The sequence below is a fragment of the Aythya ferina genome (assembly GCF_964211825.1).
Source record: "Aythya ferina genome assembly, chromosome: 2".
In the NCBI taxonomy this organism is placed as follows: domain Eukaryota; kingdom Metazoa; phylum Chordata; class Aves; order Anseriformes; family Anatidae; genus Aythya; species Aythya ferina.
Genome location: NC_140297.1, coordinates 103,383,123 through 103,527,301, shown reverse-complemented (window position 1 = coordinate 103,527,301; position 144,179 = coordinate 103,383,123). Strand labels below are relative to the sequence as shown.

Genomic DNA, 144,179 nt, shown 5'->3' with positions numbered 1-144,179 from the left:
AATACCTAATGCTTTTACCTGATAAAGAAGATAAGAAATAATAAAATCCTGGTTTTAGATGTTCTTCCCCAGAACATGCTCTCTGTGTATGTTCAATGTGTAAAAATCTTTAGAAAGCATAACATACTGATGAAATAGTTGTCTTAGGCAGGGTGTCCCTCAAAAATCAGTGTGTTTACTTCTATTCTTCTATAAAGGACTGTGTAAAAATGAGAAAATGAAAGGAAGAAAAGGAGCTATGATTGCATTTGCTGGGTACAGCTATCAGTGACAAATCATAACCTCAAGAGCTGCTCAAACTACGGGAGGCCGCAAAAGTGGGACTTGATGACAAACTGAAGTATTCAAAGAAAGGGACTTGCATTTTTTATTTTTATTTTTATTTTTATTTTTTTGTGTGTGTGTGATCTGTTTAAAAACTAAATCAGGGAATGACTCACTCTGCAGAACAAAATATTAGAAGGAGAAAAGAGGTGGTTTTGTTTTGTTTTGTTTCCAGGACTTTTCCTCGGTTAGTGGATTTTTCCTCCCTGCAACAGTTTTCAATATAGTGCCATGACTTAACTAAATACTCTCTTTTATAGAAATATGCAAGTATACAGAAATTCATTTCTAAATATTATGATAGTTTTTTCTAAATTTTCCATTCCTACTGCTACAATCACAGCTGTAGACAACTGTGAATTCAGTTAAAGGTATTTTAGACTTTCTTGTTCCCTTGGTAGCCCAAATGGAAATTAAGAGACAAGAGAATTGTTTGTGACACTTATTAACTTTTTCTTAAATACTTGATTTTCAATCAACCTAAGAAGTATCTGTCTCTTCCATTACGAAGTTCAGGTTGTTGGCTCTTAGAGTAATTGTGGAACTTCTGGGAAGTAACAATGGAGATTCGGCATGTGGGAATATTTCTATTTAGCAAGTTATCATCAATCACCTTGTGCTGTGCTGCTAGAAGTGACATATTCTGTATGAGAAGGGAAATTAATGTCTTCATCATTTTGGTATTAAACATCTCTAGGCACTTTCACAAAATTAGCAATATTATTACCTAGTTACTGGCCATATGGGGGGTAGACAACTATGCCTTTCCAATATAAAATTAATTCTTGTATTTAATCTATATTCTTCTACTTTCTGATCTGCTTAGTGCTGCTGTAATCCACTGAAAAGTTATGGTGTTCCCCTCTAGAAATGACCATATGACATCAGCAGCAAATTGATACCTTATGCAATTCCATGGTGGTTTTACTTAAAATCTTTCTACTTCTGAGATATATCTAGCACAGTATCAATTATAGAGTTCATTCTAAACATCATTTTAAAAGCCTGAGATTATTTAGCTTAGAATATTCTCGGTTCTTAAAATTCACCTGTGCAACTCCAGCAAATTTCCTACTTCATCAAACAGAACATTAAAATCAGTCAAAAATCTCCATTAGAAAAATATAAATAATTGGAGTAAACAATAAGAAAAAATGCCACATGCCAAGACCTTCAAGAATGGTAATGAAAAGTTGTTTGACAAAACTATTATTGCATATATCTGTATACATACCTGAATTATGACTTCTGCAGTTTGAAACAAGGAAAAAGGAAGAATGAGCTGTCTTTTGCTCTCACTCTCCTCCTGACTAATATTCCGTTGCTGTCACTTACTAAATTGCTTGAATTAGTGGTACACACGTCAGTGGGGATTCTAACCCATTCATGGGTTTAGTTGATCTCTCCACAATTCCTGCTGCTCACACACGATGCAGTGACTAGAATAAAACCTTACAAAAACAGTGCACTGCAGATTAGCTATAAATATAGCACTGTGGCTACCTGTGTATAACTTTCCTTAGAACAAAACTGAGTAGACTGTTTGTCAGGCTAGCAACAGTGTCTTGGGTTTCTACACAGAAGATCCACATCTTTCACGTGGCAATAGTAAGGAACAAACCTATTGATTTCTTCTAAAATGAAAAAAGGAATTTCATTAATGGAAAGTATTATCCTTTAAATTTTGCTTTCCATAAACTCTTTCACACACATTCACTGTGCAGTTTTTTCCTTGGAGAAATCAATACTTTGGCCTGGTTCCTGAAGCAATTCCAATGAAATAATAGATGCACCTTCATACCAACTTCAAATCTGAGCCCAATCCCAAGCTCATATGCATGGTACGTAGAAGTTCAGTGTGCAACAGGAAGTCAAATGAGCCTATTGTGATAGTTATTTTTATCTACAAATCTTTCAAACAGGTTAGATCTGAGGAAGAATCATGTTCTGAGCTAAAAAGTAAAATTAATATATCTTGCATTTTATAAGAACTATGCAAGGTCTGCCTAGATCTATATTTGCTCTTTAGCACTAGGAAAGAATTATCTAGGAAAGAATTTAAGACAAGGAAAAGTATATCACAATGCTTCCCAAGTCTTTTGATAGTCCATGGGTTCCACGGGTTGATTTTACACTTTAATGACTGAGATTCAAAAAACTTTTTCTAAAATCTTTCTCGTGCCTTTCTAGCCCTGAAAAGAAAAGGAATAGTGACTACAATTAATACCTATCTGAGGAAAATAAAGAAAAAAGAAGAGTGCATAATCCAAAGGAAGAAAGGCAAGGTTAAGATAAATCTAAATATCACACCCCATATTTAAAATAAGAATGACAAGGTTATTTTGCATCCAGGTGCTTCGGAACCCTTAATAAATTCAGAGAAGAGTACTTGATATCTACAGTAACTTTTCCCCATGTACCTGCAGCAAACAGTGTCTGACAATTTCCCACTTCCCTAATCAAACAGGCTGATACAAGGAACTACAGTAACTGATTGAACTGTGAAAGTGTACCATATGAAAACAGTACTGATCTATTTCTTTCATTTGTTATGAAATAAATTATAGTTGTTTTAGTCTTCAGCTGGTTTCTTCATGAGTGCAGTACAATTGAAACATTGCAGCATTGCAGTCTGAACAACTAGTCTTACCCAGAGCTGATGGGAATAGTTGTTTTTTTTTTCTTTAATAAAGGATTAATGCACAAATGATGCCTGGAATATTTCCAAACCAAACCAAACCAGCCCCCACCCCACCCCCCCGCCAAAAAAAAAAAAAAAAAAAAAAAAAAAAAAAAGCTAGGAAAAGAAATGTTATTTTATAATTTTATAATTTATAAGGTATCCACAATTTCAGTACAAAAACCCACAAGATTTTCAGAGTTATCTTAATTTCTGGACAAGATTATAGAAAAATAGCAACAATTTGATAGTTTGATTAGACATCTTCACAGCTTTAAATAAATTTACACAGCTCTGGTGATGGGCATCCTGGCCCTACCACGTTCCTAAGATAGATATTACTTGATTATTCAGAACTAGGTTTGTCCATAACGCTTGACTACACCTCAGCAAATTATATGTATCTGTGCAACTTCTCTGGCACAAAGGTCTTTTTTTTTTTTTTTTTTTTTTTTTTTGGTAGCATTAAATTTCCCACACCAAATTCATGCCCAGAAGCATGCAAATAACTGTACAGAGAACCAAGTACTTGTGCCTGGGAACATTTCTTTGCATTGTTTCTATTGCTGTTATATATGTTCATTGACACATATATAATTACCCTACCACTCACTGTTGTTCTGTCCTTTGGTCTCCTGAACCTCCAATTTTTTTTTTCATGATTTCATGATGTACACAAAGGTAAACAATTTCAAAATCATAACTGTCATCTACGGATGTTTCTATATTTGCCAGCTCCTAATTGACTTCAACATCATTGAAAATGCATTCATGAATAAATTAATCTATACAATTATTCAAATAATTCTTTCTATACTAAAAAAAAAATAAATAAATGAACAACCAAATAATGCATACACTGCAAATGACTATTTGCAGATGAGCTCTGACAGATGAGTCCAATCAAGTCAGGTTTTGTGGTGTGTGTGTTTTGTGGAAAATGCAGAATGAAGAGGAACTGACAGAGGATGAGAGGATGAATATATCTAATTTTGGGGGAAAAAAAAAAAAAAAATCACAGGCAGAGGTGTTAAATGGCCTGATAACAGGGTGTAAATATTTAGAAAACTGCAAACAAATTATTTTAGATGTAAAAGGAACTCACACCAAAATCTTGGTCTACTATATGCTGTCTTCCAAATTAAATTAACTCTGATTTTCAGTGAAGGAAGCAATATTCTAAAATTTACTCTGGATGTGATTTGCCTTTTTTTTCCTGAAGCTACTTCAGGAATCCACAGGAACCATGTTGTGCAAAGCAATATTCTAATGTTTCTGAAAGGAAAGAGCCAAACCTAAATCAAGAAAACAAACAAAATTGTATACACAACAAGGAGACATCTAATACGTTTGGTTTTATTTAGTGATTTTCTTGCCAAGCTTAGTTCCTCCAGGAAACAACAAAATAATTGTTGCACATCAGCTTTCTAGCGCTGCTCAAACAGGAGTATCCCTGCAGCACACTAGTGTCCAAATTATTTTGCAAACATTTGACATATTTCTAATCCTTAAACAACTCAAATTTATCAAAGGAGAAGTATTTTTGGCTCTGAGTATAATTTAGGATTTATGCTTTTCAGTATAAGTCTACAGTTCCAATTCTTTAAGAATAATTATTTTCTTATGTTCAAATCACTATATGCTAATGTTTGTTTTAATTAAAGTAGTACCTTGGCTATTTTCTTAAATAGGTGTGACTGTGTAACTTTAAATTTGTCTTGCTGCGCAGAGCACCAAGGGCGTTTAAGGTTTATTGAATAAACTGGTAGGAAAGCCAAGCATTACAGGTGTTTCAATACATCATTTTTACACTTGTGAGAGAAGATGGTATACAGCCAAATAAATTATATTGACTGTCAGTAGCACGCCACAGACCTTATATTCAGTGAATAATAATGTTTGTGCAAGGTAGATAATTTCAGTGTTTTCTTAGTTATTGAAGTTATCACCTAAAAAAAAAAAAAAAAAAAAAAAAAAAAAAAAAAAAATTATATATATATATATATATATATATATAATAAAAAAGAAAGCCAAGTTCTACCCAGTTCGATTTTATTACTATCATCTCATGCCCTGTCACTGCTGTTCTGCCACAGCAAGTACATGGGAGTCCAACAAATCTTCAAAAGTTTGTTGTAGAGGGACATCTAGTGGCACAATGATTACAAACTTCGTGGCAGCCTGATTCTTGTCAGAGCCTAAGACTCGTTGAGGAATGACAACGAGTCACAGAGGAATGACTAGGTAGAGGGATGTGAATTTGACATGCTTTGAGACTGTAAGGAAGAACGGATACATTTTATTGTTGACTTCAGACTCCATATCACCAAACTACGTTTGGCATGAAGGTGACAGTGAAAAGCCTGTAAATTTTACACCTCTCTTTGCACTCTTTTTGCTCATGAACAACACATGGTACTGCAGAGGTTGCAGACCAGCAATGATACTATTTATTCGAGTAACAAGTTTTTGCTTAAAACAAAAACAAAAGAAAACCACATTTTTATTACTTGTTGTTTATTATTTTTCATTCTTATTCTTATTCTGATTCTGATTCTTTATTCTTATTCTTTATTCTTTATTCTTATTCATTTTTTTTATCCTCATCCATCAAACCTCTTACCTCCAAAATACCTGAAAATCTTTCTGGAATGCATTTAAAAGTATGACTAATATTGGACATGTATTGTTTGTTCTTCTTTTGGAGAGAGAAAAACATTGACTGTAAAATGGCTTCCAAGTAGGCAAATATTGTTTTGGTATGTGTTTGAATACATGCTACTTACATGCTAATTACACTATAAAGCTCATAAAGTGATGATATAGGTATCCTTATTTTGTGAAGGTGAAAACAGTTGCAGATTCATCACTTTGAATTAGACTTTTAAGAAAATTCTGTCTCTCTCAAAGTCTGTATTTGCTTTCATTGTATGTAATTTTGCTGAAAGAATAGAACGAGCTCACTTGTTTGTGGACTTCAGTAGTTGCACATTTTCTATATTTGATTGTAGATTACTGATAACCAAACTGGAGTGATGTAAGGAGTCCCTCTGACTTCAGAACAACCTGTTTTTAATTCAAGGTAGGAAATATCCTCAGGCATCTAATTATAAGAACCCTTTTCAAGATAGCAATGTGTGTGTGTATGTGTTTGTGAGGGGGGAGGGGAAAGATATAGAATGTCTTTATGTAAGAATATTAAATCATTTATTTGACTGATTAAAGAAAACAAAACAAAACACCATGTAACATTTCTTATAAGCAGACATACTAAAAGGAAGAGAGTCAGGATACATACACATAATTGTGTTATGACCAGCTCCTTTATGTGTATCAAGTAATGAAGTCTATATTTTAAATTCTTCACAAAGTAGCTACTGCTAAGGATATGAATATGAAAGTCTATTTATTCCATTAATTATCTTTTCTTCTGTCATGTAAACATTTCTAAAGTCAGAAAAGTTTTGCAGTGTTAGAATGTAAAACTACAGGGAAAAAAAATAATGAAAATGTGAAGAAATATATTCTACAAACAGTATTGAATTATTAAAAAATTATAGATATTACCTTACTGAATTTTTAAAATTTAGGAGAAAGTCAGGAAAGAAAATTTAATATTTTGATTTGGAAATCTTTCCTTTAAAAAAATAAAAATCAATAGAAAACAATTCGTAAGTTATTGCTTGTTATTATTTTCATTTTGGAAGTCCCTACTGCAAAAATATAGGAACACCATTGTTCTATAAAAGTTCATTTTCATATTTCCTAATAACAGGTTTCCAAACAAATTGTTTGTACCAATTTTAAAAATGCTGATGTTATCTGGTAAGATTCATCAGAAATTATTTTTAAAATGTGAATCTGAAAAGCAGTCTATGATAATCTGCAATTTATAAGAATCCATAGTCGGCTTTATCTTCCAATATTTGTTACTGTAATTGAAGAAAAAAAAATATTGTTGTCAATGTAAGAATTTCACTAGTTTCTTCTTGACACTGTTGGTTAAACAAAATCATCCTCTATTTGTAATAAAGTATCGTATGTCCCATTTTTGTGTAAAATAGCCATCTTCCTTCTCGACAATTCATGATGTTTCTGGCATCAGCAAACAAATGATTTATTCAGATGCAGAAGAAAAATCTGACAGCAAATTATGCTATCATATTTTCCCCAGTAATTCAATTTACCAAAACATTAGCCAGAACTCCAGCGAATCAACAAGACAATATTCACCAGATGCAGTATCTGCAATTGGCTAATGGATAATAAACTAGAAAATACTTCTGTAGAACTGGGGAGGGTTGCAAAGAACTGATATTTCGCACATATGGTGAACACCAGCTATTACCCACAGTCCCATGAAATATCTGAAACAATGTATAACTGGCCAAGAAGTGTGAATGAAAATGATCAAGAACTGTACTTCAGATATTTAAGCAAATTACCTAGCTAGATTCATTAAGTCCATCCATTTTGTACATAAGCAAATAAGCAGAGAGTTCAAATCAGCAGTGACTGAAAAAGATTCTTCTGACACTTGGAGCTGAGGATCACAGATGGGTATCATCTTAGGAGGAAGACAGGAAAATACAGAACACTGCAAACTTAAGTTGTACTTAGCATTTTTACTTCTGCAATGATGCAAAAATTTAACAATCATTTGTAAAAATATGAGCGTCTGATATTGTATGAAATACTCAGATAATGATCTGTTGAAAGCACCATTGCATGAAACATAAATTGTATAAAAGAGTCTTCCTCTCTGCTTCAGAGAGGAAAGGTAATGATGTAGTCAAGCATTGGTACTAAGCATAAATTTCCATAAGACTGTCAGGGCCCTTCCCTTTCCAGGGCTGGGGTAAGGGTGGTGAGGCTGGCTCTGCTGTGGGTGTTGGTGACCTGGGGTGAGCCACCTGCAATGAGCCACCATGACGCCTTTCCCGTGCCACATCACCTTCTCACTGGACCTTGCCTTTCCCAGCTTGGCCTCCAAGATACCTTGCATGGCCACCTTGGGGCCACTTTCACTGGACCTGCTCTGCTCTCCATGCTCAGGAGCTAGAGGACCAGATGCTGCATCAGGACTCTGCAGCATCTGCATGCACTAGTGCATGGATATGGATGTCCCTGTAAGAAGGAAGGAAGGTTACACAGGATCATCCTTATAGCACTGCTCTCTGCCTGTCTTCTCTGAGACATATGGAGCAGATCTGACACGCTGGGGGAAAAAAAAAAAAAAAAAAAAAAAACACATGGCAAATGGCTAAAAAGTCATGAGTGAAGAAACTGAGAAATTTTCATTGGAAATTTTCAATACTTCCAAAACACAGTTTTTGAAGTCACAAGCTTTTTGCCCTAAAAGGGGAAAAATAGTTTGAAATTATTTCCCTTCCAACTGAGCAAATTTCTGAAGAGCTTTACTCTTTATCTAATATTTCCTGAAATAACAACAACAAAACACCTGTTGCTTACCCAACAGGTAAGCAATTAAGAGATCCTTCCCAATTTCTGTCAACTGAAACTGACATTTATCTCAGAGCCTAAAATCAGCTTTCAAAAGTATTCTCACTGATTAATGAAACAGAGTCCATATAACTGTCAGATGGATCACGCTACAGAAAAGTGTCTGATTTTAATTTATTTCTGATACTATTCTGAAACCTAAGCCTAGACCTCTGAACAAGGTCACCAAAGCCCTTACTATGCTGTTTGATGAAATGCATCATGATTCTGTGCCTCAGTGTGAAGTATGAATAATGGATATTTATTTCCTAAAATCATCAGCTATGCAAAATAACTGAAGGATGTGGAATGCATAGGGAAAGGGTGTTTCAAACCACTCTGGATTGGCCTGGTTTCACTCTGACAGAAGTTTGTGAGAATTTTGCAGAGTTCAATAGGAGCACCAGTAAGCTGATATTGCTTCCTTTAAAAAATCTTATCCTTAATGCTTCTAAGCAGCTTTGAAAGCCTGAAGTAAAAAGCTCCTTTAGAAGTGCAAAATCACTGTATTATCATTATATTGAGGCTGGTTTAGTTTTCTTAAAAACTGTTTAAATGAAAACCTGTTTTCAATGGATTGAAAGAGTTAGGGCTTCCTGAGAAGAACAGTGTAAGTAAAGTTTAATTTAAAAGTCATAGGTTGATATTTCTGGTTTTAGAGAAAATGGGTTTTTACACATCATTCTTTATTTTGTATGCAGAAAAGAAACCTGTAATCTGATATAATCTTCTGAACATAAACTTTTTTTTTTTGTTAACTAAGTAATTCATTTATGTCAGCAATAACAGTATTCTACAAAAATCTCATAGCACACAAAAAAATAGAATTAGAATAAAAGTCATGCTGCAATTTCAGAGGTGATCAAAAAGTTAATATTAATATATAATGCTGAAAACACCATTTGTATTTCTGAATTCTGTCTGAATAAAGCTCAAGGAAATATTTCTTTCATCTATAATGAGCCTGAGAGAAAGAAATTAAAGAAATCCAGGAAGATTGCTTAAGTTCAAAAGAAATTAAACCCAGAGTTTTCAGATACTGCAGGTTAATATGATTGAATAATAAATCTCTTCTAAATATAAGAAAAATGCTAATCTGAGGTATATTTTCTTAGTTTTTTTATTTTATTTTATTTTATTTTTCCCCTCAAGTTCTGGCTGATGTCCATAATACTACACTATTTCCAAGCTAAATTAAAATCCACTGTTAAATTTGTGTTTGGTAATGTGATAGCCTATAACCTTAGGGCTGGATGAGAAGTAGAGAAATTACATCATTGCAGGGCTGCTTCTTCTGGTGTGAATGGGAACAATTTTATATTAAATGCTGTTAGAGTGCTGGGGGGTGTAATCCTCTATTAAACCACTTTCATTTAGGAACCTTTAACTGCACTCAAAGACTGTAAACAGAATTATACACAATTTATGTGAACATATCATTTAATCATGGGCTAAAAGATATATCAGATAGCTAAGACTAACATACCAGAAAGCCAAACACAAATATGCTCACCACTTTCAGTGCAGCCACTCAGTGAGTCTCTGCAGGCCAGACAGATCACAAAGATAGAGGTCTGTGTAGTTCCATGGTATTTACATATCCTCAACCTTGCTGAGTCTTACAGCACAGTTGTTGATTTTTATTTTTTTTTTTTTCAGAGTAAAACATAAAAAATTAGCATTTATTTCTTTGAATTTTTGAGCTATTATTACCAACTTAGGAATTCCACTTCTGTCTTTGTGGGTATTTCACAGAATCACACAGAATCACAGAATTGTAGGGGTTGGAAGGGACCTAAAGAGATCATCGGGTCCAATCCCCCTGCCAAAGCAGGTTCCCTAGAGCACGTTGCCCAGGTAGGCGTCCAGGTGGGCCTTGAATATCTTCAGAGAAGGAGATTCCACAACCTCCCTGGGCAGTCTGTTCCAGTGCTTACCATGAAGTTCTTTCACGTGTTGGTGCAGAACTTCCTGTGATACATCTTGTGGCCCCTTGTCCTGTCCTCACAAACCACTGAAAAGAGGTTGGCCAAATCCCTCTGTCTCCCACACTTAAGATGTTTGTAAACATTAATAAGATCCCCTCTTGGTCTTCTTTTCTCAAGGTTGAACAGACCCAGGTCTCTCAGCCTTTCCTCACAGGGAAGATGCTCCAGGCCCCATATCATCTTTGTGACCCTCTGCTGGACTCTTTCCAGGAGATCCCTGTCTTTTTTTTTACCGGGGAGCCCAGAACTGAACACAGTACTCCAGGTGATGCCTGACCAGGACAGAGTAGAGGGGGAGGATCACCTCCCTTGACCTGCTGGTCACACCCTTTTTAATGCATGCCAGGACCCTGTTGGCCTTCTTGGCCACGAGAGCACACTGCTGGCTCTTGGCCAACCTGTCATGGCCAACCTGTCAGGACCCACAGGTCCTTCTCCTCAGAACTCTTCTTCAGCAGGTCATCCCCCAGCCTGTACTGATACATGTGGTTGTTCCTTCCCAGGTGCAGAATTCTACACTTGCTCTTGTTAAACTTCATTTGGTTCCTTCCTGCTCAGCTCTCCATCTGGTCCAGGTCTCACTGAATGGCAACACAACCTTCTGGTGTGTTGGCCATTCCTCCCACCTTTGTGTCATCAGCATACTTGCTGAGGGTGGACACTATTCTCTCATCAAGGTCATCGATGAAGATGCTGAATAAGACTGAACCCAGCATCGACCCCTGGGGAACACTGCTAGTCACAGGTCTCCAGCGGGATTCTGCGCTGTTGATCACCACCCTCTGAGCCCGGCCAGTCAGCCAGTTCTCAACTCACCTTACTGTCCACTCATCTACCCCACACTTCCTTAGCTTTGCTATCAGAATGTCATGGGAAACAGTATCAAAAGCCTTGAAATTTTGTATTATTTAATATTTTATCTATTTATCTATTTATTTTTATTTTTCTCTTATCTTGAATGGCTTAACTTATGTATTTTCAATAACATTTCTTCCAATAAGATTTCTTTTCAATAAAATTATGTATTTTCAACGAAATTTCTCATTATTTATTCTAGAATTCAGATCATCCACACTTCAGGCACCTAGACCCTATAAAAGCAGGGAAAGTGGGAGGAGAAGAACATGGCAGTTTTTAAAAATAAACCTACTTATTTAGAAGCTCTGGTAACTTGTTTCTGAAGATCCTGACAAGACTGACAGACCTACCACTAGGAAAAGGAAGAATAAGGAGCTGTCTATACTTCTTCACAGAATCTACAGATTCCTTCTCAAGCTGGAGTAACCATCATTATCTGCAGAGCATGGGGGGATGGAAAAGCAGGTAGTTATGTCCTTGTAGTAGCAGTCACAACTACAGGCCTTAATTTTTGTTTTAGCAGCAGCAAAAGATTCTGAGTCAGGTCCTACCCCTTCTTGTCCACTTACAAGCAGGACCCACAGTAGTTTTCTTGTATCCATAGCAGTCTTGGAAGATTCAACAGGTCAGAGCTTAGGGATATGGTTTAGTGGGGACTGCTAGCGTTAGGTCAGAGGTTGGACTCGATGATCTTGAGGTCTCTTCCAACCTAGAAATTCTGTGATTCTGTGATTCTGTGATCTATAAAGTCACTGTCTTCTCTCACTCACAGCTTTCCCGAAGTGAACACTTTATGTCACATTTTCCCCTTACGTTATACTCTTGCCACATAGGAAAACAGCTGATCTTCTTCCCACCCACCTACAGTTCTTGCAAATTGCATTTCACCTATTGGTTGATCATCTTTGGTGAAGTCCCAACACAGAATATGAAAAGGAGCAATAATCATTAAATAACGATTTGTAAGAGTGAATACATTTGCAAATAGTGTGTCCAAAAGTAGCTACATGAGAAAAACCATATTGTATTGCAAAGTTAGCTGCTTCCTTTTTTGTTTGTTTGTTTGTTTATTTTTTGTTAGTTCCTCAGCTACAGGGAAAGCTAGGGATGATGAAACCAAACCACTCAGTGATATGTAATCTAGAATTTGTTTCCTAAGTGGAATCAGTTTAACAGATGGTTAGGAATTTCTATTCTATCTCACACATGCACATACTCTATACAGGATGCCTACATCAGACAAGGCCTCCAATCCAGCTGTGATCGGCACCATGGCCTCAAGGGAATGGGACAGTTGCCATACATGGTTGAAGTATCTAAGCCCTAGATGGCAAAGTGGTTTTAGCCTTTGGTAGTGCTGAACATATGTTCTCCTCAAGAGGGGACATTGGCATTCAGTGATTCTGTGATGGACTTAATTATTTATTGTTTTCTAACCTACAACCAATGCATGAGGACCACCAGAGATGGTGCTACACCATCCCAGGCCAATCTCATAACTTTTCTATATCCAAAGTCAATTAGCAATTGTTACCTATATCACCATTATCTTTCGGGGTCCTGCACTAGATATATTGGAAGAAAAACTGTCAGCACTTCATCTGTGCATATTTGTTTCTCTTCCTCGCATACTTAAACCATTAGAAAAGGACCAATTTGGACAATAGTCCAAATCTTTAAGGTAGGTCTCCTCCATAATAACTAGATGTGCTTTTTTAGTATTCTTATCTAATAATTTAAAGAGATAGATGGGCACAAATAGTAAAGATCTTATTTAAGTGATGCTTCCTATAGGCATCAGCCCATGGTATTACCCCTCTAATAACATATCAATTTAATATATCTGTAATTTACCTTCTTTCTTTTAATTGAAACATATGATATCCAGCAGGCATCAGGATAATATCTGTCATATTATCATGTTGGAGAATAATTTCAAGAAATACAGAGTTTTCTTCAGATTTAAGAGTATAATAGGTGCACGTGACAGAGTACAAGATGTTAGTGCTTATGCAAGTAGTAACACTGAGTATTGCCAGGGTGAAGGCAACTACATTGCTCACTCTGACGAGAAATATTAGATTTTTCCTCAGTGTGTCATAGAAGAGGCAATTATTTGTCCTCTTCTGAACTCACAGGCATAAAGAAAAAGTCAAGAAGTGATGGATTGCCAGCTATCCCAGTCCTACTCGATATATTTTGGTGGTCTTCATCAGATGCAGAAAGATGAGTGATTGAAATACTGTATCATAACAGATAAAGAATCTTATAATTGATGCAATGTCTTCATATGCCCATATCTGTAAAAAAGAGGGAAAGGGCCAGGCCTCTGTAATCTAAGTGGGTAGACTATCACTGTACTGGGTAGTATGGGTGACAGTCAATCCTTCCACCTATTAAATTAGATATATCTATTTAACCTATGACTTCTTAACATTCTTACCACCACATGTTCCTAGTTCTTGTCCCAATTCAGTCACTCAGAGTACATTTGTATCATCTCTAATGGTTCTCGTCTATCTTGCACTCAAGTTTATCTATCTATTTTTGTTTCTTATTTTTCATCATTTCTCCTGTCATTAATCAGTGAGACCATATAGACCATAAATAAGAGAAAATGGATAGAATAACTGTGTTGAATGTAAGAAAGAAAAAAAAAAAAAAACATACCAGGACAACAAGAAATTTTGTTCTGTTTGTGAAACCCTCAATAGGCAGGTTTTGAGGAAAGAATATGAACAAGATAATAACACTACTCCCAAGTATTCTTTCATCATCCAAATACTCAAGTATCATCCAAATAGCTCAAGGTACTTTTTGAGCCAGACGTGATTCCTGTATGCGTTTAGTAAACCTCAGAAGACTTTCTTTTTATGTGACATAGAAGTACCAAGTATTCCTTTAGCAAAATTATTTTTTTACTATCTGCAACAATTTTGGCAGAAAGTTCTAAGGTTGTGTTTGAACAGATCTCATTTATTTATTTATTTATTTATTTTGTTTTATATAACTTGGCATTGTAAATCATTGATATAGAGAAAACTTCTTGCAAATTAGAATGAATAATGAGACAGGGTTGAAAGAAGCAAAATTTAGAATTAGGAAATAAATTAGGAATATAATAGCTATTATTGCCAGGCTGTTTGAGAATATTGACAAATTGCAAACATCTTCAAGGAAAATCTGGTATAGTTTATACACCCCTTGAGTGTGTTTCCACTTATTTATGTATCCTTTGAATTGTTTTCTATAAGGGTATGAGACATTCAGGCCATCTCTTTCACTTCTTTTCTGCCAGGAGAAAAAAAACCAACAACAGTAATTACAGTTAACCTTTTAAGCTGTCTCATCTTTATTTTTCTTTTTATATTATTTTTGTCTTTTGTTATCAGTCACTGTATTGTGACTAATTCAAATTATACAGTGCTGTAGCTGAGACAATGGTGGTTTCAAGAATTTTAGAAAGGACACAAAAATTGTTGGTAAAGTGTTTGTTTATGTGTTTGTTTCCTATTCCTAAGATTTCCCTGAGACAAAATACGTAGTCAGTGAAAGAAAGATGGGTTTTAACTGTCAAACTAGTTAATGTATTGCTAGTTATTATTGCTAGTTGCTAACGTATTGCTAGTTATACCCATAACATATATATACACCCATGAGAGGCCTTGGATAAACTGTGATAAATTATTTTTTACATCTCTCTTAAAGTTCCTTCACATATTTAAAAGACATTAGTTGTTGATAGGTATACAAAAGATGACAAGAATAATCAGTCAGAAAGTAATTCTAAATCCTAGTTGAGCTAGGATCTTCATTTTAACTGCCATTGCAGTAAAAGTTTTGGGATGACACCTGGAACAAGAACACCATCCAGCTGGGCATGCCAAAAGGTTCCTCAAAAGCCTCACTTACATCCCATTGCATTTAGTTTTGTGGAATACAATGTGTTGGAGTGGCACCAGTCAAATTCAGCCTCACAAACCACAACTGAAATGAATAAATGTTTCACAGCACCACCAGAATGCATCATTGCAGTCATATGTAAATAACAATTAATACATCATGTTATACATACCTGCAGTTAGTCTCCAGAAATGAAGACATTTGTATACCATGAATCATCCTTTCTGAAATTAACTCCTGAAATTCACTATATCATGAAATTACTGTGTTTAACTTAACTCATGGTAATTTTATAAACGTCATGTTGAGTTATAGGTTCTAATTTAATAAGTCTTTCTGCTTTTTTTTCATGGCAACAGACTGTTTTGCCTCGTGTACAGTACATCTACTCTTCTGTATGCACATAGGGAAAAGAGACATTCTCTATTTCAGCACTCATTGTGGTAGACATATTTCCAATTTGCAAGTGTATCTGTCTGAGGTTGAGAGTCCAAGTTTATCTGCATTTTGTGCCTCCCAGCAGGGACACATGGCAATTTCTAACATGGGGTTATTTATTGGATGTAAAAGTAATCCTTGGCTGGAAGTAGTACCTACTCAATCCGAGTGTATTACTTTCATTAATTTCCCTCTGTTGCATTCTGTTAGTGGAAAAGTCAAATTAATATCTTGATTTTTTTTGTAAATCAAGTCTGAGATTGTCAGAACATTCATCTTTTAATGTAAACATCTCAGTTTACATTAAAAAAAAAAAAAAGGATATATTTTGAATATGCTTATCCTTCTTTACATGGATTTGCAGTGCTTTTATGCTTGTTTGGTTTCTGTGCTTCAGGAAGGAAAAAAAAAAAAACATGTTTCATGACAGATATGTGTACATATTTCAGAGTAATTAGATTTTTATTTATTTTTTTTTTCCCCTCTCTTCGTTTTGGAATCAGCAGCACATGTTTCTGGCTTATTGTTGATAAACAGTGATATATGACACAGCTTCACATTGCTATGTTGGAAAACTTTATTCATATTTTAACTACTGAAAGAACTTGTACAGCAAAAGATTCTTAATCTACTTGATAATTTTGCTGTGATTTTGTGAAAAAAAAAATAAAAAAAAAAATCCCCACTCTCATTAGCTGAGTAGAATACTTCAGAATAGGCGAGTATTGCTAAAAGTAAAATCATTGTTTTTAGCAAGTACTGTTCATTTTTCTGTCCTTTGATTGCCACTGATATGAAACCTCTGTGTACTGTCTTTTTGACTGCTCAGGAATTTACGACTCTTTATTTACTTAAAGAATTTAAGTATTTATTTAGCATATATCAACATTTAATGAGGGAAATTTGTCACTAACTTTACTGTTTTACCTAAAATCTGTTCTGGAATGTTTATTAAACTATTATGATTTTATTTGCAATTATAATATTGTTTATTATTGCAACCCACTATTTTTTTTGAATTTTATTTATTTTTCATATCAGATAAAGGTAGTCTCCTAAGATAACTCATAATGAATTTTATTATCTGTGTCTTCTATACTATATAATCTACTTTACATTATATAATTTATAAGTAAGTGTATGAACTTAAAGCTGAAGTCTTTAACAGCCATTTCCCACACAAATTTTACATGTGGCAAGCATGGCCTGGTAATGTCATACACTGCTCACTGATGGTTTTGTTTTGTTTTAACATCAGTATAATTTAATTCCTTTCATTCAGATTTTTTTTCCTCTCATTTAACGTATTAATATAAGGAAACTTACAACATCAGGTGTTTTCTTGTGTATTCTTCACTTTGAACAAAAAAATGTAGTTGCGTGATTCCATAGTTCTGGAATATCTGAAAGATATCTATTTTCCAATTGAGACCTAACAATTTTACTGAACTGTTGGGCCGATTTCAGAGTGCCGATGGAAGTCAGCATTTCAAATTGGAAAACCCTAGAGAAGACAACTTGAAGTTCAAGATTATGACTGTAGTTTTTTTTTTAGTTCCAAATGAATCTCTTAAAAATTGAGTATTACTTTCCAATAATTATTAAAAATATAACTAAATATAAATATAAGTAAATATACATTTAATTTTAAATGTTATACAGTCTTTTTTTTTCCCAAATTTACAAGTGTTCAAGTGTTGAAAAATATTTTATTATTTTGTTGAAAATATTTGAATCATGGTTCATAATCCCAGAATGATTTAAGACTCCATTTATTTAACTTGAATTGATATATCCACCCCTGTTTACTTAAGACCACCCAAGATTTCTGGCACTGTATGCTCTGCAGATACTATACAGATAATACATTTTAAAATCTACATACATTTTATAGGAGTTCAAAATTAATTATATGAAGCTGAAATTCTTAAGTCCAAGTATGTTTATACCTACCTTTCATGTCATCATTAATGCAATGTAGCTCAAGATGCTAAGCTTCTATGATTCAGCTCATGAAGATATACTAAGCAAATTTAACTTATTCTCACTGGAAATGAAGAAACCTTGTGGTGTCCCAATGAATGTGATCTTGTTTCAAAAATGATGAATAATACACAAACTGGTCCAAATAAGTTTTACAGCTACAAAGAAAACCATGATCTGAAAATGAAGTAAAAAAGCACAAATAATTATAAAACTTTTCATTTTTTCCATATATAATGTAAAAAACAAAACAAAAAAAAAAAAAAAACTTTTTAAAATTTGTAAATTTGTACTCAAGAAACTACTGAAGAAATAAAATATTGTAGTGTTATTTTTGTTTGTTTGCTTGCCCTTTTTTTTTTTTTTTAGCATACAAGTTGATTTCCAAATAAATAATGAAAAAAAGTTGTTAGGCTTACTAAACTACTGAGCATAGCATAACACAATTCCAGTGCTCCTTGAGCACTCTGCTGAAGATAGCACTTCAGGAGAGGTATTCACCAACCAGACTGGCAGATGACTGTGAAAAGACTCATAGTTCAGTCACCATCACAAGGTTTATGGTTTAGTTAACATGTTTGTATATAAATAGATTTCAGGTACATAAAATATAATATCAGTGCTTTGTCTATTCCCTCTCCTTTCCCCCTCCCCCCCTCCAAAAAAAAATTAAACCTAAGAAGCAGGTTTTGAGAAATCTCTTTGTCTTGAAAGGCAGAGAACAATCTTGGTATATAAAAATAACACATGAAAACATTTTTCTCTTTTGCCAATGAGCTGTTTTCCAGAATATTTTCTGGACTTTGTTATGAAGTACTTAGATTGAGAGGATAGCTCTTCTCTGTAATTTCAGATGCTTCTAAACTCTTCCAGGTAGTGTTTTAAATGTATTAACAAATGTATGAATTCATATTCAGTAATTAATAATCTATAGAAATATTCCTAAGATGAAGGGAGGTGGTGGATCCCAATCATTTCACAGAGCTGAAATAAATAAATAAATAAATAAATAAATAAATTGTGATGAATAATAAATATTTAAATTAAGATGTGCAAGTGTAAATGGTGTAGAACAAGGAAATGCTTCCAGTATCACACAAACAAACCTAGTAGCTGTTCATTTTCTAGGTGGAAAAGTTCAATATTAATTTTAAATTGAAGTAGCTTTTTCAGCAATAAGAATACCACCGATTACTTCACCTGCGCAACCTTGGCAGGTTCTTCAAAAACAAACCTAGTGGATCAATTAAATATAAGTGATACACTGAACCTGTCCTTTGAGGGAGCAGAATCGTTGTGAAGAACAATTTCTCCAATACAATGAAAATGGAAAATTGATTTACGGTCTAAATGTGTCAGTTCTTATAAATAGAGTTATAATGAGGGTCTATAGAAAGTCAGATAAAGGAACAGAGGACTGAATGAGGGAACAGATAACACTTCAGTATAAATGAAGTATAATTGTTCAATCAATAGCTTGCTTTAAGGATTTAGGTAAGATTTCATTACATGTCGATCAAACATTGCTTTATATGGAGAGCAATGAACTGCAAGCTCATGGTGGGGAAACATTCACTCAGAAAAAAAGTTAAAAGAATTAAAATCCACTAAAATACACTGAAGCAGATCATTCTAATGAAGAGTTTTTAACACCTACCAAATAATATTCTTTATCTTTCCTTCTTTCTCCCTTTCCACCCTACTTGTACGTCAACAAAGACAGACTGAGGTGGGTTGGTTGCTGGAAGGCAATTTTCAATTCCAGGTGTTGTTGCAACATAGTAAGTGACACTTTTTAGGTATGAAGCAGCTGTTGATAAGAGCAAAACCTACAAAAAGAGTAACATAGCATTTGGTCTCAAAGCATTTAACTTCATGCAAATAGACATTTGTCTACAGGATCATTCCCCAAGTATCAATACAGCATTTTTTAACTGGTTTAAGCAGCCCTCCTCCTGCTTTTAAGTTTAACAATCTAATCAGGGAGCAGTGGTAGCACTATGTGAATTACAGCACATTTAAAAAATGCAAATAATGGGGCAGATGTGTTTGCTGTCTATAAATGCCTCAGGAGAGAGCAGGGAAGGAAAATGCCCAGGAGGAGAAAGAGCTAAAGGGCAATGTTGGCAATTGGTTATGAATAAATTTAGACTTGAAATTAAAAGAATTTCTAACCCCAAAGGGTTTTTAGCTCTAACCCCCAAAGGGAGTTAGAACATAGAACCAAAGGGGGTTAGAGAGAAAAATATCTGATAGCATTTAAGAAGGATCCAAACAAGTTTGTGAAAAAGAATTATGGATTATCAGGAGATTGAGCTAGTTTGCCCAGATATTTCCAGTCATATATCATATCTTAATGATAAGCACTATGAAGAGTGCTATGAAGAGATGAACAACTACTTATTGGGTGACACCAGTCTCTGTCTCTTTCGGTTGGCTGGAAATGGTATGTTAACTAGGAAAAAGTAATATATTCACTGAATAAATTTTTTTTCTCACAGTTTGAAAATCTGAAGTGAAGAATAATTTGATCTCATGGGCCTATTTCCCAGACATGTCAATCAAGTATTTCAGAAAAGGACATGTAAATGAACTGAAGTTTATAACTGCTTTAGTGAGGGCATAGAACCATGTTATCCTTTAAGAGTTCCTAAAGAAAGTAGGACTCTTTCTAGACTTCTCACCCTTCCTATTTTGCTAAAATTATCCAATAGATCAGCTGCAAAGTATGTATTAGAAGTCCTGTTGCCAACTTAAGTCACTGCTGAAGTGTCCATAGAACTGAATGGACCTTCTGTTCCACTTAGTGCTTCCTAGTGCTGTTTTTCTACTGCATATAAAGTTTCTGTAGTTTTTGAAGAAAGCTTATGCAAACACTACTCAACAACTGCATAGTACTGTGTTAGATGTACTTGTCAAAAAGTCAAGCATTGCTTTTTTAGTTGTTTTATGTTTCAAAACAGGCATGTTAAACAAGAACTACTAATGTGAAACCATCTATAGTAATATGTAGCAAAAAAACAAAGCCAAGAAAAAGCAAAAATGCTTCCTATTTCTAAAGTTTGATAAAAATGTAGAAAATGCACTTTAGTTGGTGGTGTTAGTCCATCAATAAATGGTGTTGCTCCAAAATCAACTTAAATTGAAAAGTGTCAGATTAAAATCTAACATTATTTAAATTATTATCATGGACTTTAAAATTAATAATAAGACAATACCTGATTTCAGAGTAATTTCATTTGAAGAAACAATGCAATGAAGAGCATTGATATTTTAATTGCTCAATGGCATCTCATTAAAAAAAAAAAAATGACATACAATGAACTTTATTAAAAGGATAATTATCTAAATATCAGATTGGCCTCAGTGGCATTAAAACTTTACATTTTAAAGCAACAACATTTCAGCAACTAAAGAAAATAATACTTTTGGTTTTGACATTAGACATTAATAGGACAGACATCTATGTATCTAATTTACTGTAATGAGCACTTAACAAGTATAACATAAAACATTCAATAATAAAAAAAAGGGGGGGTAGGAGGAAGGAGATAAGCAAAGTTTGGATTCCAACCTGCATTAGTCATTCTTTAGTGTTTTTTCTCCTTCAGTTCAGATTACAAATATATTGTTGCTTAACTATAATCAGTTTAACATTTTTAGTTTTAATAACAGTTTGGGTATTCATTTCAGTTTGTGATAATGATCCCAGCATGTTATAATAATTTGTATCTCACTTCCAAATGAGAAATGATTTTATTTGCATGGTTAATTTCGCAGCAATCCCTCTTAATTTGAAGATGAATTTGTTTTTCAAATTTGATCAATTATGTAAGAAAACAAACAAACAACTCCCCTGGAATCTCTCAGTGCTCCTAAGACCTCTCTAAAAATCTGTTTTCAATTAATTTTCTCAAACAGTAAGCTCCATGGGAGAGTTGTTAAGCACTGGCAGGATGCACAGAGACTGTGGATTCTCTGCCTTTGGGGATTTTCAAAACTTGGTTGAACCAAGCCCTGCTTTGAACCAAGTTTCAGCAGGATCCTAGAATCATAGAATTGTTTGGGTTGAAGGGACCTTAAAGATCATCTATTTCCAACACCCCCCTGCAGAGAGACTCACCACTAGACCAGGTTGCTCATAGCCCCATCCAACTTGGCCTTAAACACTTCCAGGAATGGGGCAGCCACTGTTTCTCTGGGCAAACTGTTCAAGTGCCTCACCACCATCTGAGTAAAGAATTTCGAGGGTGAGCAGGGAGGGCAGAGAGTTCCCCCCGCCCCCAACCTATAGGAACAACTCCTCAAATGGCATTCAACAACTAGCTAGGCTGCAATAGTTTCCACCAGGCAGTGTCCTCTCTAGGAAGTCTGTACACACCCAGACTGACTGCCTGCTCAAAAATGTGGCAGTTCAGGTCTCTGGATGCAGGGAGTGTTTGAGCCTTTTGCTACCATCTGCGGGAGTCAGAGAGACCGTGTGCATGAGGTGCGAGCAGGTGGATGACCTGGTCCGCAGGGTGGCAGAACTCAAGGAGGAGGTGGAGAGGTTGAGGGATATCAGGGAGTGTGAGCAAAAGACAGACTTGTGGAGCAACTCCCTGCAGGGCCTGAAGGAGAGGTACCGGGGTGAGACACCCCAAATGGGGGTGGACCCCCTGCCCTGTCGCTGTTGGGCAGAGGCAGGGGACCTAGGAGTTGAGGAGGAATGGAAACAGGTCCCTGCTCAACATCACAGGCAATGCCCCCTCCCTACCAGCCCCACCTTCCCAGGTGCCCTTATGCAACAGGTTTGAGGCCCTGGAGCTTGAGACACTAGTAGCTGAGGACAAGGTAGAAAGTCTACCCAGGAGGATGCCTAGGACGAGGAAGTCGACTCCACGCCTTAGGGCTGCCTCCACCAGGACAGAAAGAAGGGTGATTGTTATGGGCGACTCCCTTCTCAGGGGAACAGAGGGCCCTGTTTGTCAGCCTGACCCTAGCCATAGGGAAGTCTGCTGCCTCCCTGGGGCCAGGGTCAGGGACATTGCCAGAAAGCTTCCCAACCTGGTTTGCCCCTCTGACTATTATCCTCTTTTAATAGTCCAGGCTGGCAGTGATGACATTGAAGAGAGAAGCCTGAAGACTATCAAACGGGACTTTAGAGGACTGGGACAGTTAGTGGATGGAGCGGGAGTACAGGTGGTGTTTTCATCCATCCCTGCGGTGGCAGGGAGGGGTACAGAGAGGACACGGAAAGCCCACCTGATAAACACATAGCTCAGAGGCTGGTGACAACACAGAAATATTGTTTTTTTTGACCATGGGGTGCTTTACTCGGCTGCCGGCCTGATGGCCGCAGACAGGTCCCTATCTCTAAGGGGAAAACAGATCCTAGGCCAGGAGGTGGCGGGGTTTGTTGAGAGGGCTTTAAACTAGGTAAGAAGGGGGATGGGGCTGAAACAAGGCTTGTGAGAGCTGTGCCAGGGGGAACAATGTTAAGGCCGGAAGAGAAGGCAATGACCCAACTGAAGTGCATCTACACTAATGCACGCAGCATGGGTAACAAACAGGAGGAGCTGGAAGCCATCGTGCGGCAGGCAGGCTACAACTTGGTTGCCATCACAGAAACGTGGTGGGACCACTCTCATGACTGGAGCACTGCAATGTCTGGCCATAGGCTCTTCAGAAGGGACAGGCAGCACGGAAGGGGTGGTGGTGTAGCTCTCTGTATTAGAGAGAGTTTTGATGTCGTGGAACTTGAGGCTGGGAATGATAAGGTTGAGTCCCTATGGGTTAGGATCAGCGGGAAGGCCAACAAGGGAAGCATCCTGGTGGGGGTCTGTTATAGACCACCGAACCAGGATGAGAGATTGATGAGGAGTTCTACAGGCAGCTGACAAAAGTTACAAGATCATCAGCGCTTGTTCTTGTGGGGGACTTCAACTTCCCAGATATATCCTGGAAGCACAACACAGCCCAGAGAAAGCAGTCTAGGAGGTTTCTGGAGAGTGTGGAAGATGGCTTCCTGATGCAGCTTGTTAGTGAGCCTACCAGGGGAGGTGCCCTGCTAGACCTTCTCTTCACAGAGAAGGACTGGTGGGAGATGTGGTGGTTGGAAAATGTCTTGGGCAGAGTGACCATGAAATGGTAGAGTTCTCCATTCTTTGAAAAGCCAGGAAGGGGACCAGTAAAACCGCTGTATTGGGCTTCCGGAGGGCCGACTTTGAGCTGTTCAGGGACTCTGCAGAGGGCAGAGTCCCTTGGGAGGTGGTTCTGAAGGGCAGAGTAGTCCAGGAAGGCTGGACGCTCTTCAAGAAGGAAATCTTAGTGGCTCAGGAGTGGTCTGTCCCCATGTGCCCAAAGACGAGCCAGTGTGCAAGAAACTGGCCTGGCTGAACTTGTGTCACTGAATTGTGGCTTGAGGTTAGGAGAAAAAAGAGGGTTTACTATCTTTGGAAAACAGGGCAGGCTTCTCAGGAGGACTCTAAGGATGTTGAGAGGCTGTGCAGGGACAAAATTAGAAAGGCCAAAGCTCATCTGGAGCTCAATCTGGCTACTGCCGTTAAAGACAACAAAAAATGTTTTTACAAATACATCAACCCAAAATGGAGGACTAAGGAGAATCTCCAGCCTTTACTGGATGAGGGAGGAAACTTCATGACAGGAGATGAGGAAAAGGCGGAGGTGCTCAATGCCTTCTTTGCCTCAGTCTTTAGCGGCAAAACCAGTTTTTCTCTTGATACCCAGTACCCTGAACTGGTGGAAGGGGATGGGGAGCAGAATGTGGCCCTCACTACCCATGAGAAAATCGTTGGAGACCTGCTACGGCACTTGGATGTACGCAAGTCAATGGGGCCAGATGGGTTCCACCTGAGGATACTGAGAGAACTGGCAGAGGAGCTGGCCAAACCACTTTCCATCACTTATCAACAGTCCTGGCTATCGGGGGAGGTCCCAGTTGACTGGCGGCTAGCAAATGTGACGCCCATCTACAAGAAGGGCTGGAGGGTAGACCCGGGGAACTACAGGCCTGTCAGTTTGACCTCAGTGCCAGGGAAGCTCATGGAGCAGATTATCTTGAGTGTCATCATACAGCACTTAAAGGGCAACCAGGTGATCAGGCCCAGTCAGCATGGGTTTATGAAAGACAGGTCCTGCTTGATGAACCTGATCTCCTTCTGTGACAAAGTGACGCACTTAGTGGATGAGGGAAAGGCTGTGGATGTGGTCTACCTTGACTTCAGTAAGGCTTTTGACACTGTTTCCCACAACATTCTCCTCAAGAAACTGGCTGCTTGTGGCTTGGACTGGCGTATGCTTCATTGGGTTAAAAACTGGCTGGATAGCCGGGCCCAAAGAGTTGTGGTGAATGAAGTCAAATCCAGCTGGAGGCTAGTCACTAGTGGCGTTCCCCACGGCTCGGTACCGGGGCCAGTCCTCTTTAATATCCTCTTTAATATGCACCCTCAGTAAGTTTGCAGATGACACCAAGCTAGGTGCGTGTGTTGACCAGCTTGAGGGTAGGAAGGCTCTGCAGGAGGATAGGGATAGGCTGAACCAATGGGCTGAGGTCAGCTGTATGAAGTTAAATCAGGCTAAGTGCCGGGTCCTGCACCTGGGGCGCAATAACCCCAAGCAGAGCTACAGGCTGGGAGATGAGTTGTTGGAAAGCTGCCTGGCGGAGAAGGACCTGGGAGTATTGGTTGATAGTCGCCTGAATATGAGCCAGCAGTGTGCTCAGGTGGCCAAGAAGGCCAACAGCATCCTGGCTTGTATAAGAAGCAGTGTGGCCAGCAGGGCTAGGGAAGTGATTGTCCCTCTGTACTCGGCTCTGGTGAGGCTGCACCTCGAGTACTGTGTTCAGTTTTGGGACCCTCACTACAAGAAGGACATGGAGGTGCTCGAGCAAGTCCAGAGAAGGGTGACGAAGCTGGTGAGGGGTCTGGAGAACAAGTCTTACGAGGAGTGGCTGAGGGAGCTGGGTTTGTTCAGCCTGGAGAAGAGGAGACTCAGGGGCAACGTTATCGCTCTCTATAGGTATATTAAAGGAGGCTGTAGCAAGGTGGGGGTTGGTATATTGTCCGATGTGCCTGGTGGACAGGACAAGGGGGAACAGGCTAAAGTTGTGCTAGGGGTGTTTTAGGTGTGATATTAAGAAGAACTTCTTTACTGAGAGGGTTGTTAGGCATTGGAATGGGCTGCCCAGGGAAGTGGTTGAGTCACCATCCCTGGAGGTCTTTAAAAGACATTTAGATGTTGAACTTAGGGATATGGTTTAGTGGAGGACTTGTTAGTGTTAGGTCAGAGGTTGGACTCAATGATCTTGAGGTCTCTTCCAACCTAGACAATTCTGTGATTCTGTTATTTTAAATCTATTATTTTTCTTTTAGTTTAAAACCATTACTCCTTGTCCTATCTATTTATCTATATCACTCCCTGGTAAATAGTGCATCTCTTGCTTTCTTGTAGGCCCCCTTCAGGTACTGTAAGGTCACTCTAAGGTCTCCCCAGAGCCTTCTCTTCTTCAGGCTGAACAACCTCAATTCCTTCAGCCTTTCTTCATAGGAGAGTTGTTCCAGTTGATCATCTTAATGGCCTTCTTCTGGACTTGCTCCACCAAGTCTGAGTTCTTCTTATACTGGGGCCCCAGAGCTGAATGCAATACTCCAGGTGGTGTTTATGAAGACAGTCTAGAGTTAGAGAATCACCTCTCTCAAACTGCTGGCCACACTTCTTTTGGTGCAGCATAGGATACAGTTGTCTTTCCAGGCTGCAAGCACGCATTGCCAGTTCATGTTGAGTTTATCATCAACCACTACTCCTAGGTCCTTCTTTTCAGGGCTGCTCTCAATCCATTCTCTGCCCAGACAGTAATTTTGTTTGGGATTGCCTCTACCCATGTGCATGACCTTGCACTTGGCCCCTCTTTGAACTTCATGAAGTTCAAAGTAGGCCATCACAGGCCTACCACTCAAGTCTGACAAGGTCCTTCTGGATGGTATCCTATCCCTCCAGCATGCAGCTCGGTGTCATCAGCAAACTTGCTGGGGTGCACTTAATCTCACTGTTCATGTCACCAACAAAGACATCAAATAGGATTATTCCTGATACTGACTGTTCAGGAATACCACGCATCGCTGGAGCTGTTGACAACAACAGTGTAACCATCTAGGCAATTCCCTATCCACTGAGTGGTCCATCCATCAAAATCGATGTATTTTGTATTCAGAAACAATCTCGAGATCTCCCATTCAAACTGAATCTCTCCATTTGTCTAGAAACAGCCATTAATCTTATAAAGTGGTCCTGTTGTACATTGCATTATACAGGGATCCAGTTTTGGTCAAATATGAGCATAATAATGAATGTTATGTAATACCTACATTGGAAAGAAACTTTATTTATTATATGCCAGTTTTGTGCATGTGTGTTTGCATATGCATGCATATGCATGTGTACACATTATATAAATATGACAACATCACTTTTTATACATCAGAGTTTGTTGCTTGCTTAATATATTGAGATTTTTGAGGTGTTCTTGCTATTTATATGTTACTGTCAGTTTCTCCTAATTATATTTCAATGTGATTTAATTAATGTAGATTTAACAATCCAACATCTAAATATAAAAGTTGCTACAATAAGAACTGAACCTGGAGTTAGTCCACAAATAGTTAGCTTTGAATAAGAATAATAAATGATCTATACAAAAAAATAATAACATGCCATATCCTTTAGAAAAAACTCAGTGGTTCAAATTAGCTTTTTCATGTTTTTGACTTAGTTATTCTATATAAAATTGTCAGGGAATTTCTGTTTCCTGTAATTTCACTATAAATTTAAAGTAAATATATGACATATACTGAGTTATAGCTCCCAGAGTATTTAATTCAGAACTGAATATGACTCACTTATATGGAAAACTATTATAAGAAAATAATGGTTTTGTTGTTGTTGTTGTTTGTTTGTTTGTTTTTTTAAAGTGAATTTAATTCTATCACCAGCTGTTACATACTTTAGAACAGGTTTTTAATCCAGAAGGTGATTTTACTGGGAGTGATGATAAACCAGTCTACATCTTTATTATAAGATAAATTAATTGCTTTACTTCCTTAATACACTAGAATATCATATAATGTCCAGTTGGCCATTCTCGTTTACATAAAATTCATACTGACTTCACATTCTTTGCAACCTAAATGACTCTGGAAGCCACATCTGGCACATTCCATGCTGGAACCTTGAAAGTGCATTCTGTGCCTAATAAATGTAATATGAAATATTCCCTAAAAGATAAATTTGCACAATTAAAATAGATATCATACAAAGTAAGACATTTAAAGGGTATTACTCTTGAGAGAGTTGACTCTTAAGTGTTTTAATGACCCCAAATATTTTGTTTTAAAAGATTTCTTTCACAGTTTTTCTTGGCATCTCTCACATTGTTTCAGATTATTGTTACATTTATGGATGCAAAGATACAGCTGCTATACCAGGTTGCTTACGGCTCTGCAAATAATGTTGACTGTAGCCCATCTGTTGTCTAGAGGATATCAATGGCATTCTTCTTTTTTTTTTGGTCTTTTAGAACACAGTATTCAGGAAACCATTGAGCGCAGATATGCATTTAATGTTAATCTAACACAAAAAGTTTCAGTTACTTGGGACTTATAGTGGGTTAATGTGGCAAGGTTTTGGTAGCAGAGGGCCACAGGGGTGGCTTCTGCAAGAAGAATCCAGAAACTGCTGCATGTTAAATAAGGGCCCCACCACTGGCCAGAGCCAAGCCAATAAGCAATGTTGTTTGCAGCTCTGTGAGAGCAGATTTAAGAAAGGGGGGTGTAGTGGGTTTACGTGGCAAGGTTTTGGTAGCAGGGAGGCATAGGGGTGGTTTCTGTGAGAAAGATCTAGAAGCTGCCCCATGTTTGGGAAGGGCCCCATTGTTTTCCAGATCTGAGCCAATAAGCGATGTTGTTTGCGCCTCTGTGAGAGCATATTTAAGACAGGGAAAAAACGCTGCGACACACAGCAGCCGGGAGTGAGAAACAGCTTGCAGGTGCCAAGGTCAGTGTAGAGGGAGGGGGAGAGGTGCTCCAGGCGCCGGAGCAGAAGTCCCCTGCGGCCTGTGGTGAGGACCATGGTGAAGCAGGATGTCCCCCTGCAGCCCATGGAGTACCACGGTGGAGCAGGGTTCCACGCTGCAGCCCGTGGAGGAGACCACTGTGGAGCAGGTGGCCCTGCACCGACGGAGGCTGCCGCCTGTGGAAGACCCCGGCCGGAGCAGATTCCGGGCTGGACCTGTAGCCCGTGGAGAGACCACGCAGGAGCAGGTGACCCGGCAGGAGCTGCTGCCCGTAGGGGAGCCAGGTTGGAGCAGTTTTCTCCTGAGGGATGGACCCCGTGGTACAGACCCATATCTGGAGCAGTTCTGAAAGAGCTGCTGCCTGTGGGAAGCCCACGCCGGATCAGTTCATCAAGTACTGCATCCCGTGGGTGGGACCCCACAGCACAGGGGACAAGAGTGACCGAGAAGGAGCGGCAGAGAAGAAGTGCTGTAGACTGACCATAACCCCCATTCCTCCGTTCCCCTGTGCCGCTCGGGGGGAGGAGGTGGAAGAGGGTGGATGGGGGGGAAGGTGCTTTTGGTTTGCTTTTTCCTTTGTTTTCTCACTTCTCTTGCTTGTTAGTAATAGGCAATAAATCTTACTATCTCCTTATGCTGAGTCTGTTTTGCCCGTTACAATAATTATTGCGTGATTTTCTCGTCCTTATCTCAACCCTTGAGCCCCTTTTCACATATTTTCTCCCCATTCCTCTTTGAGGAGGGGGAGTGAGAGAGCGGCTGTGGTGGAGCTCGGCTGCCCACTCGAGCGGAACCACGACAGGGGGAAAAAAGTTGTGTCACAACAGCAGCTGAGAGAGAGAGGAGTGAGAGACAGCCTTGCAGACACTGAAGTCAGTGAAGAAGGAAAGGGGGAGGTGCTCCAGGCGCAGGGCAGAAGTTCCTCTGTGGCCTGTGGAGAAGCCCCTGGTAGAGCAGGCTGTCCCTCTGCAGCTCATGGGTCCCACATGGAGCAGATCTCCATGCTGCAGCCTGTGGAGGAGCCCCTGGCCCATGGAGAGCCCCCACAGGAGCAGGCCCCGGGCCGGAGCTGCAGCCTGTGGAGAGAAGCCCATGCAGGAGCAGGAGGTCTGGGGGAGCTGCCGCCTGTGGGAAGCCCCCCCCCCAGGATTAGTTTGGGAAGGACAGCATCCTGTGGGAGCCAAGTGGAGCAGGTAAGAGAGTGACCATGAAGGAATGGCAGAGGTGAAGTGCTACAGACTGACTGCTGCACCCATTTCCCATTTCCATGAACCCCTTGAGGGGAGCAGGTTGGAGAGTGTGGATGGGGGTAAGGTGTTTTTGGTTTCTTTCCTTTGTTGCTCACTTCTCTAGCTTGTTAGTAATTAGCAATAAGTCTTGCTGTCTCCCTACTCTGTCTATTTTGCCCATCACAATAATTGTTGAGCAATCCCTTATCCTTATCTCAACCCTTGAGCCCTTTACATCATATTTTCTCCCCCTTGCACTTTGATGAGGGGGAGTGAGAGAGTGTCTGTGGGGGAGCTCAGCTGCCCACCCAAATAAAACCACCAGAGGACTGCTGACAAATTTCATGACCTAAGAAAAAGTTTTATGTTCTCAGTGCTCTATAAAAGTACCATGAAAGACTCAAAATGTCAACATTTTGAAGAATTACTACTAGAAATTTGATCAAAACCATAAAATTTACCTTTTTGGTAAATTTTGTACATGTAAAACATATTATACCATTTATTTGAATCTGTGAAGGCTAAAAAGTTATTCTTTCCTTTCCTTTTTTTTTTTTTTCCTTTTTTTTCCTTTTTTTTTTTTTAGGTCCAAAAATAATATTAACAGTTTCATGTAACTATATATGTATACATATATATATATATAGTTACACATAAAACATTTAAAATCCATTAAAAATAATGGGTCACATAGCTGGGAAGAAAGACCCAAGGGGAGCCCAAACTGATGAGAAAAGAAACATTAGGGTGCCCTCAGAGAAGAGACAAAGAGATATCCTATAAAAGCTGTGTGTGCTATTTAGGATAACAGTAGCCATGAGAAGTCAGTGTCTCATGCTCCTGTGGTACTGCATTATAACTTTATTATTTTTTTTTAAAACATCTAGGACCAGCTTTGACCACTCTCTGAGTCTGAAACTTTTCCTGCTTTGAGCTGAGGGAGACACCACACTTCTCTTAAAAAAAGAAAAAGTGGAACCAGAGCAGATTGACAGCACAGCCAGCATTATGAGAAGTAATTTCCTCTTCTTTCCAAGGTCCTCTGGGAGGAATTTTGCAGGAATGCAGATTAAGTAACTATTAGGGATACTTATACTCTGGTTGGCTTGTGAAAGCATTTGCTTAAAAACAAACAAACAAACAAAAAAGTGCTCAAAGTCTCTTAATTTAAAAGAAGAGATAATCCTACTTGAGACTGATAAGGACTGAAGTCTTTATCGGCTGCATTGTGGGTAGAGACCTTTGGGACAGAAAGGATTAACTCACCTGCTTCATTTCAAGCCAAATAAGCCTGCAAAAGAGATCTCTAGAGAGTCTCCTCATGTAATTGAGGGTCTAGCATCATTGAAGTGCTGGACTTCTGTCAGCTGTGTCATGTCTGTCAGGCACCTGCAGTTTAAGTCCAGACAGGAGAGACAGAGTTGAACAGGTACATGTGCAGATTGCATTTCATCACATTCTGTTCCAAGCCTCTGCCAAGCATGTCAGGTACACTGATCCTTCTTGCCAGAGAAGGATCTCTTTGAGATTATCTTCTCTTTGAAGATAACTGTAAGGAAATACGTCAGTTCCTGTATACGCATCACTACAAATAGGGAGAGTTCTCTTCCTCTCTCTCTTTATACAGTATATATCAAAATGCACATGATGTAAGCTGAAAAATTATGTGCAGCACCCAACGCAATATCCTGTGTTTAAGCTTCAGAAGAAATTTAACTATGTGGCCCAAGAAGTTCTCCAAGACTAACAAAGAGAAAGATGCCATGAACTGAGATTCTAGTCTGTCCTGTTTCTTGTTGCTTCTCTAAAAATGTCAAAGCTCTTCTTACCACTGAGCCATTACAGCGCTATCTTTCTAATCTTTGTCATGGCCTTTATAGCTCTTGTAATAAATAAGAAAGCCCATTGCTCCTGTATCTCATGTCTTGTTTCTTTCATCAACGTGCTCTGTTGGGGCCTTGTTTTACTACTGATTCTTCCACAAATCTTAGAAAGGAAGAATGGAAAAAAAATCCATAAGGACAAAAAGAAAATATGTAATGGGATCAAACATATGCATTATTTGCCTGTTATTATTTGACATTCAGTATCTGAATTACACTATGTATACATCCCGTTCAGTATTTTGCAAGTGGTAATACAAACTGCACATGAGGAATTTTGTGGGACAAGTATACTCAATACAGTCTAAAATGTTCCCCTCAACCTTTATTTCCACATGAGTAAGCTTCAAAAAAAATACAGATACCTGAGGTGATTTCTTTATATATACTAGTGAAATAATTTATCCATACAACCCAAAACAAATACCCAAGCCACATGCATATAATTAAAACAGTTTTAATCAGTTTTGATTAAAAATTAAAACAAACATTTACTTTGTTTCCCTTATTTATTATAATTATATATTTTTTTTTGTAGTTTCAGTGGGGTAAACACAACACTTCAAGAGCACTAAAAGTGGAATGCATTGTGCAACTTGGTAGGCAGTTATGTCACACTTAAATTAAGTAGGGTCCACAAGGCCACTCAGTATTCCTGTCCATACTTAATAAACTCTGAAAACACTTCTCAACACCTTATAAACAAGCACAAGAACATTATTAAGATGGAATGTACTATGTGAGCAAGGCATGAATAGTATTATGGGTTTAAGTTTACAGAGTATCAGTATCAAGTAATTCCTTAGGTACAAACAGTTGAGTACTCCTGATAAACAGATCAAACCCTGTGCTAGAAAAGGACAGCAAAAATTCAGTGATTCCTTTGCCTCTGACTTAAGACAAAATGTTTTTTTATAGATAACCAAAAGAATCCCTGAAGCTGGTTTTTGATCAGTGAAATGTTATATATGCATAGTACAATAGGTACACTTGTTCATTTTCCTCTGGGAAATATCAACAAATTAAATGCTTAGAACCTCTTATTATAAACTTCAATGTCTACTCCCAACACTTTACTATGCTGCTGTATCATCTCTCAAAAAATTACTCAGTTTTGAAAAAAAACTCATGTTCACCAATAAATACAATACAATACAATACAATACAATACAATACAATACAATAAATAAAATGTCAATCCAGTTACAGGAGATTTTTAACTATTGAGAATGGAGAGGTTCTCAATCTGTTCACAATCTGAGGAAGAATTGTCTGATGTTTTCTATTGTCATTAAAAACATTAAATCATATAACCATTAAACGCATACACATACATAAATCATTCACACAGCTACTTCAACAATAAAAATTACCCCAGAAATCTAACATTTTAGTGAATAAACTAGTAAAATAGTAACATTAATATTATTAATAAAATAATAAAGTAAAATAAATTAATATAGTTAAATTGATGAATAAATCTAGCACGTTTTTCTTTATGAATTCACCCTGTTTTCTGAAGGAACTATTTGTTACTGAAAGTAAAGGATTTGAACCTTTGTTTTTAGCTGTGAGAGCATCACAGAAAATGTTCTCTAAATCTAGGAAGAAAAAATGGGGAAAGAAATGAAATTTTAATGAAGCAAACAAGCCTTCTATATGAATTTCATATATATTTCATATATATATTTGTGTTTCCCTGCACAGTCAAACTGACTCCCATGAAAGCTCTTGATGTTTCTGAGTATTTTTTTTTAACTTTTTAAGAGTTTTAATTCCCCAGCTCTTTGCTTCTTCTTCTCTGGTATTCCACTTGATTCAGAAAGTAGAGCAAAAATTATGAACCACCTGTGTATTGCTTTCTATTATTAGCCCTCAACAACAACAACAAAAAAAAAAACAACAACAAAATATGAGGAATATATTTAAGCTTTTCTTTATTTTTTTCCTACTGCTAAGTTCCATATTAAACTAGATCAATATCATCATATTATGCCCATTGGAAGAACTAGATATATAAACATGAAACAAGTAGTAAGCATCACACAGAGTTTAACAGTCAAATTCCTCACTAATCAGGTGGCATCTGTATCTAGTTTAATACAATATTCATGAATAATCCAACACAATTCTATATTTGTCACAGATGACAACATAAATGTCATCTGTGATTTCTGAAATTTCTCATTATATATGCATTGTTTTATGTTTTCAAGGTTTTGTGATATATATTATTACAAAAGGAAAATTTGGGATTACCAAAAGATCTATATTTCCAATTTGAAATCTTAACCAGTAATGCGAAGATGTACATTATATGAGAACAAAAAAGGGATGATAAGAAAAATCCATGCATTGATCTTTGGTAAACTGAATGAAGTCTAAGGTAGTGTATTTATCCTGTACATAGAAGCACCACCTGATAATGTCATAATGTCATAAAAGTATAATGTAAGTACAATGTCATAAAAGTCTGTACAGGGTCTGTCTGGGATGGACTGTGATATCATACATTACATGTGATATCACTGCTGAGCAATGCTGGCGCAGCATCAAGACCAAACCCTCAAACCCTCCAAACTCCCCAAAGTGCTGGGGGTAGGCATCACCAGGGCAGCTGACCCAAACCAACCAAAGGGATATCAAAGGGATATTCCATACCATGTATTGTCACACTCAGCAATAAAAGGTGGGAAAGGGGAAGGTGTGTGTGTGTGGAGGGTAGTTGTTACAAATGTCTATCCTTCTGAACAGCCACTAAGCACATTGAGGCCCTGCTTCCAGGATATTGCTGAACATTGCTCATTGATGTTCCCATCAATGAGATAGGAATCTCATTGATGGGAATTCTCATAGAGAATAATTGTTTTCTCTCTCTCTTTTCTTCTCTGCTGCCATTGTTTTCTGTTTGTTTGCTAGTTTGTTGTTTGCTTTTCTTTTCTTTCTTTTTCCTTTAATTAAATTATCCTTATCTCAGCCCATGAGGCTTTTTCTTTCCTAACAAACTTCTGTTCCCCCTCCCCCCTTTGAGGAAGGGGGTTAGAAAGCAGTTGTTGTAGAGTTTAGCTGTTCATCAGGATGAAACCATTACAAAGTGTTAAAGATAAAAATAATCCACGGCCTTTTTTTTTTTAAAAAAAGGACAGTTATTCCTAAAAATAAGAATAGAAAATAGAAAAAAAATATATTTGTAAAGAGATAAAAGATGCCATTATTCATGAATTTTTGGAAAAAGAAATAATAAAAAGAAGAAAAGTAAATAGAAGCATCACATTTTTTGTCCACAGTTTGATTTTGGCAGTACCTGTCTAATAAAGGTGTTGTTTTTTTTCAAGTCAATCTAAAATTGATTATAATTAAGCATGCATACTGCTATATGTATGTTTAAGCCCACATGCATTTAGAAAAATCTGTGCTTCATAAAGAAGCAATACTCTCCATCTTCATACCAGCTCTTCTAATTCAGCTGGAAAAGAAAGTGATGTTTTCCCCATAAGTTTGATAGACCCCATCGGCTTCAACTTCTTTGAGAGTAACCTTTCAATTTTTGCTGCACAGGCAGTGTGTCTGTCAAGGCAGTTTCACAAAATGACATCAGTTGCACTGCTGACATAGCAAAGTGTTATAAAAACAAATTGATTCAAAGGCACTTAGAAGACTTTGCATTTAGCCAGTGAGAGTGAAAGATATGTCTGTGCATATGAGCGAACATCCTCCCATCCCCACAGCAACAAAGTGCGAAGTCCCAAAGTGACATCAGTGGCATCCATCACCTGTCAGATCACAAACTGCTACTGAAGGGAAACTTCTGTATAGTACAACTTGTCATTAGCCCATTTATAATTGGGCCATAATAATTGCTTTCTGTTTTATTATTTTCTTCTATTTTGTTACTCTTTTATAGTTTGTTTGTCTTTAACGAGGATGTCTTAAGGATGATTTGCAAAACAGGTTTCTGGACTATATTAATCTCACCAAAACCGTAACTGTCACTCCAGCAAAGTTGAAAATCTTTTTGAAATTGATAGCATTGTCATAAAAACTTCAGAAAGCTGACTTTATTTGCCTCACACACGTGGAGGAGGGAAAGGAGGAGAAAATTAGAGGTTGTTTGTTTAGTATTTTATTTTACTTACCTTGGTTTGATTTTATTTTGCTCTCCTGCAGAGTGGACAGTTATATGTGAAAGGCATTGCAGGCTCTAAGGAATAGAAACCAAGCATCCTTTTGTGCTTAACGAGCTGAAATAGGATTCTGATGGAAAATGGACTGTAAATCCATTCTCAGTTTATACAGGAAGTACCAAGGATTCACAGATGCTAATCCCTAGTGATAGCCATTGAACTGCAAGTCAAACCTTTTAGAAATATAACATAAACAAGAAACAAAACTGGAAACTAAACACTCTGGGGAAAAAAGTAGTAAAACATTAAGTTATATGTGTAGGAAGAGATTTTTCAAAACTTCACCTGACACATAATTTTTAAAGTCAAGTTTGAAATTTATTTAGCTGCAAAGGGAAAGTAGCCGAGTGAATTTTCAGAAGCACTAAGACACATATAAGAATTGTTTACACAACATTTTTCAAAACCCCACTAAATCCTTGACTGCAGTTTTGATGCTTAGCTATCATGATTTAAATTAATGAATTAATTAATTAATATGTCAGTTTAAAAACATGAACTGTCTGATGATCTTATCTGCCACATATATATGAGAGATTATATATGATTATATGATTATATACATGTGACCATTACATATGATATGTGTGATTATATATATGTGTTGCTTTGGAAAGTCTATTCTACTTTTATATATATATATACACATATGCATTTAGCATATTATAATTAATGTCTTTCAGAGGTAAATTTCATTTAAAGATGAAGAGGAAATTTTTCAGTCTTTATAATATATATATATTTTAATGTTAAGCATTGTATGCTACAAAAACGTGAAGACTTTACTTTTCTCCTCAGCTGTTTTTTTTTTTGTGTTTTTGTTTGTTTGTTTGTTGTTTTTTTTTTTGTGGTCTTCAACCTAAAAGTTTAATTAAGCAGATTACTGCAGCTCATGATTAGATCATCTTTTAAGTGCATCTGAGAATGCACTTACTGTCAAAAATATTAGGCAACACATCTTCTACTGTTCAACTAAGAGAAAATGAGAATAGATGTGACTGAAGATTTAATCTATCAACTATCTATCTATCTATCTATCTATCTATCCATCTATCTATCTATTTTCACAGAGTGAATATATCAATTTATTAATGGACCTAAAAGCCTGAGTGGTGAAAGCCAGTATTTATGTGAATACTAAAATATGTGAAGAGTACAGTTGCAGCAATGCAGTTGTCAACTGTATTAACAAAAATGTTTACCAAACCATTACATGCTCTGGCTCTACCTTCTTTTTTTTTTTTTTTTTTTTTTTCTCCTTTAAATCATAATGCATACATGTACTGTTAGTATGGGACATGTCATTAAATTATTTTTTTTTTCTGCCTGTTCAAAATTTCGATTTCAGCAAAAAAAAAGAAAAAGGAAAAAAGAAATTATGCATTTCAAGAACATTTTTTCTCAGAAATAAAATGCTGTAAGCATCCCATTTCTCCACAAGATGGAGCTCATTAACTACATTAGAGTAATAGAGTAAAATAATAAAGTATCTGAAAGACAGTTGGCTTGCTGGCATTCTTTCATCAAGCACAATCAAGTCTAAGTGTGATTAAATAGTCTTGTATTTATGGATGACAGAGATGTCCACAAAAAACATTGTTTGCATCCTACCATAGTTAATCCAAAACCAGCAGGCAAGTACTAAACTTTAGATTTAATCTTAAATGTTCTTTACCGACAGCAACAAAATTTTATTAATATTTTCTGTTTAGATCAAGAATCCAGTACTTATACAATAGAAAAACACAGGGAGAGTTCTGTGTTGTGTAAACACAATGATCACATCTTTGAACCTTTAGAAAAGGAGCTTTAATGTTTATGTAAAACCAAACTCCAGAATCAGAGTTACATCCTTGCAACATGAATCAGGTAGAATTTTCCTCTCAATATCATACTTCATTGATAGTAAACCAAGGGTTGCTATAAGGTTTTCCCATAACAATTCTCTGACTGATACGTGTCCCTTGGTTGGTAGGTATCTGCAGTGGCCCAGCTCTGTGCAGGTAGCATACACGGTCAGTGAGATCTTCCACAACAACCACAGAATCATAAGCTTGTTGGAAAAGACCTCTGGACGTCTTCTAGTCCACCATCCCATACACAGTCATAGCTGGAACAACTTCATGTAGGTTTTACTGTTGTTAATAATGTGTCCAGCTTTCTGAAAGACAGTGCACAATCCTGACCACTTAAATATGTGGTCTGTGAACTTCCAGTATTTGAATATAATATTTAATGGAAGCATCAGTGTTTCATCTACAAAGTAGAGTGCTGACATACATATATTATGCAAAATACCAAGCAAATGTAAAGTCTGTGGAAGTAGATCAGAGATGAAGAGCTTTTAAATTTCATTAAAGGACACATCCAAAAGCCTATCCAATGATGTATGCTGCTTTGGTGCACCTTCCATGGAGGAATGCCATAAGCAAGAAGGTTTTTAATCATACCTTGGCAATTATGTCAGTTAGAAGAACTTTAGGATCCAGAGATCAGGTAAAACTAAGAAAACTTCATTCAGCATTACAACAAACTTTGCAATTGCTGAATATGCCCTAACTTAAGAGAAGCATTGTACATTTTCCATTACTGGATTACAGTTTACTTTTGTTTTTGTGAGTTAAGTAGGTGAGACCTGGTGTAATCTGGTTCCAGAAGCATGGAAAAGCTCAGCCATCCCTGTTTTCTTTCAGTGAAAGCTTTCATTGGCTCACAAACGTTGTGGTACTTCCTATCAGCTTGCACTCAAAGGAACAAAAAAAATATTAAAATAAAAGTAAATGACACATTTTCTCAGCATTAGTTCTCGTCTACTTTCCTTATTAGGCCTATTCCACTGAAAGTTTGTAGGTCTCTCTCCCGGTTCTTATCTACATCCATATTCTGAATGAATACATCATATAAGCTTTTCACCCTGTACTTTGAAACTTGTTGTCTTATCTCTACAGACTCACTATTCTTATTTTTCTTTTCTTTCTTTCTTTTTTTTTTTTTTTGTTGTTTGCTTCCCTTTGTTCTCCCTTTCAAACAAGTGCAAATCACAGTCCAATACCCACAGTTTTGCAACCAATTTTGCAACCTTTACTATTCCCATCCTGCCTGCCTGCTAAACCCATCTCACTTTTCTGTCCTCCGCAGCTTGTGTGCTGTCTCTGTAATTTCTATCGTCATTTCTAATGTTATACTTCTCCGTTCCTGGAACGTTTCCTCCAGTGATAGAATAAAATATAATAAAATATAATGGAACAAAATTACAGCTATTTTCAGCACTTTTGCTACCATCCAAGTTTCTGATTTATTTAGCCCTGGATCCTTTCATCTGATCCTCTTGTCTACCCATTGGAGACCAGCTCAGGCTGTTGGTGTTGAAACACTCCCCTTGACATTTCTAGCAAATCCTCTCAGTTTTCCTTTCATTTTTGCCACTTCCAAGAAGTCTTTTCTCTCCAACTGCTGTCATATCCTATCACCGCAAATCATTTCACCACTCTATCTTTTGCCTCTGATTTCAGATTCAATCTCTCTTTCTCTTTCTCTCAGCCTCCTGCACCCTTCCTTGGCTTCTTTGTTAATGATCTATTTAATCTTTTTCACTGACTGTTCTGTCTTCATTTGCCTTGATGCTTTACTTCATCTCTCAGACTTGCTGAAATGTCTATCCTTTTCATTTCATGCTTTCATTAAGCTTCACTTCTTTTCTGTCTGATTTCTCTCTTGCTAAATTTTCCTTGTTCCAGCTATCAGCTAATCTTTCTCATCACTCATCATCCAGCTTCACCTTCTTCCCCTGTGACGTTGCAGAGCAATTCATTTTGACAGCACTGATAAGTGCCTTATTATTACACACCTTGTGATTTTTTTTTCATTTCCTGAGGTGGAACTGATGGGTATTTTTTGAATATGCATGTCAGGTTAGGCTTTACAAAATGGTTTCCCTCTCTCAACCACCAAGTTCAGTGATCAGTGTGTTCCTTTAAGATATACGAAACATTTGTTTTATCAGTTTCTCCATTTGGTGTAGATTTTTACATAGATCTCTTCCTATTGCTTTAGCTATTAAATTCTGGAAAAGGTGGTATTTTCAATCCAAATTAGATGGATTTCATAGATAAGTGTTTAGGGGAAGGAGAAAAAATCACAGTTTCGGCCCTTGTTGAAAAGGTAAGTAGAGCACATAAATATTCTCCTTTACACTCAAGTGAATATTCCATTTGCTGCATTTTCCTCCTTTCCTGGCCTTTTCACATCCACAGTGGGATATTTAATTACTCAATGTTAAACAGAACAGCTTTAAAAGTTAGATGAAGACATCTATAAATAAAATTGAGGATGTCACAGAATGCCTTACTTTGTATTATATCATAGAATACCTAGTGAGATCATCAGAACCTTCCCAGAGAAATTAGGAAATCTGGGTAAGAATAAACTCAAGAGGGAAAAGGAATAAATGAAGGACTCAGTGGACAAGGGGATGAAAGGGAGTTTTGACTTGTATAAATCTGACCTTAGATTCCTAATTCCCAGTGAGCATTACTGAGTGAGCTAAACTCAGTTCTGCTAATCATGCCAGCCAAATGCCAAAAAGTTAGGAAGTTCATTTCATAGTGTTGATCTGAGGGTTCCCTTATGAGATCATAAATTTTGTCTAACGGTGAAATACTTCAGCAGACATAATTGAGGTTGGGGTTGGTATCTGATTAAGTCCACTTGCAGTCACTGAAAGATAAAATTATATTACAGAAATCGAAGAATAAGAGCAGTTACGTTCTTATAAAGGCTATCTTATAAAGTGTTGGAACAGACCCAAGTCCATAATCTAAGTTGTCTAGTTAGCAAGATTTCAAGCTGCAACTGCCATTTCATTTCACATGCCTAAATATCCCTTAACAGTGGTCAGAAGATATTAATTATTGCATAGCTGGCATATTTGGAGGAAGATAGATATTAATATTTTAGCAGATTCTAAGAAATCCTTATAGTAGATATCTATGTTTAAAATTAAAACTGTTCAACAGATAAGGTCAATAGAAAATTATTCCAAAAACAGTTTATTAAACCCAAAGTTGTCCACACAGTATAGTTTAACTTACTGTAGCAACTCCCATATGTTGTATGACTATACATACAATATCATATCTGGATTAGTCACTTTTTTTAAAACCATAAGAAAAATAATATATAATTTCAAATAGAGGCAGAGTGGGAATATTTTTATTTATTTATCTGTTTTTTTCCATTTCTCTCTTCAAATTCCTTGTCTTTTGCATGTCTTTTCTCAAAAGGGCCCTGTATGCCAACTGGACCCAACCCACAGGGAAGTCTGTTGCCTCCCTGTGGCTCGGGTGAGAGACTTCACTAAGAAAGTCAAGCGCTTGATACAGCCCACTGACTACTACCCGCTATTGGTCTTTCAGGCTGGTAATGACGAGGTAGCAACGAGAAGTCCGATAGTGATCAAAAGGGACTTTAGGGCTTTGGGGCAACTACTTAAAGGACCAGGGGAACAGGTTGTGTTTGCCTCTGTCCTTCCGATAGAGGGGATTGATGCTGACAAGTGGGCTCATCACATTAACACATGGCTTCAGGACTGGTGCAACTTGTAGAACTTCTGGTTTTTCGATCATGGGAAGGTCTATGCGACACCAAGCCTGCTGGCACCAGATGGGATGCGCCTCTCTCAGAGAGGGGTAAAGATTTTTGTTCAGGAGTTAACAGGGCTGATAGATAGGGCTTTAAACTAGAGTCAAAAGGGATAAAACTAGGCATGCTGGTGATGAGCTAAGGGATGGTGCGCTAGAATCAGAGGATCTGTGTGCTAGTGAGGTCCTTCGATCGGCTCCACGAGGTGCTGCATGTAGGAAGCTGCATTTGAAGTGCTGCTATACAAACACATGCAGTATGAGGAATAAAATGGATGAGCTAGAAGTCTTAGCCCAGTCCCACAGCTATAACATCATTGGCATAAGCGAAACCTCGTGGGATGAGTCCTGTGGCTGGTGTGTTGCAATAGATGATTACAGGCTCTTCAGGACGGACCTGCAGGGTAGGCAAGGTGGCGGAGTGGCGATGTATGTGAAGGATGTATGTGTGGAACTTCAAGTTGGTGATGGCAAAGTTGAGAGCCTCTGGGTAAGGATTAAGGGACAAACAACTAAAGGGGATGTTGTTGTGGGAGTCTATTACAGACCACCTGGCCAGGGCGACAATGCCGATGAATTATTCTTTGCAGAACTAAAAGATTCCTTGAGAACAACTGCCCTTGTCCTTATCGAGGATTTCAACTTGCCAGATGTCAACTGGGATCACCACACGGCTGACACAAGCAAGTCCAGGAGGTTCGTAAAGCACCTAGATAACTTCTTGGTGCTGGTGCTAAGGAAGCCAACTAGGAAAGGTGCCCTCCTAGATCTGTTGCTGGAGAACTGAGAGGGTCTTGTGGGAGACAAGGCAATTGGCAGCCATCTCAGTCATAGTGACCATGAAGTAATTGAGTTTAGAATTTATGGCAACAGAAGGAAAACTGCCACCAAAACTTCAGCCTTGGATATGGGGAAAGCAGACTTCAGACTGCTCAGGGAACTAGTCAGCAAGGTCCCCTGGGAAACTGTTTTTGAAAGCATTAGCATCCATCAGTACTAGTCAGTCTTTAAGCACTGCCTTGTAAAAGCACAAGATCAGGCAATTCCAAAATATCAGAAGTCAGGCAGGTCGTGCAGAAGGCTGGCCTGGCTTACCATGGATCTTCTACTGGAGTTTAGGCAAAAAGTAAAGTGTACGGCTGCTGGAAGGAAGGTCATGTGATGAGGAAGGAATACAGGGATGCTGTTCATGTTTGTAGGGAGAAAATTCGTGTGGCCAAAGCCCAACTAGAGTTGAAACTGGCCAGGTCTGTGGGAGACAATAAAAAAGGTTTTTTTAGATATGTGAACAGAAAAAAGAGAATCAGGGAAAACATAGGTCTGCTACTTGATGGGGAAGGTCTCCTCACAGACAATGACGTAGGCAAAGCAGAGACATTTAATGCCTTCTTTGCCTCTATCTTCAATACTGACGATGGGTTTCGGGACCCATGGTGCGCTGAGCTGGAAGACCATGATGGCGGGAATGACAAATTCCCAATCGACCCTGAACGTGTGCGGGATTTGCTGCTCCACCTGGATCCATACAAGTCCATGGGTCCATATGGGATTCATCCTCTCATGTCAGTGCCTGGTAAATTTATGGAGAAGATGATCCTTGAAGTTATTGAAGTGCACCTGGAGGACAATGCAGTCATTGGTCCCAGCCAACATGGGTTCATGAGAGGTAGGTCCTGCCTAACAAATTTGATTTCCTTTGATGATAAGATCTTTTATGATAATATCTGGTTTAATAACCAGATACAGAAGGGTAATGATCCCTAGTGTTGGACATAGGACTGAATAGATGCAATCTCCATTTTATTCTCATGGACATGACTAAATTTTATTGCCAAAAACCTTGATGGTATCTGTTACTCCACACTTGTAAAACACTGATGTTGGTGGAAAGAGACTGTGTGAGGGTGAAAGGCCTAGGAGAAGAGGAGGGAGAGGCAGAGGGTACAGTCTTTACTGCAGGGACCTCATCTTTCCTCTGATATGTAGAGTGACACACCATTATCCATGATTTTTGACAGTATGGCAATTCCCCAATGTTTTGCACTCAATAATTGGGCTCTCAGAATTCATTTGATTAACAAAACCCCACTAAGGCCCCAATAGATCTGAAACTTGCCAAAGTGGTGGTGTGTGCTTTCTCTGCTCATTAAATTCATAATGCTTCAAGATGTGCACCCTGATATAGTTGTATACTTCTCAGCAGGCCTCTAATTTATTTTGTATGTAAAACAGTATGAATAAAAATCAGTGGAAACCACACTGAGTGGTGTTTCCTTTGGTCACTCTTTATAGTATTATATGTTTGAAAAATTCAAAATCTTTTGCTGCTGAACTAGGATCACCAAACAGTAAAGGACAGAGGGAGGAAAAAATAAAATGAAATAAAATAAAATAAAATAAAATAAAATAAAATAAAATAAAATAAAATAAAATAAAATAAAATAAAATAAACAAACAAACAAAAAACCAACAACATTAGTAATTCATCATTTCTTTGATTTTTTATGTGAATTGGACTCTTTGTACTGAAGAAGCCGCAATTACATCAATCACATTTATAATTAGAAATTTTAATTGAGTGTTCTGAAATAAAAATAAGGTGAAAGTCCTCTGGTAAAATATGCCACCAGATTCGAGAACACAGTAGGGAATTCCAAAGATGTAGAAATTTATGCACTTTTTCCTCAATATGGTAAAAACAGACACTACTGGCCATACTGATAATACTGTGTTTTGTTTTGCTTTGTTTTGTTTTCACCTGTTAATCTCATTCATTCTTGTCTGTCTTGTCTTCCTGTGTGGTGGTTAAAAATAATTAAGCATAGAATAATTACAGTTTTATTTCTGTCAGCCATAGCCCAGAAAGTCATCAAACTTTCCTCCTGGTTTTATTAAATAAAAACAAACTGGTGATTGCTGCACTCCCTAATAAATGATGATAATGCTAGGAATGCAGAAAAAAAATTTAGTCAAGTATTTCATAATTTCACACTTTATACAGGAACTTGACTAAGAAATGGCTGAAAAAAATAGAAATCTTGCTAGTGTCAATTCAAAGCTGGGCTGTTTAAGAACTCTGATGTCAGACAGCCATGTTTTTGGAGTTAAGCCACAGAGCTCACAATAAACTCTTGTCCATACTTCGAAATATTGGAAGGTTTTTCAGCCTAGCTTCCCTTGTACCTTCTTCCCTGTCTATAGACAATGGTTTTTCTCTGGTTAGATTTGTTTCAGATGTCAGGGCAGCTATCAGATGCTAACAGTTGAAAACACAAGGCCTCTTCTACTGTCTTGTATATCATATATCATATACATTGGAATGTATATCACAATAACTTTCCCCACAGGGAATTCCTTCTTCTTGGATTGTGTGTGTTCATATGACTTGTTCATGTGACACACATAGCAATGTTCCTTCCCAGAATAAGTCCTAAAACATTATTCAGTAAGACTGACTACTGCCACTGATTTACAGAATTATTTACTCTTTCCTCTATTTCTAACTGCCACCATTCTGGGTTTTGCCAGAAATTTTTTTCTGTGAATGGAACACTTTGAACAAATGTGCCCCTTTCAGCAAGATGGAAAACAATGAAATAGAAACAAATACACATGAATAAATACAGAAAAAAAAATAGTAAGAGATTTGCCAGTTTTCATGGTCTGAAAAAAATATATAGTAAAAAAAAATGTATATTAAAATATCTTGATGTTCCTGTGTGAATGAAATAGGAAAATCCTTCTTGGTTTTATGATCATTTTGTAGGAACTAGATTGTTTGCTACATAAGAGTTCAGTGTATTAAGTGTCCACAAAATAAGTACCTAGTGTTCAGTAGCAGGGCTTCTATACATACAGTTCAAGTACTTGCTGAGAGAAATCCCCTACCCCTGGATGGTGTTTCAGAGAGAATAAACAAGACAGATTTTCTGCATAGAGCATACTAAGTTAGGTGTTGCAAGTTTCCCTCGAGGAAGCAACTAATTTATTTATTTATTTATTTTTAATTGTAATGGTTACCAGCTTAACCTCTGACTTTGTTTAGTGATATTATGGTTCTATTTTTAACTGGAAAAAAATCATAGCTGGAGTATTATAGAGAAAGGAAGAAACTGGGGGCTGAAGATACGATATGAAAACAAGTCAATACTAATTCAACTAGATGGAATTTCAATACAACTTTCCTAATGCAAATTTTCCCAAAATATGAAGGAGAAAAAAATATTCATCCATATATATCTGTATATTATCCATTTTACCATTTTTCCCCCTCTGGTTTCTTCAAAATTTGAATATATATATATATATATACATTAATATCACTTTTCTGCAGTATTTTCAAACTTTCTTTTAGACAGTAAGTGCGGGGAAGGGACAGCAGGTTGTATGAGGGATAGAAATTAAATTGGAGTGTTATAGTGAATAGAGAACAGTATTTGTAAAATGTTTTGCTATTCAAATTTCATAATTTTAATGGAAGTCAAATATCCAAATACCTTCAGAAATATGCCTTACAATACTATATTTCTAGACATATTTTATATATTATATATATTACTATATACTATATATATAGTGTAATCAGGTACAGCTGAGAGGAATGTATTTGCTTGAATAATTTTCAAGTTACTGTTACACTGAGTATTTATGTCAGCAGATGCTTTTAATGAAACTGGGATTTATAATGCAAAGAGGAAACACAATGAAAGCTAGGTTACATATGAAAGAAGAGGAAAAAAAAAAAAGTACTCACTAACATGGAAAATGACTGCAGGGCCTGATTTAAAGCATGACCTATCTCCCAATCTTCCTCTCCACTCACTGGCCCTACAGGCAATGTGTTGACATCAGTCAACTGGGTCCCAACCCCAACACAACAATTAGACTGTACAAAAGGTGTGGGAAAATATTTTTTTTCTTCTAGTTTTTACTTAAAGAGAAACAGTCCATTCTGATTAGATGCTACTAAATTTATTTTGATGCATTAAAAAATAAAAAGGGTGTTATTGTTATATAGACTACCTGTTATGTTAGCTTAAGGGAAACATTGAAGTGTATCTTTTTCATTAAAAGTGTCTTCAGGTACCTTGGTAAATAAAGCATATTGTCCACAACCGCATGCATCTAACTGAACTATTCCCCTTTTAAATTGCACTAAATTCTTTTCTGTCTTAGTATTGTCTTACTTATTAGAAGCACATGTTATTCTTACTAGAACTTTCTCGTTTTGGTTTGGTTTGGTTTTTTCTTTTTTTTTTTTTTTTTTTTCTCTTTCCTTCACTGCAGTTTTTTCTTCCTGCAAGCTACTATATGTTTTGGTTGTTGTTGTTGTTTGTTGTTGTTGTTTTTTTTTTTCCTCATCCTTTCTCTTTACTCCTCAAATTCTTTTCCCTTTTTCTGTCATTCCAGTTTCATGCATACTTACTGTCATTCTCTTTCCATTTTTCTTTCTCCGGTTCACTCACAGTTTCTGTTCCTCAGCAAACAATTAGTGCAAAGGGTTGGGGTTGGGTTGGTCTGTTCTCCCACGTGCCTGTTGACAGGACGAGGGGGAATGGGCTTAAGTTGAGCAAGGGGAGTTTTAGGTTAGATGTTAGGAAGAACTTCTTTACTGAAAGGGTTGTTAGACATTGGAACGGGCTGCCCAGGGAAGTGGTGGAGTCACCGTCCCTGGAAGTCTTCAAAAGATGTTTAGATGTAGAGCTTAGAGATATGGTTTAGTGGAGGACTTGTTAGTGTTAGGTCAGAGGTTGGACTAGATGATCTTGAAGTCTCTTCCAACCTAGAAATTCTGTCATTCTGTATGATAAGTATCTATTTTCATAGCTTCTATATATCGTTCTATGCTGTCTTTACCTCCATGTATTTGCAGTCTCTGTTCCCCTGTCTCAGTTTTTTGTATGCTAATTATTTAATTCTGTGGCTGGTTGATATGGTTGATAGGTACTCATGTAATTCTAGTGCTCTCTCCCCTCAATTTAGGGAGAAAATAATCAGGGGGCTTGGAAATCAATGATGAAGGGAACATATATCCAGCTAATATTAATTTTATGTTAAGTATAAATTATAATATGAAGGTTATAGGCAGTTCAGGATGCAAAATACAGAAATCAGAAGGAATCCTGAAAACAAAATCAAACCAAACCAAACCACCAACAACAACAAAACACTGGAGTCTGCTGATATGAATTCCATGAATTAATGGAATATGGCTTCCTTCAGAGACAGATAGACAACCTTTGGTCTGATAGCGATGTTAACTCTTACAGCACTTTCCTGTTTTCCTGTTACAGAATTTTATAGCTTACTTGCATGGACTAGTATTTAGTGAGGAATATCAACAGAGGATTTAATTTTGTCTTGATTTTAAAAGGAGGAGATTTGCATCTCTATGTTTTTTAAACTCATCACAGTTATTTATGCATGTATACATGCACATTTGTTATTTGCAATGCAAATGGTTTGCCATGGCACAAATGCAGACATTTACTTATGCTCCACTTAATTAAGAATTCACAGTATTGCAAATTAATTCATTAATCAACTTTCTTGTCAGTTTATCTCAAATAATTTAACATTTATGATGCAAGCCATTAGTAGCACTTTTTCACCCTTAAGAAAGTGCCAATTTAACCAGTATCAGTGTCATCTCATTTCAATAACTATTAAAAAGAAAAATATGGATTTTTTCCATACTTGGTGGTTCATAACATTATTTTGTGTCACTCTTTTAAAAGAAATAATCATATACATAATTGCAGAGGAGATTGGCTCCCAGGCAGATGCGTTCTGCAGCGGAGCGGGGGATCGGACAGGCAGGGCTATTTTTTCCGGCATCGAGCCCACCTGAAGGAGCCACCAGGACCCGGCAGCACTCGTGATGGAAGGCTGACGAGGTGTAGGCGTAGCCAGAAGGGCCCCCTCCCAGTCTGTTCAAAATGTGCCCCTAGGCAGGGCGAGCGATCAGGAGCGCAGCAACCAGGACAGGCAAACAGGGCATGGCGCGTCAGTAGGGAGTGGCATGGCAGTTTGCGCAGGAAGGGTGAGCAGGAAGGGCAGAGCGTTCCCCCCTGCCCATATGAGCAAATCCTCTAACAGTGGTCTACCGCTAGCTAGGCTGCAGTGGCACACACCCAGACTGACTGCCCGCTCAAAAATGTGGCAGTTCAGGTCTCTGGATGCAAGGAGTGTTTGAGCCTTTTGCTACCATCTGCGGGAGTCAGAGAGACCGTGTGCATGAGGTGCGAGCAGGTGGATGACCTGGTCCGCAGGGTGGCAGAACTCAAGGAGGAGGTGGAGAGGTTGAGGGATATCAGGGAGTGTGAGCAAAAGACAGACTTGTGGAGCAACTCCCTGCAGGGCCTGAAGGAGAGGTACCGGGGTGAGACACCCCAAATGGGGGTGGACCCCCTGCCCTGTCGCTGTTGGGCAGAGGCAGGGGACCTAGGAGTTGAGGAGGAATGGAAACAGGTCCCTGCTCAACATCACAGGCAATGCCCCCTCCCTACCAGCCCCACCTTCCCAGGTGCCCTTATGCAACAGGTTTGAGGCCCTGGAGCTTGAGACACTGGTAGCTGAGGACAAGGTAGAAAGTCTACCCAGGAGGATGCCTAGGACGAGGAAGTCGACTCCACGCCTTAGGGCTGCCTCCACCAGGACAGAAAGAAGGGTGATTGTTATGGGCGACTCCCTTCTCAGGGGAACAGAGGGCCCTGTTTGTCAGCCTGACCCTAGCCATAGGGAAGTCTGCTGCCTCCCTGGGGCCAGGGTCAGGGACATTGCCAGAAAGCTTCCCAACCTGGTTTGCCCCTCTGACTATTATCCTCTTTTAATAGTCCAGGCTGGCAGTGATGACATTGAAGAGAGAAGCCTGAAGACTATCAAACGGGACTTTAGAGGACTGGGACAGTTAGTGGATGGAGCGGGAGTACAGGTGGTGTTTTCATCCATCCCTGCGGTGGCAGGGAGGGGTACAGAGAGGACACGGAAAGCCCACCTGATAAACACATAGCTCAGAGGCTGGTGACAACACAGAAATATTGTTTTTTTTGACCATGGGGTGCTTTACTCGGCTGCCGGCCTGATGGCCGCAGACAGGTCCCTATCTCTAAGGGGAAAACAGATCCTAGGCCAGGAGGTGGCGGGGTTTGTTGAGAGGGCTTTAAACTAGGTAAGAAGGGGGATGGGGCTGAAACAAGGCTTGTGAGAGCTGTGCCAGGGGGAACAATGTTAAGGCCGGAAGAGAAGGCAATGACCCAACTGAAGTGCATCTACACTAATGCACGCAGCATGGGTAACAAACAGGAGAAGCTGGAAGCCATCGTGCGGCAGGCAGGCTACAACTTGGTTGCCATCACAGAAACGTGGTGGGACCACTCTCATGACTGGAGCACTGCAATGTCTGGCCATAGGCTCTTCAGAAGGGACAGGCAGCACGGAAGGGGTGGTGGTGTAGCTCTCTGTATTAGAGAGAGTTTTGATGTCGTGGAACTTGAGGCTGGGAATGATAAGGTTGAGTCCCTATGGGTTAGGATCAGCGGGAAGGCCAACAAGGGAAGCATCCTGGTGGGGGTCTGTTATAGACCACCGAACCAGGATGAGAGATTGATGAGGAGTTCTACAGGCAGCTGACAAAAGTTACAAGATCATCAGCGCTTGTTCTTGTGGGGGACTTCAACTTCCCAGATATATCCTGGAAGCACAACACAGCCCAGAAAAAGCAGTCTAGGAGGTTTCTGGAGAGCGTGGAAGATAGCTTCCTGACGCAGCTTGTTAGTGAGCCTACCAGGGGAGGTGCTTGGACTGGCGTATGCTTCATTGGGTTAAAGAATGGCTGGATAGTCAGGCCCAAACAGGTGATTTTGAGGGTAAGTGACCACAGGAAGATTGATCACCATAATATGGTCATAACTGCAGAAAATAAGAATGATTAAAAACAACAGAAAGGGCTATTGAAAAGAAAGACTCAGTCAGTCAATAAGAAGTAAAAGAAAAAAAATACTTGCAAGTAAGGGGAAGCCATTTGGCTTCCTTCATACATTAGTAGTCACAGAAAGTGTTAATTATTGATAAAATCAAAATCAATTAACAAAATAAAACCCTAGTCCTTAGAGCTAAGTTGAAGATATGCAAGCATTTTACCATGTATTTTGTCCATTATCTGCTGCTAAAAAAGGCTCATAAATGCCAGTTGTGGTGGTTTTACCCTGCTAAGCAGCTGAACTCCACCACAACAGCTCTTGCACTTTCCCTCCTCAAAGGGAAAGTGGGGGAGAAAAAAAAAAAAAAAAGATGAAAAGTGCTCAAGCATTGAGGTAAGGACAGGGAGATGATTCAACAAGTATCATCACAGGCATAACAGACTTAGCATAGGAAGAGTAATATAATTTTTTGCCTATTACTAACAAGCGAGAGCAGCGAGAAACTAAAAGCCAAATAAAAACACCTCTCCCCTATCCACCCTCTTCTATCACCCTTGCACCCTAAGCAGTGCAGGGGAATGGGGAATAGGAACTGCGGTCAGTCCCTAACGCTTCATCTCTGCCACTCCTTCACAGTCACACTCTGCTCCTGCTCTACATGGGGTCCCTCCCACAGGATGCTGTCCTTCCCAAACTGATCCTGTGTGGGCTTCCCACAGGCTGCAGCTCTTCAAGAACTGCGCCCACATGGCTCCATACCACGGGGTCCATCTGTCAGGAGCAAACTGCTCCAGCACGGGTCCCCCACAGGCGGTAGCTCCCCCCAGACTCCCTGCTCCTGCGTGGGCTCCTCTCCATGGGCTGCAGCTCCAGCCCGGGGCCTGTTCCTGCAGGGGCTCTCCATGGGCTGCAGCCTCCTCCAGGCCACCTCCACCTGCTCCACTGGGGGCTCCTCCACGGGCTGCAGCGTGGAGATCTACTCCATGTGGGACCCATGGGCTGCAGGGGGACAGCCTGCTCCACCAGGGGCCTCTCCACAGGCCACAGGGGAAATTCTGCGTGCCTGGAGAATCCTGCCCTCCTTCTGCACAGACCTTGAGTTCTGCAGTCTCTTCTCCCAGCTGCTGTTGTGTAGCAGTTCTTTTTCCCTTTCTTAAATCTGATTTCACAGAGATGAAAACAATATCACTTATTCTCTTAGTTCTGGCAAGCATTGGGTCTCCTTTAGAGCTGTCTGAAACTGGCCCATATCTAACATGGGGCAGCTGCTGGTCTTTTCTCACAAAGAGCATCACTCCAGCCCCCTCTCTACCAAACCCCTGTCATCTAAATCCAATACACCAGTGAACACTTCTGCCTTGTTTGCTTTCAGCTGCTTACCTCAATGACATACCTGAAAGTTTGTCGTATATTTTATAACAGCAATGCATTCCTATAGAGTTCTGTGATGTCTTTGTTAAACTTTGGCTACAGTTGCAGACATGAAGCATTCAACTATACCACATTGAGGTATGGCAACCCCTACATAGTACTTCAAGAAAGAGAAACATATATTTTAACATACTACACTGTCTCTGTCTCTGATTTTCTCATTAAAGGTGCATATTGACTTTCCAATTTTCTGTGTCTGAATTCCATGTTAAAATTCTCTATTATTAGTGCTTAACAAAAATGTGCTTCTGTAGCAACACTAAGAGGTTTAATCCAGTAACATTTAATGTCCTGAAACGATTACAATACATTGGAGAATCAGAATTAAAAAAGGATTTCTCACTTATTTATCTGACTCTGGATAATTCAGAAGGGGAAAACTATCATTCTTTTAGTAATTTCATTAACATTTAGACAATACAAAATCTATGTCTTACAATAAAATCTATATGATGTCCAACCTTGTTTACCTTCCTGCCTTCCTCCACTTCTCAGTAAAATCTAGTTTTAGGCTAATGCGTTTCTTGCTGATGTAAGGAAAGTCATGTTAAATTATTTCTCATCTGATAACTGGAAAGTTATTGCCTAAATACAAATACTTATAATAATGCCTAAGAAATGAAACAAGAGACAAAGATTATAAATTTTGTAGAAATGGTTATACCATAAAAGAGCATAGCTGAACATAATCCATTATGTATGTAGTTCCAAGTGGCCTATAAAGAACTACCCACTTTCTCGACAGCTGAAAGTTATTAGTTTTTTTACTAATTATACCAGATCACTGAATTCGTACAGTATAAGAAGGGAAGTATAACTACATACAATGTATATTAAACCCTTATTTTAAATCTACTGATTGAATGTCAATTGCTCAGGGCCTCATCTAACCTAGTCTTGAACATCTATGTCTCTAAGCAACCTCTTCCTATGTCTCATCATCCTCTGAGTAGTGCTTACACAACACCAAGGGTTTCCTGTTTCTCACTTTACCACACAGCAAGTATGGTGAGCATGAGCTGACCAGAAGGATATTCCATACCATAAAACATTGTGCTCGACAGTAAAACTAGGCAGGGAGAGTTTTTCCAAAGTAGTCATTGCTCAGAGATTGGCTGCGTATTGGTCCACTGATACTGTGATTGTTTTTGCATCCTCCCTCCCTTCCTTCCTTCCTTCCTTCCTTCCTTCCTTCCTTCCTTCCTTCCTTCCTTCCTTCCTTCCTTCCTTCCTTCCTTCCTTCCTTCCTCTCTCTCTCCCTCCCTCCCTCCCTCCCTGCTTGCTTTCTTTCTTTCTTTCTTTCTTTCTTTCTTTCTTTCTTTCTTTCTTTCTTTCTTTTTTCGTTCTTTCGTTCTTTCGTTCTTTCGTTCTTTCGTTCTTTCGTTCTTTCGTTCTTTCGTTCTTTCTTTCTCTTTAATTATTAAATTGTCTTTATCCTGACACATGAGTTTCTTTTCTGCTTTCATCTTTCTGATTTTCTCTCCCATATCACTATGGGGGACTGAGTAAGCAACTGGATGGGGGCATCTCTACCAATGGGGGTCAACCCACCATGTTACCTCAAACCATTCACAGAAAAACCTAGCTCACACAGACCTACAAGTCAGGCAGATGGCATTTGGAAAGAATTGTCATTTGTGTCTCTGTATTTTGGCTTTGGTGAATGGTGAACCAGAAGTTAAGATGTAACTCTAATGTGACGTAAACACACAAACACAAAAAGTCTACCCAGCGATTTTTGTTCATCTGCATAGCCTCTGGATAGACTGAACCAATGGGCTGAGGTCAGCTGTATGAAGTTCAATCAGGCTAAGTGCCGGGTCCTGCACCTGGGGCGCAATAACCCCAAGCAGAGCTACAGGCTGGGAGATGAGTGGTTGGAAAGCTGCCTGGCGGAGAAGGACCTGGGAGTATTGGTTGATAGTCGCCTGAATATGAGCCAGCAGTGTGCTCAGGTGGCCAAGAAGGCCAACAGCATCCTGGCTTGTATAAGAAGCAGTGTGGCCAGCAGGGCTAGGGAAGTGATTGTCCCTCTGTACTTGGCTCTGGTGAGGCTGCACCTCGAGTACTGTGTTCAGTTTTGGGACCCTCGCTACAAGAAGGACATGGAGGTGCTCGAGCAAGTCCAGAGAAGGGCGATGAAGCTGGTGAGGGGTCTGGAGAACAAGTCTTACGAGGAGTGGCTGAGGGAGCTGGGTTTGTTCAGCCTGGAGAAGAGGAGGCTCAGGGGCAACGTTATCGCTCTCTATAGGTATATTAAAGGAGGCTGTAGCAAGGTGGGGGTTGGTCTATTGTCCGATGTGCGTGGTGACATGACGAGGGGGAATGGGCTAAAGTTGTGCCAGGGGAGTTTTAGTTGTAATATTAGGAATAACTTATTTTCCAAGAGGGTTGTTAGGCATTGGAATGGGCTGCCCAGGGAAGTGGTTGAGTCACCATCCCTGGAGGTCTTTAAAAGACATTTAGATGTTGAACTTAGGGATATGGTTTAGTGGAGGACTTGTTAGTGTTAGGTCAGAGGTTGGACTAGATGATCTTGAGGTCTCTTCCAACCTAGACAATTCTGTGATTCTGTGCATCTGTTTTTATAACATTCATGTTTTCATCTCTTAGAATCCCAAATATTTTTCAGATGTTCCCAGAAACAAATAATTTTGATGTGAAGCACCTAATGTTACTGTAATACTGCCTAGTATATTAACTACAAAGATGAGAGAATTTTCACAGATATCCTGGGTCATAAGTTTCAGTGTAGCTTGCACATATTAATTAGTTCCACAAAATATGATTTATGCTGTTTAAAACCGTTTAAATAGTTTCATCCAGAAATTAAGCTAGGACTTGCATGCTAAGTGTTTTCTTATGTTTATGATGTTTATAGCATGCTACACACTATGCTGCCATGATGGCCAACAACAATTGTACTCCTTTCTTCATCTATATTGAAACAATTCCAAAGCCACATAAGTTATAAAAGACTATCCTTAGCTGTAAAATTTTTCCTCTGATTTACAATGAAACAACTTTTCAACCATATTCTTCTATGGTTCTTCAACCATAACTTTGAGAGGCACTGTGAGACTACGACAGAGATTAGGCTTAGTGGTCCAAAGATTTTGTACTTCAGAAGCACAGGAACCAATTTTAGCAGTTTGAGATATTTTTATACTCATTTTAGAATTGTTGTTTCTTAACCTCTAAATTACTCAGAACACCAAATAATAAAAAAAAATAATCCCTTGTGTCTTTAGGTAATCAGGAGAAGTTAAGTTTATTCCTTTATTCCTATTTGACCTTGTCTGGCTTACATCATGATGAAACTGAAACACTTCACCTTCATTTGGCATAAAAGTTTCACATTCAGTTAAGAAAACAAAAATCAATCAAGACCCTAACAACAGATACAATAGTTACATGATATAAAAACATTTCAGGAAAAAAAAAAAAAAAAAAAGAAAAAAAAAAAAAAAGCTCTTATCTCAATGAAATATTGGTTTATTTCTCTTATTCATTTACCTGTCTCTCACTCTCTTATCTACAATAAAGAAGACAGTTAGACAGTTTTTTTGTTTTGTTTTGTTTTGTTGGACAATATAAAATAATGGACTAAAAATTAGAGGCTTTTGTTAAGTGTCTTTACTTTTCCTCAAAATTCCAAACTGAAATTTTCCTTGTTTTTTATTTAAGAAATCATTGATCACAGTTAAGACAGACCCTAGACGGAGTTTGATTTACAAGGTAATAAATATTTGGATCACACCAGAAGCATATCTAGGTCTTGGAAATGAGATTCCAGTTCAATGAAGATGTGATCAGGAAATTGAACTTGTAAAATGGTGTACTGAGGCAGAACAGAAAGATGACAAAGATATTGCTAGACCACATCTTTTCTCTCTTTTGTTTTTTCTTTTCCACTGAAGCCTCTGCTACTTAAATGTGTTTATAGGTTATCTAAAATCGGTGTTTGCAGGTCATATACATTTTTTTAAACTCATAAAATCTAAAGACAAAAGAGAAGAGCTGTATGACTTCATAGTTATGTGCAATAGCACAAAACAATATTTGTAGAAAAAAAAAAAAGTAACCCTTTAGTACTCCTATATAGACTTTTTTTTTTTTTATTTTTATTATTATTTGTAGAGAGCAAAATATACATGGCTTCAACAAATTGATATCACTGGCTGTTAAAAAAAGATTTCATGTAAATGTAAACTGCAGCTCAGAAACTTCCTAACATGTTAATTTCTGGAATGTACACCTGACATCAGTTTCCTTCTATCTTTTCTGTTAAGTGTATGCTCCTATGTTAGACAGTGTACAGAGCTAGTCAGACTGATCTTTGGACTATCTCAATACAGTCATCAAAATATTCTGTTTATCCATGATCTTCATCATACACCATATGGCTATATCATGAAAAAAAAAAAAAAAAAAAAAAAAAAGCATTGGTAGCCGCCAAAAAAGCATTTGTAGCAGGCTTGTTTGTTTTTTCCTTTAAACAGGAATAGAAATATTTAAATGCTGCAACCCTTCCCACTGTCACTGCCCACAGACATTTGTTGCTCTCTAATTCTCTGTTTGAGCTGATGATATAGGCACCTCCTAACACATTTTGATTAAAAAACAATGTTTTCGTAGCAAGTCTGAGCAATAGGACCTTGGTAATCTTTTTCTTGAATTGATTCCTCCTACAAACAATTCTACCTACAACCAAATAAATTTGATTTTCACATCTTTGCAGAGCAATTGTAACTCCTCCAATGCAGGTGGAATTTGTACCCGTCGCCATGGGTGCTGAGAAATGGCAAATTACACTTCAGCACTGACCACACCCAGCTGTGTCCACTAGCCTCCTTCATTTCAGTCTGTAGAAATGTACTGAGTGTAGGTGGCAAGAATTTGGCAGTGGGGGGAAGCCAGCTCCACCATGGGGGCATGGATGGGCCCACTTGTTGTCTTGTGAGCACCTTGGGGAAAACCTGGGGAAAAAAACAGCAAAATGCTGCACAACAGTAAGGAGTGAGGGAAACATTGTGAAAAACTGCAAGTCCTGAGGGGAGAAGAAAAAGAGAGGACCCTCATCTCTACTGCAGCCACTGGTCCAGTGATTCCCCTGCAAGCCCATGCGGAGGCTACAGTGAAGCAGATTGTCCCCCTGCAGCCCAGGGAGGACTCCATGCTGGAGTAGATTTATCCTGAAGGACTGCAGCCCATGGGAAGGACCCATGCTGGAGCAGGGAAAAAGTGTGAGGAGGATAGAGTGGCAGAGACTCAGCCCCCATTCCCATGTGCTACTTGGAGGGGGGGAGGTTGTAAAGGAGTCAGAGATGAAGGAGTGAAGTAGAACCTGTAAAAAGAAAAGAGGGGGTGTGTATTTTAATTTTATTCTTCATTTCTCACCATTCAAATCCACTTTAACTGGAAAAAATAAAAAAAAAAAAAATAATAAAATAATAAAATAAAATAAAATAAAATAAAATAAAATAAAATAAAATAAAATAAAATAAAATAAAATAAAATAAAATAAAATAAAATAAAATAAAATCATTTTTCCCTAAATCTGGTCTGTTTTGCCTGTGATGGTGAGTTATGTCTCTGTCTCTATCTCAAACCATGAGATTTTTTTATTTCAATTTTTCCCCCTTGTCCTAAAGAGGAGCAGGAGTGAGGCAGCAGCTGGGTGATAGTTTGACCCTCAACCACGGTCAAATCACCACCAACAGGATTTTGCAGCAGTTACTTAAGTCTCTACCAGAGCAGAGGAGGGCACACAATATTGGGTAGATGCGAATCTGTGCTGGCAGTTGCCCAGCTCTAGCTGAGGCTGGCACAAGCTGAAAGCCACTTTTCCACCTCTGTGAAGAGACTGCTGCCACCCTTCCCACTGTCACTCACCATGGGTGTCTGTTGCTCTTTCCAATTCTCCATCTGAGCTGATTATCTGGGCACCTCCTAACACATTTTAGTCAAAAAGCAATGTTATCTTTGCAAGCTCTATTCAAGCTCCTAGTGAAAGTGGTTAATGGAATCCATTAGATTTATTTGATGCCACTAGACTTTAACCTTAGAAAAACACAGAGCATCACACTAGCTGTACAAAAGGCTACATCCAAGCAATTGCCAGCTAAAAGACAAATGTGGTGTCTGTTACCTTATTGCTGAATTGTGGCTGTGTGCTCATAAGTGGTCGGGCAGCATGCCACACGGCCAAAGAGGGAACGTCAGACTCAGGTAACAAATGTAGCGTATGTGGTACATGTAATTCTATCGCAAATATAATTTTGTGCATGAATAAACTGCTTGGCAGGGTGTTTTCTGTTGAAGATTTTCCAAGCAATCTTACATGTGTTCTTGGATTCATAACTACAGAGGAACAAAGACAGTTTTTTACTGCATCTAAAATTCAGACAGCTACTGAGAGCTCCTCTACACACTCCAATCGTTTCACTTGCAAGCTTGAGCCCACAAGATGAGTTGGCTGATTCACTCATCTGATAGAAAATTAATCCCCTCTTCCCTCCCACATGCTGAGAAGCGTAGTTTCTGTCATCAGTGAACTGAAACAACTCATTCTCCAGGGGAGCTGCATCAAGACAGATGATACAGGGGAAAAGGATGGAAAAATTGACTGGGCAGCATCACAAAATTGCATTGGATTAAGTATTATAGGAAACTATACCTTGGTAAATTCCTGAACAAATGTCTGGTGATCTTATACATGAATACTTTGCAATTTTTTTCTGTAATACCTTCAAAATTAGATTTTTGTTTGTTTGTTTTGTTTTTACACACCTTTGGGATAGAGATACATCTGTAAGTGACAAAAATAAACATCATTTTTTGCAAGTAGTGAAATCGTATTTGTCTATTTCTGCGATTATACTTGGAATCATTTTGCTTATTTACACATCTTTCAGACTGATTATTAATACAAATGCACATGCAGACCTTTAAATGTCCGAAGGGATATATAAAGGGATATACAGCATCAAGCTGTAACAGGTTGTAACAGTAAGCACACACCCTGTAGGATCCACTTGCACTGATAAAAATGTATGCTTGCATCACTGGTTCCAGATTCCCTGTTACAGTTCTTACTGGAAATCTATTAAACTTCAGGAAAAATATTTTACATTTAAGAAATCTTTAGGTTAATTTATTAACAGATTTTCTTTGAAAACAGTTCTTAAATCAAATAGAATTTAACCTTATCAAAATTTCATTGATAATTCTAGCAACAAGAGAACTAAGGAAAAAAAAATCCAATTTCAGAAGCTACTGACATACTTTTAATTAGTTAGAAACATAATCTGTTGGGTATATTTGATTTAAAATAGAAATTGAAATTTTTTAATGAAACTGAAAATGAAGAGTATTGTTTCCTCAAAGTAAGTAAATAAATAAATATATACTGTATAACAACAAATTATTGTGCAACATGTCCATGGAAGCAGTTACTTAGTAGAATGTATCAGAAAAAAAAAAAAAAAAAGAAAAAAAAAGAAAAAAGTCAGATGTTGTACTGTAATATATGAAATTAACTACTTCTGTCAATATCACACTGATTTATGACAAAATTAGGACTACATTCGTGGTGTGTGCCAAATGGTATAATTTATGGTATAAGGATTTTCGTCTAAAATAAAACTGAGGCAACTGTGGTAATAAATCAGCCTTAAAAATATATATATAAAAATAGGAAGATTAGTTTAATCAAAACTACTGAGTCACACTCACTGAATAGATTTCTAAATGTATTATTTGTAAAATACTGCAGTATCTATATAAACCACTCCAATAAATCATAAGGGCAGCATTATGTTATGATTGTATTATTGTTATTTATTTGATTATTTTTGATCGGAGGGGCTGAGTTCTCAATTACCTTTATCAGACAGTTTTGTGCAAAATTACAGACTGATGATATGCCACCTCTTTATTTACTGCCATTTCCTGGCACAGTCCTAGAAACCTAATTTTATTTGGGCAAGTAAAGTTTTTAACTTGTGCATCATTCTGTAAGCTTTTTGTTTATTGTTTTAATTATTTATTGAAGCAGTTAGAAGATAAGAAAATTCAGATAGATACTATGTTTTTTTGTGAAGTTGCAAGAAGTAGACTTACACCATCTCTCTCTCTTCTGTCTTTCAATATTATTAGGCATACTGATACATACTGGTACATCTGCAACAAAGAAAACAACATAAAAGTGTTACAATGAGTTTAATTTATGAAATATCCCATTACATTTAAAAGGTAGTGAACAGCTTAAACAAATAAAAGCCTTTGCATTCTCATTATAAATTAATAAACATAAATCAAGGAATGGAATTTTCATTTAAATTTACATACCCAGGACTAGCAGTTAAACTTACATCCAAATGTCCTTGCAAGTTTTGATTTTTTAAAGGAAGCATATGTAAATAAGAGTAAAAATCATTCTTTAGCAGGAATGAAGAGACAATCTCTAATGAAAGCATGAACAAGAGAATTAACAAGTGTTAAAAATGTCAGAACCAATACATACTTCCGATTTTTTTTAATATGTATCTTTTTTAAAGTAGTTCATTTGTTTTTTTATCAACAATTTCCACTGAAATTACTGTTATAAAAGTTAAAATTAGTGCTTGCTAGTGCATGTTTTCATTTAATTTCCTTTCATTTAATTACCTATGAGAAAACTATGGCTTGTATTAAGTGATCTAGTTGGACTGGTCCTCACCACTAAGCAGTGTTCCAAGGTGGCTATGGATTTTTAAGGATCAGGAAATTATTATTCCACAGTCAAAATTCAGAAATCAATGGTTGTAGGGGAACAGGCTCAGTTAACTGGTGAAGATGACAAGTTTTTTTTTGCCATGCTACTAGCACTGGGTCATCTAACACTGTTACATCATTTAATACCATCTTCTTATTCCTACATGACATAACAGGGAACAGCCTAGGATGTAGGAAATGCAACCTTAAATACTGAAATGAAGAAAAAGCTGAACACACAAATCATACACATATGCTTCACCACCTGCTCTTTTGTGCAAAAGGGGAATATCATGAGCACTGACTTCTCTGGGAAATTAGCTTTTGTAGTTTCTTTATTTAAATTCAGGAAGAAAATTAGAACATGTTGTGCTAAAGCACATTATATGCCATTGCTCCCCTTCTTACCCCATACCATTGCATCTCTCACTAAAAAATCTGAATATGGCTTTTGTATACTCTAGCCCTTTGTTATCAGGGTCTTGAATACACCAAAAGGATCTGCAACCTTCAGTCTTGTCCCATCTCTGCATTATACCACAGCTATTACTGTGCTATTACTATACCCAGTCTTGCTGATCCTTGCCTTGATGGTGTACTTTGCAGGCTTAACCTTGGACCTGCTTTGTCACTGTGGAATTGCTTGGCCATCATGTGGCTGTTGCCCAAACCTGGCCTCTGTTTTGTATTCCTCTGGTCCTGTTCTCCTTGCTCAGGTACTGCCAGACTGCACCCTGGCTGGGGCACTGGTCCTCCCTGCCTTAGAGGCTCTGGCATATGGTTTTCCTCACATAGCAGCCCCGCCTTGCTATTCCTTTACGTTTACGTTTGTTAGTTTTGTTTGTTTGTTTTCTTTCTCTCTCTCTCTCTTTTTTTTTTTTTTTTTTTTTTTTTAATATAATTATTATTCAGCAGGTAGCTTCTCCCCTAAAGCTAAAAGGTCAATTTATGGAGATTGGGCTCCCATTATTCCCAATTCAGCAACTTAGTGTAAAACTTATTAGATACCTATTGACTAAAGTATTTCTCATTGGGATGCTGATCTGCATTTGGTCTCTTATTACAGATCAGCAATAGGGAAGGATGGAAGAACAGGAAAGACCTGTAATTTTATCCACACAAAAAAAATCCACAAAAAAAAAAAAAAAAAAAAAAAAAAAAAAAAAAAAAAAACTTGGGAACATTTGCATTGTTCAAATTTTCTGGCAAAATTCCCGGGGTCTGACAGATGTATAAAAAGACACAATGAAGGAGGAAAAAAAAATCCTCTAAAACTTAAAATACTTGGTCAGTATTACTGAGAAATCAGTGTGCTTCCTTGTGGAAACTTTTCTTTCTTATGGTGAAGAAAAAAAGTCACAATAGCTGGATAAAAGGTAAACAAACAAACAAACAAACAAACAAAAACAACTAACCAACCAACCAACCAAACAAACAACAACAACAAAAAACTCTTCTGCCAGATTGACAGTCATCACTGAAAGATTATATTCCCTGCCTATACCATAAAACCCCCCAATACATGAGAAAGATTTTTGATCTTAAGAGCAGTTAATGTTTTAGGGGTTAAATGCTTGTGAGCTGACCAGATCTTGAATAGCTCTGGGAGAATATGTCCACATGACATATTTTCATGATAACAAACAAAACAGGCAAAATAAATGAGGTTGTTGATGCACTTCAAATATGCAGCTCAAAGTATGCAGGCTAGCCAACATATTTTTCAAATAATTACAATATTACATGTAAGAATTATAAGACTTAAACTACAGAAGTATTCCAAACCACAAGTAATTTGCGCAGCTATAAAGGCTAATGTACCTTTATAGTTCTGATTGTGACATACCACACTTCGGGATAGGTATCTCAATGAAAATCGTGTTCAGAGTTAGACACTAGGTGGTGCGGAAGAGCTAGGTAGTAAGAAAGTATACTGCAGTTCTTGAATTGACTAATACCTTTTGCTTCAGCTGACAGTGGGATTTATTCTTCATAATAATTCATCTGATTCTCCAGATTTGATCAGGTACTTTTTTTTAGCTTTCATATTTGTAAATCTTTATGGGGGGTGTGTTCTAAGCTGAACATCTTTCTCACTTTTCTAAATTACAAATATATTTCCACAAATGAAAAGAACATTTTCTTATTTATTTATTTATTTTTTAATGAAGGGCTTCTATAACCCGAAGTTATAAAATATGAAATTCTGGGACATTTTTCCAAAGGAAAATTAATTCCAAAGGAATTTAATCTCAGACAGTATTTTGCACATTTTATATAAGGATTATTTTCTCTCTCTTTTGTCTCTTATTTTTTAATAACACAAGTACAAGTAAATATGAGAGGAAAAGAAATCATGTGTTTATGCCTTGTCACATGGAAGTGTTTTAACTGCAGTAAATTTACAACCAGTTTCCTAGATACTAAGTATGCATGTCAAGTCAAAATTAAATATAAAATAATCTATTCAGCTCTGTGTTGCTTAAAATCACTATGCCTAGAAGATAACCAGATGTTGTAAATCACAAGTGCTCTCAATAAATTTAAAGTAATATTCTGCTCAAAAAGATGACAGTAGAATAAGATTTCAAAAATGGGCTTTTTAAATATTATATACTCACTGTCTTCAGTTTCAATTAAACTATCCTAAAAATGACACTGAACAACATTTGAAATAAACAGCTGCACTGTGGGTACACAAAAGAAAGAAAAGTATATTCAGCTATCTCTAGTAGATTTCCAGGCCAATAGCATTTCATGTGCTTATCTGAGGGCAAAATCCTGATTTCAGGATTTTCTCTTAATTTTAATTCTGAGGGTAAGTGTTATTAGTGGGTTGGTCTTGAAAGTTTGGGGTATTAAATTCAGTCAGCTGTTAAAAACAAGATTTCTTGAAACATATATATTTTTTTCTATGATCTGTTCATATACTATTCTATCTAAATCTAATATATATATATATTTATATATTACAGAATCATTCTTTCCTGAGATATCAAGACACCAGACTTCTAGCTGCAATGAGCTTGAACAATGAGCTTGAGTGAAGCTGGTGAGGGGTCTGGAGAACAAGTCTTACAAGCTGAGGGAGCTGGGATTGAGGCTGAGGAGCCTGGGAAAGAGGAGGCTCAGGGGCGACCTTATTGCTCTTTATAAGTACATTAAAGGAGGCTGTAGTGAGGTGCAGGTTGGTCTGTTCTCCCACGTGCCTGGTGACAGGACGAGGGGGAATGGGGTAAAGTTGTTCCAGGGGAGGCTTAGGCTGGAAGAAATTCTTTACTGTTAGGCATTGGAATGGGCTGCCCAGGGAAATGGTTGAGTCATCATCCCTGGAGGTCTTCAAAAGACATTTAGATTTAGAGCTTAGTGATATGGTTTAGTGGAGAACTTGTTAGTGTTAGGTCAGAGATTGGACTCAGTGATCTTGGAGGTCTCTTCCAATCTAGATGATTTTGTGATTCTGTAGTACAATTCCCAAACACATAGGAATTACTGAAAGGATTAAAAAATGATATGATACTTTCAAATATCTCCACAAAACCAAATGGAACTTGTCCCAGGAAAAAGATTTTTGATGTAAAACTGAGCATAGACCTGTATGAAGTTTCAGTAATCAGTGGTACATCCTGTTAAAAGAAGCTTATTGGTGCAGAGTTGTCAGAGTACTGCCATAGGCGCTGATGCAAAGATAGAAGGTAGGAAGAATAAAACAAGAGTAAGAAGCAATGAAATTAAGCAATGATGGCAATCACTGAATTAAGTAAATAAGCAAATAAACATCCTTCTCTCACCAAACCACAAAATATGTATGACAAACCATAACTATGATCTCTGAAAATTATTTTTATTTAACTATGCGTACTTATTCCATTTGATGTATTTACATCTATTTAGTTCCCTCCACCTCCTAATAACATGCTTGTTAATGTGCAAAGGTATAAACCACAGTACTTTGTAGTAATTGGCTAATCAATCAAAAGAATCCTCATTTATACATGCAGTCCAGTGACCTAAAGAGGTCGTTTTAATATTTTGCAAATACCTTTAAGTGAACCCCAGGGACAAATTAAGTAAAAAGTGCTACCAAAAAAAAATAGTTTCTTATAGCTGTGTTTAGTGTTTACACTCCACTGTTAAATACTGCAGGTTGATTTTTTGAGACTTTTGAGCATAATGAGCATAAATGTTACATATACTGCCATACGGTTTCTACATATGGACAGGCTTCAATCAGTGCTGGAAACTATAATTTGTTTCTTGGTTATGTCATGTATCTGTATCTTCACTATTGCATGTGCAGAATAGCAGTCTATGTTTAATTAGTAGCAGAATGCAGAAGAAATATTTATGTCAGGAATATTTTTATACTTTGCTATATATTTTTTCTTGGTATTGAATGTGGACAACAGCCAGAAAACATACAATATAATCATAATTGACTAATAAAAAGAATATTACCTTATTTTCCTTCATATAAAATATTTAAGATAGTGGGCTAAAGGTGGTTCACTTTTTTTTTTTTTTTTTGATTAAATATTATGCTTTGATTTCATTCATTTTATTTTCTGAAAAGCTCCTAAAGATACAAGTACAAATTTAAGCAAGGTTCAAGTAACGTCTGTATCTTGAAAATTAAACCACCTATAGCATTTGTGATCTAAGAGTGGAAAATTCACAAGAGAACTCCAGGGCATCAGAATGATCAGTTTTAAGTCATATTGAGATACATACACACAGAAGAAGTACTACTTTCTTTATCTTAATTTGGACCACAGCTAGACCACTACTGTAAACAAATTTCTGCACCCTTTTCTCAGTAAAAGACACCCTGAAAATGAGTACAGCACAACTCAAGGTCATTTCATAACAAACTTCTCTTTTGTTAACTCAAATAACCCAAAACTTATTTTATCATCTCCTTGTGTAATATCCTTTTGATGCAGATGTCTTATAAAGAGTCATAAATAAATAAATAAATAAATAAATAAATAAATAAATAAATAAATAAATAAATAATCACTCTGGGCCATATATAAATATCAAATAACAGAATTAAAAGAAATATTGGCTGCCTACCATTTTTTGTTTGAACCAAAAATGAAAAAAGCATTTCACACTTGACACTAATAATCTGAAAATAAAACTAGATGAGAGGTTTCATGTGATAAATTACATTCTATAGCCTAAAGCTCTATGCTTATTTAGGTTGATATTCAACATGTATTATGCCTTCATATGTCATGAAGCTTTCACATGTAGCTGGTGAAATAAACAGCAGACCAGTTTGTATGTGAAACCTTCTATATGTATGTGTGTGAAACCTTTCCAGTAAGAAATTTACAAAACAGCAAATGTAAGGCAGTATAATTGTATTTGTATGGGCTTAATAGTGATTTATATATGTGGTCTTAATAATGATGAAAGTACAACACTGTGTACAAAACATTTTCTTGCTGACAGTATTTGAAGATAGGATAACAGATATTTAACACAATTTATTTTTTGCACTGTATATATTATTTAATAATGAGGTATGTTGATAGTTTCCATCAAAGATACAGGTATGAAATTTGAAGACTTAAGGAACATTCTATGTAAACATAATATGGGTAATGCCATAAAAATGTTATGCTAACACCACAATGCTTTTTTTTTGTTTGTTTGTTAAGTTGAGCTAGGGGAGTTTTAGGTTAGATGTTAGGAAGAACTTCTTTACTGAAAGGGTTGTTAGGCATTGGAACAGGCTGCCCAGGGAAGTGGTGGAGTCACCATCCCTGGAAGTCTTCAAAAGACATTTAGATGTAGAGCTTAGGGATATGGTTTAGTGGGGACTGTTAGCGTTAGGTAGAGGTTGGACTCGATGATCTTGAGGTCTCTTCCAACCTAGAAATTCTGTGATTCTGTGATTCTGTTTTTGTTTAGACAGAAATGTGGGAGAAATGTGAGAGTCCTTTCAATACTGAGGGTGAAGAAACTTGCACCAAAACAAGTATCAGAAACAAGTATCTTCATTTACAATGTTTCCTTCATCTACTTGGTAAACATGGATGGACTGGAGATTAATTTTCTCAGAAAGCCTACAGTTCATATCTGAAGACCTTTTTAAGAACGGTTTAAGAGGTGAAGTATTAGAAGGTACTTGTAGGTGCGAACTGTGTCTTTCATCACTATTATCATCATACTTACTTTCAGTCGCTTTATTGCAATCAGTTTTCATCATTTTTTTCCTCTGTGTATTCTACCTACAAATCGCAAAACATAGATAACACTTTGAATAAAGTAATAAAACCAAGTACCCATATCAGCATAGGTCTATATCAATAGCTTAGGCAACTAAAAAGCATATATATTCGTTACAGCACATTCATTATGTTTAAAACCAAATGTATCTCATTCAAATGTAATAGCTTACTTGCAGCATCTATTTTGTTTGATGTTGTTTGATGTTGATGTTTGAAAGTAAATTATGTACAACTATAAAATGAAATGCGGGGGCTGATATATTTCTGACAATTATTCTGACTGTGATTAGCACTGGCAATAGTTTTGAAGAATCCCTGTTATATTTTCCCCTGCAAAGTGGGAGTAATAGGCAAGCTGCCAGAAGTCTAGATCTACACACCCAACCTTGCACAGCAATTACGTCAGTTATTTTTCTATGGAAAAGCTAATTAATTCTGATGCAATAACTGATGCAGAAATTAGCTGATGCAGGGTGACTATAGCAGGGTGTTTGGGGAGCACTTGTACAATTCTCAAGGCAACAGAACGCTTGCACTGAGGCCCTTGGTTGTTGGTATGGCCAGAAACAGGCTAAAGGACCACACTCTTTCCCTTCTAAATATATCTCTGTACTAATGAACTAGTCCATTGAACCAATTCCAGTGACAAACTTTCCATAGGAAAAACAAGATATGGAAAACTTCACTTGCTGCTGTAGGAAAGAGCAAGCACTGCTGCATAGAGGTTATCTGCCACTACCACTGCAAAGAGTAGCCAACTTGGCCCTTGCCTGAACGTAACATTCATTGCTCAACAGCTCCCAGATAAGGATAGAAAACAGAGTTTCTGTCCTTAAAACAGATTGAAGTGTAGACAGAAACATGGGTCTGCACACAATGATTGCTGTGTTTAAAAAAAATAAATAAATAAAATTCTGTCCAGAGTGTGAGATCAAATGCACAGCATCTTCCTGGCATGCAAGCCAGGAAGCCATTAGTAACTGACGTGTGAGGAAATCTCAACAGAACTGAGCAGACACTTTATGATGCTACTCACTTCCTGAAGTAGAAAGGATTTTAATAAAAGGAGAATAAACCTGATCTATGGCAAAACACAGCCTACAGGAAGTCCTTGCTGCTTCTTTTAGTTTAGTTTTCATTCATTTCCTACAAATAAACACACACACTTGCCTTCTATTGTATATATAACTTACAGTTGAGATCTATCAAGAATAGGGAAATCCCTAGACTGAGGTAGAGTTTATCAACTTGACTTGTCATGAATTAACTAAATAAATAGAAAAATTTCATTTTACCTGTTTCAGGGAGTATCACCCTAATGTCATAAACGAGGATCACATATCATTTGTTAGTTTGTTGGTAAGTACAAATAAATGTGTCAGATTAGTCTAAGATTCAGCAGGTGAACTGAGCTCCAGTGCAAGATAGCATTCATTGTAGCTTTTAGATATGGAGAATCACATCTGTTAATACATCCATATTAGCTCTCAGGAGTCTCTGGGGAAGTGATGAAAGCCTGACTACTCACAACATGCTCTTCTTGAGTTGAAAACTGCTGGCCCAGAGTTGAGCAAGGGGTTTTGTAGTTGTTTATTTTATTTTGTTTTCTGCTCACTGAACTTAGAAGAATAAGAAAAAAAAAAAAAAAAAAAAAAAAAAGATAAGAAATTTGATAAGGAAAAACACTGTTTACCATATCAATATTGTTGGGGCGTTGGAAGCTCTGCTAATTTCAGATGCAAATTTCAACATGATAATAGTTAATTTAAAACTTGCCTAAATATCTCCCCTTAGACAAATAACCATTGAGTAAGGTAACTAGTTTTTATGGCTGTCAGTTTTTAAGAATGAATATTAAGTTTAGCTTGGCAATAACTCTATTTTTGTAATCTCTTTTTTTTTTTTTTTAGTCAGGAACAGACATATAAATGCAGCAAATGCATAATAAGCAGTGCCCTATCCTTGTATTGCATCTGCTCATGGGAGCTGTTAATTTCAGGCTTCAATGTCTTCCTTTCCCCAGGGGAGAAAGTCCATTTCTAACAAGTCTTCATACTTGATGATTTTATTTTGGATAACTATAACAGTGTCACAAGCTTCAGAGAGGTGTCTGACACCTACTGCCACCTTTGTATGACACTTTTCCCTTATCCAGTTTCAGACATTGTTACTTCTCCAAGATGAATGTGGCGGTCGTGTGATTTTTTTGTTGCTGCTAACAGTTAATCTGCCATATCTTATTTGGTTCCCAGAGAGAATACAAGATGCATCTTTGCCACACAGGTTTGTTTACAGATTACTGGTAATTATCCACAGAAACTCAGAGCCTACTCTTTTTTCAGTTTTTATTCAAAACTAACTTATTTCTCTCCAAATGATTACAAAGATCCAGAACTGCAAATAATTTTATTCAGCTTCTGTTTCATTAACATGTTTCCTTCATAATTTAGAAGTCTTTTTTTTTTTTTTTTGAGCCATTAAATAAATGGAAAACGAACAAAAAAAATCTATAAAATCCATCCATAAATCTTGTTCATACGAACAGTTCTCCATCTTTTCAATCAAATATTTTGTGATGTCCCTGACAAGCAGGAGTTACTTCACTTATTCTTCTAAATGACACAGAAGTCAGACAACAACTCATTTTAAAGGGGTTCATATTCATGCACTTGGCACTGTACTTTGCAAAGTGGGGAAGGACACAGTGTACCAATTAAGAATTTAGAAGAAAAAAAAAAAAAAAAGAAAAATAAACCCAAAACAATTACTTTATTATTCATATATATATATACATGTAATTGCAAGAAACAGTCTATTATATGAGCAATGTCTTAGTAATACTAAAGAAGAAAACAACTTTCAGCCAAAGCAAAAGCTATAGCAAGTTTTTCAAAAGACAGTTCATTCAAATTTACAAACCACTGGGAAGGGTAGGAGTGAAAAAGTGAAAAACAAAAAAGAAACTATCTTTAGAAGTGATTCCTCCCTATGCAAAAGAGAGAAAGACAACCAAACCACTAGATTTTTATTTTCCTCTGCTAAAGAAAAGCACAAGAATATTGACACCTATTCCACTTATCTTCTCTCTTTCTCCTTAATCTACTAACATTTGGAAAAGTGCACAATACTCAGACTAAGTTGATTGACAGATAAGCTAAGACAAATAATTTAAGACAATAAAATATTTCACAAGAAGAGACTTGAGAGACCATAAAGTCATATTTGACCTTTAGTTTCAAGAGTATAACCTTTTTGTATTTAAAAATGTGTAAGTTTTCATATTGAAAATGTGCAAGGTAGAATGGAGGAGAAAGATTTCTCAAGCTGTCCGATCAAACCAACCTTTTAATGCAAACTTAAAATATACAGACAGAGGGAGCCCATGCTTTAAACACACAGAATTTCTACAAGCACATTCATCAGTTTTAGAACTCATACTATATATATAAAAATAAAATAAAATAAAATATAATAATAATAATAATAACAAAACTCCTCCCCCCAAAACACAGGGATAATATATGGTTTTTGTTTGTTTGTTTGTTTTGTTTTTTTTTTTGAATCAGTCGACAGCTGCAAAGGATGTAGCTTGCATTAGAAATATAGTTTTTGAAAAGTAATCTGTAAGAGTAAAATGCCTGTTCTAAACTAATCCAATAGTTCTACGTCTGTCTGGACAGCTTTGTGGGATATTGCATTTATAGTCTGATAATTAAATTACTGATTTCTTACCCTGACTTCATTTTCATCTTGGCTATTTGGAAGAATTTTAAACATTTCTTAGACTACCATTTTTCAGAATTTGGAAAGAGTAATGCCTCTATTTGGAGTTACCGTTCTGAACTGCATTAATGCATTCTTTTTTTTTTTTTTTTCTTGATTACCTATAAATTCATTACTTTTTTTTTTTTTTTTTTTTTTTTTTTTTTTTTTTCTCTGTGCTGCCATTTTGATCTCAGTCTCAGAAGGGACACTCTCAGTGCTTAGCATTTTCATTCTAATCTCCATGTAGAAAACATTTTAATTACTTATTCGTTTATTTATTTTTGCATAGAAATCTTTGCACACAAAAGAGCATGCATTAAATCCCATTTCTTCTCTGCACACATCCTCTGTCCCTACAGAGGCTCATCTGACCTTCTGCCCGTCAAGAGGCACATATGCCTTTGTTTGTATTGGTTTAGGCTGTTGGTTTTTTTTGTTGTTGTTGTTTGTTTGTTTGTTTTTCTCCCTTCTTCTTCTGTCTTTCTTTCTTTTCCAGGCTTCAGTCATGGTAAACAATTATCTCTTTGGTCTCATTCTTGGGAAACCCAATGTGATTTCATTACCACTCTCTACAAACTGTCCCTATTTCCAATTTGTTTTATCAGCAGGAGGACAATTGATTCCATACTGTAAACAAGACAATACTTTACCTTCATTTGTAATATGAAATAATGAAGGTTTTAATGAAGGTTTTTAAATCCTATTTTAATTTGTAGCACTTTCAAAATGAGGTGTTGCCTTTCTTTTATGCCAGGTAGTCAGACAGCATTTTGAAGTGTCTTGATCAAAATTAATTGTAATATTGACATGTATACAAGATCTTATGTAATAGACAGATACAGTAAACATCAGTTAAAACAGTATTGCATAATGGTTGCCATTTGATTGTTTGAAGACAATTTATGTAAAGAACATAGATGTTTTCTGTGCTTATGAATACTGCATTTGTTTTAACAAAAATTGCTGATTTCTATACTTTAAGCATTAAATATATTTTATGTACTTTATGTACTTATTTATGCAATTATCAAAATTATTTATACATGTGAACAGATACATATCAGACTCTGAAGGTTATATGGGTTATTCAGTGATACTAAATTTTAGCTTCTGCACTCAGAATATTAATAAATGACAGAGGTGTTACTGGGAGGAATCCTAGCAGTATTTGAAATTTTGATTATTTTTTTTCTTTCTAAAAATGGTAACATTGCAGAAATCACAGTAAATATTTTTGATAAAGTCAAAATATCCATATTGCAATATAATATTAACATAAACTATGAAATATTAATAAAAATATTAATATTTCATAATATTAATATAAATTATTGTAATTAAAATAAATAGAATTTAAAATATATATCGAAAGTGGCCACTTTTTTAATGTCATTCCACTGAATATACTTTTTCTACTGTAAAAATACTAATAAATACATTATTATTCAGATTAAGAAAAATCATGCTGCTCTTACGTAGTTTTATTAACATAATATTCTCCCATTTATGAAACTCAGAATTTACAAGGGAAAAATAATATTTTCATCCCAATATGTAATGATCTTTTTGTCCTGGGCAAAAAAAATCCACAGAACAGTTTTAGTAGTGTAGTATTTCTTGGGTGGAAATCCAATAAGGGAACAGAACTAACCCATTATGAAAGCTGTCTGGAGACATGCTATTAAACAATGCTTGAGCTTTCTGTTTACTTTGGAGGTATTTATAGTTATGGCTTGCTCTTGCTAAATATTTCTCAAATGCAGTTTCTGTAATAGACAACACAAATCATCATAGCTTCAGTGGTGTTCTTTTACTGAGAAAGAAATAGAAGAGGCAATGGAGCCATTGCTGCTCCCTTTGTTTCTACATCTTATTCTTCAGTGTCCTGTTGCTTTATAAATAATGTATTTATGTTAGTTTTTATAAAGGTATATATACTCCCTATTATTATAGTACCTGAAAATCCTATTCATGAAAGCTGTTATGGACATAGATTTATTTGAGATGGAAAATAAACATAATCCTGCTGCAGAGCTCTGGGGCCTAGTTTACAGCAGGGAAGCCTACTATTTTTTTATTTTTTTTATTATTATTTAAAAACAAAACAAAACAAAACAAAACAAAACAGCCCTACTAGGTATCTTGCACGTATCTTGTCTAATCAGGTATCTTGCACTGTTTTGAGAGCTAACCTCAAAACTATCCCGTCCAACTAAATATATTTTCAGCATGCAAATGAATTCAGGGACTGGTTAAAGTGTCCTTCAAAATATGCAAGAATCAGTATTTTTATGTGGTAAAGTAGACTACAGGAAGGGTATTCAGGTGCTAGAAGTCTTGAAGAAGTGGACATTGTCATTCTGGTCATTCATAAAGGCATAGATGTAGCAAGACAGATCAGCTGACAATCAGAGATCACCAGGAATGTGTAGCAGACCAGAGAAACAGTTTCGGATCTCCCTAATGAAGGCTGATGTCGAGCCAATCTCTTTTAAATTGACAATAGATACATATACAGAACATGTATGGAATTCAATTTTCATAAGATTTTACTTAAGCCACTCAACATTACTGTACTTTTAGCATAATAATTGAAATAGTAGAAATATTTGCACATAAAAGTCATACAATGCTTGGAATGGTCTAGCTGTGTTCAAAAACAGTCTTAAATTACAGTCAATTCATCAGGTCCCTTTCGCCTCTGAAACTACAAAATTATAACCACAGACTCCAAAATAATTCATCCAAATTATGGAAAATCACTATGACACCTCTGACATTTAAGCTGTTATTGCATGAAATGTAACTTTCTGTTTGTAAGCATAAACCTAGAGGCAAATGACCTCACTGAAAAGCTCTTATAGACGAATAAAAGCAAGAAAATAATAGCAAGAAAAATAAAAGCAAGTGTAACTATAGAGGACTTAGAAGCCAATGCACAATGATATATTGTATCATGTTTCACTACTGCTCACCAAATACCAAACAGTAAATACCAAATACCAAAAAGAAAACAAGAAGAATTTTACTCATTAACTTCAAAGCAAAAAGGACAGTAAGATTTTATGACTCTGTTGATGGTCCCTGGTGAAAATTATTTGAATCAAGAAATTCTAAGAGTTGCAGTCTTCTGAGATGACTGCCTTCAAGGGCTGCTTGAGCAGAGAAGGTCTGCTCAAAAGCTAGAGTGCACTCAGGTATCTTGCACTGAAGTTAATTACCTTGACGTTCCACATGAACATTGGGATGAGACCCCTTGGTTGATAGCACATTCTTCTATTATCACATCACTTGTCTGGATAAGATCCTGGCTCTGCAGGTTGCCAGGATGGTATGGCAAGGTGCTCAAAGTGATTTAAACTCAGACCTGGTACAGGATTGGGACTGTTCCTCATATACTTCAGATAGACTTTCCAGGCAGGAGAGTCTGGATGGTGTGGAGCTGGCAGCTGTGGGAGTGAGGGGAAGCATTGGTGCCTGCAGCCACAGGTTGCTGCCTCTTACCATTCCTCTCTTCTCTTGAGGAGCTGATTGTGGGTGGGTGCCTGGTCTCTATAGGTCACAACAAAAGACCGATGTCATCATTCATGAGGAGGGCCAGAAGAGCAGCCTAGTGGGATTTTTGGGAATATCTGCCATGGAGAAACTGTGTGCGTTTACTTACCATATGGCTTTTGATGCTCAAGGTGGTGACCATCAAGGGAACATTAAGCAAACATTCAAAAATACATTAATGTAAAAAATCTTTAATGGGAAATTTCTAACATTGTTCTCCAGCAAAATATGTTATTTTAATCCAATATGTGCCACTAGCTATGGGTTCATAATTTGCTTTGAGCTTGCAGAAAAACAGAAAGAACTTGTGCAAAGGAACTCTCTCATATTGCAAAGACTTCTTCCTGCTTCTATGCTGACAGTCCAGATAGCTTTTTCTAGATATTCAGTGCTTCTTTTATTCAGAAATATACACCTAGCTCAGATTATGACTGTTTCAAATTTCTGTGCATTTTATGATATAAATATAGAGATATAAATAAATATAAATATAAATATAAATATAAATATAAATATAAATATAAATATAAATATAAATATAAATATAAATATAAATATGAGACATTTTTGATAAATACTTATATAACCACCAAATCTTATCTTTCTCACAGAACTCCTTCTGGAGATATGAGGATCCTTGAGGGATGTAAACCACAAAAAATAGGCTCTACCCTGTCCATATATGGAATCTGACTTCAAGCAAGATGTCCTCTACACATTGCTCCTTGTCTTTTACTCTGAATGCTAGAGCCAATTCCACCTTTTTTCCTCTCATCTTCTATGACAATGTGCTAAGATATTATCTTGCTACCTCTCATCACCTAGAGGATTTTAGCTAGATTAAAGGAAACTGAGCAGACATAGTCCTGAAAGACAGACTTATTTTGCATTCTGATCCAAAAAGGTAAAGATTTCTTACACTTTGGTTGCCAAGCCAGCATGTATCTGCAAACTGGAAACTTTCAGTAATAAGAATTTTAGACACCCCAGTCTCTAAACTGTCAAGTTAGCTAACTTTACCTGTTTATCAGTTTCTTGTGAATACACATACACAAAGAAATATACTTGGGAGGTGTGATTACAGGCCAAATATACCTGCTTTTCATTTTGTTATCCTTTTTTTTTTTTTTTTTTAATATATCTTGTATTTTCTTGTTCAGTTACACCAGTGGCTGCCAATCAGTTTGTTCATTACATAGTGATATCAGTGCAATCTTCCTTACCACTCTTCATTCAGATTAAGCAGAAGTAGGAATTAAATCTCACTTAAGTCCTAATTAAATGCTGAAACAGTGGGCAGCCACAGCAAGGTGCTGCTTGGAAGGACCAGTCAGAAACTAAGATGTGAGAGCAGAAATGCTAGATGGAAACAAAAAGACAAACATGAAATCCCTGTTGTTTGAGAGGCTGCAGCTATGGAGGGAAGCAGCAGGCCAGCGGGCAGGCAGTGGGAGGTGTCTGCAGGATGGACCTGGGAGAAAGCCAAACAGCACATTTTCCATTGGCCAAGATAGTTACACAAAAGGCAAATCTGGGAATCTTAACATGCAAGCCACCCCTCTCTATTCCTAACATACTTGGAGAAAGATGAAATAAAATGATGGCATAAACAAACCTATTTCTATTTAACATCTGAATCATACACTAAATGATTTTTATTTATTTATTTATTTATTTTCTGGCAATCAACTAAAAACTCTCCAGGTATTGGTTAATTGCTCAGGCTAGAAGATCTATATTTTAATACCACTTCTAGTAAGGACACTGGAATACCAGTGAAATTTGCTACTTCTGTTTTTGTTTGGGGAGAGCTGACAAAGTGCATCTGAGGCTCTTTTTAATAAGTTGGAATTTATCCTAAAAATATTTAAAAACTGAAATACATTGAAAATATCTGCTTGATGCAATGATTTTCAGTACTGTAAATAAACTGACAAACTGGAACAATATCTTTAAATTTATATTAATTTACATTTATGTTGTGCTTGCTTATTTTTAATGATGTAATATATAAATATTTTCTCACATTGCCCCATAATTCTTATGTAGATTTCATTTAAGTGTTCCGAAATATTTCCTGAACCCAGCAGCAACTAATATCTGCCAGAACTAATGTTATCATCACTGTGAGAATGTGGGATTTGATTTAGGTCAAATTCTGCTTAGAGTCTGAAGTCCTCTTTCACTTGCATTGAAAGATAATTTGGGGAAGTTGATATGTTCTCTTCTTTGATTGCTTTTTTCTATTTTAAATTGTCTAACATGATCTGCTCAAGAAAAAAATAAATCCTGCCTAATGAGCCTCAAATTAGTTCTTGTTGGTAAATTTGATCATACGCTCAGTTTAAGGAATGAGACTATTTGCCAAATACCTTGCTAATTTACTCTGGGGAATTTGTTAACAAGGTGGAAGTTGGTTTTTTTTTTAGCTGACCAAAGCATTATTTTCCAGAGTAAGTGCAGGTAGTTTATTAATTTCCTTGAACGCTCCTGGGACTGGAAAACTATTTGTCTAAAGCTGATTCATATATTTCTTTGATGCTATCAGGTACTCATGATTAGAAATAGTTAATATTTTAAATGTTCTATCTTTCATGCAATTATATGCACACATTATTATCTCAAAAGGTTTCATTGAAATTAAGCTCTCATTAGCGTAAGAAATATTTATATATAATGAAAGAAGAAGACGAGAAACACAGGAAAAGAATGAAACCTTCTGAAAAAGTATAGATTTTATTTAATTTTTTTTTTTTCAGAGTATTGCTGACATAATACACTGGAGTCCTTTGTACACATTTAAATTTTGATGCAGAAAATTGTGAAAAAAATACTGTGCTAGCTTGCAATGTCTTTTTTTTTTTTTTTTTTTTTTTTTTTTTTAAAGAAAACCCTGAAAGTGTTCATTACAGAGTATTTAATTCTACCAGACTTTTCTATCACTGCTTTGTCAAATGTGGCTTATTCATATATCTTTAATACTCCACTAGAGTGGTTTAATGCCTAATATCATAATTGATTCATGTTCTCACAAGGTCCTTCCATTACAGCAAAGGTATGTAGTCACATTTAAAAAGCTTATATATGATCAGTTCTTTCTACATATTTTCACAGAAATCTTCAGACCTAAATCAAAACTCCTTTAGTCATTTAGAAGGAATGTGCACTAACAGACTTCCTGGTTCTTATTTTATCCCACAAAAAGCTAACACTTCCAAGCAGATCAGCATGAGATAAAAGCTAAATGAAAAGCTAAATGAAAGCAGAGTCACAAGCACAATGTCAAGCCCAGCTAGAGTAACTTGTCTCTCCTCTTTCAACTCCCAGTTCCTGCCCTTTTCCTGTTATTCTGATGAAAAGCTTAACTACTTTTCCCTTCAGCAATTGACTATAGCCACACTTTTTTATATCTTTTCTGTAAGCTGAAAGGTAAGTATAGAAAACATGGACCTCTTGCAGAACATGCTTAGCTTGGGTATGGTACAGGTCAAGTACTTCTGCTCATCTTAGACATGACAAGCCAGAGAGGAAGGTGTGCACACTTACAGGTGAAGCCCTGAAGCAGATTGATATTCTCTCAGTGGAAGGATAAATCTTTTCATTGTATCTTTGCTTAGCACAAGGACTTTGAACCCAACATTCGGTCTTTAGGCCTTGCCAAAATATTAAGACAGAATAGGTCATAACCTTGACACTATTTCTCTAAATTAATGTTTGTTTGTTTGTTTTTCTATTATTATTATTTTACCATATTACCACACCTAACGTTATTTTTTTTGTATTGGAATATTTTGTTACATTAATATACTTACAATTCTTCAAATGAAGAAGATCAGAATTCATTCCTCAATTTTTATACAGATTTGAAAACAAATCAGGGGAAAAGTTTATGGATTTTTTGTAAATCATATATAAAAAATATTGAACAATAGTTCATACTTCTCGTTATGAAATTACAATTATATGTCAAACAAGTGAATATATGTACATTGATTTGCCCTTATTTTGTTTTAGTTTTGCATCCCAAAGGCAAGAATGAAATTAGAAATTAGTGAGATCAAGAGGTTGTGTTTTAGATTTATTTATTCCAACACAACTCAGTCCCCACAGTAATTCGGTTTGCACAGTTACCTGTTCACTCCAATATAACCGGCAGACTATTTGAGACTGTTTTTCCGTGACCTCCAAGTAGTGATCTCAGTCCCTCTGTGGGCCCCACGCATCCTCAGAAAGTGATGAGCTGTCCTGTTCTTGCACATTTGTTCAGAGGTTACCTCGGCAACCACTTGATAAGATGGAGCCATAACGTCTGTCCAGCTCTTTTTGCTATAGCATGCATTTATAGAACAGATAATTTCAAAAGACAGTTCCCCCTCCTTCCCCCCCAGGGCCTGTAGACTCAGTATAGATTTCTTCCTATTTTAATAACAAACATGCTACTTTCCTTGCCAATAATCCTATGCCTTTTTTTTTTTTTTTTTTTAATGGTGCAATTTCCCACATGTGCAAGCAAGCATAGACTCAATTGCTCTTTATTCTACTAAATATCTACTAAAATATATTTATATTAGTAGATATTTAATATTAGTATTATTTTTTATTAAATTAGTATTAATTTAATTAGTAATAATTAAAATAAAAATTAAAATAAAAAATAATTAGTAATTTTATTAAATTAGTATTAATTTAATATTAATATTAGTTAAATATTAGTAGATATTTAACCTAGGCTTCTCAGATTTGTGATCATAGTTTCTATGGACATGTTTTTCTCTGTTTGTCTTCATCCTTAGTACTGCTTGCTCCTAATGTTTTATCATGTGATAATTTGAACTAAATTTTAAGAGAGGGATAAAAAAGGTATTTAGATACTAATAATTACTATTAATTTGATTTCAATATAATATAAAAACATCATATTAATATTTTATTTTAATTTGGTATAGTGTTATTATTACATAATATAATATTAATTTTGAGGCATTGACCTAAAATGAAGACATTCCAAATACTCTATTTTCTAACAGTTTCTGCAAGTAGGCAGCTAAGGAGAGGAGATAAACTGTACTATTTTTATTGGTGAAGGAAAGAATGCTCTGTGAACTCAAATAAATATATATAAGAAAGAGACAGGTCATGGATTTTGGAACACCCAGAAATTTAATTGGAGATTGTACCCTATTAGACACCAGATAATCCATTTAGAGATATTTATTTCCCTGAGGTTTCTGTAATTGCTGACAAAAGTCCAGGTCTCACTGCTGGTGTAGTAGAACGAAAGTCCATTGTCAGACACAGGAGAGAAATCCACTAAAACGAACAAACAAATAAAAACAAACCAAAACTTCCAACAATGCTGCTTTTATTTTTATATCATATTTATGGTTTCATATACTTCAGCACACAGGAAGGCTAAAACTTTGGAAGCACATTGCTTCTAGTGCTAAGCAGCCCACCTGCCCAATCAACTAAGCAAAGCCAGCAGTGCTCGTACACTGCCCCAGAGTAATTTTCAATAAAGATGTCCAGTGGCTGAATCAGTGAGACATAGCATAGCAACTTCTTCTCAGAGAAAATGGAATTATTCTACTAATGAAAACAAAACAACACCAAAACTTAGAAAAGTAAAACTTTATTTACTTCAAAAGATACTGAGAAAAAGTTATTTTCAGTGATTATTTTTGTAAACTGTTTCTCACAGTAGATGATCTGCCATATAAGTTCTATGGAAAATTATTTTGGTCATATTATTTAAAAGTATTTTCACTTTAGTTGAAACTTCTTACGATCTGCATTAATTGTTTTTTCTATTATATCCTCTTGTCCTTTAAGTGCCACTTGTATGTTTTTTTTTTTCTCCTACCATACACAAACAAACAAACAAAAACAAAAAACAGCACCAACAAAAAACAACACATGATATGATGTAAAACCATGGACTTCAAAGCAGGTATCATGATAAATTCTGATTATTTATTTATTACTTAGGGTCTTGAACACTGTCTAGAATATAATTTGTAAATCTGCATCAAGTGATGTATACTGAGGCCTGACTATCAGGACTGAAAGCCCTAAATGATGGGTCTAGGAGGGCAGAGACTCCAATAAGTCCACACTGCCACACTGCGGTGAAACTGTAGTAAAATGGTATCATTAAAATCACAGGTTGCTCTTTGCTGAGTTCTTATCCTTCTAACTTTGTATTTACATACTTTTGTTTGCTGTCCAGATTTCGTGATTCTTACAATCTAATGTCAGAAATTCTCATCAGCACTGGTGACTTTATGCTTGGATATCTCCAACAGTCCTTTGTATTCTTTATTTTACAAGTTGGGGGTCTGATATGGAAAGAGAGAAAAATCATGTCTATTTTGCATGAGAGAACATAAGAGTATCTTGAATGGACATAAGAGTAGCTTGAATGGACATTTTGTCACAAATCCTATGTGGTACTGATTTAAAAAAAAAAAAAAATCAGTAATGTATTCACTTGTATCCTTTTTATTTTTGTTAACTTTTGCATTTTATTTATTTTTTTTTTTTACTATTGACATGGATAAGCTAATTTTCAGCTTCCTTTTAACAATAACAAAAAATCCTCCGGGGTTTTATTTATTTACTAATGCCTCAGTAATCACTTGTCAAGTTGTAAAGTGGGAGATGAAAACTATTGAGACTGAAAAATCCTGTTGTAAAATTAGATGTGTAAAAAATCTCAATATATAATTTGTAAAGAGTATGTAAAGAGATAAAGATGCTTAGGAAAGCTTGACCCACTCAAGAACATTAATATGGTGCAGAGACCAAAGGAAGCACATTTTTCTCTGCATTGAAATAAAAGACTAGCTAGTTTCAGGACAAGGACTAGATTAAACTCAAACCTAGATTAAAGATTTCAGTAGCCTGTACCAAAGACACATTAGAACTTAATTGAATTTTCCTCTAGATTAAGAGTTTTGTTATCAAAAAGTGATTATAATCACATACAACAGGCATAAAATTTGTCTATCTCTACAGCAACCCAACATTCTGAACTTACATATACTTCACGAATTCATTTTCTAATGAGAAGAACACCATTTGCTGTTAATTTCCTCTTGAAATATTTTACAATATTCTTTGTTAACATAACCAATGGAAATCCCCAGTCAAAACATTCAAGTTGCTTATTGAGGTTTGAAACTAGAAAAGTCCACACAAACCACTTTTAGTTATTCCAGTTCACTTTCATCATATTGGAAATTTACCAGAGAGTCTTTTTACTGAACTGTTATTCACTGAATTAAGTTAAAAAATTAAATGAACATTAGTTTGAAAAAGAATGCAAGAATATTGTTCTAAAAGATGGATTTTTTCTTTTAATTGTTTTCATAGTTTAAAAGTATCAATGTAAAGGGACATTTTACCTTTGTTAAAATAAGAACTATTTTGAAATTTTGTTCTTCTCTAATAGCAGCAAGAAAATGTTTTAAGAGCAAACTTGTGGTTTTCTGATTGTAAGCCTAGTGAGATGTTTACTGAATGGTGCCCATTTCATTGTTTTTTGTGTTACTTGTGCCTGAAATATCTTCAGCATTGCTTCCCATGAAGAATCCAAAACTCCTTCCTTAACAGAGTTTGATTGAGTAAACCTGTATGCTAGTGCATACAGAAAAAGCATTTATAGATGAATAAGACCTTTGGAAAGATCACTGCCTACCCAACGAAATGACAGTTAGTAATTTAGAAAAGGAAGAATGAGTCCCTACAGGTTGTGAATTTACTCCAGAGTTCCCATATATTCGAAGTTATTTGTCGCCCTTCTAGTAAAGACACATTTATTTTGCAAAAATAAATGCATCCTTCCCTGCCTAAGTAGGGCAGAGTTTAGAAGGTTTCTTCCTACTCATGGAAAACTTTATCATTTTGAAATTTCCAAACTGTCTTTAGTATACTTTATATTGTCTTTCCACTCAGGCTTTACGTGTATTTTCACCAGTAATCCTGAAATACTAGAGAATCTATAGTGTATCAGTAAAGCTCTTGGTCTCAAAGCATCCAGTCTAGCCAAATACTCAGTTCAGTAAATGGAAACTGAGATGCTTCATCACCCCATCTGTGTCACTAAGCTGGCAGAAAATCAAGTACTTTCAGAACTGTACTCCAGATTCCTGTGAAGTCAGAATTGGCAAAATTCACTGTCATAGTAAAATGCTTTCAGTTTGCCAAACTGCAAATTCTGAAATAGCCTTCTCAATCATTTATTTACTTTTAATTTCTTATCCTTCCCTGATCATCTAGTTAAAAGAAGTTCTAGCTATGTCAATTGCATTGTTATTTAACTATCATGGCTATTCAAATGATTAAGGAGGAACAGAAACTTAACTTCTTTGCACTTACTGTCCTGTGTGGGTTTTTCCAAAATTAGGATGCAGACACAAAAGTACAGAAATTGAAGGAAAAGCCTATATGCACAAAATCTGGCTCTTCAAGACTGAGGACTAGGAGCTTGTTAGCTTGTATGTATCTGGGAACAGTTCTTACTTCCCTTGGTGAACTAATAAATTGCAATTTGTGAAGGTGTGAAAGTCAGCAACACAGTCTAGATGACATTTATTTTCAAAGATGGGTCATAAGACAGCTCATGAATGATATACAGCACATATATCTAAGAGTAACTCTTAGTATTGCTCTTCCACAACAGCTATCAATAAAATAGGTTGTATCTTGAATATAAAACCAGAATAATTTAAATTAAATTAATATAAATTAAGTCTAAGGCACAGAGAGTTTTTCTTACTTGCTTGGCAAACCAGTGTACCTTAGATGAAATTGGGAGATAGTTTCACAAGCTTACAGCACATTTTTCTCTGCTGCTCTAAATCAATATAAAGAGACACAAATAAAAAAGAACCCCCCCCCCCCCTTTCCCCCCCTTATTTTTTTCTCCCTATTTTATATCCTTCTCAATGCCCATAATTTCTAGTAACAGCTATACGGATAGCAAGGTACAGCTGCCTGGTAGCTGGTCCACTAGTGGTTGTTATTACTTAGAATCAAGTACATCCCCCTCCGTTGTGTCCTTGCCATTTCTCTTCAGCTAGCATCTTTATTTACCACTGATGCTTTTTATTTTTCAAGCTGTAGCAAAAAAGCTATAGAGTTTATTCTATTGTTGTCCTTTTGTCAAGCAATACCTGGTATTTTGGCCTTATAGAGGTGACTTTCTGATGAAAGGGAAAATAGTGACATGGAGCTCTATTCAGCTTGTTTATTTATAAAGTGTATGCCCTTGAGCAGCTTCACGGTAGGTCACAAAGACAGAGGAAACCCCCTTCTTTCAGAAGTCTCAGTTCAAACACCAAGAAACAGCATAGCACTCTGAAAATGATCCCTAATTAAAACTTCATGGAAGAAAGTAATTTCTTCCTCCTTTTGCCAGAATGCATACCAAGAATCTGTGTCACTCAAGTTTCTTGTACACAGTTCAATGTACACAGTTTGTATTTTTCCCCTCACAACAGGGCCTTGCTTTATAGTGCTAAGAGGCTTCAACCAAATAACATTGCTAGTAGTATCAAAATGAAAATTCAGGAAGAAAGAGCCATAACTAGAATCCTGTCACTATCTCACCACTGAAGTGCAAAGAGATACTCAATAGTTTGACTAAAAAAAAAAAAAAAATTAAAAAAAATTAAAAATAAATAAATAAATAAATAAAAAAAGATGAAGTTTTATTTTACTAGAGGTGTATATGAGATCTTTTCCTACTGCTTACAGAGACCCTTAGTCTTGAGTTAATGGCAATTACACGGTCACTTCCAGATTTCTCAGCCTTTGCTTTAAGATTGTATTTACTTTCTTCACTCAGAAATAACTTACATATTATATATAAATTTCCATGTTCGCATACAAATATATGCAAAATAGTTTCCTTCTCCTGTGATCCTGATGCTTTCATTTGCCTCCTAGTATTTCACCACCTAAATAGTTTTGACAACATACAGGTTTCTCTCTGCATCCATAACAGATAAGCTGAGTCAGACTTTACTTTTTTACCTTTTCACAAACTCCACATCTCACATGGCCTCTTTTCTGACTCCCTTTCCAGTTCTGGAGGGATAAGTTCAAGTAACACCAGACAAGCTCATATCTGAAGTAGATCCACTGTTTGTGCTATAAAAGGTGTTCATCAAATGCAAGGATACACTTGCCACCCACTGAGTCTGACTCACTCACACCAACCTTGGCACTGCCATGTTCAACTACAATGAGTTAATGACAAAAAGGTAGCAAAGGAAAAACAAGGATTCTTATTATTCCTTACTTATTCCTCATATGTATTATGTCATCTCTGCTAAATTTAGAATAGGGTCAATTTAATTTACATAAAGAAACAAAACAAAAACAAAAAACACTACTTTGTGTGTGTGTGTTAAAATATGATCCTCTAACATGTCTAGAATCAGCAGATAGCTGAAGAATTGTTCATTTATCTAACTCTCCCTAAAATATGGTTCTCTTCTCAAGCCCAAGGGAGTCAGTAAAAAGATTTAGATTGTATACAATGGATTTCAAATCACTTTTATTTATTAATTACTTTATTTACTTATTTATTTTTCAGAGACCACTCAGTTCTTCTCACTTCTCTTATTAGCATTCCAGGTTATTGTAGTATTAATGAAAATTATCATCTATGAATAAAGAACACAAGTCTTTAACAGATGGCTAAACAATTAACTTCAAAACTGTTTAGGATATACTTTTTTTTTTAAGTTCAGCTTTTATATACAACATTGTATTGAAACTCATGTTTTCTTTCATATAATCACTGAACATGAAAAACTGCCAGACTAACTTAGTTCCTGTGAGCACCATTGCATGCAACAGATAAATAAGTAGTTGATAAATAAATAGTTTAGGCCATATGCATGGAAGCTCTTTAAGAAGATAATTTACTTCAACTCACAATTATTTCAAAGAGATAATTCAGCATCTTAAAATTTCCTTAAAATATTCCTAAGACATTGCTTTAAGAAAGCGAAGTGTTTAACATATGTATTGTATTCTCAACTGAAATTACCTCTTTTTGCTCCTTCATGAGACTATTTAATAGCATAGTAGAACTACAGACATTCTCTGTTGGCCATTTCCCTTAAGTAGTAACAACTTACTGCTCCCTCTCTAGAGTAAACTGGTCAAGATGCACTTCACCATCTGTATATTTGTCATCATTTATATAATCTCATTGTCATCCTGACAAATATATGAGAATATATGAGCTGTTTGTTCACATAGCACTCATGGAGAATGGGAAGCCAGAGACTCCAGAGACACTGAGAAGCATGCCTGAGCCTCACAGCCAACATGGTCTCACTCAGAAATCCTGTTCCAAAACTTGCCAAACCTGCCACACTTTATATCAATACATCTGCATTCTTATTCTTTGAATTGGAATACATTCCAACTAAGAGGGAGGAGTGAGAGTTTCTTTTTTGTTTGTTTGTTTGGTTGGTTTTTGTTTGTTTAAGGGAAAGATAGGAAGCAGCAGGTAAGAAAAATATTTCAGGATGTTCCTTAAACACATAGGTGAAGCTAAGATGATCACACTCCCAAAAGTATCAGAAAGCAGCAAGGTTCAAGATAGCAGGATTGTCTACAGAGATAAAAAGAATGTAGATGAGAAACATAAATAAATAATAGGGAAAAAAAAAAAAAAAAAAAAAAAAAAAAAAAAAAAAAAAAGTATGTCCTCATTGCTTGCCCAAAACCTGGAAATTCTATATGTCAAACAATTGAATGTAAGTCTGGACCTCAATTAAGTATGTTACACCACAGTAGCCATAAAGTACAGTGCTCAAGTCTAGAAACTGATCCTCCATTGAATCCTAGAATCATTTAGGTTGGAAAAGACCTCCAAGATCATTAAGTCCAACCATTAACTTATCACTGCCAAGAATACCACTAAACCATGTCCCTAAGCACCATATCTACACACCTTTTGAACACCTTCAGGGATGCTGACTCATCTACTTCCCTGTTCCAATGCCTCACAACCCTTTCTGTGAGGAAATTTTTTCCTAATATCCAACCTAAACCTCTTCTGGTTCAACTTGAGGCCATTTCTTCTTGTCCTAGCACATGTTGCATGGGAGAAGAGAATGAAACCCACCCCACTATAATCTCCTTTGAGGTATCAGAGAATCACAGAATTGTCTAGGTTGGAAGAGACCTCAAGATCATCTAGTCCAACCTCTGACCTAACACTAACAAGTCCTCCACTAAACCATATCACTAAGATCAACATCTAAACGTCTTTTAAAGACCTCCAGGGATGGTGACTCAACCACTTCCTGGGGAGCCCGTTCCAATGCCTAACAACCTTCTTGGAAAATAAGTTCTTCCTAATATTACACCTAACACACCCCTGGCACAACTTTAGCCCATTCCCCTCTTTCTGTCACCAGGCACATGGGAGAATAGACCAACTCCTACCTCGCTACAGCCTCCTTTAACGTACCTATAGAGAGCGATAACGTTGCCCCTGAGCCTCCTCTTCTCCAGGCTGAACAAACCCAGCTCCCTCAGCCACTCCTCGTAAGACTTGTTCTCCAGACCCCTCACCAGCTTCATCGCCCTTCTCTGGACTTGCTCGAGCACCTCCATGTCCTTCTTGTAGCGAGGGGCCCAAAACTGAACACAGTACTCGAGGTGCAGCCTCACCAGAGCCGAGTACAGAGGGACAATCACTTCCCTAGCCCTGCTGGCCACACTGCTTCTTATACAAGCCAGGATGCTGTTGGCCTTCTTGGCCACCCGAGCACACTGCTGGCTCATATTCAGGCGACTATCAACCAATACTCCCAGGTCTTTCTCCGCCAGGCAGCTTTCCAACCACTCATCTCCCAGCCTGTAGCTCTGCTTGGGGTTATTGTGTCCCAGGTGCAGGACCCAGGACTTGGTCTTGTTGAACTTCATACAGCTGACCTCAACCTATCCAGATCCTTCTGAAGAGCCTTCCTACCCTCAAGGAGATCAACACATGCACCTAACTTGGTGTCATCTGCAAGCTTACTGAGGCTGCACTTGATCCCCTCATCCAGATCATCGATAAAGATATTAAAGAGGACTGGCCCCAGTACCAAGCCCTGGGGAACGCCACTAGTGACCGGCCTCCAACTGGATTTGACTCCATTCACCACAACTCTTTGGGCCCGGCTATCCAGCCAGTTTTTAACCCAATGAAGCATATGCCAGTCCAAGCCACGAGCAGCCAGGTTCTTGAGGAGAATGTTGTGGGAAACAATGTCAAAAGCCTTACTGTAGACCACATCCACAGCCTTTCCCTCATCCACTAAGTGCGTCACTTTGTCATAGAAGGAGATCAGGTTCATCAAGCAGGACCTGTCTTTCATAAACCCATGCTGACTGGGCCTGATCACCTGGTTGCCCTTTAAGTGCTGTATGATGACACTCAAGATAATCTGCTCCATGAGCTTCCCTGGCACTGAGGTCAAACTGACAGGCCTATAGTTCCCCGGGTCTACCCTCCAGCCCTTCTTGTAGATGGGCGTCACATTTGCTAGCCAATAGTCAACTGGGACCTCCCCTGATAGCCAGATGTAGAGAACACTCCCTTACATAAAGGGCTAACCAAATGCCTTTCCTTCCTAGCCTATCTCATTTGAAGAGTTTATAGCCATCCATTTCAGCACTTCCAACCCATCCTTTGTGCCCTTGCTGTTATATGGCTTTCCATCCCCTACCTATACTGGGATGGCTAGTATAAGACTGAGGGACCTTTCTAGCACACCACCCCACAACCACTAACATACTGCCCTCAGACTTGTCTCTGTCAAGTCTGGTTTTATCTCTTTCCCCTTTCAAATCTAGTTTAAAACACTTTCAATGAGGAGAACACTACTCATGCCCCTGATCCCTTAACCAGTTGTCCCAAGACCCTGAAATCTCTCTTGATTGCCCTCATACTTCTTGTTGAAACTTCATTGTTGTCTACCTGAAAAATCAGTAATAGGTAATAATCTGAAGACCACAAAAAGAAGCTTTCTCTTCACATCTCTAACCCAGGCCCCAGGGAGGCAGCAGAAGTGGGTCCAGACGGCATAATGGGTCTTCTGTTCCATTCAGAAAGCAGCCTCTATGACAATTACACATCTTTTTTTCTCGGTGGGATCTGTTTTTATGCAGGACATAACACATACATCTCCAAGCCAGATGAACCATACACCTCAACATTGTTTAGTTCCACTTCCCTCATACCTATTGTGCAAGGGTACCAAAGGAGGTGCTGAGGTACTGAGGAGATGTGCCTGCCACCCTGGGCAGGAACTTGTCATATATACATCTTTGAAATATATATGCAATCATTAAAATAAGAAGAGCCTACAGCATATTCCTTACTACAAATCAAACTAGTTTCCAGATTGACCTTAACTAACAAGTTCTACAGACCTACATCTTTTCTCAAAATTTGCATTGTTGAACCTTCAGTGATTAATCTTACCTTTGTTAAGAACCTCTCCTTTATTCTAACAAGAAGAAAATAGGCATACAGCGAGAGATGACATGGAAATTTTTTTTTTTTATTTTTTTTTTTATTTTTTTTTTTTAACCAAAACATATGTACACTGTTGATTCTAGAACTGTACTATAAGATTAAATTCTCTAGGACTCTGTAGGCCATTTGTTCTAAACCTAGCTTTTCAAAAAAAAAAAAAAAAAAAAAAAAGGAAAGTTTCTCCCATGATGTTATGTATAGTCTAATGAACAGCAAAAATAAGAGAACACAGCTGATTTCCCCTGGCTCATCTCCGTCTATTCATAGTGTAAAACATGTGGATATGCAGTTCAATTAATTTGAAGATACTCTCTGAATCAGTTTAGCGTCAAGTCGCCAAATGAAGAAAAAAATAAATTTGTTAAAAAGATGTAACACTTTTCCACAGGAAGTCTGATTGAGAGTTTTCTTAAAATGATGAAGTATTTCATAAAACTGATACATAGGAACATTAAAGGGAAAAATCTACTGCCTTTGAATGCACAGAGGAGAAGAAAGCAGCTTTATCTCTGTCATTTGAAGGTCTGAATTATGTAAATCCTGACAAATCTTTCTAGTATGAGTATGAATATACAGATTTAGAAGGCATTAGCCTTTGCCACTTTGTAAAACATTTTGCTTGCCATCTGTACTAGAAGTAAACTGTGAAAGAAATGTGTTTTTAAGCATCCTAAAAATTCCTCTTGCAGGAACATTGATGATTTTTGATCTAGAAGTACTGGACACCATTTCCCACACAAAATGGTGTCCCAAAATAGCATTTTCTTGTTTCATAGAATCATAGAATTTAGGTTGGAAAAGATCTTTAAGATCATCTAGTCCAACATTTAACCTAGCGCTGCCAATCCCACCCTTAAACTATGTGACTAATCTCTATATCTTCACAATTTTGAAGGGATGCTGACTCAACTACTTCTTTGGGCAACCTGTTCCAATGCTTCACAACGCTTTCAGTGAAAATTTTTATATATTTTTTTCCACCTAAAAATATGAAAACTGTATCCTGGGCTTTATAAATAGAGGTGTGGCCAGCAGGTTGAGGGAGGTGATTGTGTCCCCTGTTATCTGTCCTTGTGAGTCCTCATTTAGGGTACTGCATCCCCAATACAAGAAAGATATCAATCTGTTAGAACAGGTCCAGAGGAGGACCACAAAGATGATCAGAGGGCTGGAGCACCTCTCTTATAGGGAAAGGCTGTTCATCCTGAAGAAGAGAAGGAGTTGGGGAAAACTCATTGCAAATTTTCAGTACTCGAGGGGAGGAGAGGGATGGTATAAAATAGATGGTAAGTAACTTTTTATATGGGCATATATATATAAAACAAGGGGGATGGTTGTAAACTAAAATAGGGGAGATTTAGATTAGATGTTAGGAAGAAATTCTTCACTCAGAAGGTGATGAGACATTGGAACTGGTTGCCCAGAGAAGCTGTAGATGCCCCACACCTGAAGGTGTTCAAGGCTGGGTTGGATAGGGCCCTGAGCAACCTGATGGGTGGTGTCCCTGCCTATGGCAGTGGGGTTGGAACTAGATGATCTCTAAGGTTCCTTCTAACCCAAATCATTTAATGATTCTGTGATTCTAGGAAATGCACAAGGCTTTCCTGGTTTCAAGCATAAATAAAAGAATTATACAGAGTAACTTTGCTTCTTTAAAGTAAACAAACAAACAAAAAAAAAACACAAATAAACAAAAATGTATTAACATGCCAAACACTAAAGGTTTCCCTATATGATAGCAGGGACTGCCTTTGGAGTTGCACTAAACTAATGCACGTTCTTTCATTTCCCCATACCTAATAAGTAGCCTAACCTGAATAGAAAAAAAGTATTTAATTCCTCCATACCTTCCCCTGTATGAAAATACAACCTTCTCCTTTACAAATACTTGCATACCTGACATTAATATGATGTCAGATATGCAAGTAATAGTGATGTAATATCAAACATCCATCTGTTCATATCTTGTTAAAAACACCATAGTCTTATTGCAATCCACCTCTCTGTCTAATAGAACAGGAAGATTAAGATGGACACGGACCTCTCAGTCACATACCTATTCATAATAATGATTGAAAACCTCATTAAAAACAAGGAAACAAACAAAGAAATGAACAAAACCCACCACATGTGCGCACACACATGCAAACAGAAAAACCTGAACCTTCACATTGTCTCATTAAGCAGGGAGAAGAGTCTATGTCATACTCTGTTTTACTCAAATCACCTTAGGCTTTACTACTTAACACTTCAAAAATATATATATTTATTTTCTCAGGTTACATTACTACCTGTAACTGGCTTCAGAACCATTATATTTATCAGAATCTGAAAGATATTGCTTTTATATATATGTATCAGTCCTTAAAAATAGAGGTCTAGCCTGTTGGAAGAAGCATCAAATATCATTTTAATAAGAATATTAGGGTAAAGCAAACAAACAAAAAAACCCACTACGCTTATTCTACATACTGTTAATAACAATTCTACTCATATAGTCTGAGATGGTTGCCAAAATGCCAAAGGATTATTCCTTTTTGTTTATATAGTGACTACCTCTTCTCAGGCTATAAATGGATATATCAAGGTGCTTTTGATTCTACTTAAGGTACCACCATGTTTTTTCTCTCTCCACAGCCTTTCATCTTTTCTCACATAAATATTTAGATATTATTATCTCTCCAGTATTCTTCAATTTCCACTTTTCCTTCCTCCCTTTATTCAATAAGAGCCAGGTTTTCACTGCTTCTTCACCTCCCTGTCTGGAGCAACAAAAGGATATCTCCATTTTTCATTGGTTTTAACTACCAATCTTTTCTCTCATTTTGTGACTCAGTTGCTGAGTTTCCTTGGATGACTAATTTCTCCTAGAATTACTATCCGTATAGTAAATGGCAGAATTCACCAGTTTTATGCGACTTGCATAATTTTTAAAAGCCAAAAGAAATATTAATTAAAAAAGAATCCTTGCATTTTGGTTTGAATCTTTTAGATTGGAGACAGTTTGGACATACAAAATTGCTACCAATTTAAAACTAATAATATTACTTGGCCAGCTGACTAGTAGAGTGACAGCATGAAATCCTAGTGAATGACATCATTTTTATCATTATGAAGAAAAATCATAGGTGTACATCCATATGTTTCAAATGTGTATTTTGGGAGGCGGTTCTGAAGGGCAGAGGGGTCCAGGAAGGCTGGGCGCTCTTCAAGAGGGAAGTCTTAATGGCGCAGGAACGGTCTGTTCCCACGTGCCCAAAGACGAGCTGGCGGGGAAGAAGACCGGCCTGGCTCAACAGAGAATTGTGGCTTGATCTTAGGAGGAAAAAGAGGGTTTATAAGCTTTGGAAAAGTGGGCAGGCCACTAAGGAGGACTTTAAAGAAGTAGCGAGGCTGTGCAGGGACAAAATTAGGAAGGCCAAAGCTCATCTGGAGCTCAATCTGGCTACTGCCGTTAAAGATAACAAAAAACGTTTCTATAAATACATCAACACAAAAAGGAGGACTAAGGAGAATCTCCATCCTTTACTGGATGCGGGGGGAAACTTAGTTACAAGAGATGAGGAAAAGGCGGAGGTGCTCAATGCCTTCTTTGCCTCAGTCTTTAGCGGCAATACCGGATGTTCTCTGGATACCCAGTACCCTGAGCTGGTGGAAGGGGATGGGGAGCAGGATGTGGCCCTCATTATCCATGAAGAACTGGTTGGTGACCTACTACGGCACTTAGATGTGCACAAGTCGATGGGGCCGGATGGGATCCACCCAAGGGTACTGAGGGAACTGGCAGAGGAGCTGGCCAAGCCACTGTCCATCATTTGTCAACAGTCCTGGCTATCGGGGGAGGTCCCAATCGACTGGCGGCTAGCAAACGTGACGCCCATCTACAAGAAGGGCCGGAGGGCAGACCCAGGAAACTACAGGCCTGTCAGTTTGACCTCAGTGCCAGGAAAGCTCATGGAGCAGATCCTCCTGAGAGTCATCATGCAGCACTTGAAGGGGAAGCAGGCGATCAGGCCCAGTCAGCATGGCTTTATGAAAGGCAGGTCCTGCCTGACGAACCTGATCTCCTTCTATGACAGAGTGACGCGCTGGGTGGATGAGGGAAAGGCTGTGGATGTGGTCTACCTTGACTTCAGCAAGGCTTTTGACACCGTCTCCCACAGCATTCTCCTCAAGAAACTGGCTGCTCTTGGCTTGGACTGGCGCACGCTTCGTTGGGTTAGAAACTGGCTGGATAGCCGGGCCCAAAGAGTCGTTGTGAATGGAGCCAAGTCCAGTTGGAGGCCAGTCACTAGTGGCGTCCCCCAGGGCTCGGTGCTGGGGCCGGTCCTCTTTAATATCTTCGTCGATGATCTGGACGAGGGCATCGAGTGCACCCTCAGTAAGTTCGCAGATGACACCAAGTTAGGTGCGTGTGTCGATCTGCTTGAGGGTAGGAAAGCTCTGCAGGAGGATCTGGATAGGCTGGACCGATGGGCTGGGGTCAACTGCATGAAGTTTAACAAGGCCAAGTGCCGGGTCCTGCACCTGGGGCGCAATAACCCCAAGCAGAGCTATAGGCTAGGAGAGGAATGGTTGGAAAGCTGCCAGGCGGAGGGGGACCTGGGAGTGATGGTGGACGGTCAGCTGAGTATGAGCCAGCAGTGTGCTCAGGTGGCCAGGAAGGCCAACGGCATCCTGGCTTGTATTGGGAACGGCGTGACCAGCAGGGCTGGGGACGTGGTCGTCCCCCTGTGCTCAGCTCTGGTGAGGCCGCACCTCGAGTACTGTGTTCAGTTTTGGGCCCCTCGCTACAAGAGGGACATCGAGGTGCTTGAGCGGGTGCAGAGAAGGGCGATGAAGCTGGTGAGGGGCCTGGAGAACAAGTCCTACGAGGAGCGGCTGAGGGAGCTGGGCTTGTTCAGCCTGGAGAAGAGGAGGCTCAGGGGCGACCTTATCGCTCTTTTTAGGTACCTCAAGGGAGGCTGTAGCGAGGTGGGGGTTGGCCTGTTCTCCCACGTGCCTGGTGACAGGACGAGGGGGAATGGGTTTAAGTTGAGCCAGGGGAGTTTTAGGCTAGATGTTAGGAAGAACTTCTTCACTGAAAGGGTTGTGAGGCACTGGAACAGGCTGCCCAGGGAAGTGGTGGAGTCACCATCCTTGGAAGTCTTCAAAAGACGTTTAGATGTAGAGCTTAGGGATATGGTTTAGTGGAGGGCTGTTAGCGTTAGGTTGGAGGTTGGACTCGATGACCTTGAGGTCTCTTCCAACCTAGAAAATTCTGTGATTCTGTGATTTTGTACAGAATTTTCAATGAACCACAGGGTTATCATGGATAATGCATTGTCAGTATACATTTTTCTCATTGGTACTAACAACATCTGTTTTGCTTTGAAAGAAAATGGAAAAGGAAACACTGTTCTTCCTTCATGTAAATACAACTATAAAGCAATACAAAAAATCATCACAAATGGGCTAAATTTTCCCCTATTTTAAAGGTTACTTTTCCCTTTGTTATTTAATCCATTATTAAAATTAATTTCAAGTGTTCCAAAAGACTATTCTCCTGTTACTTGATATTATGGGAAGAGCTTGGACAAAAAGCAAGCACTTTCTGCTTATTATGAAACAAAACTTTCTGCCAAACTGCATATGTGTCACAAAGACTGTCTTTCCTCATGTCTTCTCCAGGCGTAATAAGTTGAGGGAGGTTGAAAAGTACTTGTTATTTATGCTCAAACTTGAGCTGTATGTTTTGATTCAACTCTTGAAAAATAACTTTATAGGGAATCCAGGATAGGCAGAGAGAGATAGAGAGATATCGTCAAATATTTTTTACAGCATCATTACATATTTGGTATGAGTTATGGAAAATCTTCCAAAACTTTCTTACAGTACATATTTATGAATGGGAGAAGCAGAGAGAGAGAACCTATAGCTGCCAAGTTCAGAAGCTCAACACATCATGCAATGGCTTTTGAATCAAGTGCTTTAAATGGTTAAAATAAAGGATGAAATCAGGAAAGCAATGGTTTCTTCATTATCTTGGCAAAATAAGTAATACAAAAAAGTGATATTTGGGGCATTTTCAATAACGTCCATTCTATATTTCTCAATATATGTTATATTGTATACACATGCAGATTTGTGATTGTCTACTATGAGCTACAAGATATATACGTAGGATACGCATATATTGCATCTGTGTATAAACAAATCATCTTATTAATAACAGCAAGTGTTTTTTGTGTGTGTGTTTTTCCCCCGTTATATTAGCAACTTCATTTTTTAAAGACAGAATATTCTGTTCTAATTATGTTTGTTCATTCTCTGCCTCTTCATGCCTTCACTTCCAATTCTAGATGTCTAATAACATTCTTTATAGTGTCTCTTCATCCTACCAAAGCCAATTTAAAATCAGAGTTCCAAATGACACTTTTCATCAGCCATCTGTAGTCTCCTATTGCCAGGGGCAACTATCCAGTTTTTCCATGTTCCCAGAAGTCCTGTGTTGTCATAATCAAGGGTGGGATTCATTTAAAAATCTGCTTTCAGATGAGTGCATACACGTGTCTATATAATTAGCCAGGAATTATAGTCTATTAAGATCAGTTCAACACAGACAATAGAGCCTGGAGAGTGACTCAGTTAATCAACCACTACTTTAGGGTAATCCAAAAAACTGATTAGCCCCCCCTTGACAATATTCATCAGGACCTCTCAGTTATCTTACTGGTCAAGCATCAAGTCCTTGGTATACTGGGTAGCTCTACTCTGAGAGGATGAGGTCTTATGATCTCTGTCACCTGTGTGTCTTTATCATTGGTAACCATAAATTGCCGAAACGGTAATGGACACCTATGTTTAGTCAACTGAATCTAGATCCCCAGGGAAGTTAGACATCTTTTAAACTTGTGGGCACTGACAAGTAAACATTTTAGATATTATAATCTAGACTTATTTTGTTCTTTAACTCACATCACCAACTCACTAGGGAATCCAGATTGTTCTTCCGCTATTACAATCTACCAATAGATGCCTTAATTCCATATTGTGTTAAAAGTCTTCTGTTCTTCTTTGAAAAAGACAACAGTAAGAGAAGGAAAAGAAAAGAAAAAAAAAAAAAAAAAAAAAGAGGTAGACATTTTTCAGCCTTGGGACTAAAGAAACAAAAATAGTTGCAACTGTATATGAGCTTGTTGGATTCTTATATAAAGCACAACCTGCTCTGGAGACGGGAAAAAGTCATAGGCAAAATTCTGGTGAGCTCAGAACAAAACAAGGTTTGGGAAGTTGGTTCAGGAGGAAGAACAAAAATTGTGAAGTAGTGATTTAAATAAATTGTGGTTCCTGAAACACTGAAAATGAAATATATTTCTGAAAAATACTGTTTAATTATGAAAATATTATTTATTCTGAAATTTCTTTCAGTTTCTTTACTACTGGTATATTTGAAAATATATTAATGTGCATAAATTTAGAAATAAGATCAAAATAGTTTTAAGTATAACATTAAATTGCCTTAGTATGACAAAAAAAAAATATTTTTAAAATTATTTGAAGCAATTCAAAAAAATTATGCTCTATATAGTTCTTTGTTATTCTAGAAAGTGCTTTTTGTCAAGGTTTCTCCCATAGAAAAGTGAGCTAGGTTTCCCCAGATATTCTTACTGAAAAGATCCCAGAAGTTTCTATGAAACTTTGTGGAATATAAAAGCAGAAGAATGATATCAATTTCTTAGACATTCTCTTTTCACATTTTATCTTTCATACATGTCTAGTTTACATCGCTTTTAGCTGTGGTCTACCAAAATAAGTCTGGAAATAACATGGGTCTTCCAAATTCAGGATCTCTCTATATAATAAATAGGTAATCTGAATAATTTCTTGAGACAACTTAATATTGTTTGAATCTAAGTACAGGTTTCACTGAGCACAGTACTTAGAATCTTCAGTTTTATTAAAATCTGAGTGAGGATACCTTGCTGTCTAGAGTGAAAGTGCTCCCTGCTGCAGAGCAACCCACCACAAGAGTTATTCCTTCCAAAGAAGTCCAAGCCTTACAGTACACATATAAGTCCCTGGGCCCACATTCTGGAGAAGCATCAAATAATCTATTTTCACTCCTATTCAAAAAAAATAAATAAAATAAATAAAAAAAATGTAAACTGATTTTTTTTTTCTCTGCACACCTCCCTACTATGAGTATATATTGACTGACCTCTATCTTTGCCCCTAGGAAACCATTAAAATTTCTGTTATTTCGGCAGGCTTCAGAAATAAGACTTTTGTTTTGTCCTCGTTTTCAATGCAATTTTTCCTTTCTTTCTGTGGATTCTTCTTGGCAGGTTCACCTAATATTATACAGTCATAAGAAGTACAGCTCATTATCAAGTGCCTAAAATTCAACCCATTCCATTTATGCCACAGATACATTAACAAACACTAATTACATATCTCCTGTAATCTTTGTGTTGCACTGTGTGAAAATACTGGTTGTATGTGTTGCTTATAGCAAACTCCAAACAATTCACATATAAAAACAGTGAGATAAAAAGGGACCAGTACAGCAGTAAGTCAGTAGTGATTGGTAACCCTCTGTTAAGCATTGAAACTTCCTTCCTGTAAGAATGTAAGAGAATAATGTTCTTTTTTACTTATCATTTTTTTGAAATTACCAAATGCTTCCCTTTGTCATCTCTTTGCTCATTCTCCTCATGCCTTACTTTTACTTAACTTGAACAGCTAGTGAAGGAAGAGAAATTACAAAAACAGTGTCCAAATAAACAGAACACAATTAAAGTAAGCTGAGGGCATTTCAAGATGAAACGTGAACTGGTTAAACCCAAAACTCTGGTTTTCTTTACCATTAGTATGTAATCATGAATAAATGATGAGTAAATAATTTTCCTACTTTTTCACTTCTTTTTAACAATTTCTTAAAGGAAATGCAAACTTATTTTCACAATATTGGACAATGTTCTAAACAATAACAAAAAATTATCACAATCATAGCTGAAAATCACAATCACAGAGTGGAACCTACTATATGTGACATGAATTGAAATGTTTATATAACACCATATGAATGACGAGTATTTTATATCTATATTCCAGGTATACAGATATATTCCTAATATGAGAGTTGATGCACAGAAACATGTAGTATTCAGTTCTATAACTGGAAGAAATACTCTGATGTCGTATGGTAGAAGAGTAGTATTCTGTTTTATACGTATGATTAAAGTCACTACCTTCCCAGGTGGTACAAAGCTGATGAATCTCTCTTCTGACTAACATCTGATTAAAAGCCCTAACCTAATAGGGATCAGGAACTTTTTCTTCCATAACTGATTACATCTACAAACACTGCAGAAATGTATGAGCTTCCCTATAGTAACTTTATATATTTTCTTTGATTTGCATCAGTAATTTTGATTTTGAATGTTCTGTCAAACCTTATAATACCAAGACTCTCCTCTGTGAAGAGAATCTCAAAAAATGTTACGGCCTTCCCACAGCTTTGCTGAGTTTAAAGCAGAAGAGCTATTTCTTTGCAATTAATTACCAGAAACAATCACGATTTTTTTGCTGCAGTTACTATTCATATAAGCCAAACTATTTGTTTATGCAAGTTTTTGAGACATTTTTCGATCTCATTTAGCTGAAAGGTCTGATTAAGACATTAAATAAACAAAAAGTCTTGGATGAGTATTCAAGCTTCAAAAACAACAAAATCTATTTCTTAGCCTCCATTTTTCAATGCCTCTTCTCCTTCTTTTATCATCTTTCAACATTAAAGCTAGATGAAGCAGATTGTACACGATGGCCATGCAAGCAGCACAAAAACTTCTTTCTACTGCAGGAGTCACAAAACAAGTAAAGTAATATTGGATAGTGCTGGACAGAGATGACACAAAGTTTACTGAATACAGGGAGCTTTTATTTCAACTGCCCCAAGTTCAAATTCTATGTGTATGCTATATTGTTTATAATGTGTTTTCAAACTTAAACACCCCAGAAAAGAGCTAAACAAGAGATCAGAATACTGATGATTACATATATGTTTGAACAGCTATGCAGTATGTAAAGGGGTATATCAAACATGTATGTTCTACTCCTTTAACAAACTAGTATTTTAGTATGTGCTCCTTAAAGAAAGAGGCTGTGGTTAGTGGTTACCTGGACTCCTAAAAGATGCAGTTGGGTTCCTTGTGTCATGGTTATGGCTAGCAAAGTGGGATGTATGCCTAATGGGAGGAAGAAACTTAGAGGAAAAGCCAACTAACCAACACATCTGGTACATAATAGTAAGATCACAAATTTTAAGAAGCCTTAAAAAATCCTACCTATCCTACCTCTTTGTGCACAGCTCTGCTAAAAACATACATATACATTCATTCACAATATTGCACTGACTCTTTAGTCATAAACTAGTCTCTTTTTTTCTTTTTCTTTTTTTTTTCGTATTGATGTACAAATATGCCAGAAAAAATAAATTTCAGCCATCACCTGGAAAGACAATGTCTGTTTTGAGTTGGAAAGTAAAATGAAGCCAGTGTCATAAACTGGAAGGCTATTTATGACTTCACTAAAGCTAGTAAACAGCATTTTCTGTTGTCTTCAAATTGTTTTTTTTTTCCCCTGTGGCTTTTTTTCCTAAGTGAGTTCTTCCAATTTCCTTCCTCATCATCCCAGTCACAATGAGCATGCTTTCAACAAAAGTAAAATACTCACATCTTGTTATGCTACTTATCCCCAAATTTTCTAAGCTTTCCTTGCTTGAGAACTGGTAAGTTGGTTTCAGGGAAAAAAAAAAAAAAAAAAAAAAAAAAAAGTGTTATGCTTTCACATTACCTATCTGTGTTTTTAACTATTGTTTTCATCACCTTTTTGTCTCACCCATTACTAGCACTTGTAGCAATACTTTCTCGTATGATGCACTGGTAATCATGTCCTGTGACAAGATGTTGAATCCTGAATTTTGAAGGAACTATTCAAGAGAAGGGAGGAATAATATTGGAGAGAAGAAATGGGTGAATAGGTGAGTAAATAGAAGATAAAAAAAGAGGTGAAGTGACAAAAAAAGAGGTGACAAAAGCAAGAAAAATATGAAAAAAATTGAAAGGAAGAGAGAAATTTAAACTAGAATTTTATTTAAGGTTTATAAAAATATGAAAGCAGCACTTGGGAATAGAGGAATAAAGTATTTCACTAAAAGCAGTAAGTAATACAGAAAACATCCAATTCCTTACTGAAGTGTTTATGTGAACAGCTGTGCCACCTTTGTTCTGAACAAAGAACAGATGAAGTGCTAATATACAAGGGTCACAATTACACAATTATATTGGTTTAGAGGTATTATGATTACCTAATATAGGATTATTTTTCCTGTTTTATATCACTATATATCCTATGTAGCAGGTGTATTTCCTTTCATCATACTTACAACCCCCCCCACACACAAAAAAAAATAGAATATTTGAATGTTTGACTAGAATTTAATGTTCTTTTGTCACAAATCTTTCATAGTGGTTTTAAATGTTTGACAGATCTGGACTTTGAGATATAGAGACAAGAAAAACAAAGAAAAGACCAATCTGTCCCAAATTAACAAAGGACTTGCACAATATTCAAGCTCCCATATTGGAAAGTGCTATCTTCAAGTCTCTCCCCCTTCTTCCCCCAGCGTCTTAGATGCTAAAGGATAAATTGCAAAGTACGCTCCAAGTAGACTTGCTTGGCTGTTCTGAAGAAACATGTTGACAGTGTTGCTGCCCCTACCCACTGCCATCTCAAGCATCTTCAGAGACCTTGGGTCACCACCCCTCAGACAGTCTCATGGGCTGGCACATCTGTGCCTAAAAACCTGAAGCACTGGCAAAGGAAGAGTGGCAGCTACCAGCAGGAGAACATTTCCAACAGAATGGTCCCTCCAATTTTTACTGCCAGTGCTAGTGCTCATAAAATGTTGACAGAGATTTCTTTAATACTTCCAATCTCTCTCTCTTTTGATCTTTTTATTTTTTTTATTATTATTTTTTTTTTTTCCTAAGGATGAAGGAAGCTTCATCCTTGTTTTATCTTTCTGTTTCACAGACTATAAGTTACATCTTTAACTTTCCCTTAAAAGAAAAACACCTTATCATCTCTCTTTTACCCCTCAGTATTCCAGAGGTGCCAAAATTTTCCTTTTTCTTCTCAGATGATCTCACTGACATGCTTCTAATTAAATGACGGGCAATTGTTCTCATGTCAAATTTAGCTAATGTTTCCATCTTAGATCTGACACTGAAGCCTTACCTATTTTTGGCTATTTATAGTATTTCTGTTATTTCAGTTTATCTAACCTTCTGCCTGACTTTGGCTTTGTAACCATTGTCCATCTCATTCAAAAACACATCTGTGGTTCTTGGGGCACATGCATTACGTATGGAGCTCTAGCTATCGGAGTGAGTTCTCAGAGCAGCTCTGTAAAGCTACGGGATTAATAGATGGCAATCTTTAATAAAATGCAAAACTGCATTTTTTTCTTTAACCTAGTTAGAAATAAAGCAAGAAGGAATAAATCTCATAAAAGTTATATCATTATAAGTGGCTTTTTTTTTTTTGTTATCTGAAATAAGACTATTTAAACATATGCTTTCACTGAAGTAACTGATGTCTTCTCTAAGATATAATTTTAAAAAGAATTTTCTTTTTTCTGTCTACAGTCTAGAATAGGGCTAAGATTTTTTATTTTTATTTTTTCTTGTATAGATTATATTTGGGAAAGCATTGTTTCTACAATCCAAAGAGTCTTGCTACTATTATTGTTTTTAAAGTAGCAAATTGTTGTAATTTGGAACATGACAATAAAATTCTATCCCAGGTTGCCAACAATTCCCCTCAATTTTTGAAACATCACTGCTTACAACAAAACATAATCAAAGAACCTCTAACATGGACAAACAATTTAGAAATATTGTTGTTTGGTATTTTAAATCCCTGCTAGTATTTCCAGCATTTTAAGCATGTGGAAGTTACTTGGTATCAATCAACACAGATAAAACTACATTCAGAATAAAGTGATTTCACTCTCTGCCAATAAAACTGTTATCTGAGGTAGCCTTGATAGACAAATTCTAATATTTATTATTATATTTGTTTTTCCTGTTGTTTTATCCAGCTGTATATTTGGGAAGTTCATTTCAGCAGTATTGCAAAGGGATAAAGGGATCTCTTGAAAAAAAAAAAAAAATGCAAGAAGACTTTCTAAAATAAACTAAGAAAAACAGCAAGAGTAGTCTTACTTTACTCTGCACCTGTGACAAAAGGACTGTGACAAATATTTTCTTAATTTTATTTCATATAAAAGCAGAGAAGACATCATTAGTCCTTACTAAATGGAATATGAGGCTTCAGTACTAAAATAATTTGAAATCATCCCTAGGCCTACCTCATCTTGTAACCCTCAAATTCATTTCAGTCAGAACACTTCACAGATTTAGAATATGTCTTAATCATAATGAATGCATAGTTTAGAAATGTGGTAGCTGGCTACCACGAAACAGAGAGGTGTGTGATGGGGAAGAAGAACCAGAGCAGGCTGTATAGGAAACAATGTTGAAATCAGAATATTGACTTACGCTCCCAATGGCACAACAGGGAGAAGTTCATTGCTGAAGAGATTTGCTATTAATTCTGTTTCCTACATGGGTCATGGCTGCTAAATTAACTGTCTTTAGTGATATATTAAGTTCTCAAGGCTCATGGCAGATTTTGTTCCTCATCTGTTCTGAAGTGACAGCAGCCATTTCCGCTGTTTCTGCAAATCACGCTGCAGCTATAGCCTCTGAGTGTATGACAGTGACTGAAAGTAGTGTTATAGCTGACATACAGCATTCTCAGTTACAAAATAAATAAACACAGCATCTTCAAGTGAGTTATCACACTGCACGAGCGTGCTGATAGTGACAGTTTAAAATCCTTTTGCTGTATCTTAATGGAGCTAATTCAAGATATCATCAGATCGTTTTAACACTTTCCTTACTTCCACTAGAACTTGGTAATGATGGCCTTATATTGATAAAGTAAAATAAAATACTTCTTGTTATTTGGCTTACCTTATTAATCCTGCTCCCTCCCTCCCTTCTTTCCCGCAGCATGTTCAAGTTCTCCCACTCACTGTTTTTCTGTTGATTTCCTTAACCCACCTCTATGTATTTATATTGAAACAGAGTATTTTTTTTTTTCAATGCCTTCTCAGTGAAAATGTCCAGTTTTGAAACAGCAGTCATATTTCTTAATGCTGGATAGCTTTATAGAAATCAGGAATGTTTAGCTCTAAATAAACTAGGTAATTGCATTTATTGTCTGTATGCTTTACAGCTCTAGAAATAAAGAACCAGGCCATTGACATGCTTTAGAAGTGGTAATGAAAGAACAAAGTGTTCTAGAAAAAGAAATGGTTAATAAGCACTATTTCTTAAAGCTTACTATTGTATTGGATTGGTGCAATCATTCAACTCCCAGACATAAAAAAAAAAAAGTTTTCATGTGACTCAGATCCCAGTATAGATTTTCTTCTGTATAATAATGGAGTTGTTTTGGAGGCACAAGTTTTGAAAACAAAAATTTTCTGATTACAGTGATCCAGCAGTTAAGAGTAGCACTAGTATATACTTTAAAAAGTCACAACAACATGCATATATAGATTTGTGCAATAAGGTAATGATACACCACAAACACAAAGGCCCTTGTTTATTCCAAGATTTTACCTCAATTCAGATGCGAACAAGTTACCCTAAATTTGCTTGGTCAATTGGCATTCATTGTTCCTTATTTTATAACATCTGTAGTATTAGTTATATTATAAACTCTAAATGATAGTTTTTATAGACCAAATAAAAGCTTCTAACATAAACAAGAGAAGGCTGTATGTATAGCTTGAGGGGAAGAAACTAGAGGCAATGTAAAAGTCCGAATATATCACTCTCTATTACAGTTTAAATTCAGAAGGAACACACAAATTCTTTCAATCAGATATCATAGATCACTTTGCAAATATAATACAGTAAACAAACACAGGTGGAATAACCAAATAACAAGGAAGCATGAAATACCTTCACCAATAGTAAATAAGCAAGTAAGTAAGCAACAAACAAACAAAAAACAACCCAGCATGCTTCCATGACAGAATAGTCCAATCTTCCACTTTCATTTCTCATGATGATTAGCAAATGAAAATGCATTTATAATTTACTTGTTTGCGATAAAAAGGAGATTATTTTAATTTTTAAAAAAATATAAAATACTGGCCTTAGAAAAAACAGACAAGGACTGCACTTATGCATTGGCATAGCCAGACAAATTTCACACCTTTTTTTTTGTGCAAAGATTTGGATTTTGTACTGGAAAAACAGCTACAGAGTCAATGGGAAGACAGGCTGAGAAATATCTGTTTTTAATTCAGTCTGATTCAGCTACTAACTAGTCCACAATGCACCACAAAAAGTCCCAGAGGAACCTATAACATTCCAGAGGGTGATGATGTTTTCCTCAAAATGTGAGACATTTAATCCTTCATGATCTAGGGAGACTGTATACAGCTTTTACAGTTAGTTCAGATAACACTCTAGGCAAAACAAGTGGGCATTCCTTACCACAGACAGTGTAAATATGCAAGAAAATTTAATTATGATAAATAATGTAAGTTTAAATACAGTTTTCAAAAAACTGCACTCTGGCTCTGCAGACAGAATATGTATGTTGTAAATATATCAGCTAATGTGATTGTGGAATCCATCATGTTTTAATGGTGCTGTATAATAATAAATCATTCTGTAAAAACATGTTCATCTTCCTTAAAAGAAAATTGTTTCACTTTAATACTGAAAGCTCAGAAACCATCAAATATTCATTTTAATTCAATAGCTTGAATTAAGAAACATTAACAATTGCTTCATATTCAGAATACACTTTAGCATCAAATTTAGAGTGAAAAATAAATACTGGAGATTATTTATCTTAATGCAGCTAGGCATCAAAAATTTTTATATGTCAGAAAATGGACCACAATCTATTCCCAATTTACTGTTTTCAAAATTAAATACTTGATCAGTTAAATGGAGGATGAGTACTAACAGTTTCAAAAGTAGTTTCCTAAATATAAGTATTTAAATCCATATCAATATAAATGAGTGAAAGTGACCTGATTATAAAAGTAATATATGATTTTTAATGAGATTAGCGCAGTGATTAAAATAAATTGACTATTGTAGTTCTGAGGTTTCCATGCATACATATAGATGCAGTTACTAATTTGTAATACACTCTGGAATGTAGATTATGTTAGGCCAGGTTATTTTAATTACATTAAATGACAAATGAAATAAAAACAGAACAAAACAAAAATAAAATATAAAGTATAAAATAAAATGAGAAAATAGATCTGGATCTTGGGTTCTTTAAACAGAATTCAAACTTATACACTCTTTGTGTTCTATAAGGGAAGTGTCAAGAATGTAGAATGTTTATTTTAATTGTATCTTGATATGTCCAGAAATTTGGTGAAAGCATGGGTTGTTTTATTCTCATTAATTCTATCATCCTACAGAGGTGACCTGTTGTCCAAGACATGTTATAGTCTTTCATGGAACATGTGATTCTTTTGTGCTCCAAAATTTCTCCGCATGAAATCAAAGGACCTCCACTTCAAGCTTCACAATAGTATTAGCAGAGTTACAATAGGTTCATGAATGCAAGTCAAGGTCATAAAATAGGTACTATCAAATTCTTCTGTTGTTAAAATAACACACTTTCTATATAAGAATGACTTACTAAAAGGAAAAAATAAAATAAATGACCTCCAAGGTGTCTTTGAAGGTGTCTTCAAATAAGACACCTTCTTTCAGTATAAAACTAAGAGACTCCATTCTTACTAGTAGAAAAAGCAAGCATTCTGTGCTTGGCATAAGTAAGAAGGAAGAAGGAAGTGAAAACGGGAAAAAGGGAGAAAGAAAATCAAACAAAAAGAGTAAATCATATTATATAAAGACAAATAAGGTAGAGTGAAATAATTCTAGGATAGCTTCTTTGTTATTAATTCAAATCAAATTATAAATACTTGTAAAGAGAATTATAACTAGACTCACTCAGTTGATACTCAGTTTCAGAATTTTGCATATCACCAAAAAAGTTTATATTGTCTTTATACCACCTTTGGAAAAGCATAAAGCAGTTAAATATACATATATGTCCTATATAATTAAAATTTTATTTTCTTGCCTTAGAACAACTCTGAGACACTGCATGGTTTATCTCTGTTAAATCTACACTGTACAGTTAGTGCATGAATGTCTTATGGAAAAAAAAAAAAAAAAAAAAAAAAAGTGAATGCTGTTTCAAAAAATACTACCATTACCACAGATGATGGGATAGAGGAAAGAACAATCTTGGTTCTTCTCTACAAGAAAAATTAACTTGCCAATTTGGCTAGTAAGAGATTTATCACCCATTATGCAGAATGTTCTGAAATGATATAAAGGGTAGAAAAGGCCAGGAGAACAGTTGTTTGTTTAGCTTTGGAACTGTTGTCTTTTAGAATAAAAATGCTAACAAAAAGCATTATATCTTCACCAGATCCAGGATGAAACTCTTAGTAAAACTGGAGAAAGGAATACCACCAGAACAACAACAAGACCAGCAAAATATAAACTAAAGCATTGATTTTGAAAATAGGACATAATTTTTCAGTTCTTTAATCCCTTGGTTTATGTACAAGTTGCATTAGAGACCTGAACCTGGGTCTTCTGATTTCCAGTTTAAGTCTCCCATGCAGTTCATTACTCATGCCTTGCTGACATTTATCTCATTATTAGCATCAAGTGGAAATGAATAATAAAAGACTAGAACATTTCCTTAAATCAATTTCTGCTTTCATGCTAATCACAGCTGAGTATGCAGATACTGTCTGTCTCTTACATTGAGACAATGAACTGATTTGGCTTTTTAGTTGCTCAGTTCCCACATAATTACATTGACCAATAACAGATGCTAATAAAACCCTTTTATTGGAATACTGATATTTATACAAAATAAATCAAGAGGCTCTGAAGAGATTGAAGGCAAAGTAAAATGAAAGAAAGTCAATATACCTGTTATCCAACTACTGTACAATATGAATCATTAATAACCATTAAAATGTCAGCATTAGGAAAATTGTTGTTGTTATTAAAATAGACATAGTTTACCTTGTTCACTTTTTTCTACCAGTTCAGTGATAAGATGGGACTCAGGCATAAAATGAATGTACAGGAAAGTAGAGTGAGGAAAAAAATACAGTGACCTCCAAGCAATTACAGCTAACCATGGAAGAAAATGAATGACACATCAAAGCATCAGCTTCAAACACACTCCCAAGTGGCTTATTTCAGAATATGTGTTAGAGGAATTCCACAATTAGGTGTCTGAACTTTTCTATTCAAGAAAAAAATTAAGAATCCATATCAAAGGAAAAAAAGTGCACTAAAATAAATAAATAAAATGACTGTGTTGAAGGACATCTAAAAATTCAAAGTCAATGTATTTCAAATGTGTTTGCTCAATGGGTGAATAATAGCAGAAATAGTCTCATAACAGTTTAGTCAAGGGAAGTTGCTATGAAAAGAAAGAAAATACTGTGATACTAAAAATGTGTATCTATATTTGACAACCTAACACTGTTGTGACTTGTATTGGGTTTACATGTAAATGTTTCAGTAGCAGGGGGCTGCAGGGGTGGCTTCTGTGAGCAGAGCCCAGCAGCTGACCCACGTCAGATCATAGCCAGCTTTAGAGGGCTCCAAAGGAACCCACTGCTGAGCCAGGGAGAGACACTGGCTGGGCCTCTGGGAGAGCAGATTTAATGAAGGGGGGGGGAAATAAAATAATAAAATAAAAATAATAAAATAAAAATAAAAATGCTGTGCAACAGCAGCTGGGAGAGATGAGTGAGAAAATGTGAGAGAAGCAGCCCTGCAGACACCAAGGTCAGTGCAGAAGGAGGGCAGGAGTTGCTTCAGGCACAGAGCAGAACTTCCCCTGCAACCTGTGGAGAGGCCCCTGGTAGAGCAGGCTGTCCCCCTGCAGCTCATAGGTCCCGCAGAGCAGATCTCCATGGTGCAGCAGGTGGATCTGGGGAGAGCTGCTGCCCATGGGGGACACATGTTGGAACTGTTTGTTCCTGATGAATGGTATGGACCTGTACTGGAGCAGTGAAGAGCTGCTGCCTGTGGGAAGCTCACACTTCCAATTCACTATCAAGTTATCAAAAAGACTTATCCTTGATACTCTAGATTCACTGCTTAAGATCATTGATTTACCAGGGTGAACTCTTAACAAAGAACATCTGTGGAAAAAAGACTACCAGAATGGTACTTTCTCAGTATTTGACCTTGTAATGCATGGCACAATATGTGATTGATACCAAACAAGTGAAAAGATTGCAGAAATTGTGAGGTTTTATAGTAACTGTGTCAAATACATGATTTTCTGAAAGAGAAACTCAAGGGACATCTGTCTTGTTCCTTTGAGTTTTTGTTTGACATAGAAAACCTGACACAATTTAACAGGAATTTAATGTTTGTATGCTCTCATTAGTAATATAAGACATATAGATCTGCATAAGATTATGGATTTTTCCCCCTTTAAAAATATAAAATATCAAACAGAATTGCACATCTCTAATGCTTTTTCCTTAAATCTCTAACACTATAACATCGTTTGGATGAAAGGACACTTAATAAAGTAGACTTTTCTAATAAAGTGTGTGCAAGCATGCATGAAATAATTATTTTCTCCTAGATAAAAACTTAAAATACAAATAAAAAAAGTTAAGATTTAAATAAAATTAGAAACTTATCAGAAAGTCTCAGAACACTTCACTGACTTCATCAAATCCTGGTATGTTTTGAAGTCTGTATTTTTCAAGTCACAGGCTTTAAAGTTATCAACACCAAGTATGAATATTCTAGCACTCAAGCGCATGAATGTAAAAAGACAGATGACTCTAGATGTCTATTAGATGAAATATGACAGCATATCACAGCATTAGTGATATGAAACCACACTGTGACATTGAGGAGGAGGAATCCACTTTAAAAAATTAAAAATAAATAATACAGGATTAATTTATCTTATTTGCTATCTAATCATGCTTCATTCATTTTTAGGTTAGATGCAATTAACATGCTGGACCACATATGCAACTAAGAGAAACTTAACCCTATTATATTAAAAAAAAAAAGTGCAGAAGTGACATGATATTTTTTTTTTTTTTTTTATTTGGGAGAAGACTGTGGTGGAGAAAGGGAGGAATAAGGATGGTGAAAAGGAGGGTCAAGTGACAAGAAAAGGGGTACTAAAGAGTAGAAATCCTCTGAGCAGGTCTACACAAGGGCTCCCATCAGGCTACCTTCCACTAGCTCATTGCTGCAGGAAGAAGACAGTAAGTCAGACCTGTTGCTCTGGCTTTGCAATAAAAGTTGGTGTGTTTCTGTTGTCAGGAAGGCAGAGGTGGAAGTAAGGTGGGTAGCTTTCCCTGTGCACACCAGATGGACAGAACAAATACCCTAGTACCACGAAGTTAGTGCTCTTTCCAAGCCCAATAACTTTCATAAAACACAGTACCAATGGTATCACAACAACAACACAAAAATGCTGAAATTTGAAACATGGAGTTCTCAGTTCCCTTTTAGAGTTGTTCAGTTTAATTACGGTAATTCCTGTATTCATGAGAGATATGTTGATAAGTAATTTTCTATTTTTTTCTTATGCTAATTTAATTATGGCAAGGCTTAGATAACTTTGGAGTACAGCATCCAACAGATTTCTTTACAGAATATCAATGAATTAAGTAGAGTGGATGCTATTTTTACTCGGCTTGGAGAAGTATCATCAATACTACAAAAACTTGTTACTAGGGAAATAATCTTGGGTTGAGCAAAAAGGAAACAATGTGCGATAGACAAAAATTATAATTTATTTTTAAATTCAAAATAGTCCATTCTTACAATTTATACAAATTATTTAAAGTCACCTGGACTAGAATGATAGGATGTTGATTTTTAATTTTATTTAGAAGTATCTGGAACATGTCTCTCCTACAGTAACAGAATTCAGAACTGAATGGTAAATAAGCATCTCATGCATACATTTGCTTGTATGTTTTGTATGTATGTTATCCTGAAAAGGATAACAAAATAGAAAAAAAAAAAAAAAAAAAAACTGAGAAGAGAAAGCTGGTCTTTGGTCTTAGTGGTCAGTAATAATTCCCTAAGGACAATTTGAATTCAGTATTGGAAAAAAAATTAAAGGAAAAAAGATTCTTCAACCACATAAAATTGAATAATAAGTAAAAAAAAGAATAAAAACATGAGGGCAAAAAGGCATTTTATTGATTTTATTGTCAGGGGAAAATAATATAGGTAATCAAAGTAAAAATGGACAATTAAAAATACAGGTTTTTCAAAGAACTGATCTATGAAACCCAGGGCCCCAGAGCTGAACACAGTACTCCAGGTGGGGTCTCAAAAGCAGAATAGAGGGGGAGAATCACCTCCCTTGACCTGCTGGCTGTGTTTCTGTTGATGCAACTTAAGATACAGTTGGCTTTCTGGGTTTCAAGTGTACATTACTGGCTCATGTTGAGCTTCTCATCCACCAGCTCCTTCTCCTCAGGGCTGCTCTCAAGCATCGTCCACCCAGCCTGCCCAGCCACCCAGTGCTTGAGATTGCCCCGATCCAGATACAGGAACTGTCACTTCACCTTGCTGAACTTCATGAAGTTCTCACCAACCCACCTGTCAAGCTTGTCAAGGTCTCTCTGGATGGCACCCCTCCTTTCCCTCCAGCTTGTTGACCACACCACACAGCTTAGTGTTATTGACAAACTTGCTGAGGGTGCACTCCATTCCACTGTCCATGCCACCAACAAAAACATTAAACAGTGCTGGTTCCAGTACTGACTCCTGAGAAACACTGCTCATGAAAGCACTCATGTTCTTATTCTGTCCTGACAACCCTTACAAGCCAAAGAACAGTGGATCATTTTAAAGCATGGTTGTTTTGGTAACCACCACAAAGTTTCACAACCTCTACTGAAGGAAAACTTATCAAATTTTTGTCTTTTTAGAACATACATATTCCATGTTTTTATAATTGACCTTGATATGCTGAGTTGACCTTATCTGGCTGCCAGGTACCCACCCTACTATTCTCTCACTCCTCTTTCTCAATAGGAGAGGTGGACAAAATAAGATGAAAAAGGGGTTGACATAAAGGCAGATAGTTCACTTACCAATTATCATCACAGGCAAAACAGGGAAAATTAATTTATTTTATGGCCAGTTAAAATAAAGTAGGATGGTGAGAAACAAAGAGGAAAACAACAACAATGAAATCTCCTTTCCCCTCACCTCCTCCTTCTTCAAGTTTACTCCTTCATTCCCAGCTCCCCTATCTCCTCTTCACAAGCAGCACAGGTGGATGGGGAATGGAAGCTCTGATCAGTCCATAAGAGCTCCTCTCTGTTACTCCTTCCTCCTTATATTTCTCTCCTGTTCCAGTCTGGGTGCTCCACAGGCATGTGGACAACTTGCTTCACCACATTCTCCACAGGCTGTAGGGGAATCTGTACTCTATCACCTGGAGCACCTCCTCCTCCTCATGCTTCCCTTCCCCCTCCTCTTCCTTCTCCAGCTGTGCTGTGACCTCTCCTCACAGAGGAGCCCCTCACTGTCAGCACCTGGGCACCTGCACCTTCTACACTTGAAACTTCTAAAAGTGAGATTTCACTTGAGTAGGTTTTGTTTAGATGATTAAGAAAATTGTGCTTTCCTTAATCTTAATATGAATAGACTACAGTTCTGTCCTTTTCTATAACCTGTGGATTATAGTTAAGGATTTCTAGTGTTACAGATTTCTAGGGCATTAATTAGTACTCTGTGACAAGTCTTTACATTTCAAGCATCCATCTTCACTTTAATGGCAGCTGTTGAAATATTCAGGTCTCAGTTTTTCATGCTTCCTTAAACGTTCTTCAATACTGAAAATGAGTGTGAAAATATAAAGTCAATGATGAAAAATTACTTCACAGGGTGACACCTTTGTAAAGGATATTTTTAGAACGGAAAAAAAAAAAAAAGTTTAGAGGCCTGATAAGTACTGGCGTGCATTATACATAGATGTGAATACACACAGAGGAATGGAAGCATGTTCTTTTATTATTATTATGGTTTTCCGTGCTGGGCACTGTGGCTTAAGTGAAACCCAAAATATCCATTCAGACCTCTTCTTGTGTGGTGGCAAAATACTGCTTTACAATTAGGTGTTACCAAAGGAAGGAGCATCTCATTCCTGGTAAACAGTGGACTGCTGGCTGTAGTGTTAATTGACACTCTGCCCACTGTTAGCAGAGAGGAATGCACTGAAGAGACACTGAATAAGTGCTGGACTATTTCTGTCACTAACATGGGCTTGAGGGGCACTGGTAATGTACCTGTGAAAATTTTGTATTTCAGCAGTTCTAGGATAAAGAAAACAGAGAATCAATCTGCCTGATATTTTTTAATGTATGGTACATTCTCCGCCATAGCCATCAATAGCATCATAACAGCAATTCAGTCCTTTCCTGAATTTGACAGGTTTGCAAGACCCAGTAGTTTCAGATCTGGGAATCTGAAATTGCTTTCATTATGGAGAGAGATGTACATATATAATATAAGTGCTACTCAGTTTCTCCTGCACCTGCTACTTGTGCACATTCTCCAGACATTGTACTATAGTTCTAATCCTGATAATAGTTCTTGGAGGGCATCTGCTTACACTATAACATTTGAAATCCCTGGTGTTTTGAATGGGCGTTTAGAGCTTCTCCATATAAAACCCACGTAACTTGTCCTCCCTTTTCAGAAAGAAAATGTAGCAATTTAGTTAAATCAATTCCTAAATTGATTTAAACTAGTGAAATCGCTGGTGTAGATGCTCTTAAATTGGCTTAAGGGTGGCTAATACTGATGTATCTCATTCATTTTGATCTAAAATTAAATTCTTTTAAATTGGCTCAAATTCCTTGTGCACACTGATGCTTCAAGTCTAGCAGTCCAAATTGAATTTCAGGCTGCAAGGTCAGTGTGCTTCAAAGAAGTTAGGACCTGTAATGACACAGCTGTTTGAGAAATTACTTCAGAGGGCCTATGAATCAAAAACTGTAAAAAATAAACAGAAATTTTCAACAGCTGCTAATAGCTGGACATTCTGAAGGCACATTTTGTATTCTGAAGATACATTCTGAAGATAAGGGATACATTTCTTAAATTTTGAGTGAACACAGATGGTAATATAGAAGGCTTGATGCCTTATATTTTTAAAAAATGATGGCAAAACCTGAATGTATGTATTACATACATTTTTTGCTATCTCTCTTCCACTTCCAGCTTAAATTTGCCTGCTGGTTATTGTTATGCCAATCAAGTTTGGCAAAATACTGAGAATAAGGACATGCATCTATATGAAAAGGTTACAGTTCATCTGACTTTGTAGCCTCCATTACATGCAAGACAAAAATACCTGTGTCTCTTGTCTGCAGAACCAACAAAATTGTTGGTGAGAAAATGGAAATATGAATACAATATTTTCAAATTCCCTTTTCCCAGAGTTATTGACAATTTTTCTTTTACCCACATACAGAAGTCAATAGTCTTTCTACTGTTTTGCTGTGCTTCCCTGCTTCCAGCTGACCCAAAACTGTTATTACATTCAGTAAAGGCTACTTTCAAGGCTTCTTCAATAATGCAGGCTTGGACTAAAATAGGAAGAAATACCTTGAATTAGATAGGGTATAAGCAGAAAGGGTAAATATGTAGTAATAGCCTGAAATCCAGCTGTTTTACCTCAAATATTGAAACTTCTTTTCATTATCAATTTCAGCTTTACAAAATTTTCTATTTACTCTCCAGTTAACACTGACCAATATGCTGCTGAAAAAAATGCTGCCGCTTCTTTGATTTTGTGTTCAGCATGTCCCTGCTCGATTTGGATCGAGATGGAAGGCACAAAACCTCTCTATCTGGCACAGGCTCCTTCACTTACAGTTCCAGCAGCTTTGTTTCATTCTTCCATGTCAATGGAATTTAAAATATAAAAAATGATTTTCCTATTGGTTACTCTGAAAGGCCTATGTAAATCAAGGTGCCTTTTGACTGTGTAGAGATACGGTCCTAAACAATAGCAGTTGCTATGGAAGCAGAGCAGGGTGCTTTATGCAGACATGCAGAAAGAGGAATGGAGAAGGATTGTGTGTAGTGGGCAAATTCAGTACAGATCAGTGTAAAGGCATATTGGCTCTAAGTAAAATGTTGGCTCCCCAAAATATGCTGTGGTAAATTACATCTATACATCAGAGGATACAAATTTTTATAATGAACCGAGTTCCATTTATTTGCTAATAAGAAAATTTGTGTTCACCAGAAGGCTTATTAGCACTGGTTTTCATAGTCCCCACTCTGAATTAATATGTGTCCTTGATATGGAAAATTACCCAGAGTTGATACCCAGAGTAGATAGCTAGCTGGAATGATTCCATGTATATTTAAGTGGATTTGTATTATCTTTTGTTGGGAAGCCAGACAAAACATCCAGCTTTCCTAAATGATAGCAACAACATTACTGAAAAATGATGCAGACATAAATTAATGTAATAATGAGAATGCCAACTTTGTTTAAAATTCTAAGGTCAAAAAGGAACGTTTGTAGACCCAGGAACAAGTCATCCTAAGAAAGATGAAGTGACATTATATTTCCTTCAACAACACAGAAAAGGTCTATAATTCTTTCAACTCACCAAGGCAGCCTGTAATATGTACGTGTATCTTTCCATTTGAAGAACAGAGAGATTTCTTTGACAATGTGGGTTTTGCTTGTATGTTTTGTATGTATGTATTTATTTATTTAATGGCTTTGAAAAGAGTTTGGGGATTTACTCATTTTCAGGTTGTCTAGGCAATAGTTTAGTTCTGTGGAACAGAAGCTTTTACAAAGAATAGCAGCTAGATTCATTTAACATAACCTATTTGTTTCCTTCAATCATATTACTTCTATGAAGGAATCTTTAAAAATGGTCATTTCACTCATACAAATAAATCAGATACAGCAACCTGGAAGCACAGTTTATTGACCTTGTTACATATTTCTTCTTTCCATATTCCTATATCACATACTTCAGTGAAAGCATTCCATTTAGCTCCTATTACACTGCCCTCGGAGCTTGCCAATCCATGAAAAATTCACCTGTTCCCTCTTCAGTTCTCCCATTTTTGATATAAATTGTGGATTGGACATTTTTTCATGAAGTACAAATGTACTTTAAAGATAAAGTTATTTCAGGACCTCTATTGTGAGCATCTTCTTCCTGCTCCAGTATAACAACATATGCTGACATTGTCTGGATAGCCCTGATCCCGTGAAGAATGCTTTCGAAACATGTGAAGCACCTGTGTGAAAAACATGGACAGAAATTTGCAAGAAAATGGCATAAGATACTATGATTTTGTGTCAGTTGTGGGTGCCACAGCAAAAGAAGGACATAAAACTAACAGTGTCCAAAGATGGTGAATGGTCTAGAGAGCAAGACATATGAAGAGCAGCTGAGGCCCCTTGGTTTGTTCAACCCAAAGCAAAGGAGTCTGAGGGGAGGCTTCATGGTGGCCTGCAGCTTCCTTACAAGGGGAGTGGAGCAGCAGGTGCTGAGCTCTGCCCTCTGGGGATAGGACCCGAGGGAACAGCATGGAGGTGGGACAGGGGAGGGTCAGTTTGGGTGTTAGGGAAAGGTTCTTCACCCAGAGGGTGGTTGGGCACTGGGACAGGCTCCCCAGGGAAGGATTCAAAGCACTGAGCATACTGGAGTTCAAGAAGCATATGGACAATGCTCTAAAACATACTGATTTTCAGGTGGTCCTGTGTGCAGTCAGGAGTAGGAATTGATGAGCCTTGTGGGGCCCTTCCAACTCAGGGTATAATTCTATGATTCTACTTATCTGTTGGAGGCTTTAGCTGGGGCTACTTACTGCATGTCCAGAACAGTCTGACAGTGCCTGCATGTTAGCAAGGATGGTGGTGAACTCATTAGATTGTGGGGAACCCCACTGCTTTCAACACTGTCTCCTTAGTCTTATATTCCATGAAGTGTTTCTGGAAAGTCAGTGCTGTGTAGCTAGCATGTTAATATAAATGTATTAATTAACATGCAAGCTCATCAACTTTCTATAAGATTGTGTTTTTAATCCAAAGTCAGTCAAAAGAATACTTCTGTCATTTTATGTTGGTCTCATCTGAAGACATTCAAACTCTATAGAAATATTTCATTCTACAATTTATCTGTAATATATATCAGTTTTAAAACCTGTATTTTTTTCAAAGTGTTTGGGTCCTGAAATGAATACTGACATAATAATAAATAGGAAATGACAGTGTACTACCGTTTACCTTCAGCATCTATCAATATGCTTGAAATAATGACAAAAAATAATACATTGTCAAGATTTTTTTCTAACTATCCTGTCATTGAGTGACAGGATAAAGTGACATTTTTAGGCAAAGCAGTCATTTTGAGCCTGACAGAATTTGTTATTTTAATCAGTAGTGACTTAGTATTGATAAAGACGGAGGAAACCACAATGATGCTAGCTTGACAGAATTTGAGACAATATCATACCTAGAATTAATCTGCTGATATACTAGCAAAATGATTAAGTTTTTCCATTTACAGAAACTCTGAGTCTTCAGCTATGAAACTGAGGTAATCTATACTGCAGTCAGACCTGGTTAAGAGTTGTACAAAGAAAAGCATGTTTTTTGTTTGTATAAAAAAGTCCAGGTAGTGCAAATGTTGCTGGTGATAAGAGAGAAAACATTAGCCTCCTCCCTCAGTAGGTCTCTAAGGGATGATACGCTTTCCCAGACAGAAACTTCTTCAGCTCATGTAATAGTTTCAAACACAAATGAACAAGTCAACTCCCACTGAAAGAAACAATCCTTCTTTGATTTTGGCCTTGATTATTCATCTTAATGTTTCTGAACCCTTAATTTCTTCTGGCACAATGAGCTCCATGGGCTTTTTTTATTTTATTTTATTTTTTGAATGAAAGATAGAAAAAATATAAATGTATATATGTTAATATGTACATGCTAAATCTTACAAAATCCTCAGCTGTATTTTAACAAAATTTTGGCATGAATAGTAATCTGTTAAATTTTTAAGGCATGACAGTCATTTTTAATAATAATAATTAAAAAAAAAAAAGGCAGGGCAAGAAAATAAAGAATATACCAATATCATCAAAATTGTAGAATGTCATTAAAATTTAACACTTAATCAAAAAAAAACTGATATTTTATAAATTTTGCATTTATTATAGTTATATCTATCATTTAAGTTACATTTATATGTAATATTTTATTAAGTAATGCCCTAATTTGGGCAAAGAAAATCCCTTTAATTTTCTATTCTGAACTGTTTAAAAGTGCTTTTTATTCTGACCTTTGCAGAAAGAACAATAATGTAACTTCCATACCTACAATATGTGCCAAAAGAATCACTTTTTGACAAAAGCAAGCTTCAAGATTTTCAAACTTCGTTACCATATCTTTCCTAGATAGAATGTCCAAATTCTTGGGCATGTAGGCCATCCAACTGGACCAGTGAAAAACAAAACAAATATTCCATATAGTATCTAGCATCTCCAGTCAAAGGTGTAATTTTAGTAATATTTGTGTAAATATAAATATTTTTTAAGTTTGTATTATATAAACAAAGTAGTAAATTTATAGTAAATTAATAGTAAAAATCAATAATAAAATTAATTGTATAAAGAAACAGTCAAAGCCTGATGACTCCATTTGTGGTGTCTTCTGCTGGAAGTTTCATTATGGATTTATGCTGACCTTTGAAATTCAAACTTTTAAAATACAGGAGAGAGATTCAATCAGTAGCTGAAATTGTAACAGATAGTTTAGTCCCTCATCTCAACAAAATAATTAAAATTCATATCTACCAGTAATGTCCAGCTATCCAGATTCTGTGTGCAATTCTACTGTAAAATAAAGGTCTCTGCCCTACTGTACTCCATATCTAGAGACATTTTTCTTGCAGTTCCCAAACTGAATTCAATAGACATTTAGTGATGTAAACTAGATTAAATATTTTGGTATTTTAGCAAGTGGCTTTAAAGTTCTGTTATTATTTCAGTAAGTGTAATAATGTACATTATGCATACAGAACAAGATGAAGATAAACAAATTAGGCTCTAGATTAAAACACTGGTTACAACGAAGGTTACATTTTTGTAGATGACGACCCAAAACATAAATTAGACACTGGGTTATGGCTAAGCTGAATCAAGTAAATTGCTGACATGACAATAAGATTATGAAGACTGTTTAGGAACTTTTATAAAGTAATTGTCTGGGTGTACTTAATTTCAAGATGTCCTAATATAATTCCCACTGGGAATGCAACAAGGTCTTTTTTTTTTTTCCTTTTTCCTTTTTCCATATTCCTTTTTCTAAGTCATACCATCATAACATCAGTATGATTAGTACTATTATACAGTTTATGATGTTGAGAAATTTGTGATGTGTAAATCCAATACTAACTTTAACTGATAAAATAGTGAAAACAATTCATTGTATCACATAATGTTTCAGCATATTCCTGTGATAGATTTGCATAATGACTGCTTTAAACAAAACATTTTTTTTTTCCTAATTGAAAATGGTAACTTTCTCATCTGCTAAATCTCCCTTGACTTGTTTTTATTTTTAGTAAATAAAGTTAATATCCTGATTAGCAAACAATTTAAAAGTATTGAGAATAAATTAGTATGGATAAAGGACAGTGTATTATTTTTAAGAAACAGAAAAATATTAGGGAAACATTCAGGTGGGTGTATTTAGGAAGGAATGTGCAAAGGCCAAACAACACTAAGAGCCAAGCATCTGATCGTCCTTACCTAAAACTTAAAATCAATGTACTTTTTGCTTTCAGTTTGAGGTGACAGTTGTAATACCTAACGCATTTGCTGACACACTTAGTGTTTCTGAATATGTGGGCCTGGTTTCCAATTTCAGACAAAGAAAGTTTCAGCCAATCCCCACATACAGAAACTCCAAGGCACTATTTAGTTTCAAGCACTTTCATAAATTTCACAAACAGGTATATTCAATTTTCTGATTTAGCATGTCAAAATGATATACAGGAGAATTACTTAAAAAAAAAAAAAAAAAGACAAAAAAAATCTTGAAAACTTTTGAACATATCTATGTTCATATGCTCCACAGGGCAGTGGTCACAGCACCAAGCCTGCTGGAGTTCAAGAAATATTTGGACAATGCTCTCAGACACATGGTTTGATTTTTGGGTGGTGCTATGTGGAGCCATGTGGAGCTATATGATCCTTGTGGGTCACATCCAACTTGGAATATTCTATGATTCTGTGATTCTAACTGTACTGATATATTTTTTTTCTTCCCATGTTCAAAAACAAATGTTCCTCAGTCAGGCATGTTCTTATTGCCTAACTTTATATATACAATTTTGTTTAACAGATATTGGAACTCTGAATTTCTTGGATAGCAGTTCAAGCCAGTGTTAATCCACTACCTGAAGAGACAGAGTTCACAAATGAGTCAACTTTCTTTCTCTGATACGTTTTCAGAGGACTGTCTTCTGACTAGGTACTGTATTAGGTTTACATGAAAAGGTTCTGATAGCCGGGGGTTGCAGGACTGGCCTTTGTGAGCAGAGCCCAGCAGCTGCCCCATACTAGATTAGAGCCAGCTGCAGCTGGCTCCAAAAGGGACCCTTTGCTGGCCAGAGCCAAGACAGAGAGTGACACTGGGTGGACCTCTGGGAGTGCAGGTTTAAGAAAGGGAAGAAAACTGCTGCACAACAGCAGCTGGGATTGAGGAGTGAGAAAATGTGAGAGAAGCAGCCCTGCAGACACCAAGGTCAGTGCAGAAGGAGCGCAGGAGTTGCTCCAGGCACACAGCAGAAGTTCCCCTGCGGCCCGTGGAGAGGCTCCTGGTGGAGCCGGCTGTTCCCCTGCAGCCCATGGGTCCCATGGAGCAGAACTCCACACTGCAGCCCATGGAGGTGAGCCCACGCAGAAGCAATAGCAGAGTGACTATGAAGGAGCAGTGGAGATAAAGCATTAGGGACTGAATGTAAACCCCATTGCCTGTTCCTCTGTGCCACTTGGGGGGAGGAGGTAGAAGAAGGTGGACAGTGGGAAGGTTTTTTTTGTTTGTTTGTTTTGGTTGTTTTTTTGTTGTTGTTGTTGTTGTTGTTGTTGTTGTTTTTTTTCTTGTAGTTTCTCTCTGCTCAAATCTGTTAGTAATGTGAAGACGTTTAGATGTAGAGCTTAGGGATATGGTTTAGTGGGGACTGTTAGCATTAGGTCAGAGGTTGGACTTGATGATCTTGAGGTCTCTTCCAACCTAGCAATTCTGTGATTCTGTGATTCTGTAATAGGCAGTAAATTATATTAATCTCCATATCCTGAGGCTGTTCTGCCTGTGACAATAATTGTAGCTGGTATGGTGATGTGTTTTGGATTTAGGGTTAGAATAAACCTAATAACACACTGATGTTTTAGTTTTTGCTGAACAGTGCTTACACTAAGTCAAGATTTTTCAGCTTCTCTTGTTTTCCTGCAAGTGAGAAGGTTGGGGGTGCACCAGAAGCTGGGAAGCAATGCACCCAGAACAGCTGACCCAAACTGGCCATATAGGTATTCCATTCCATAGGGCATCATGCTGAACAAAAAATTCGGGGGTGAGGGTGGAGGGGGAGATAGGGGACGTCACTGCCCAGAGGGTGGCAGGGCATTAGTCTGTGGGTGGTAAGCAATTCTATTGTGCATCACTTGATAAGTTTTAACTTTTTTTTTTTTTTTTTTTTTTTTTTTTTTTTTTTGTGTGTGTTTTTTTTTTCTCCCCTATCCCACTGGGAGGCAAGGAGTGAGTGAATGTCTGTGGGGTGCTTAGCTGCCTCCCAGGTTAAACAGTTACAGAGATGCTTTTTAAATCCAAAATTCATTGGCAGTTCACGTTTTTGGTTTGTAGTAGGTTAATTCTAACTTAAATCCAGATGCTACAAATTTTATCACATGATAGTCATGTCATAGTAGTCATAACAGTTAACAATAGAATAAGTTACCTATGTATCATTGTTTATGACTGCTGGTATTTTTACAAGATTGGACCCAAATTTCTAATTTCATTCCATAAAAGCTTGAAAAAAAAATAAAAATCAGACACTTTCTACCCCTTAATTGCAACTGGATTAACATGGTTGTCTCTTTTAAAGAAGGAAAAAAAGAAAAGAAAAGAAAAATAAATGATTCTTGGTAGCCTTTGTAGAATCAAACACTGGAAGAACTGGTATATTGTAGCAGAAAAACAAATGTCAGGTGTTATGATCAAAAATTAATGGTTTCTGGAGAACAGCTTACTTTCTTTGGTATGTGCCTTTGTCATGTTTTCTTATTACGGATGCATTAAGAGTAAAGCAACCCGGATCTTCACAACAAAGCACCAGTGTCAAGACTTGACAAAAATCTGTTTGTAATGAGTCTCTAGAGTTAGACTTCCTATAAAAAGAGGTCATTGTAAACTGACCTTACAAACCATCCACCTGTCTATCCTATCACATATTGGCTCCTACTATACAAAACAAAACAAAAAATCCCTACAGGATTCTACTCCCTTCTCTTAGCTGAGAAGAAAATACAATGAAATTATTTTCTGCCATTTAGATAAAAGTTACATACTGACATTTTCTTGTTGTTCTTCTCACAAAAGATGACAGACAGCAAAAGAATCCTTTTGCTCCTGGGCTGATAATAAAATAGAATATTGTAGATGACAATCACTATCTCACTTCTTCCTAAATAAAATAACTCCATGAAGTATATTAACGAGTGATCTAAAATAATGGAAACAAAAGCTTGTTTCTGTTCTTGCAATTCATGGGTATGGTTATATATTAGCTCTTTTTAAATAGCTGATGACCTTATACTGTGAATAAAGATTAAACAGAGAAATCAATTCTTCCAGCAACAATAAAAAACCTTAATTTTGCAGGATGATAATGTACTTATACAAACATGTGTACATGTGTGTGTGTATATATATATATCCCTTTTATATTTATATATCCCTTTTCAGAAAAAAAGCTTATCATGAAATGTTCTAAAATAATTCTAGTACTGCAGTCTTCAATACCACTAAGAGTCACAGTCTCTGATTAAGTATAATTACCTATTCATACCATAACCCCTGCTATGAGCTCTGTGTAATAAAGCCAACAATACTGTTATCAATAATGAGCAGTACAAGGTAAGTATTGTTGTAACTAGGCAAGTTGGGAGAGTTGGAATTTTTTACATTGTGCAGCACATGGTTCAAAATCATTAGCTATGCATCTTAAAGACTATTAAAGGTATATTCTGCTTTTAGTGTGGCACCCCAATGAGACTGTCTCAAAAACATACCTGCCCTATTCCAGAGCACTTAGAAATTTCCTTAAACGAAAATCTGTGAGAACTTGGGGAGAAGGGAGGATTTCCATAAATATTTTGATAGCCTCAGAGACTTTTCCCGAGGGAGTTTTTGTTTGTCTGTTTGTTTGCTTTCATTTTTAATGAATATAGGAATTTTTAAATGTCCTGTGCTGGACTTTTTTTCACACACATGTTGTTTTTGGAGCATAAGCTTTCTCTTATTTTGTTGTTGTCAGGAACGGATAATGTCTAGACATCTCTGATGTGCTGAAAAAGGGTCAAGACCTACCAAAAAGCTGACAGACCCATTTCTTTTAGCACAGAAAGGTCAGACATCTCTAGAGAATCATAAGGATTCAGATGTATATAAATCATTAGGGAAGGAAAAAAAAATACTAAAAGAAATTATAAGGAACAATCTTCTTAGAAGAAATAGCCTCAGGGAAACCCAGGTAAAATGGTATTAAATTAGTTTTGAAATAGTAATTGAAAATGCTCCAACATCTTGTTTTCTGTATTTAGTTATAGTTTATGGGGGGGGGAGAGGGAAGGAAGAAAAAAAAAAAGTAATACACACTTCCAAAGTAACGGGGTTATATTCGGAGTTAAAATTTTCTTTTGCCTGAAGAATACTTGGAGAATATATTAGGAAAATGAATATTTTCATCTCAAAGATTTATAAGATCCCCAGGAGTTTGTACCTGAAAGCAAGTTACATATTTTTACTAGTATATAAATAAAAACTAACAAACAAAAGAGAAAGGGAGAGATTTACTACAATATTAATGCAAATGAATATTAAAAATTAAAGACTTATTTTCAAGTCCAGATTCACATGTAAAGCTGAAAGTTCATTTTTAATTGCAGCATCCATCCATCATGTGGAAATCAACCAAGTAATAAGATACTGACTGGGTTTTCATGTTACATTGCTTATATGAAAAAAAAATTAAAAAAAAAAAAATTGAAGCCTCCCATTTCTGGAGTGCTCTGGCCCTGTGACGACAACACCTTCAGAGCAAGAAAACCCTGAAAAGTATCGAGATTCAGTATATGCTGAGGAGATTTGTAATGCTGCCCTGAGGTCTTTAGATGTGCAGCCATTATGTAACCAAACACAAGCCATGAGCATCCACTTACATACTAAACCTCTGTTTTCTTAAATAGAACATGTAACTGAACTTCTGTTAATTGTATTTACATTTTGAGAATACTTGTCCAGTTGTAGCATAAGTTCAGTTTGTCCTCTTCACGTCTTCTTACATTTCATCACACAAATGATGAATAGAGGTTATCTCTCAAACATCTTGTATCATCTAGTTTGTTTTGGATCAGAAGCATTTTGGCGGCTATAGCCAAACATTTCAAACAAACATTGTTTATCTTTGTCTACAATTCAAGATTTTGGCTGAATGCCACATGCTGAAAACATGTCAAAAATTAATTTTTGACATACTGAACTTAAGAGTCCAAGGAATTTATTCTCTTTCCAAGTACATAATTAAACTTCATAACCTTAGAGCCACTGCAAACTACAAATAAGAGTTTGCAGACACTTTGCATAGCAGTTGGTTTCAGGTGACTAATCTTTTTCAAGATTACTAACTCAGATCTTTCCAGATAAATAATATTCAAATCAACTATAAATGAAAACAACAACAACAATTACAACAAACCTATTTCAATTACATTTAAACTGTCACAAATTTATGCAGAGCCAGGTTGCTAATAGATAACTACATATGAAAAATGATCCTTCAATCATAACTAATATTGACACTCATACCACAGCAAAGCCAACTTACTGTGATCATTAGGATGCTTTTAATTTTATTGCATGGGCATGCACATTATGCATGCCAGGAACATTTTCCTTAAGTATGTAGTCCTATGTTTTTAACAGGTTGACCTTTTAACAGGTCACAGTATTCCCATCCCCCATGCCCCACGGGTAGTTTATTTCTGCAAATTTTTTCAGCCCTTGGTTTCAGCCAAGATCAGAATACTGAGCATAGAAATAATGTGCAATGCTGTTATCTAGTTTTGAAAAATAAAACGTTTGATTATGCTTCTGCTTACTGATATAATTCTGTTTTTATTATTAACCATTTTTGAGGAGGCTTAGCAAATTTATATAGCAGATTCTGATTTGAGATCCTTCCTACGCTGAAGATTAATACCTCCAGAAAGATGAAAGCAGGAAGATAAAAGTATGGTATTTTCTAAGATAATTCTACTAGTGACAATAACGATCATTAGATGAAAATAAATAAGCCTTTTTCATTATCAAGTGTCCTGAAAGGAAGCATTATTCACTGTGAAGGAAAAGCATAAGAGGGGGGAAATTAAAGGCTTTGAAAAATTAACACTGATATCAGAGTGCACCTGGACTATTATCTCCACTCTTCTGTCTCCAAATATCAGCTCATATTCTGAGAAGTTTTGATAGGCATTAACGAAAATAAAAAATAAAAAAAATAGACCAGACTTTAACCAGTCAAGGGCTTTTCTTACCAAAATAAAAGCCTTTTATAAAATAAATGTTTTCACTTCTAGTTCTATGCCTTGCTTTATGTAAAATCACATGATGGGTGTCATTTGGGCTCTGGAAAAAACTTACTTTTGATAAAAAAGAAAGCAGATAAATAAGACATAGATTTAGCAGTTGTATATGAAGAGGCTAAGCTTTTTGCATGTCACCATGCGATCTGCAAAGAACAAAGTGAGACAGGGAGAATTAATGAATATCTGGGGAAAAAAAAAAAAAAAAAAAGAGCATTGTGAATAATATGGGCAATTTTCTGTGTGAATAGTTTGGTTATGGATGTTAACACATCAGTTTATGGATGGGTATCTGAAATCTTATGCTGAACTTTTGATATTTACTCTTCATTAACCATGGCAGTATGGTATAGTAATTCTTTGATAAAAGAGGTTAATGTTTCTGAGCCAGGGGATATTAAGGCCTTTATAGCTACAAGGACAGAATGCTAATTTAAAGTCTCTATTTAATGTTTACACATCGTTGACAAAATCTCAGAGAATAAAAAAGAAGCATTGTTTTGTGAGTCCCTTAAACTACCATTTAACATAATTGCAGACTCGGTTATGATAGTGTGAAAACTGTAATGGATGCCTGGAAAATTAACAGATGAGAAAGAACATATTTTAATAACTATCATCTCAAAAAATCCTGTAGGTTGTGACAGTTTAGGAGTTACTGATCTGGTTTGATCTGTTTTTTATTGCACTTAGAAAAAAACTCACAAGCAGACACCAAAATATATAAGCAGAACTACTTTTAATATATCAGTCCAAACTTCAGCTTAAGTTTTTTTGTTTGGTTGTGTTTTTTTTTGTTTTGTTTTGTTTTGTTTTGTTTTGTTTCGTTTTGTTTTTTCCCCTTCACCGAACCTTTAAAATTTACAAATGCTTTTGTTGGCTTTCTAATGAATTTGCATAAGAGGCTCCAGCTTTATTGATTTCTCAGGAGATTTTGATGTTCTGCTCCATCTTTTCTTATTGAACAAATAACAGCCAGGGCTAAGATAAGAAGGAATTAACTGTATATAAGTGATAGATAAAGGAATAATCATGATCTGGAGTTTAATTTAGGCCAAAAACATAAATATATTTTAATCTTCTGTTTATAACGCAACAAAAGTTTTAGTTTAACTATTTTTGGTCTTGCTATTTATTAGTAATCCACTCAGTGATTCTGCATTCATTCAGAATCAACTTTTGTTGATATACAGTCAGTCAGTCATTGTTAATTTGTATCACACCAATTGAACAATAGCTATAGTTAGATGCCACTTTTATCTGTCTTCATTAGAATGATTTTTGCCAAAAAATAATTCAATGTTTTACTTAGCATGAGATAATAGTGTGAGATTAAGAATCTGCTTAATGTTGTTGACCTGAAATGCTTTGCTACTCTTAGTATGACTTCCTTCTCAGTAGTCCTTTGAGGTATGGAAGAACTTCTATTTTTCTTCAGACATAGCTTACAGGGACAGCTTGAGAGATGTGTTTTTATTTCCTGTGCACCTTGTCCACAGTGAGAATTCTGACGGATGGAGATCACCTTGTCTGTAGAAATTCCTATGAATTGTTTATCATAGCAGCAGTAATCTTGCATAGCCCTGCTGATGCCACTCGAGTCACCTCTAATTTTAGCCTAGATTAAGAAATAAAGAGTTCTTTTAGTTCAGCCGTTTCGTCTTTTGAAAGCTGTATTTTTTGCCCTTGACAATAAACTGTACCACAGGTTAAAACAAACAAACAAACAACAACAACAACAACAAAACTTACTAAAAGAAGGTAGAACAAGGAAAATTAAATGTTGAAATTGTATCTCAATGTCACAGTTGATTTCAAACTGTTTCAAGTCAGAATTAAAACCCTTATAAAGTTTTTTTTATAAATGCTTAAAAACAAAACATACAGAGATTTATTTTTCTTTTCATAAATCTTAGAATAATTTTATACTTATAAGAACATTTTATACTTATAAGAAAATATTATAGTTTTATTGGGGTCTATAACAGGTAAATATTGTCTTGATGCTTCAACCTTATATCACAGATTCCAGCTGTTTCACTGAAAACCTTGTTATGGCTAAATCTGGAATATTTGCACAGTATAGGCTGCAATATGTCTGATAAACTGCCTATTACAGTGTAACAACCTTTCACTCATGGGTATGATATATGTGACAAGAATTCATGCGTCTAAAGAAGGTGACTATGTCAACAAGATTCCAAAGTATGCCCTGAACAAAACACTTCCTAACAACATGGCAAGTAAAATTCTTCTGTAAGAGTTAAAACACACACTCCACATGTACATGCTAAGTTTTTGAGGACATGGGCCAGCAACAGAACAAGAGGCAGTGGGCACAAATTGGAAGACAGGAGGTTCCCTCTGACCATCAGGAAGCACTTCGCTGTGTGGGTGACTGAGCACTGGCATGGATTGCCCAGAGATGTTGTGGAGTCTTTTCCCCGGAGATCTTCAAAAGCCATGGACGTGGTCCAGGGCGACTTGCTCTGGGTATCTCTGCTTGAGCAGGGAGGTTGGACCAGATGACCTCCAGCATTCCTTTCCATCCTCAACCATTCTATCAGTTCGATGATTCTGTAGAAAACTGCTAACATTTGAAGACTAAAGGTCAAGCCTGAGTTGTTTTTTGGGGGGAGTGTTTGGGTGAGTGTTTTGTTGGTTCCCTTCCCTTCCCTTCCCTTCCCTTCCCTTCCCTTCCCTTCCCTTCCCTTCCCTTCCCTTCCCTTCCCTTCCCTTCCCTTCCCTTCCCTTCCCTTCCCTTCCCTTCCCTTCCCTTCCCTTCCCTTCCCTTCCCTTCCCTTCCCTTCCCTTCCCTTCCCTTCCCTTCCCTTCCCTTCCCTTCCCTTCCCTTCCCTTCCCTTCCCTTCCCTTCCCTTCCCTTCCCTTCCCTTCCCTTCCCTTCCCTTCTTCTGCAGCAGCCAGACAGAATCACAACCTGTCCACTCCTCCTGTCTTCCCCCCATAAAATGATGTTCTGGAATAAGCTGGATGAAGGTTGCTCTGCAGGCTGCAATGTTACGTTCTGAGTATCCAAGGCAATTTTGGCCAAGAAGAGCAAGATAAACTGGCCCACACAGCACTCTGAACTGCCACAGATTGCTTCCAAGATCAGAGTTTGCTTAAGGTCTCAGAACACTACCCAGTGTAAATTGCAAGTATGGTTAATCTTGCTTTTGTGTACAGACTAGCTGTTCCTTCTGTAGAAGAAGAATCAATATAGCTGGGTATATGAGGATATATTGCTTTTTTTTCCCACTAACATTAAAATCAAAATTATTTTATTTTGCAAACTGAATTTTTAAAACTAAATGACTTTGTAATGAATTTATTTCCACAGAAACCACTCAAAACTAGACACAAATATTTAGTTTCTGCTGCAAATTGGAACAGCGGTTCCATGGAATTTCAAGCTCCCATTGCTCTCTTCTGGGCTCTACACTCAGATTTATCAGTATTATACACTGTCTCCTCTGTAGTTGAAGCTTGGAAACAGTAAAAGATGTGCTGTAAACATAGACTGTAGGTTGAATTGCAATACTTCATTTTCAAATGTCATCACTCTTTTGTCTTCAGTATGTCATTATTTGTTGAAATTCCCCTCATAAAACAGAAAAACAGCTAATTCTATAAAGCATCCCAAAGACAAATAAATAACCAGTACCTTGTTCTTCTTGTGGAGGTCCCTCATGGAGACCTAAAAGACGTCTCCATAAATTTGTTTTGGGGAAAGAAAAAAGCTCCACTGGGAAAGTTATATTGTCTAAAAATAGAAATCTTAAAGATGAAATAATACAAACCATAATATTATGAAAGCCTCTAATCAATAGCTTATCCTGTTATGTTAATTTGTGTTTATTTATTTCCATAGTGTATCACAAATTTTTGATAATAGTATTTTTGGAATAGCACTAATATAGCATATGCCATAGCAGATCAGACCATTCACCCATGCAAATACCTGTCCTGATATAAGACAGATAATAAAATTTAAAACTAATCTAATTGACTGCTTAAATACAACGACAACATGGCAAAACGTGTTGTGTTTTTTTTGTTGTTGTTGTTGTCTTTTTTTATATATATACTTTATCCTTTTTTTTTTTTCTGAAAATACAAAACAAGACTGGATTTAGAATATCTTAAGAAAAAAAAAAAAGAAAAAGGGAAAAAATACAAGCTGTGGGGTTTACTATAACTGTATTTAAAAGAAGGAAAAAAGGGGGTTTCAGGTGCCTTGAGACTTTTGTAAAAATACAGTATTTCAACGTTTAAGATGAGCTTTTAATTGAGCCATCCATACTTCATGCATAGCAATTTATATGTTTTTCTGCATGTATACAATCTCAAAACAATACAGGTCCACTTCCCATGGTATAGTAGTACTTCTCAATTAAAAAAAAAAAAAAAAAAAAAAAAAAAGATTTGATGTTTTTCAAGATAATTTATCATATTATAAATATTTCCAATTTCCTCAAGAGTCAGGTAAGCAATTTAGACAACTGCCTCTGGGAGAAATGTGGGGAAAAAGAGAGAGCAAGAAAAAAATGTTTTATTATAGAAATGACATTTATAGGCCATATGGTGCAGTTAACATTTCTTTTTCTAACATTACTGGCTAATATTTTCAGAGGGATGAATTACTCTTCTACATCTTATGTATTGCAACTGCACAGAGAGCGAATTGTTTGTTTCTGTTTTGCTTTTCAAACAGTATGTCTACCATAAATATTTTATGTACAATACTGAGCTGCCTGAAAAGAAGCTAAAGCTACTCGTGTCTTTTAACTGAAAAAGTGATATGGCACCACAGTAAAAAGTCACAGTAAAAAGTCAGTTAAAGGTTACTTTGAGGTAAAAACTGTCATGAATTTGGTGTAGATTAAATTACTGTGTAAAGTGTTCATATAAATTTGAAAAAAAAGCCCCTTTCTACTATTCACAGTTGCAATTTCAACCTATAAGCACCATAATAATACACATTTATGAAAGACTGGGGATTCCAGATTTTTATAAATTCTATCCAAACTTCAAACAAAAATAAGGTGCTATTAAGAATAGTAAAGTTTAGACATACATGTAAAATCTCAGATGCGTTAAAGCTTACTTTCAGCATCTATAGCATCTATAATATTGAGTTATATATAATATCTATAATTCACCTATAATATGAAGCTTCCTCCTCCTCCTAAGCACCTAAACTCTTCTGCAGTTTATCTACAGAATACAGGATATGATCAAGTTTAAAATTCTGCTGGTTTGAAATCTGAAAGATTTTATTCCTTCTATTGCTCTTCCCCTATCCCCCCAACCCCACCCCCCTCCTCCCGTAAGAAACCATGGGTTTTATGAACAGGGGTCCTTTTTACCTTTGTGTGAAGATCTCTAAGAACCTGTGCATCTACTACAGGTTTGTATTTTGGCAAAAAAGAAAAAATAACTTAAAAAAAAATAGAAAAAAAGAGGAACAAACTTGGAACTATCTTTGTCTTCATTGTCATTGTGAAAAAGAAACTAGTTATTTTGCCTATGTCAGTTCCTCTATTATGAATTTTATTTACATAGAGCAAAGATAGATATGTAATTACATGTCAGGTCAAAGATGCATGTATACCAAGCATAACTAGATACATTTCTCAGGAAGTTTTCCAATTTACAGTTCTTGTTTATTAAAGTTTTGAAACAACAATTCTTATACTGAGGTTTATCAATGATTGTTAATTTGCAAACCAACCATTCCCCTCAGTGATTTAAGTCTTTATCTTATAGGATAGTGTTCTATTTATTAACTTGTATTTCCAGTCTTCATTTAAAGCTTTTTTTTTTTTTTTTTTTTTTTTTTCCCCCCACTAGATTTAGAAGGAGCAAACCATTACACTTTGCAGTCCTCAGTTTGATTTTGCATCCTATATGGTGAGAAATGCTGATCTGTGAAGAACCACAAAACAAAAACTGTCTTAAGCTGCAGTACTTGGTGTTCTTCAAGGTGTTTTAAAATTAAGCAGGCAAGACATTTGTGGGTCACAAGTAGTTACTGAAGACTAAATACCACTATTTGGTGTTTACAATAAATATACATGTCCTTTTAATCTACACAGTGACATTCTGTTTCATTTCTGTGCTTCCCTAATGTCTGAAGGAAGTTACAAAATAAATGTCAATGTATGGAAGAATACACTATAACTTTTTATAAAGTCTTCCTCCGGTCAATCTATGTATTAAAAGCCAATAAAGATGGAATTTCTCAATCCAGAATGCTTTCACACAACATCTCCTTCTATCCAATTTTCATCTATTAGGAGTGTACATACTTCTGCTATTTTTAAAATGTTGCCTGAGGAACTACCTGATTTGCCAAACATGATCTGGATCTCTACTAAAATGTACCCTCCCTTCAGCAAGTTAGAAGTTCTTGATAAGCTGAATAATATAGACCACATTCTTCCATTGTTCTTTCTTACCCATTAGCTAATGTGAAATTAAGATTGTCTGTTCAGCAGGGCGAAGTTCTGATAAGAACAGGAAAAAGTGAATTCTTATTAAATATTTTTCATAATTTAATGGAAGAAGATAATTATTGGTTAAAGTGCATATCTTCAAATTGCTAACATCTGCTTATTGGCTTTCCACCACTGAAGAGTGCTGACTGAATTATAGATTAAGTGTATTAAGTGAAACACCTCATGTTTCTAAAAGCTTGCAATTAAACACAGTTTATGTTTCAGTCCTCCTGAACTAAAACAAATTTTATTCTTCCTTGACTTAGAAAAGAAAAAAATAAAAATTGCAAGTGTTTTTGCCAAGTCATTAACACATACTATTGCAAGTGGTGGATGTAGGTACTAGTGAGGTGATTTAAGGCAACACTCATTACATTGGTATGGCCTCATAATTAATTTAATTAATGGCTCCATCTGCTCATGTCCAGAGTTTTCCTTCCAATTAGTGTCAGATCATACAATCAATTTTCATGAGTTTAACTATGTTTTTTGCCTTTTTCCTCACCATTGCACAAACTTAAGTTTGATCTGCACTGCCTTTTCAGAACATTCTGGTTATATCTGTTACTGAAATAGTATTCCTTTGCTTTCGAGGAAACAAACAGTTTTGAGAAAGTTGACTTGGCTTTCAGAACTATTTGTCTTTCCAAGTCATATTGTGGTGACCAAATGTTGCTATTTAATGTAGAAAATATCTCATAATGTTTTCAGTTATAAACCTATGAGGTGCCAGATTTCAAGAAAAATACTTCTAGCTTGACATTATTCATTTTCTATATCCTTCAAAAAAGTAGAAAAAAAAAAAAAAAAAAAAAGAATAGAATAGAACTTTACAACCTATTTCACACAGTTGGCATATTACATTCTCCTTCATCATCTTGAGCCAGAGCTGACAATAGTACATGAACAATAAGTCATGAAACTGGGAATATGTTAGTGAATGATTTCTCACATTTGGGGATGGAAAGAAGACTTTCATTAGAGAAGTCAGAAAAAAAAAAAAAAAAAGGAATACTGTTCTTACTGTTCTCCAATACATCATCATCAAGCCTCTTATTTTCTTATTTAATGACAAAATGCTAGAAACAGCAAGGTGCAGTCATATATTAACTTGTCAGATACATTTGGTAAGACCTATCTCTTTCTTAACTTCCAATGAGCATAAAATACTGTTTTTCCCTTTTGACTATTTTTTTTTTTTTTTTTTTGGTGCAACCAGTAAACAGTGTCCAGAGACTGACAGGGCTTGATCAGACTCTACACACTGTTGATTCTTTTCTCTTTAGAAGTGTCATCAAAAGTAATTTGCCATCTGCATTTGATTTTCTACCAAATAGATTATTTAACTCATTTGTAGAATGGAAATATAAATATTAATTTTTATCAGAACTATTTTGATTTGCTTACTGTTAGAAGTCACTATAAGTCACTCAAAGGAAAAAGAACAAGAAAAAAAAAAAAGATTTACACAGTTTGGATTTACAAAAATAAATAAAGAAATAAATAATCAAACATGCAGAAGAGAACGTAAAACAGAATTGCTTTTTATTTTTAATTTGTAGTCATCAACTTATTCCTCTCATGCTTGAAATAAGATTTCCTACTTAAGACAGAGAAATGGATCTATTTCCAGGTACCAATCTTCAAGGATAAAATCCTTGATGAGGATTCACACAACAGTATGTCAGTACTATAACTACAGAATCAAAATCTGTATAACAACTGAATTCAATTTTAAATGCTCTGGCATTTTATTGTGCATGTTTTTGCCATTGCTACTAACTCATTCATGATGAATAGAAATATAATAACATACATATAAATATTCTGCCTTCTGCCTACATAGCAGCATTATTGGACTAGCAGTGTGCTCACATTACTGACATTACAAAAATGTGTGAAGGGAGGATTTCTAGGGCTCAGTCTTGGACAGAATAATTCTGGAAATGTTAGTATGCATTGCTAATGTGTAATGCATAAACTATGACAATTATGAACAAACTTTGAGCAAAAACCTCTTCACTTATACCGGTATAATACTGAGATAAAGTAAGTTAATTAAAAAGTGTAAAGTTATAAAATAAAATTATAATTCTTTAATGACTATTCATGTACATGTGTCATATTTAAACTAATAAAGTAGAATAAAGACACTACAGAAACCCTGTATATTTTAGAATAGATAGCCAAGCAAATTTAATGGATGTATTTGTTAAATAAATGAGTAAATTATTGAAGATAACCATAAAATAGATGGTACTCTGCATTTGCTTTTCACAAATTCATTAGAACAAGAAAAGAAAGAATATTCTAATAATGGAATCTCACTTACTTTCACTGGCAAACACCAAGGAAGCTTCATGAACCTCAGCGGCATCATGAATTCGAGGAACATGATTCAGGTGGGCAGAGTTAACTGTCTGTACAGTAATAAATGATTTATTTTTTATTTTTATTTTTTTGGCTTTATTCAAATAGATTTTATCCTATTTCTGTCTCTTTCCTTCAAGGACAGGAAGAACTGTAATGGTAAGGTTTGGGAGCGGATTTGACTTAATTGGCAAGGCTTTGTCAGTGTGTGTGGAGTGTTGCAGGGGTTGCCTCTGTGAACTAAGCCCAGAAGCTGCCCCATGTCAGATCAGAGCCAGCTCCAGATGGCTATGAAAAGGACCTGCCACTGGCCAGAACTGAGTCAGTGGGTGATGTTGGTTGGGCTTCTGGGAGAGAAGACTGAAGCGAGGAATGAGAACCAGCCCTGCAGACCCCAAGGTCAGTGCAGAAGGAGAACCAGCCCTGTGGACACCAAGGTCAGTGCAGAAGGAGGGCAGGAGGTGCTCCGGGCACACAGCAGAATTTCCCCTGCAGCCTGTGGAGAGTCCCCTGGTGGAGCAGGCTGTCCCCCTGCAGCCCATGGAGTACCACGGTGGAGCAGGGTTCCATGCTGCAGCCCGTGGAGGAGACCACGGTGGAGCAGGTGGCCCTGCACCGACGGAGGCTGCCGCCTGTGGAAGACCCCTGCCAGAGCAGATTCTGGGCTGGACCTGTAGCCCGTGGAGAGGAGACCATGCAGGAGCAGGTGACCTGGCAGGAGCTGCTGCCCATGGGGGATCCAGGTTGGAGCAGTTTTCTCCTGAGGGATGGACCCCGTGGTACGGACCCATATCTGGAGCAGTTCTGGAAGAGCTGCTGCCTGTGGGAAGCCCACGCCAGATCATTTCATCAAGGACTGCATCCCCTGGGAGGGACCCCACAGCACAGAGGACGAGAGTGACCGAGAAGGAGTGGCAAAGAAGAGGTGCTGTAGACTGACCATAACCCCCATTCCCCCGTTCCCCTGCGCCGCTCGGGGGGAGGAGGTGGAAGAGGGTGAATGGGGGGGGAAGGTACTTCTGGTTTCTTTCCTTTGTTTCTCACTTCTCTAGCTTGTTAGTAATAAGCAATAAATCTTACTATCTCCCTATGCCATTACAATAATTACTGCATGATCTTCTTGTCCTTATCTCAACCTTTGAGCCCTTTTCACATATTTTCTCCCTATTCCTCTTTGAGGAGGGGGAGTGAGAGAGCGGCTGTGGTGGAGCTTGGCTGCCCACTCGAGCAGAACCACCACAGGGAGCGACTGAGACTGCAGCCCCCATTGCCTGTTCCCCTGCACCACTCGGGGAGTAGGTAGAAGAGAATGGATGGTGGTAAGTTGTTTTTATTTTGTTTGTAGTTTCTCACTTCCGTGGTGTGTTAGTAATAGAGAATAAATATGCTATTCTGGAAGTGTCTGTCTGTAAATTTGATCCCTTCTGCATGTAAAAGATTATTAGAAAGTATTGAGATCAATTTAGCATGAACATAGAGAGGCAGTGAGAAGTGGTTTGCTAACATTAGGATGTCACCTACTGTCCTCATTTAACTCATGACAGAGCATAGGTTTTGGCCACAAATTTGTGATACTTGATCTCAGATCCTGAGTTTTTTTAATGAAGGCCGTGTGGACCTTGCCACAGGTGATTAGTGAAAATACCTGACACAGTTTGATAAACCAGATGGTAAGAGCAACCATGGAGACAGTGAACAATCAAGACAGTAACGTGGGGCAAAAATTCTGAAAAGAGATTAGGCAACATTTGTATTAATTAGGACAGAAGTGATTAGCAGAATACAGTGATTAAGAGACATGGATTTGAAGGGCATATAGAAGGCAGATGCCCTGAAATTATTTGACGGAGTAATGGGCTGAAAAACAAAGGGCATGAACCAAAGCTAAGAAAAGATTTGTCAGCAGGGGAGTTCACAATAAATTTCTTCACGCAGAAGGTAACTAATGTGTAGTAATACAAGCTATTAGGTTGGGAAAAAATAATGTTCAAATGCTAAGTATACTTAAGAACAGACAGATAGGTAGGTAGATGAACTGCATGGACTAATTCTGTCCCCAGTCTGTGTTAATAATAATCACTGCTGCCAGAATGGCAAAAGTAAAGCATTAGTTAAATTAGTGGGATAATAAATAAGTGATTTTAATGAGAGTTACAGTAGTAAAAAAACAAAAGTAAGCACAATTAGTTTTGTTTCTCCACAAAAATATTAAAAGAAATTATTTTTGCTCCAAAATATTTAAGCAAAATGATTCTTTCTGATTTATTGCTGACAGGGACATGGTAATTGTGGATACATCTCCCTTGGAAGGTAGGTATCACTAATAAGGGGCCAAAATATGGCTTTTTAAATGACACAGTTTCTTAAAAGATGAAATCAAGAACTCTAAAACTTTCTCTCCCCAGTCTGTTTGCTGTATTTCCTGCTTGTTGATCCAGCCATTGGGCAGGCTAAGCATGTGTTCAAGAAAAGATTCATAATATAATTTACCTGCATAACATCAGCAGCAACTGAGTGCACAGTCAGAAAAATCAGGCTGTGTGCCAGCCCATGTGACTATTCAGCAGTGAGGATGAACGGCATTGCTCCATTCCTTCCACATCTAGGCCCCCAAAAAGATCTTCTGCCTTTTCCCATTTTTACTTGTCTCTGCACTGAACAGCCAAACTTATGTTCCCACTCAGCTGTACTACCTTCCACCACATTGCACTCAACTCACCATCAACCCTAAATTGAAACTTCACTCCACTTTGCACCCTTCCCCCTCTCCCCCTCCCTTTCTCCCCCCACCCCGTTCCCCTATAAGTGTCTAGGGACCTGTGAGCTCTCTCTGCTGGTTAGAGTTAAGAGCTCCCAGAGATCTTGCAGACCATCAATAACTGCTGCTTTGCAAGCACGTTTCTGGACATGCTACGCAAATACTGACATGCTGCTGTGCACGCTCTCCAAAAAGGAAGCAGCTGTACATGGCCAGTGGGACCCGCTGCCATAGGCCAGCTGGTGTCAGAGCTACATTACCACCCTACTGCTGGAAAATTTCAGGCTTAGACAGCTGAATCTGTTCTTAAATAACTGCCAATTATCAGGCATGGAAATACTAATAAATTCCCCCTCCTCCCCCCAGCCCGAGATAAAAGCCTATATCATATGTAAGCTCTGCACACCCAGTGTGCAGTGACACGGATGAAGCCAGCTTTAGTGAATTCTCGTTACTCCCTTCTGTGTCTCCTGCAGTTTCTGAGCAAAGACAGGGATGAATAAGATGACATCAGATGAAATTTATTCCCTTCTGTGCAAAGACACACATATACCAAATATAGCTCTCTTGGAGCTCAGTTCAAACTGTATCATAACACCTGCTATGATATTTAACAACTATAACTTTCCCTGGTGGAGACTGAAGAGCCTTCTAAACAAGGAGGAAAGTAAAACAATCTTGTTATGTATGTGGTTTTTCTGTAGGCCAGTAATATATTCAGAGATCAAAAACATTAACCTTCGGTCTCCTGCAGGGGAATTGCTATGCTGGAAAATAAACAAATAAATACATAAATTAGGATCAGATGCTTTATGAACAATATCTAGGTAATATAATGCTATGCAATTTTAAATTTCACACCACTCCACTTTTCTTCAGTTTCCCTCCCTCCTCAAAAGAAAATAAACCAAAATAACCCGTCAGTGATGTATTTTCTACATTTTCAAATTCAAAACGTTTGTGTAAGACAAAAAATTGAATTGCTACCATAAAATGAACATAGCTAATGCAATTTTAGCCCGAAATCCATATTTTATAGAAAAACTTCATTTTTCCATATTCCCATAAAACAGATCTAATCAGGATACAACTGATCTAATATGTTAAATGTAATTAATTTTGAAATCAACTGGATATGTAAACATTTCAAAATTAACATTTTTAGTAAGGTTAATGCAGTTTTCTAACAATGAAAAAAAGATCATTTCCACTTTGCATAGCTAAGTTATTTTTATGCAATAATGGAATATAGATCATTTTATAAAAGGATTCTGGAACAGATTTATATACTAAGAAACCAAAATGACCCATTATCCAGTTCAAATGATTGGCTTTTATTACATTTAAGATCATTGGTCAGGTTGATCTATGCGTTTAAAACCTGAATGCTTTCCAGACTTCCAGACTTCCAGGGAGTTCAGCCTAACAGTAACAGAAGTTAAGTTACAGTACAAGCAAATGAGAGAATAAATACAGAAGTCAATTTACAAAAAAAAAAAAAAAAAGAATTTCTGTTAAAATTTTCCTAGCTATTGTGCTCCCAAAATAGCCTAAAAAAAAAAAAAAAAAAAAAAAAAAAAAAAAAAAAGTTCATATCTGTCATCCAAACTGTGGGAATGGAGTTAATATCTGAAAAAGCCTGCTTAAACCAGGAATAGGTCTTCATTCAGACAGCTCACATTACAGCAGTAAATAATTTAGGCATATTCCCACACGTGAAAGATGTAAGTGATACTGACCTTCTTTGTACAGCTCAGAAATGAAAAGATATTTGGGAAGTCGGTAGTGCATTGGGCAATTACTTCCTTGGCAACTACACGGTCTGGACATAGAGCTGAAAAATAATGTTTGACAAACTCAAAGACTAAAGAAGCCAGGAAATTGTGTCCATATATTTTTGGCTTCTTCCTACAAAGTTCTTAGAAAGTTGATTTTTGACATATGTCTGCGTGTTGCTTTGGCAAGAAATTCATAGAATCACAGAATGGTTTGGGTTGAAAGGAACCTTAAAGACCATGTAGTTCCAACTCCCCAGTCATAGATTCCACTAGACCAAATTGCTCAAAGCCTCATCCAACATGGCCTTGAACACTTCTAGGAATGGGGCATCCACAGCTTCTCTGGGCAACCTGTTCTAGTGCCTCTCCACCCTCTTTTTCACCCTAATGAAGAATTTCTTCCTCACAGCTAATCTCTTTCCGATTAGTTTGAAACTGTTACTCCTTGCCTTATCACTCTCTGATGAAGAGATCTCTCCCCACCTTTCTGTAGGCCCCCTTTAAGTAGTGAAAGGACACTGTAAAGTCCCCTCAGAGCCTTCTCTTCTCTAGGCTAAACAATCCCAGCTCTCTCAGCTTTCTCAGCCAACTTTCTCATAGGAGAGGTGCTCCATCCTTCTGATTGTCTGCGTGGCTCTCCTGTGGACCAACTCTAACCATGTTTAATGTCTTTCATGTCTTTCATGTGCTGGGAGCACCAGGGTTTAACGCAGTACTTCAGGTGGGGTCTCAAGAAAGAAGAGCTGAAGGGGGAGAATCGCCTCCCTTGACCTGCTGGTCACACTTGTTTTGAGTCAGCCAGGATGCGGATGTCTTTCTGGGCTGCAAGCACACATTGCTGGCTCATGTTCAGTTTTGTGGACTCCCAACACGCCCAAGTCCTTCTCCACATGGCTGCTCGCAATCCACTCATTGTCCAGCTTGTATATGTGCTTGGGATTGCCCTAATCCAGATGCAGGATCTTCAACTTGGCCTTGCTGAAAATTTGTTCGTGATCCTGATGAACTTCACAGACAGCACAGCACTTGTGTGCTGTGGTGCTTTAACTCCCATTTTCTGGCTTGTTTCTTTACATGAATGAATGTACTTTTACAGATTTTGCTGAATAGTATTTAAGTGCTTGTTTTCTTCTGCATGAACTTTTCAAATTTGTATAATAAATAGGAAATTGCATACCTGGGGGTCAGTTTTGTTGTTGCTATTATGGTTGTTATTATTATTCATTATATTAGGAATGTTTATTTGCAACAATCTTCATGTGAGCCTGGCCCTAATCCTGTATAGACCTGTTCATGTACTGTCCTTGGTTGTGTTCTTGTAGCAGCAATAGCCTTGAATATATTGCTCGGAGTGCATGAAGCCACCTGCAGCACTGTGCTCTGTGGGAGATGTGCTGATACAGGTGGGCCAGAAAGAGGAATTGGTTGATAGGCAAATAGAGGCATAGCCAGAGGGAATAAACAATAAGAATTTCAAATTCCACTTTGAAAGCCACATGGAAGCCATCAGAGCAGGAGTTAATTTAAGGCAGTGTTGTGTTTACCTGAGGCTGAGAACTGCTAGATGGGGACTACATCAATCATCTATTATAATATTCTTACTGTAGAAGTTGTAAATTTCCTCTTTTTCACCCATAGTGGTTGTGGATACTTTTATGGTCAGCTAACATAACAGCCTATTCCTTAGTTAAAATATAGTCATACTTTTTGCATGCTAGCACAAACAACTAACAGGAAAAAAAAAATTGCAAGGAGATTAGTACTTCACATAACTTTGCAATAAGGCATTAAATTCATTCCCTTAATGGTACATGTCTTGCTGCACTACTTCTAGGAAGTAGGAGTAACTGCTTAAAGGATATAATGGCAGTCAGAAGTAGAGGTTAAATCCTCCAACTATCAGTGGCTGAAATCCTGCAGCAATATTGTTAGGAATTCTTTACCAGTTATTCTGAGCCTAATAAGGTCTGACCCCAGCAGCACTTACAGAAATAGGACTTCCTATTATTAAATAACCAAGTATTGGATTTAAGGACAAAGATTATTGCTAAAGAAATACCAGTGCTAATGATATTGTCATTTTGGAAAGAGAAAACACTACAAAGTTGAGTACTGAGCACCTTTGTAGTGCCTGGGCATGGGATGAGGTGTGCATCTTCTAATGTGATCTGAAAAAAAAAAAAAATAGGAAAAAAAAAATTTGAAATACTGGAATTACTGGTCTCATTTATGACAGAATAATGCATTCTGTACTCTAGTCTTCCTCATCTAGTTTCATAGAATAATTCATGTAGGAAGAGACCTCTGTAGATGATCTCTCTTCTCACCCTGCAAGAATATCCCAAGTTTCTTTGCATGCCCTAAACCTGTTTCCTCCAGTTCTTTAATTATACTTGTGGTTTAATCCTGGCAAGCACCATAGGTAAAAGTTCAAGAACTCATGCATTGAGATAAGGACTAGGTAAAGCAAAAGCCACATGTGCAAGGAAAGCAAAACAAAAAATACATTTGCTATTTCCCATTGGTAGGAAGGTGTTCAGTCACTTCCAGGAAAGCAGGTTTCATCACACATAACATTTTCCTGGCAAAACAAATGCCATCACTTCTGGACATTGGGGAATGGGGATTCCTCCTTCTTCCCCCTTCCCCCCCCCCCCCCCCTTTTTTTTTTTTTTAGTCCAGTCTTGGCCAGCTCTCCTGTCTGTGTCCTCACCCAGCTTCTCTGGTGTACCCCTAGACTTCTCGCTGATGGGTCAGCATAAGAAGCAGAGAAGTCCTTGACCCTGTTCAAGCACTGTTCTGCAGCAACTAAAACCACCAGTGTCACCACTAATTTCATCTAAAATTAAAACCACAGCATCATACTAGCCTTTACAAACAAAATTAATTATACCACAGCCCAAAACATTGCAGTATTTCTTTGTCCATTTCAACACTATACCTCTGAGATAGACCTTCATGCCACAGCTTTGTCTCCTGTTCCCCATGTACCTTAACAATGCTGCTACTAATTCCTCTGCCTTTGTTTGTTCAGCTGACAGGCATATGCAATATTTGCTGGTTAGAATTACATGGAGATTATTAGATTTACAAAAGACTTCTACATACAGTTTGTGAAACAAATCCAGCAGCCTGGATGAAGGCTCTCTGCTTCCTCCAGTGGAGGCAGCAGCATCATTGGCTTTATTAAATGCCCTTCTGCTGGCTGTTATAAAATTTGTTAATGTCTGCAATCTTCACCCCTTTGATAAACTCAGCTGAAATTGTGTAGAAGATCAAAATCCATTTAGGGTATGAGAGACTAACGTATTGACAGTCAAATTGCTTAACATTTGTTACAGTAGGAAATCAAGCTAAAGATCATTGTATTTGATTATTGTATATTTTTTTTTATCAATTTAGGCTTCATATTGAGAAAGACAGTAAGTCCCCAGATTCAAAAATTAAGATGTTCCTATTCTGGACATTACTCTTTATTTGATTCTAGTCTGTAGGATACAACACGTTAAATCTGAACATGAAAATTGACTTGATGCTTTAGAAACCAATCAAGTAATAAATTACGAGCTCTATTTGTAGATTTTGCACATAGAAACAAATAGAGATTTTTATTTTTTTTTTCCCCCAAAGGCTTATCCATGACAGGATTTTCCTAAAAGTTGTCCATTTTAATTATTTTCTTACCAATGAAATACGAAGCAAACTGAAAACAAAATAGGAGATGAACCAGTCTGATTAGCATTCCAGTACCCCTATTCTCATTCTCCCATGCATGATTTGAGAATATCCTCACTCCGGTACGTGACAGTCAGGTAGTGTATTATTGAGAAACAAATCTTCATCAAAAGACAACTGACTGTAGATAGATATTTTTTTTGTCAATATCATGTCAATTGATCAATTAAATACAACATAAAAGATATACATTAAGCATTAGTATGCATAAGAAGCACCAGGAAATCTGACATTAAGAATTTCAGAATAGTCCAGGATAAGCATGTTTATATTTGAAGTAAAAGGTTTATACCATTTCATAAGCAATTTCCAGAAATTTTATCTGGAAAGTCCATGGCAATCTTAACATGCTAAGAATTATACAAATACACACACAAGAAAAGTTAAAATTACATTCTATAAAGTAAGAAGTAACATGGAAACTCAAGTCTTCCTTTGCCTTGAGTATGAGTGAAGATATTTTGAGTGCTACCTAGTGCAAAAACAATTCTGAAGTTTCTTTTGAAGTGTCTCTGAAAGTGGAAACACCACTGAATTTTTGTGCTATGTGATCACACACTCACTGTTTTTCAGCATGCCTTTATGATTCTCAGACCATACTTAAAGTCATTTTGATTTCTGGCCAAAGAGAACAATTCAAAATCTTGTAATAATGAGTGTCATCATTTTATATTGCCTTAAATTTACAGATTCACTGATTTTTCAGGTCTTTTTTTTTTTTTTTTTTTTTTTTGTCTTTTTTGTTTGTTTGTTTGTTTGTTTGTTTTCTGTGTGTTCTCAGCAGTAAAACCTAAAAGTAGCCTTTTGTTTCCTTGTGTGATGGTGGTTTTAGCTTTATGGGCAGCTAAACTCCACCACAACTGCTCTCTTACTCCCCTTCTTCAAATGAACAGGAGCAGAAAATACGATAAAAGGGGCTCAAGGGTTGAGATAAGAACAGGGAGATCACTCAACAGTTATCATCACAGGCAAAACAGACTCAGTGTAGAGAGATTAGTGTAATTTCTTCTCTATTACTAACAGACTAGGGCAGTGAAAAACTACAAGCAGAATAAAAACACCTTCCCACCATTCACCCTCTTCTATGTCCTCCCCCTGAGTGGTGCAGAGGAATGGGGAATGGGGGCTGCTGTCAGTCGCTAACGCTTTGTCTCCGCCGCTCCCTCACAGGCACTCTCTGGCCCTGCTCCACATGGGGTCCCTCACACGGGATGCCATCCTTCCCGAACTGATCCTGCAGGGGCTGCCCACAGGCAGCAGCTCTTCAAGAACTGCTCCCATACAGCTCCGTATCACGGGGTCCATCCATCAGGAGCAAACTGCTCCGGCATGGGTCCCCCACAGGCAGCAGCTCCCCTTGGACCCCCTGCTCCTGCGTGGGCTCCTCTCCATGGACTGCAGCTCCGGCCTGGGACTTGCTTCTGCGGGGCCTCTGCATGGGCTGCAGCCTCCTCCAGGCCACATCCACCTGCTCCACCAGGGGCTCCTCCACGGGCTGCAGTGTGGAGATCTGCTCCATGTGGGACCCATGGGCTGCATGGGAACAGCCTGCTCCAGCTGTCCAGCTGTCCAGCTGTCAATAGGCTGTCTCTCCACAGGCTGCAGGGGAACTGCTGCTGCATTCCTGGAGCACCTCCTGCCCTCCTTCTGCACTGACCTTGGTGTCTGCAGGGCTGGTTCTCACGCCTTGCTCTCCTCCTGTTGTTGCACAGCAGTTTTTTTCTTTTTCCTAAATCTGCTCTCCCAGAGGCCTAACCAGTGTTCCTCACTGGCTCAGCTCTGGCCAGCTGCAGGTCCCTTTGTTGGAGCCAGCTGGAGCTGGCTCAGATCTGACATGGGGCAGCTGCTGGACTCTGCTCACAGAGGCCACCCATGCAGCCCTCCTTCCTCTTCCCACTCTCTCTCCACTCCCCCCCCCCCCCCGCCCCCACCCCTCCATCAAAAAAAATGTGATATAAACCCAATACACATTTCTAAGTCTTTGAGCATTTTGTATTTTCAACTGTTTTACC

At 36.9% G+C, this 144,179-nt stretch overlaps 2 long non-coding RNA genes across 2 annotated transcripts; one reads left to right on the top strand and one right to left on the bottom strand.

The window, feature by feature from the left end:
* The first annotated feature begins 62,738 nt into the window (after positions 1-62,738).
* Positions 62,739-134,986, top strand: LOC311432735. Its single transcript, XR_014690279.1, has 3 exons — positions 62,739-62,814; positions 133,883-133,928; positions 134,037-134,986. It is a non-coding gene; the product is annotated as an uncharacterized lncRNA (long non-coding RNA).
* Positions 111,225-116,030, bottom strand: LOC311432014. Its single transcript, XR_014689776.1, has 3 exons — positions 115,970-116,030; positions 115,194-115,396; positions 111,225-111,951 (listed from the first exon to the last, which is right to left on the bottom strand). It is a non-coding gene; the product is annotated as an uncharacterized lncRNA (long non-coding RNA).
* Positions 134,987-144,179: the final 9,193 nt, after the last annotated feature.